This window comes from Maylandia zebra, linkage group LG1, assembly GCF_041146795.1.
Source record: "Maylandia zebra isolate NMK-2024a linkage group LG1, Mzebra_GT3a, whole genome shotgun sequence".
NCBI lineage: Eukaryota > Metazoa > Chordata > Actinopteri > Cichliformes > Cichlidae > Maylandia > Maylandia zebra.
Genome location: NC_135167.1, coordinates 9,403,374 through 9,547,552, shown reverse-complemented (window position 1 = coordinate 9,547,552; position 144,179 = coordinate 9,403,374). Strand labels below are relative to the sequence as shown.

The 144,179-nt window shown below is 38.6% G+C and overlaps 2 long non-coding RNA genes across 4 annotated transcripts; both read left to right on the top strand.

Moving 5' to 3' along the window:
• Window positions 1-68,242: 68,242 nt before the first annotated feature.
• On the top strand, window positions 68,243-109,834 carry LOC101478435 (uncharacterized). Of its 3 annotated transcripts, none has more exons than XR_013093998.1 (4): window positions 68,243-68,463; window positions 78,191-78,320; window positions 103,609-103,700; window positions 103,973-109,834. It is a non-coding gene; the product is annotated as an uncharacterized LOC101478435 (long non-coding RNA). The 3 variants fall into 3 exon arrangements; XR_013093992.1 differs by having other exon boundaries at window positions 103,609-104,051; window positions 107,762-109,834; XR_013093990.1 differs by having other exon boundaries at window positions 103,609-109,834.
• On the top strand, window positions 82,591-98,084 carry LOC143413376 (uncharacterized). Its single transcript, XR_013094004.1, has 4 exons — window positions 82,591-82,722; window positions 87,036-87,130; window positions 88,187-88,308; window positions 96,469-98,084. It is a non-coding gene; the product is annotated as an uncharacterized LOC143413376 (long non-coding RNA).
• Window positions 109,835-144,179: the final 34,345 nt, after the last annotated feature.

The window sequence follows — 144,179 nt, the reverse complement described above, 5'->3', positions numbered from 1 at the left end:
AGTCAGCAGAGTGTTTAAGAAAAGCAAAATAAAGTGAAATATGCTAGGAAGAAAACTGGTTTTACCATTTTGACTCCTAAAAATGACTTTCCGCACTGCACATTTTCTTTTGGCACAGCGAGACGCTTCACACATCACATCTATTCTTGGTAATATATTATTTCCCTCTGTGATTAGAAGCATAAATGCCTCCATGTTTTCATCCATATTGTAATTATTTAGCTTCCTGTACTTGCTATTTGTTGTCCACACCGTGTGGTAACAATATATAGATTATAGCACTTTATTTTCTATCCACTTCCTTTTTTGTGGAACAATGTGACTAAATTACACAGGAGACAGGATATTTGTCTTGCCTGGAAATCCATTTTCAGCTAGATTGTGTCAAATTGTTATTTCAGTCTGACAACAGAAGTACAAAATTTACACAAAAAAGCATTTATTACTGGATTATTTGTGGATATTCATCATTCCAGATAAAATTTGTGTTATTTCTCAAGCAGTCCAATCTTATGTTCCTATCACAAAGCTAAATTGTGGCCATTTTTATTTATATGAGGAGCATCTCTCTGATTGTTGCCCTCACTGGCTTTCTGCAGCGCTGTTAAACTGGATAAGCAGCTTAAAGTCACTGCACCATGTTTCCACCTTCTCGGTCATACTTTGACTCTGGACATCTTGGAAAAGACACTGCTTTTTTAATCTTTTTCTCAAAGAGGATCACTGTGTTATTCCATTCTCATCCCAGGAGGTCAAATACAGTCATTCTGTCTTATGTTACTGGCTTTTCAGAGATCCTTTGTCCTTTAGCATCACTACTTTGTCACCAGCTGAAGCAGTATTGAAGAAAGATTGAACACTAAGAAATAATTGTCATCTTTTAAGGTGTTAAAAGTCCAGATTAGGAGTCCAGAGGGGTGGCAGCACAGTCGGTCATAAATTTTCCAGTATTTTGGAGCTTTGTGTCTTGCATTTTGTTGCATCTTTTGTTCACTTGCCACTTTTACTCTTTCATTAGGTTATGGAACAAAAAAAAAAAGGTTACATTTTAGAAACCGTCGTAATATTAAAATTGTACATTGAAAACTGACCTTTAAAGGAGAGCATTTAAATGTGATGTTAAGAGGTCTTCATCATATGTGACAAGCTGGGAGTGATAGACCTGTCTATCTATTGTCATATAGCCAACAGCTTTCACGGAGAGCCAGTATTTTACAGCCTCTGAATGAAATTGGTTATTCAGAACGTCTCTGGAGTTGGAAATGCCAGTATAAATAACGCATCTCTCTAACAGTCACAGTTGGTCAAATTAGATTTACAAGGACAAGTTAAGAAAGGAACAAAAGCAGTTAATGAGAGCACAGTGCATTACTTTAGAGGACAAAACCACTCTCTCACCATTCCTCGACTGAGATCACCAAGCTGCTAGACCTATTTATAACACATTTAAATATTTTCAGCACACCTTCAGTTGTGTTCATGTTACCTTGCACATCTATTAAAGTGTACCAGATTGTAAAACTTGAGCTGCTGAACATTTTTGTTGTGTTGCCTGAGGTGTAAACAGAGATGTGAGCACACTACATAACGCCCTATTTGCAATACGTTTTGGGTCTGTGTGCCTGGCTTAAGGAAAGAACTTAAGAATATAGCACTGAGAACCATAGAGACTGAGCTGATGTCATGCCAGGCAAGCCCTTCCATTTATTACAGCCTGTCTGGGTATGCTTAAATCCATTAATACATTTGTCTATTGCCTGGCAACACAGACCATGTTTGCCGGACTGTTCGAGCCAGATTTGATGGTCTCTAAGAGCAAGGAAAGCTCAAAGCAGAAACTCATTAAATAACACGATGCAATAACTTACAAAAAGGAAATGTTGTATAGTTCAAGTAACTAACGTATCATGCAGAAATACATTTCCTCAAGCATTAAAATTCTGGAGGCATTACATAGAAGAAAGATTTACATCCTCTGAGGACTGAATGGGTTCACTGTTTATTTTAGCATCTGCTCATTAAATCTTGAGATTTCTAACAAATGTACATACTGACTCCACGGTGATTACTGTTATCTGAACAACAGATTTAGCCAAATGGAAAATTTTGAACCTTATACAGTACCTAGTAATGTTCCAAAGGTCTGGGGGCTTGGATACAAAAAAGATATGTAATCACATGGTGGAGAATAATAGTTCAGTATACCTTGATTGAACTTTGTATGTGATATTTCAAACAATAGGGAAGCCTTATGTTGTAATTATAGTCCCTTTGATTGTATGCTTCTAATTTTATGCTTCATAATGTATCTTAATAGACCTTAAGACACAGGGCAAGAAGGCATACATACACAACAAAAGAGGCATGCCAGGTCTAATCCTTTTTTAAGGCTTTATAGTTCGTGATTTCTTTTCACTTGCAGATTTTCTTTTGAATGAATTTTTTGTTACTCGCTGTGTGGAAAGGTTTAGCTACCAAATATTGTAAAACCAAGCTTAAAGCTGCCCACTGTGATGAAATGTGATGCCAAGGTGTCCTGAATAGGAATCCCCGTGACAGGGTGAATGAGATTGGTCTTGCCATTGTCATGACTTGGAAGGATAGCTTTCTGTATCTATCAGGCACCAGAGCAGATAATCAGAAGGCCAGTAGCCCCACATGTGTTTGACATATTTGTACTGTATGTGTGTGTATCACAGTGTTAAAACCAAGCAGTCCATATGTTGCACATATTCAACACTGGAGCCATGAAACTAAATCTTAGATGGCATATTAGGAGTGAGACAAAACTGAACCTGTGACCTTGGCTAAGACAAAAGTACACTTCAGCTAAATACAGCTTCATTAATAACGTGGTATTTTCTTGTTGCTAAAAAGGAATCCATTCGCGGCATATTATAATTTCTAGGAAATGACATTCATATGCACTAACTTTGCATTATTAATTATGTTCCCCCAAGTCACTTCCAAAACAAGATTGGTAATGCATAATAGCTTCAAATGAATCTACTGTAATTGGTAGAAGACATAAGTGTTTAGATACAAGTGTAGCAATTAGTCATTGTACTTATTTACAGCAGCAGAGCTATTACATATAGGAGAGCTCGTATCATTTTTTTCAATTATTCACTGAGTGAATGCAGCAGGACAAGTTAATGTGAGTGAAAGAAGAGTGTATGCATAATTTATCATCACAGATAAGATGCAGCACAGAAAAAAAACGCACAATTGTCAACTTAAATGCAACAAAAACAGCCTAACATGTTTACTACAGATTCTCATTAGTTCAGTTCAGTTCAGTTCATTTTTATTTCAAACATTTCAAACATGTGCCTTCACAATCATTACAAAATATCATTCCATTATTTGTTTGAAAAGGAGTAGGCTGAAGTATTTACTTATTTGTCCCTACCCCCTCAAGTTTTACCTCTCATTCATTTAATTTTTTTTTTTGTCTTAAATTAAACAAACAACATATGAAACATATAAACATATGAAGTAAAACAAAACATAACATACATAAATCAAAAACAAGAAATTAGCAAGCCCCACCACAGTATAGTTTCTTTCATATGAAAAATACAGAATGTGTATATTTGCAGATACACAAGTTATGGAAAAACAACAAACCAAAACAAAACAAAAAACAAAAAAACAACCAAAAAAGAACCGCAACACCATTACCAGCAACATTACCATCCTGGGTTAACCCTGTTTTCTTCATTCTTATACTTATTTAAAATTAGGTTTTTATATTTTACTTTAAACTGTTTTATGTTTTGACTGTCTTTTATTTCTTCTGTTAGACTGTTCCATAATTTAACTCCTGCAATTGAGATTGACATAGTTCTTAAAGTTGTTCTAGCACTTTGTATTTTTAAATTCCATCTCCCTCTTAAGTAATACCCACCTTCTCTTTCTATGAACAATTTACAGATTTCTTTGGGAAGCAATTTATTTCTGACTTTATACATTATTTGCGCTGTTTTAAGCTTCACCAAGTCTTGGAATTTAATAGCTTGCATTTTGACAAAGAGTGCATTTGTATGGTCCCTGTACCCTACATTATTTATTAATCTAATGGCCCTTTTCTGTATTATAGTTATTGTTTGTGTGTTACTTTTGTATGTGTTTCCCCAGACCTCTACACAGTAGCTCATATATGGCAGTAGTAAAGCACAGTATAAAATGTGCAGTGCTTTCTGATCCAACATATGCTTTGCTTTTCCCAGGACGGCAATGCCCCGTGCCAATTTCCCCCGAACATAAGTAATGTGTGGCTTCCAACAGAGCTTGTGGTCAATGATCACCCCAAGAAATTTTATTTCATTTACTCTTTCTAAATATACATTGTCAACACATATTTCTACTTCGATGTTTTTCTTTTGGTTTCCAAACAACATAAATTTGGTTTTATCGAGATTCAATGATAATTTATTTATATCAAACCACTTCTTTAATATCGTTAATTCCTGTGTGATCATTTCCAAAACCTGTGGCAATTCCCCACCTGCACACAGTATATTTGTGTCATCTGCAAATATTACAAACTTTAAAATCTCCGATACTCTGCAGATATCATTTAAGTACATAATAAACATTTTTGGACCCAGTACTGAACCTTGAGGTACTCCACAAGCTATATCCATCAAATTAGATTTATATTCATTTATTTGTACATATTGTTGCCTATTCCCTACATAGCTTTTTAACCATTCCAAAACCACTCCCCTAAACCCGTACTTTTCCAGTTTTTTTAATAGAATTTCATGATTAACAGTATCAAACGCCTTCTTTAGATCTAAGAAAACTCCGAGCGCATACCTCTTATTATCCATACATTCCGTTATCTTTTCCATTAAATCTATCAGTGCCAAAGCTGTTGATCTGTTGTTTCTGAACCCATACTGACTATCTGTCATTAATTCATATTTTTCCACAAAACTGTCAAATCTTTTTATGAAGAGTTTTTCCAGTATCTTAGAGAACTGGGAGAGTATTGACACTGGTCTATAGTTTGTAAAATGATGTCTTTCACCGGTTTTGTAAATGGGAATAACTTTAGCAACTTTCATTTTTTGTGGAAAAACTCCTTTTTGAAACGAGAAGTTGAATATATATTTTAATGGTTTTACGATACCATCAATAACTGTCTTTACCGTTACCATATCAATATCATTCCAGTCTGTACTGGTTTTGTTCTTAAGTCCTCTGACCATGTCATAAATCTCTTTCTCTTCCACTGCTCTTAAAAACATTGAGCTACTATTCCTTTCAATATTTTCACCAGTGTCCCTTTCTATTCCATCAACCTTTATTTCTTCTGCCAGTTTTGGCCCTATGTTTACGAAGAATTCATTAAAGCCATTTACTATCTCCTCCATGTTATTAATACTTCTTGTCCCTTCTATAAAGTACCCAGGGTAATCATTATTCCTTGTTTCATTTTTGATTATTCTGTTTAATACATTCCATATATCTCTTGTGTTATCTTTATTGTGTTCTAACCTTTTAATGTAATACTCTCTTTTACAGGATCTCATTATATTAGTTAATTTATTTTTGTAAGTTTTATACTTCATTTCAGTTTCTATTGTTCTCTTTTTTATGAATTCTCGATATAAGGTATTCTTTTTTTTGCTGGCATTCATGGTCTTCCTGCATAGTTGTGTTTCCTATTGATTTCAATTACTGGGCAGTTTTTATCAAGTAATGTGTTAAATGTTCTTAAAAATCCTTCGTAAGCTTTATTAACTTCTATTTGTTCATATACAATATTCCAATCTTGCTTTAAAAGTTCATTTCTAAGACAATTTAAGGTCTCCTCTGTTCTTATTCTTTTGTAAATAATCTTATGTCCATCGTTGTTCACTTTATAATGGCAATTATACGATGCAAAGACTGGTAAATGGTCACTTATATCATTGATTAACAGCCCACTTTTTATCTTTCCTTCTATTATATTTGTAAATATATTATCTAATAGAGTTGCACAATGAGATGTTATTCTGGTCGGTCTTGTTATCAGTGGAAATAAACCTATGCTGTACATGGAATCAATAAATTCTTCTGTACTCTTATTATGATTTGGATTCAATAAGTCCCTCTGATGCATAGTGGTCACTGGAGTGGACAGCTACTAAAACGTACATATCTCTTTAATGCATTGGTTTCTATGGTGGAACTGCATATTAGCCTCTAGAGTGCTCTCTGCTGCCATGCTCCATTGAGGTCAATTCAGTGTTCAGTTAGTGCAACTGCAAGTAAATTTCCTCTGAATCAAAGATGGCAGACAAACTGTCACCCCTGCCGACCACTGCTGGCATATCCTGTCAATCCTTCTATGCTAAAAGAGCCCAACAGGTAAAAAAAATATGATGATATGCAGTAACATCTAGGGAAGGATATTATCTGTTTGGAATAAGAAATTGTTATGTCTAATATGTAGAAAACTACGATTAACCATGTGTCCACTGTAGTGGACATCATGCATTACCCACTATATTTTTTTAACATAAGTCATAAATTGTCTCACTGTTTTTTGGGACTGTTTTGGTTATAAGTAAGCATATAATTGTTACATTTATAAGCTACTCATTTAAAATGTATATTTCTGTGCAGATCAGCTGTAGTTTGAGTTACTATAATAATTATTTTATCATATTTTGTAGACTTCAAATGCAGCAAAGAATAAGGCAGCGTACAGAATAGTCCAGGAAATTCCATCCAGCTCCAGTGATGATGATTTCATTGATGAGTGCAGTGATGATGAGTTCAGTGATAAGTCCAGTGATGATGAGAGTGGCTGCCAGAGCAGAACAGAGACATAGGAACTACGGACAGCCTAGGTGTGATGAACACAGAAGTGTTTGGAGATGCAGAGACTAAGATGTCAGTTTGTGTTTTCTTCCAGCATGCTACTAAGGGCTTGGTAATACTGTCCTGCATCGTTATAGAACTGTGTAGACTCAAAAATGTTTCTCTTGTTGGAGATAGTTTGCCATATTCAGGTGTAGGATTCACAGCTAGGACTGTTGATTGGTTTTGTTATTTACGTCTAAACATTGGGGCCTTATGAGTTGAAAGTTCCAAAAAAATTGCTGAGATGTTTTTCAAAGGATACAAGCAAACAAGTGTTTGTATATTTACAATAGAACACAAGGTAATTAATTTTTATAGTAAATTCACAGTATTTCATGCTAAGTGCTCAGGCGCATGTAGTCCACTGGAGTGGACAAGTTTATAACTTTATAAAAAAACATATTTTTGGGGAAAAAAGAGTTGAACATTTTTTTTCATGTCCTGAGAAGAATAAAAGCACTTAAGAAAAAAATCTTGACCAAGGCTTTCATAATTCATGCATCAGAGGGTTAAAGTCCCCACAAATAAACATTCTTTTCTGATTTATATTTGTAAATAAGTCCTCCATATTATCCTTAAATATCTCAATCTTAGATCCTGGTGTTCTATATATACAACTGACAATTAGGTTTTTCCTTTTTTCTATAATTATTTCCACTGATAAACATTCCATCACTCCATCAATAACAGTTGTCATTCTTCCCATTCTTTTGTACTTTAGGTTTTTATCAATGTAAAGTGCCACCCCACCTCCTTTCTTGTTGATCCTGTCTACATGAAGGAATTCATATCCATTTATTTTAAAGTCTTCTTCTTTTCCAGGAGTTATCCAGGTCTCCGATATGGCTATCACATTGATTGGCTGTTCAAACTGTGTTATGTAGTCTTTGATGGATTGAAAGTTTGCATATAAGCTTCGACTATTAAAGTGAACCATTGTTATACCCTGTTCTACCTTGAATTCCTTTTTAAGTTGCTCATTTGTATAATAATTGCATTCATTTGTCTTATTGTTAAAGAAATTACAATCAGGATCTATGTTGCTGTCATACATCAATGTCTTATTTTCAATATCTATATGAGTTGTTAGTTGAAAATTGTCAGACATCTGCGTTGGTTGTGCACTTGGACGGTCACATCATATTTAGCACTGCTTTGCACTTATCGGTTATATTTTTCTAGTTCCGTCATCTCTTTGATGACTAGAACCTTAGCCTGCTCTGGTGTTCCATTTAACTTAATGAATATTTTACAGTCTGACGTCCAAGTTGACTGTATTTTCTTCTGTTTTCTTAATATTCTTGCTTGTCTTGCAATGTCTGCATTTTTCTTGATTAGGTGTTCATTTAAATAAACATTTGTACCTTTTAGCTTTCTTCCTTGCTTGAGCAGTTCTTTTTTCTGTTTTCTATTAACAAAACGAATGATAATGGCAGGTATTTGATTTTTTCTCGGAAGAGGATGGCATCCTTCAATATTTTTACTGTCCATTTCTATACCTTTGCTTTTAAAGAAGGCCATTACCTGCTCTTCCAAAGAGCGTAGCTCTTGCTCGGGTGGCTCCCCTCTCTCTGCTGCTGCTACCCGTGCGTATGTCTGATGCTTGGTTTCCAGTCCTGTCACTATCACATCATTTACTCTTGAATATTGTTCCAGATCTGACACCCGTCCTTCCAGCATAGCAATCTTCTTGTCCTTTTCCTCGCTCTGCCTTCTTAGTTCTTTAATATCATCCATTAAATTGAGTATCAGTTTTTGTTGTTTTGAAATTGTTGTTATTTCTTCAGACATAAAGTTTAGGGATTTCTTTATGTCCTCCAGTTCCTCCTCATTAACGTTGCTCCTCTTAGGCGGCATCTTAACGCTCCTGGGCCTGGTGGAGCAGGAGGATCCTGGGCCTAGTGGCTGCTGGAAGAGCCTGGGCCTGGTGGCTGCTGGAGGATCCTGGGCCTGGTGGAGCAGGAGGATCCTGGGCCTAGTGGCTGCTGGAAGAGCCTGGGCCTGGTGGCTGCTGGAGGATCCTGGGCCTGGTGGAGCAGGAGGATCCTGGGCCTAGTGGCTGCTGGAAGAGCCTGGGCCTGGTGGCTGCTGGAAGAGCCTGGGCCTGGTGGCTGCTGCAGGATCCTGGGCCTGGTGGCTGCTGGAAGATCCTGGGCCTGGTGGCTGCTGGAAGAGCCTGGGCCGCCGTCGAGTGGATGCTCAGCATTTATGTGGAGCCACAGCTCAGTAAACCTTCCGGTTTCGCTCATCTGATAAATGGGAGTCCAGTATTTACAGGCCTCCTATATTTGTAGCCGACGGCAGCTCCTGTTGTCCGGCAACTTTTGCTGTTACTTGAAGCTCGGTTGTAATCCAAATAGAGTGATTAAAGCAGTGCCTCCCCCACCGAAACTACCCACCGCGTCCGCATTACAGATACAACAACTGAGAAATGATATATCGACCGTGTAGCTACCCATACTCTCTCATTGTTTCTAAGCAAACTGCTGTTGCGCTATTTTTGAGCACCAGAATCCAGCTTAGCTCTTGTACAGTAGCTGGTTTTAAAACACAGTCATGCTGTTTCCAGCCTGTCTCTTTCCTCACAGAGAGGAAAGTGATTGAATTTTGTCTTCTTTATAGAGGTAGCTCGGGCTGAATAAAGATTTTCTGTGCTTGAGGTTATACGGTGGTGTGTAGCGGTGGTGAATGATGCCCCATAATGGCACTTAAAAGAAAAACTTGCATCATCAATCATCTCTTCCTCTTTTTATACCCCTGACACGTGAGACAAGAAAATCCATGTCTATCTGAACACAGACAATAAATATGAATTCTTCCCAGATTAGTCCCTAAAGAACAGAATGGATACTCTTTAAGGCCACATTTTCTAGTCATCACTCATTTGACTAAAATGAGCCGATTATTTCTTATACAACAGCATGCCAATTAAAGAAATGTCTGCTCAACTCCATTCATGATATTGAAATGTGACTTGTTTAAAGTGCTGCCAGACAACATCTGTTCCAGTGCAAAGCCATTTATCCAGGACTGGGTGAGTGGGTGCATAGTCTATCATTGTTTGACACCTGTGGTCTGAAAGAGCCAGCTTTAGAGCATTATTCTACTAAAATAGAGAACCCAATCAAGAAGTCATTCAGTCTACATAATACATAAATGTTTATATTTTGAGTGTTTATGTATGTATGGAAATTGTTCCATTGCAGCTTATCGTTGACATTTGTTTTCTACTTTAAATTATATTTAATTTGTTTACATCAGCTAAAGCTAAATAGAAAAGAGGACTCGTGTACCGAGTAATGTGGAGTAAGTTATGGCACAAATGTATTTTCAGCCAATGACAATACTCCAGATACCCATAAAGCAGCTGCTGCTGAATTTTCTCTCTTGCAACTGACTCAGCAGGAGCATAATTACCAATAGCCAGTTTTATCTCTACCTCTAATTTAACTAAAGTGTTACTAGTCATCTTTTATTTGGCTCTAATTTTGTTCTAAAACCAGAAATGTGTCAGAAGGTAGCTCAGCTAGTGCTCAATTGTTTCACTTCTGTGAAAGGTGTCTCAGTAAGCCTGTCAACCTAACATTAGGTTAACAAAGAATTATGAGAACATACAGTTTATGTTCACATCTCAGTTTTTATGAGATTTGGACAAGGAGGGCAAGGGAGTTCAGTGTATCTGAAATAGCTGGTAATTTGCCTTCAGCACTTCCTGCCGTTCTAGCAGACAGTCTCTCTAACAGACTGGCTTTGGGAAGTGAGGTGAGGTCAAATACAGAGCAACAAGGTCCACATGAGGTCAGTTAATGGTGGATTGATCGATAAAACATGGGACATTCACCCGGGATGCTAACCTTTGAGTTAACTTTAACTTGTCTTTTTCTTTTTTTGTAAGTTTTAACTTATAAGATTTTAGTCACCAAAATTGTTTTTGAAGGTGCAGAAACTTCTCACACGTCTTTCATTTTATAGTAATATTCACAGACTGTGTATTAAAGACGAACATATGTCATCCACAGTTAGCAAATCCACACTTGGAAGCCTTTTTTTAACATTATGGTTGTTGCCTTCTTGACTCTTTGGAAGCAGAATTAATAAGATTTATCAGCTAACGTAAGCTTAGTAACCAAGTTGGATGGACTGTGTGCCTGTATTACAAAGATAAAGATACTTTTTAGTGCTAACAAATGTGCTATAAAAAATACTAGAATTTCACTAACAAAACAGACTTCCTGAATAGGCAGTTAGTAAAACTTACCATTATGACTTATTACTAAGCCTTATAATTTGCTACTATAATCACAGTAATCATAATAATCCCAATTCTCCCATTTTTTTTAAGTAGAATGGATATTTAATAAAATGATTTCTAAATAATGAAAATGACTATGTACATTTTGAAACCACAGTGACATGAATTCAACAAACTTCTAATTTCTTAATGAAATTTCAATCAATTTTCCTGCTATAGTGTAAGCACAACTGAATTATATTTTTAAAAAGTGAAAGATGGAGAAAACTGATTGATTTTTCATAATTACACTTCAACCCACTGGACTTGGATCTGGAGTCAAATAACACTCTGGCTAAAAATGTTGGTCAGCTTAATGTCACATTGTAATTTAGACAGAAAAAAAATGTATGTGTTTACACTTCTCACATATTGGAGATTATTGCTGTTAGGCAAAACCACCATGACCTTTTAAAACAGCAGCTACTGACTTATTTTCCAGGTCTCTTTGGTGCTTCAACAAGCACCCCATCTTAACCAAATATTGTTTTTTATTCTAAGAAATGAGTCACAGTGATTCTAAATGACATTAAGTAGAATATATTTTGTCTTGTATTGTTATTATTATTATTATTATTATTATTATTATTATTATTATTATTATTATTAATAATAATAATAATAATAATAATAATAATATTGCTATTATTACTATTATCTTTGTGTATTGTTAAAAACTGGACAATCACTGAGAGCCAGCTTTTCTCATCTACAGGTTATTTTGTCAACATGCATTTTACACTAAATGATAAAGGAATCTAAGTTATCACTGTTCCCTGAATACCACTTTTATATATATATATATATATATATATGTATATATATATATATATATATTTTTTTTTTTTTTTTTTCTCTCACTTAGCACCTGCTGTTATTTAGTTCTGTGTTCCTGGAACTTAAAGGGATAGGTCAATATTCTAGGAAATAATCTCATTTGCATTAGGAGTTTGGTTTGCAGATTGATACCGCTCCCATGTCTGCACTGTAAATATGATGTTACAACCAACCTCTGGCTACATAGAAACTAGAGAAAATAGCTTTTTAAGGAAATCCCACTTATCCTGTGAACATGATCACACTGGATCAGTTTCTGTCGGTTTCTTGCCAGTGTAATGTAGAATAAATTAAAAGTTATAAAAAAAAAAATAATAATTTTCTTCTTTTCTTTGTTGCACTTTCAACATGCTGATGTAGACAGTGTGACAACCTTTACAAAAGAAGGAAATCTACAAAATGAAGAGTGATACATCAAAGAGTCCCAAAGATCTCATTGACATGGGATAACACTTCTGACTCATGGTATCTATCAATTTGTTGCAATAAACAGACCTGTTGACCTGCTGTTGATTTATGCATATTGCTCTGTTCACAGAATGTAAGTAACTACAACACAAAGAAGATGATATTGTATAAAGTAGAAAGAAAGCCCATCCAAGAAGGTTAGACTTCACTTTTGGTAAAATGATTATGTTACTTTCCTATTTATTAATATTAATTAACAGATATGTTAGTCACCATTTGCATCACTCATGAAGATCATGAATTCAGCCTGCTAACCAAAATGATTAGTTTTAGCTCATAACACACACCATCATCTTGTCCAGTTATGGTCACCTTTAGCTAACCGTGAGGCTCCAAAACCAGTTGTTGAGCACAGCCTTAAGGTTGTGGCATGGATAAACCTTATCATAGCTGTCAGGTGTGAGAGGAAGAACTAATGTTTGTTTTTTTTTTGCAAATACGCTACTTTGTCTACAAAACAAACAAGACATTAGCATGCCACCTAGCATGAAGCATCTTACAGGACTTAAAGATCTTAAAAGTCTTTTTTCATCTAGATCCGGGAGCTATAGTAATAATATGTAGCATTACTGATAACAGTGGACGAGGTGAAAATTTTATTTAGCCTTTAAAATGTGTTTCTGTGTTTATGTTGACAGGGAATCAGATTACTTCGTAGCCTGAAGAGGAACAGTCCAAGCTCAAGGCTGCAGCTGCACACTTGGGGCATTTTCAACAACGTTTTGGCAGCTGCTTGTGATCGAGCAGCTTGTTTTAGTTTGATAAACAGGTTTCCCCCCTGTTTTGTCTCCCTGCTTTCAAAAGCAAACTCCAAGACCCAACATAATGGACCCAATATTTGTCACAAGGAGTCTTTCTGTGAAACAGTAATCCATGGTTCTGAGAATATGACTGACAGCTCAAAAGCAAACAAATCTTTTTTTAGTTTGATCTTGTTAACATAATTCTCAAATGTGTTGATTTTACAGATACAAACACAATATTTGATTCGTTTTACAAACATTATGAGAGGATAGAAAGAATAGAATATATTTTATCACTGGTTAAGATCCATTTTCCAGTGCACCACTAAGCAAAAAACAAAAAAGTGCAGGTAAGTAATAACGTCAGTGAACAATAAGATCCTACTGATGATCCAAGCCAGTATGGAGCAGAGGGCAAGTAAAGAAGAAAGGTTTCCATGTAAGACCTGTAACTGATGCCATGTTAGGCACCATCTGCTTCGTACTTGTTCAGGCTGTCATCTCTGATTGTAATCCAGCATAACATAACACAACTGTAGCAAGCTCTGGGACATGCTGCTGCAGGCTGTCCACTGTTGACTGGTCAGACGCGCAAACTATTTAAGAGACATGGTTATAAGAGGGGGTGGGGTGATGTGACATCTGTTGAATTACAGAAGCTGAATGGTGATTTCAGTGGCTGTGTGTCTGTAAATGTTTAAATATATAAATGTATTTGAGGTTCACTTTGAACCAGGTTGTTATTTCTGTCATAGCTAACGCAGCTTTCTGTTCTTTTCCCCTACATGAAACAGACAGACAGACAGACAGACAGACAGACAGACAGACAGACAGATAGATAGATAGATAGATAGATAGATAGATAGATAGATAGATAGATAGATAGATAGATAGATAGATAGATAGATAGATAGATAGATAGATATTGTCTAGAATACAGAACAAATAAACAACACAATAAAAATAAAAGTGTCACAGGTGCCTGGTAAGGCTCTATGATAAGTATAAACTGCAAATTCATTTAAAATCTAATGTTGCCGTTTTTGTAAGCTTTTCACGGTGCAAATAGTGTCTTCAGTCTTGTTTTGGTTTACTAACTTGTAGCTTTTTACAGTTTTGGTTCACGCTTGCTGTTCCCATCAGTGGCACTTCTTCCAGCAGATGCTGAAAGCTGTTTGTGAAAAAAACCCTTTATTAACAGTACCACAGACAGACACAGTTAGTAACTAGCTTGAGGACCGTTTAGAAGTTAAAGTGGCAGATGTTTTCCTTTTTGTGGTGGAGGAGGTGGGGGTGAAGCTGAGCTAAAAGGACAATGAATATTGGATTGATTATTGCAACTCCAGCTATATGCCAGTGTTTGTCCATTGAAGTTTAAGTAGTTTATCCCAGAAGCCTAAATGGTTGTAATATGCCATTGTTAGGTTCTGTGTACTACAGGATGGGGTTTTGTAAGATTCAGTATGGCTGCAAGATTAGTAGAATAGAGATTTCATTAGGTGCTTTATAGTGTGAAAAACAAGTTTATATAAACTACTTGGAAAACCCTCAGATGGTTCTTGATAATAAATACTCGACCAATGCAGCTTCAGCCACTTACTCGCTTACCATTACACTGTACTTTTTGACTCCTGACATTTGGGCTTCTATTAGACAGCAGTTAGTCAAAAACATATAAGTAAAGAAAAAAATAAGCTATTTCAAAAGATTTTGTTCTGTCAATTTTTTCACTTATTTTGCTGGCACACGAAACATAGTCTCTTCTCTTCTTTGCATATGGTGCAAGAGATGTTTATCTGCCAGAATCTTTTTTCTTTGCCATCTTGATGGCAGTTGTTAGTGAAGCCAAACAAAAAGAGGTTGCCACAATGAGCTAGCTGTATACCCTCGAGACAATGAAACAGTGGTGACTCAGAGCCATGTTTTTTCTACTGCTTGTCTGTGCACATAAGTGCAAAACAATTACAGAAGCTGAACTAAAATTTAGGGGAAAAAAATAGAGAACATGATGTAGCCAAAAAATAAGGACAGAACTTTCAGTGAGCATTAAAGAAAATGTAACTTTGTTCTATACAGCATTAACTGAACAAGAGATGAGAACACGAAATGTTTATCATCACTATAAAAACACTTTTGTTTTTCCTGATGATGAATCCCACATGAAGGCTAAGAAGTAGATTTAAAATTGCTTCTTACTTCAAGCATTTGGACATATGCTTGCAAGTAATTCATTCATTATTTTTGTAACACCACACCATCTGGACCCATAAAAAGTCTGGGAACTGATAATCAGCTCTATAACTACAGCTTAACCTATTTCTTTATTAATGTGACAATTTCAACATTCAAAGTTATAAAACAGTTTTTTTTTTGTTTTTGTTTAATGATTATTAAAAAGGATTCGATGTGCGATAAGCTTAAAACTCATTATTTCTCATTTTTTGCCACACTTCTGGTCGACCTGGTTCACTGCAGATCAGTATTGCAGTAACTGCATCTCAGCAGGCTTACAGAAACAATAAAATATGATCTCCATGCCAAATTGCTCATTAGGAGTAAAATATGTTCCACAGAAAAACAACATTTGGTGATGTATAAAATGTTTGATTTTCTCCACATGCATTCATTTTCTCCTGAAAGGCACACAACCAGATCATTTACTGGAGATTAAACTTTGAAGTAATGCCCTCAAGCCACAACAAGGCAACTTATTCTCACCCTGTTCAATGTATGATTTACTTGAATAGATTAAACTATTTTGCGCAAGAAATGTTACCAGGTTACAGCAGCTGAGCTTTGTCTGTTTGATTTGGTTGGATGGGCTCTGATCTGATAACATTTACTTTGAAAACAGGTGTGACTGTGTATTGAGGGGAGGATAGATAAAGACGGAGATACTGTGTATCTTAACAAAAATGATCTAGAAAATGAAAGTGTTTCTTTTGTAACTCACCATATTTTACCTGCGGTCTACATGTTGGATTTCTCAGCATCTGCACAGCCACATGTCACCATTCTTGTCTCTTATCAAGAGCCTAAAACACTCTATTCACCAGATACGATGCATGCACCTGGAGCTCGCAAAAAACAAATGCTTGTTCTGTTTGCATTGCCTGTGACTACATTCACAGATAGTGCTTCTGCAAATTATAATACAAACGGCATCTTCTTGTGCATCTGCAATTTCAAAACTGCAATACTTGAATGTGAGAGATAAGTAAACACCAAAATGTTTTTTTCCTCAGTGATCACATGGTGGTCATGGTCATAGTGAAAGACTGTGAACCATCTAAGCAGTTTGCCATTCATCACTAATGCTTTCAATCATTGAGTGCAGCTGAAAACAATCCCCTCTGTGAAGAGTCTTGGGTAAGTGGATGCATTGTTGATTACCTGTAACCACTCATAATACAAAGGCACAGCTGTTTACTCTTGGTTCTGCCCATGGAGACATTATTCTCTCCCCAGGATAAAGAGATGGGTGATCAAAATGAATAGAAAATGTGCAGGGTTAGAAAATGCTGCATATCAGAATTACATTTTAAACATTTGAAAAGAAATGGCTTATTCAAGTTTAGCTCCAGTGATTTCTGTTAGCAAACGCAGAGCGCCGTTTTCATAGAAAAATGGGACACTTTCTGTTTTTATTTACATTGTCATTTCTCTTCATTTTCTGCACAATGGTTGTTATTCAAGTGAGTTAAAGAAGCAGCTAAGGATGAGTCAAACAAAGTTTCTGTGCTGCCTAAAGGTGCAGGTTGAGAATTAACTTTCCCAAAAGAGCCTATGAAAGTGTTCTTTATGGTTGTTTTGCTTGTGGAGAGATTCATTTTCCCTGTGCAGTATTTAAACGTGAGTAACCGTCCTCTCTGGGGAGCTGATGTTTATCCTTGGATCTCAAATTCCAACCTTCCCAAACAGGGCAAGACTGACCTGGAAGAGTACAGATGCCTTCTTTATTCTGCAGCTCCAATCTCTCAGGATGGGGCAGAAACAGCTGAAGCAAACCGAAGGAGTGTATTTTTCTTCTCTTTATTTTAGGCGAGGTGATATAGATGCTCTTTGCGTTTTAACAACATGTCCTCTTTCTCCATTATACTGTAACAAATTTGCTTTAATAGATTTCTTTTTCAGGATTTGCCCCCTTAAATCAGTAGATGGCTTTTTAAAAATGGTAATGGCCTGGCAGAATGCCTAATTTATTTCTTTTGTATTTCCATGTGTGCATGTATGTGTGTGTGTGTCTGTGTGTGCAAAAGTGAGTGGATTTTAAAAAGAAGAAAAAAAGGAAAAAGGAAAGCAGTAGTTGAGATTATTCTGTTAAAATACTTCTAGATAGCTCAGCCTGCAGCTTAATTCCACTCATTTAACATAGATGTAACTGTAACAGTGAATAGAAGAGAAGGAACAAACTCATTCTTTGTCAGTGTCTCTGTGGATTATAGACTGATATTTGTCACTGTATTCCAGAGTGCACACAGCAACACAAAGATCCCCCTCGGGGAGGAGAACAAAGGGGCAGGTGCAACTTCCTTCTCTCATTCACTTCTATGTAAAACTGACACAGTGCCAGCCATAAATATACTGTACCAGTTCTAATACACACAGCGGGGTGCCGGCTTGTGTGTGCATCCATTTGTGCAGCAAGATAGAACTCCGTTTTGCAAAGAAAGCTGTCCTGAATGGAACTATTGCATTATTTGAAATTCAAGCTAACATATTTGCACATTATCAAAACAAATGTCGGTAAATATACTCAAAAAATTAAATTTTTTGTGTCATTCAAGTCCAGTGATGAGCAGGAGAGTAAAGATTTAATTTAGCATGGTACAGATCTCAAATTAAATGATTCAATTTGATCTGGTGTTGTGTCAAACTTCCAGCTAGAGCCACAAAAACAATCACGTCTGTGTTGACTGAAAAAAAACGTTAGCAGAACAGATGCGACGTGCCGTTGAGTGTTTTTTTTCTTTTGTTTGTTTTTCTTAGCAAAACAAGGCAAGGTATCCATGCCAACTAATAAAGTAGACTTGCTGAGGTATAATGTTTTTGCGGTTGCTGTTGAACAAAAGCTACCTATAAATTAACTTGTGTCTGTTGTTTGTGCCCCACCCCTCTCCATGTAGCTCTTTGTATTGGGTTTTCTTTGAGCAGCCATTTTCATGTCGAGAGTTGGTTCAATCATAGGAATTATGGGCTTATACAGGTATGAAAAGACATGCTATCTTATGATGCAGTATCCTGTTCCTACTCATTCACACATACCATCTGTCACGTCAGATTTTTTCTTAAGTTTTCCTTCCTCTTGATGAAAAGCAATTTCTAAGCTGATTCTAAGTCTGTGTACCTTCCTCAAGCTGTGCTCTGAGCATCTGTGTGCAGTGAATGAGGCATTGATATTTTAGGATCATATTCCTCATTGCAGCAGTATGAAATAGCACCTATTATATAAAGATGTTGTGACAGCAGCAGAGAGGAGTATCTAATATGGGGGATGGTCAGTGAATTTCAGATGATCCAAAATAATGCCCTACTATGTTGCTGAGAAAAACAGCATTTTTCAGCTCTGTTTTTAAACATAAAAATATTGTTACGACATGTCGCATTTCCTCTTGAAATATTTTCCCCAGTATATTAAATCTGACATCTTAAACCTTATCATGCTTCCCTATATTATGTATATTAGACTTACAGTAATCATAATCTGTGCAGTGAAGCAGCAAATTGTTGTATTAAAAAAAGGCAGGTTTCAGCTGACTTTCTCCTACAACACAGCTGGTTACCGCTGAAAAGAGCAGTGAGCAATAGTCATTTAATAACAACTTTGTGATGACTCATCATCAATTATTAAAGACTTGTGGGGCTGGCATTGTCTCGATCAATGCTAATGTTGGGTTGGCTGGTCAACAGTGCTTCGAAGAAGTATCTGTGTGACCTGTAGCGGCTGGCTGTTGTTTTGTTTGAGCAGCAGCAGGTGGCTTGCATCCTTGGGTTTTTGTTGCTTGTGAACTTGAGACTTTTTGGCACATCAGCAGATTCCCAGGAGACTGGAGTGATCAGGTTCAGCTTTAGATCTAGTTGCATCATGAATGAACGTGTGTGTGTGTGTCTGAGACCAACACCTCACAGGCACACATTGCTTGAGGCTGCATGAGAAAAACATTTGTAAATTTCATTCAGGTTGTTTTTTGCAAAGTATGCCCCACAGGAGTTTTTCGCCTTTCCTTTTTTTTTTAAAAGTATGATAAATTTGTGATGTAATAATTATGTTAGTAACATTCAGGTGTTCCATATCAGCAATAACAGTAAATAAAGATAAGGATTATGATTATTTTATATTATCCCACATGTAAGAGGACATAACATATCTGTAGTAAAATAAATATAATAATAATAATAACAATAAAACTTTGTCTTTTCTTTGTACTGCCACAGTTGGATCCTGGGCAGAGCCATGACAGAAACATTCAAATATCGCATGAGGAATGATGGTTAACCTGCCTGATAGCGCTGTACAGCTTGGGGCCCCGTGACAAAGTTCAAATTATTTCCAGGTTGCCAGGAAGTTCTACAATCCTTATCAACAAATCCTGCCAGTTGCAGCAGCAGTATGCAAAAACAGATGTACTTTTTTACTTGACAAGCAGAACTACCTCTCAATTACAACAAGTATGCATGTTATGGGTTGCCTGCACCACCCATGACAGCTGCTCTTAAAATGCAAACATCTGCTCATTCAGGAGTTATTTTTGAGCCTTTAAAATTAGTGCAGGTATTTTAATTGTAGGTTTAGAAAGTAAATGTAAAGTAAATATACAGTAAGTCAGTTGTTGCACCTCTCTATGTTCTGTGAAATGTTCAGTTTTCGATCTAACTATTTTAGTTTCATTCTAAAAAAGCAGTGATATTGAGTTGTGTTTGAAAGAGTGGGTTTTGAGTGTGGGTTGTTGCTCAAGCTCAGGGGGGCTATTACAATTTTATTTATTCCAGATTTCTCAAAATTGTATTATTTATTTGTCACCATTAAGGCCAATAAAAATATCCTCTACATTATTTTAGAAGTTTGAATAGTAACAATAAATAAAAGCATACAGTGAATTATGGATGAAATCTGCAGTTTTTAGTGGATGGATGAACTTTCCCTCTCACTTAATGTTTTTCATCTCATTTGTTCCCAGTGCCTACAGTATACAAGGCTATACAGACTCATAGAGCAATACTTATTTGTAAAGCTAAAACAGTATTTCATCAGGATTACAGCTCAGATCAGAATTGGACTGTTTGAAAACGTCAATCTTAAAAAAAAGAAAGAAAGAAAAAACAAACACAAATATGTTCAGATGGACTAGTTAAAGTTACTAACCTACTACAAATGAAGGTAATTCAGCTTTTGTTGTCCCATTTCCTAAAATCATAAGAAATTCATACGTTTTACCATCTAAACTTGCAAAATTTTCAATCAAAATTGAAAGATGTGGAAATGCCTGAAAAGACGGTTCTGCTAAAAGCTATAAAGCCTATCTTACCTTACTTATTTATTTCAATGAGTAACTGAAATATGAGTAACTATGAATGGAAATTGAGCATATTTTAGCATATTAGCATAAAAACAGAGGTTAATAATAATAATAATAATGGACTGCATTTATACAGCGCTTTTTGAGACCCTCAAAGCACTTTACAATTCCACTATTCATTCACTCTCACATTCACACACTGGTGAGTTTGCGCAATTCTAATACATTCTAAAGTCAATATTTAGTATGACCAACTTCAGATTTAGGCAAGCCTAGGAAAAGCTAGGTATGGGTCTCTAGGAGAGAGGGCAGTGGACCTTTTGAGCAAGGGATGGTCTATTTTTTTTTGTAAGGTGACCTTGGGTCATCTACTGATCTGACGGTTCGATTCCCTGGCTCCTCCCAGTCTGCATGCCAAATATCCTTGGGCAAGATATTCCAATGCATCCTTCGGAGTATGAATGTGTGTAAATGGTAGGTAGTTGGTAGGCACTTAAAAGCATAGAAGAAAGTGCTTGTGTGAATGGGTGAATGTACCGTGTTGTATGGAGCGCTTTGAGTACTCCGGGAGAGTAGAAAAGCACTATATAAGAATAAGTCCATTTGAATAGAGAGTGAATACTGTATAGAGTTGAAAGGATGCCTGAGAAATCGAGAAGGATTATACAAACACCAGTTTTCAGGAACAAGGGCGATATGCAGAACTGTAGTAGCTACAGGAGGATAAAACTGATGAGCTATGCCATGAAGCTATGGAAATAGTAGTTCGCTGAGATAGTAGTGGGTTAGGATGAGTGTCATGGTTGATTTGTGAAAGAAGGATAACAGCAAGAGTGAAAAGGAAGGTTTACAAGATGGTAGTGAGACTTGCTATAATGTCTGGTTTGGAGACAGTGGAAGTGGGCAGAAAGGAACAGGCCAACATGGATGTGGTAGAGTTGAAAGTGTGAAGATTTTCAGTGGGAGTGGTCAGAATGGACAAAATTAGAAATTAGTATGTCAGAGGGACAGCTCAGGTTGAGCGGTTTGGAGATAAAGTTAGAGAGGCAAGGTTTCGATGATTTGAAAATGTGCAGATGTGTTTAAAGGGTATTGAAGATAGAGCTCCTAGGAAGGAGGAAACAAGAACTTGGATAAGGTACATGGATGTAGTGAAGGAAGCTATGCAGAGGGTTGGTGTGACAGGATAGTGAGAGACGAAGGCAGATGATCTGCTGTGGTGACCCCTAAAGGCAGCAGCCAGCAGATGAAAAAGAATAAGCTCTTCTTTGGATGTTGGCTGACCTTTGTATTGATCTCTGTCTACATGATCCTACACTGCTCCACTAATGTCTTAGTCTGGGGTATGGCGAGGCAAATCCATGACTGAGAGTGTTCTACTGTGTCCTTTTCTATCCAGCTATGCTTTTACTGCATTGAAAGTGTATTGGGGTTTGCTGTGAAATGAAGCCACTGTCAATTAGATACTTTCCAGATGATATTGCATGGTGGATCAAAATCAGTTTGCTGAAATTTATGCGGCTCCAAACTATTACAGCACATCCACTGTATCCACTGTATCCACTGTATTTTACAGATGGTTGTAGAAACTTACTGTTGTACATCTCTCCTGACCACGATTGTACTTTGGTGGTTCCATCCCTGGCTTCTCCAGTCTGCATGCCAAATATCCTTGGGCAAGGTACTAACCTCAAGTCTCTCTCCAATGCATCTATCGGAGTGTGAATATAAGATAGAAAGCACTTAGGCATAGAAAAAAAGTGTTTTGTATGAATAGAATAGAATAGAATAGAATTCAACTTTATTGTCATTGCACATGCACAGGTACAGGGCAACGAAATGCAGTTTGCATCCATCCAGAAGTGCTTTAGTGATATAGATATATTACAATATATATTAGCAATAATATAGATATGTGAGTATATTACAGAAATGGGTCTATTATGGTATGTTATAATGTACACGGTATGAAGTATGTTGTGAATATTCTATAACTATAAGTATGTACAGGCTGTAGTGAGTACAAGCTATGTACAGGATATGAACAGGATATAAATATGAAAAACTATACAGAATATGAAATAAATAACTTTACAGAATCTGGGATATACAGCTATACAGAAATGGGAACTATGCAAGTTGTAAACAGTTGTAGGATTAAAGATTATCGAATGTACAGAATGATTATTTACACAGAGCTATACAGTAGTGCAGTTAAGATAAGTGAGGGTGTAGATAGTTTCTACAGAGGCTATATAAAGTGCTAGTGGTTGTGAGTGGTGGTTCAGTCCATGTTATTATTGTGTTTGAGGGTACAGTTGTCCATTGTGGGTGTGTGTATGTTCAGTCCATGAGTTTAACGTGGGTCAGATGTCAGGAGGCAGAGTTCAGGAGTCTGACAGCTGTGGGGAAGAAGCTGGTGGTCTTAGTCCGGAGGCTCCTGTGGCGCCTCCCAGAGGGCAGGAGGGTGAAGAGTCCATGTGATGGGTGACTGGGGTCTTTGATGATTTTCCCAGCCCTTTTCAGACACCGCTTCCTGTAGATGTCTTTTATGGCAGGAAGTGGTGCTCCGGCGATGCGCTGGGCAGTTTTCACGACCCTCTGCAACGCCTTCCGGTCCGAGGCAGAGCAGTTCCCGTACCAGACTGTTATACAGTTGGTCAGGATGCTCTCGATGGTGCAGCGATAGAAGTTCACCAGGATGTCTGAGGACAGGTGGTTCTTCCTCAGAGTCCTCAAGAAGAAGAGGCGCTGGTGAGCCTTCTTGACCAGCTTGGAGCAGTTGGTCGTCCAGGTGAGATCCTCGGAGATGTGGACTCCCAGGAACTTGAAGCTGCTCACACGCTCCACAGCCGTCCCCTTAATGTGGATGGGTGGATGTGGGTCAGCATTCCTCCTGTAGTCCACGATGAGCTCCTTGGTCTTCTCGGTGTTAAGCAGCAGGTTGTTTCTGTCGCACCACTCAGCCAGACGATCCACCTCCTCCCTGTAGGCGGCCTCATCGTTGTCACTGATGAGGCCAATCACCGTGGTGTCATCTGCAAACTTAATGATGGTGTTGGAACCATCAGCAGGTCTGCAGTCGTGGGTGAAGAGGGAGTAGAGGAAAGGGCTCATCACACAGCCTTGTGGTACACCGGTGTTCATTGTGATGGTAGATGAGCAGCGGTTATCCAGCCGGACATGTTGGGGGCGGTTGGTCAGGAAGTCCAGTAACCATTTGCAGATGAGGGAACTGATACCCAGGTCTGTCAGTTTCCTGATGAGTTGTGAGGGGTGGATTGTATTGAATGCTGAACTGAAGTCTATAAACAGCATTCTGGCGTAGGTGTTGTTGTTGTCCAGGTGTGAGAGGACAGAGTGCATTGCGATGGAGACTGCATCCTCTGTGCTCCTGTTCCGGCGGTATGCGAATTGGTGGGGGTCCAGGGTGGGGGGGAGACAGGATTTGAAGTGTGCTAGGACCAGTCGCTCTAAGCACTTAGTGATGATGGGGGTGAGTGCTACTGGGCGGTAATCATTGAGGCAAGATGGGTTGGCGTTTTTGGGTATCGGGACGATGGAGGTGGATTTGAAGCAGGCCGGTACCACAGCGTGGGCCAAGGACAGATTGAATATGTCTGTGAGCACTCCTGCAAGCTCCCCAGAACACGCTCTGAGAACACGCCCGGGGATGCCATCAGGGCCTGCAGCCTTGTGGACATTGATCCTGCTCAGCACCGCTCCTACATCGGTGGGGGAGAGAGTCATAGGTTGGTGGTCTGGCGTCATGTCTGCTTTGGTTGTGGTTGTGGGGTTCCCTCGCTCAAAACGAGCATAAAAGTTGTTGAGCTCATTGAGGAAGGAGACATCAGAGGATACGGGGGAGGGTTTGGTGGTCCTGTAGTCTGTGATGGTCTGGAGTCCTTGCCACATGCGTCGGGGGTTGGAGTTGGAGAAGTGTTCTTCTACCTTCTTTTTGTAATGGTGTTTGGCTTTTTTGATGCCCTTCTTTAGATTAGCCCTGGCTGTACTGTAGGCGTGTGCATCTCCTGACCTAAAGGCAGTGTTGCGGGCCTTCAGGAGGAGACGAACATCCCGGTTCATCCAAGGCTTCTGGTTGGGGTACATGGTGATCCGTTTCTGGGTGGTGACACTGTCTGTGGTTTTGGAGATGTAATCCAGTACAGATGAGGCGTACTGGTCCAGGTCTGTGTGGGTGAACATATTCCAGTCTGTGTTTTTAAATCTGTCCTGGAGCACTGCGTCTGTCCCCTCTGGCCACACTTTAATTGTCCTCACAGCAGGTTTCACACGTTGGATGAGTGGTGAATACCGAGGTGTGAGGAACAGGGAGAGATGGTCCGATTGTCCAATGTGGGGGAGGGGTGTGGCTTTGTAGGCTCCAGCCAGGTTGGAATACACATGGTCTAAAGTCTTGTCTCCTCTGGTGTGGCAGGAGACATGTTGGTGGAATCTGGGGAGGACTGTCTTTAAGTTGGTGTGGTTGAAGTCGCCAGCAACAATAAAAGCAGCCTCGGGGTGTTTATTCTGGTATGAATGGGTGTGAATGGGTGAATGAGGCATGTTCTGTAAAGCTCTTTGAGTGCTCAGGTAAAGTAGAAAGAACCAGTCCATTTATCATTTCCCAGTGTACTCAAATGGTCTCAACAGGCCCCAGATCTTAATCCAATAGAGCACCTTTGGAATAAAGTGGAAAACGATATTTTCATCATGGATGCAGCTAAAAAATCTGCAGCAATCGTGTGATGCCGTTTCCACATCCTCCTTTAAAACTGCATGAACACACCAAAGTTAATTACAAACGCATTAAGCTGCCTTTTTAGTTCAAAAGGGAACAAGCAGAAGAAGATTTAAAGTTGACTGGATATAGTTTGGATAAACACCCTTCAGTCTACATTTTTTCTTTTCTCAACCTCCTTATTTATCTGTTTAAATTGAATGTATTTTACTATGGTTCATCTCGTTCAGTTCCTACACCAGGGAGATAGCCCAATAATGGCCCATTTTATGCACATAACATCAATCCAAAATATATAGCTCTCTGGGAAAACACTAATCCTGTCTGCTCAGTTCAGTTACTATACATTATCATTAGTGTCACAGCAGGATCCGTAAAGAGGGGTTTAGTTACTTCCCATGTGCTCATCTATTTGTTCATAAGGAAAAGAATCCCTTCACTTTGCTGGTAACTTTGAACAGTCTACTTCAACTATTGTAATGTTCCTTTCTCCAGAAGAAGCAGTTCTGAGGCTGCTCCCAGAGCTCAAAGGGATTTTTCATCGGCAATTGGGTATGGGTGGGGGAAGTAGGTCACAACAAACACTGTCCTTGTTAACAGAAGATGTAAATAAATAGACAAATGCCCACGCTGGACTAATCAGGAAAACAATTACATCCCCATTTAAAATGTTCCAGTGCACTGCTGTGAAGATGACAAGTAATTTCTCACTCTTTCGTTTTATGTCCCATGGCATCCAGATGAGAAGATTAATGATGCCTTTCAATGGGATTTTATAAATGCTACCTATCAAATACATCGCCTCAACCTGTCATCTTTGACAACACCAGACACTTTATTAACCCAGCCAGATATTAATTCAATTCCTTTTTTACAAATCATCTTGTACATAATCTTCTGTCTCTTGCCCGATGAATGTAAATATTTCACAGACTGGAGACTTTATAGCAAGAACAAGGGCCTCAGAGTTCTTTTATAGCTTTGAAAAGACATGACATACATTCATTTTGACATCTTAAAGTGGGAATAGAGATCTGTAGTAATTTTGTAGGTAGTATAAAATTTCTGTATTTCCTTGTTTATTGTCATATACTGGACCATCTGCTTTGTGCAGTTTGAGCACCATCAAATCTGACTTCATGACATCAAATGTAATTGAAGAGCGCAAAAATTCAGCACATCATATTCCCACTGCCATCAAAAATAAAAAAAAATCAGAATAGGCTTCAGAAGCGAAAAGGAAATCACAGCATGCTAAATCAATTTCGGCATTGTGATGAGGTCATGAATTTCAGCGTATATGAAATTGTCAGGCGGTGAGGACGCGGTACATTGTGGTGATAAAGAGAGAAGGAATGATGATCATGCGTTTTGACTGGAGGCTGCCGAGACAAGAGAGACCCTGGCGAGAAGGGAGGCAATGTTACCGCTTTGCCCTCCTTCAAGCAGGGCAATGAAAAATCCATCTGCATTGCAGCACATCACAGTTTGACTCGCTCTGGAGCTGTGCCGTTTTCGCTGGAGAAAACGAGCAGGGAAACTATCGCCAGAAGTTTTTTAAAAACGTAAGAACTTTTATTACTACATATAAATAGTGATGTGCAAGAGTTCTCAATGCCTGTGTGCATCAGATGATAAAGTAAGAAACACATTTGAAAGTAAATATTTGTCTGCATTATGAGGGTTTTCTTTGTTATGTCTAACTGTGAAAATGTAAAATTGACAATAAATTGCAGGGTAAACAGACTCGATATAACAATATAACAATATAATATGTGTACAAGTACAACATCTGTTGTATTCTGATCTCACATCTAAATGGAGAATTAGCATCAGCAGCAGGTTTATCAGAACACGCCATAATATCTTAAGTCCATGCATTTTTTAGTCCCTGTGTACATACACCACATAGTATAATAATAATACACAAAACCAATGATAAAACAGAATGCATTATTTCAGGATAATTAGCTTTAGAACATATATATTATAGCCAGTTCACCTACACCGCCTTTAAGAACAAGTGGTGCTTAATGTATCACTAACACTTGTAACATAATACTGCCAAGATCCATTTTCATGCATAAATACCTTTAAATACCTTTACATTTAATACGTTTAAGTATGTACTGCTAATACTATTGGTATTTATTGGACTGAATGGTGTGCTACTGTCATGAAAAACAAAAGACACATACAAAACAAAAACACAAATGTCTTTCTGCCTACTCCATCTAACAAAATTGAATCTTTCTTTCTGAACATTATGAGTCTATACATGGATACCAATGTACAGAAAACAACTGAAGGTGGTGTGGAACAAAGGTTCTGTCAAGAAATGAGATAAGCATTTCCAGTGGTATGTCTCTCAAGCAGCTATTTGGATGCTCCATGATCAAACATATAAAGTATTGTCTCATAATATTTGTACTTCACTAAATCTTGGAAATGTTTGCATCCCAGGTGTGTCTGAGACCAGATGCAGTTCTTGTTATTAGACAAACTCTTGATTACATGCCTCATGTTTGTCAGGTTTAATTTGCCAACATGACTTCAGAGCAGAGTTCACTGGCATCTGGCTGAACATCTGCATGTATGTAATTGCTACTCCAATTAATTAGCAGCAAAGACAAGACTTATAAAATGTGCATGTACTTTCAGAGGGCTGGGACTGAATGAAGAGGTTTATTGTCCACACATGTGGGCCTGTGATCTCTTGCGATGAATCATGCCTAGTATCAAATGCTTTGAGTTTTACTTTAAGACACAATGATTAGCATGTCATTACAAACAAAAATCTGAGTTTTATTTAGTTTTTCACAAAATTTCCTCCCACTGTTCTCAGAATAGAGCAGAGGTTCCCAAAGTGTAGGGCCGGCAGAGCCATTGCAGGGGGCTCTGAAAAGAAAAAAAAAAAGAATGCTTAGACACTGCTATCATAATGGACAGGTTTTTGACTGGGCGCCCACACAAACGCAAAGCAGGAGATGAAGCATCGCTAAATATGTTTCCAAACCAACTTCCTTCCAAGCCAAAGACTATAAAATATGGTGAAGCATATCTTCCCTTTGGCTTCACTTGCACAAGTGCGGAGGTAGGTCTTCCCTGAAGAATTGGTTTTACCCGCGTCGGGAGCACACACTGGGCTGTCCAAATCACGGACAAACAGTATCCCACATTCTTGATTTTTAACAAACACTTCTTGTAATGACTAATTACTCCTGACATTTTGGAGATAATAGCTCTTTAAACAGTAACGTTACAGTGGGATACAAATAATATCAGGCTGATCCTGCCACAATTTGTTCCCCCGGTTCAAATCACGGACAAACATTATCCCTAAGCTGTATATGTTTTTGAACCCATTTTGCACAGAGAGACACTTTTTGAAAAATGTATTGATAGCAATGTTGAATATTATTACACAGGAAAAAACAACTAGAAGTAAAATAATTACACCGTGACGCCTCTGCCTTTCTAAATGGAGGGACAGTAACTGCATGTGTAAATGCAAGCGTATAAAAACTGCAGATAGTCGGATTAACAGTAACAGTATTTTGTCTCTATCTGCCATCCTGCATTCATCTTATGTAAACAATAGCGTGGTGCACAGCGTGACGTGAAAAATGGCACATACCTTTGACGTTGCGTGACGAACTCTGTATTCCTCGTCCACACGTAAAGCAAAAAAGGAGTTTTAAAAAATCTCCGTTTTCGGTGATTCGAAATGCCATTTGCGTGTGGACGAAAGGCCCAAACGCATAGAAACAGCTGCGATTTCAAAAATACCCGTGTAGGTGTGGACGCAGCGTAAAAGAGTTAGTAGTGTATTTTATTACTACCTGATTTTATTGCAGTTTACTTGTATTTGCTTAATTGTTTACTAAATATTTGAGGTGTGAAATAAACCGCAATGGAGTTTGAAAACAAAATATGGGTGTGTGTGGTTGGAGGATGTGTTTGCATGGTGGGGGGGCGCGAACATTTTTCTTGTAAAACAAAGGGGGGCCTAGCAAAAAAAAGTTTGAGAACCACTGCATTAGAGTATTCTCTGTTTTCTTCATTTCCCTGACCAAATTCAGCTAGACCTAAAGTTAAGGGGTGTATCTATTAGTATTGTAACGGACTGGGTTACAGGTTAGTTGACTGTTGTGTTATCAGTGTTTTGTGTTCAGAATTGCCACTTACTTATGGCATAGTTGGACCACACCCGCAGCATGGTGATTTACTGAGTGTCCTTGAATGTGCAGTAATCTAGAGGCCGTTTGGCCTGTCAATCAGATCAGCTACCAATGACAGAGAGTCTGGAAGAGAGCATGTGTGTAGTTGGCTGAGAGTGTTCGGGGGCGGGGGTTAGAGAATGGGGGTGTGTGTGTGTGGTGGAAGAGAGGAGAGAGTCGGGGGTTGTTTTTGTTGCTGGAGAGCCCGCTTTTTCCCTGTTTTTTTTGGCGTTGGCTACGGCCCACAGTAGCACGTGTTACTATTCTGAATAAACACCGGTAACCGGAACACTGATCGTCTGTGTCTTCTGTCGGAGGGACGCTACACTGGTGTCAGAAGTGAAAGTGAAGTTTTCGCCTCTGGAGTTATCTGTGCTCGTGCCGCCCCGACTCACGGCATCGGCTGTTGATGCTGGAGATGGATTACTCCAAGATCAAGCGAGAACCTACAGCAGAAGCTCACGGACACGACTACTCTGCCGGGGACCGAAGGTTCACGGAGCACAGAGAGCGGGTGAGACAAATGACCGCGGATATGGCGAGAGAAGCCGGCTTTGCATCCTCTCACCGTTCGAGTGGCCGACAGAGCTCTTTGGGGACTTCTACAGCGGCTGGGGGTGTGGAGAAAGACATATAGAAGTAGAGGCTGACGTATAGAGGCACTTTCCACGCTTCCATGAAGACCCCCCAGGTATGATGGCAAGGCTGACTGGGAAGCTTTTCATGCACAATTTGAACTGTTGGCCAGGGCTGGTGGGTGGTCTGCTGAAGAGAAATCCCTGCAGCTAGCTATGTGGCTTACTGGCGATGCCCTGTCTAGCTTGCTGCTTCTGAGCCCAGAGGGCAGGGGGGATTATGATGCTTTGGTGGGGGCTCTGAAGAGGCGGTTTGGTTCTTGCTCTGCTCCGAGCCTGCTGCGCCGCCGACCAGGAGAATCCATTAGGGACCTAGCTAATGACATTGAGGGGCTGGTCCACCGCACCTATGCCCACATGCCCCCCACCATCCAGGGCAAATTAGGTTGTGACCACTTCCTCCAGGCCCTGCTTCCAGATGAGCTGCGGATCCAGACACTGTTAGAGATAACAGTGTCTAAATCTCTTCAGGAGGCCCTGGAGCTGGCTACAGAGAGAGAGAGTTACTGTGCGCTGGGGCTACTAAACCCCTGGCTGAGCTGACCAGGCCACAGCAGACAGGGGCTACAGGACGGACTGCACCGGGCGCCGCAGAACCCGCATGGGCGGAGGGATTGACCCAATTGGTGAGCGCTGCCACGCTACGTGGGGAACAAAGACCGAGAAGAGGGCCGAGGGTCTGCTGGGGATGTGGACGGCCGGGTCACCTAGCCCGAGACTGTCCCCATGCCCGCCGGGATCAGGGAAACGACATGGGGTCTGCATAACCGGGACGATGCAGGACCCTGGGGCTGTGTCCCGACCTCCTGTTCCGGGAGGAACAACCCAGCTCAGGGCCCACGGGGGTGCACAGCGCCCCTGCAGAGCTGTGGATGGACAGGTGGAGCGGCTTGTTTTTTTGGGCAGGACTTGGGTTGGCAGCTGCTGGTATGCTCCATTAGTTGTGAATGGACTATGCTGCCCTGGTGGATACCGGGTCTTCAGCGACAGTTTTAAGACCTGATGTGGTGGGAAGGGGGGATCGCATCCTCCCTACCTTGGTGAAGCTGCAGACTGTGACGGGAAAGCGGGCCCCCATGCTAGGGGAAGCACTGCTCACCCTGAGTGTGGGGACGAAGTCAGTCCGCTGCTCTGTATGGGTTGCAAACCTGGAAGACTGTATACTGGGGCTGGATGTACTCAGGGCACTGGACTGCGTTATTGACACAAGGGGGGGGGGGGGGGGGGGCGCTCTCGTTCCCTGACGGTGGTGTTGTTCGGATGTTGAGGCGGCCACCCCAACCTGATCACCCTGCAGCCCACACCCTTTCTGAGCTGGCAGTCGACTCCTCCCCGGACCTGACTGGTAGTCCGGCCACCCCCAAGGACCCACTTACACTGACCTCAACTGCACCCCATGCTGCTTCATGCCCTCCCCTTTTCCCTAAGGAACCGCCGGACAAGGGCAGGAGAGTTTCAGCTGGGAGGGGGGTGTGGGAGGAGAACTGCGATGGACTGACTGCTAGTGAGCAGGGCCTGCTCTAGCAGCTGCTGATGGACTTCAAAGACTGCTTCTCCTTCTCAGAGGATGATATGGGCCACACTGACCTCATTCAACATGACATTGATACTGGAGATGCACAGCCCATTCCGATGAGGCCTAGACGCCTCCCCCTGGCCAGACAGGCTGCAGCAGAGAGGGCTCTGCGAGAGATGCAGCGTGCTGGACTCATTGAACCATCCACCAGCCCCTGGGCCTCCCCGATTGTTATGGTTTCAAAGAAAGTGAAGGATGACTCGCGGTTCTGCGTAGATTTCCGGCCTTTGAATAAGGTGACAAAGAAGGACCCATATCCTCTACCGCATACATATGAGACCCTTGACACTGTGGCGGGGTCCTCATGGTTCTCCTCCCTAGACCTATGCAAGGGGTACTGGCAGGTACCCCTCGCACCAGATGCCAGACCAAAGACTGCATTTATTACCAGCGGAGGCTTATGGCAATTTAATGTTCTTCCTTTCGGCCTCTGCAATGCCCCTGCCATGTTTGAGAGACTCATGGATAAGGTGCTCACTGGAATTCCCCGCGGAGAATGCGTGGTGTACCTGGACGACATCTTGGTCCATGGTGCTTCTTTCCACGCTGCCCTTGGGGTCCTGGAGAGGATATTGGCAGCAGGGCTAAAACTCGCGCAGTGCATGGGGCCCCAGGGTCTGGCCACTTTGGTGTCACCAAAACACTCCGCCGCCTCCGGCAGGGGTTCTATTGGGCCCAACATAGACGGGATGTAGAGGACTTTTGCCGCCGCTGTGACAGCTGTACAGCACAGAAGGGACCCACAGCCAAATCCCATGCCCAACTGCAATAGTTTCCGGCAGGGTACCCTATGGAGAGGGTGGGGATAGACATCCTGGGTCCTTTTCCCCGCACAGAAAGGGGAAACCGCTATATCCTCACAGCTATGAACTATTTCACAAAGTGGCCAGAGGCATGCAGTTTACCTGACCAAGAGGCCGAGACAATTATGGATGCTCTGGTGGAGGGGATGTTCAGCAGATTTGGGGTGCCTGAAGTAATCCACACGGACCAGGGCAGGAACTTTGAGTCCCGTGTGTTCGCGGCCATGTGCGAGAAACTAGGCTCCCATAAGACCCATACAACACCCCTCCACCCACAGAGTGATGGACTCGTTGAGAGATTTAACTGTACACTGGCAGAGCAACTGGCGCTAGTGACGGCTAAACACCAACGTGACTGGGACAGTCATGTTCCCCTGGTCCTCATGGCATATCGTTCGACGGTCCAAGACTCCACTTTATGCTCCCCTGCCCTCTTGATGTTGGCCAGGGAGATCAGGACTCCAGCGGAGATGATGATGGGCCGACCCCCCGATGCTGATGGGGACCAACCAGGACCTGACTATGCGAGGAAGCTCCAGGATCACATGGAGTCTGCTCATGACTTTGCTAGGAGGAAACTGATAAGTGCGGGGGCACGGCAGAAGAGGAACTATGACGTCCATTCCAGAGGCCGACATTTTAACGTGGGGGAACTGGCCTGGGTGTACAACCCCCAGAGGAAAAAGGGCAGATGCCCTAAGCTGAACAGTGACTGGGTTGGACCCTGTGAGGCTCTGGAACGTCTGGGGCAAGTGGTGTATAGGGTACAACTGCCCCCAAGGGGACGGAGGGTCGCCCTGCACCGGGACAGACTGGCCCCCTATGGTGCAACCACTTCACTGGCACAACAAAGTGGGCCGCAGACGGACCTGGACTCCACCCCTACAGACTCTGCCACCACCATTGTGACAGCCTCTACTGTGAGCCCTGTGAGCCCTGGGCCCACAGCCACTTCGGACGTAGCCCCTCCCCCACCTCCCTCCAGGCGCCTTCGCCCAAGGAGGCACCATAGACCACCAGGCCATCTGAGAGACTTTATCCGCCCTCGTGGGCGAGGGATTTTGAGGGGTCGGGGTACTGTAACGGACTGGGTTACAAGTTAGTTGACTGTTGTGTTATCAGTGTTTTGTGTTCAGAATTGCCACTTACTTATGGGATAGTTGGACCACACCCGCAGCATGGTGATTTACTGAGTGTCCTTGAATGTGCAGTAGTCTAGAGGCCGGTTGGCCTGTCAATCAGATCAGGTACCAATGACATAGAGTCTGGAAGAGAGCATGTGTATGGTTGGCTGAGAGTGTTCGGGGGCGGGGGTTAGAGAATGGGGGTGTGTGTGTGGCGGAAGAGTCGGGGGTTGTTTTTGTTGCTGGAGAGCCCGCTTTTCCCCTGTTGTTTTGGCGTTGGCTACGGCCCACAGTAGCCCGTGTTACTATTCTGAATAAACACCGGTAACCGGAACGCTGATCGTCTGTGTCTTCTGTCGGAGGGATGCTACAGTATTTTCTGTGACTTTGAAAGGTTTCGTTTTTAACCTTCACTGCACTTCCATCTAAATAACCAAATGACAAGTGGCCATTTAACAACCCTTAAATGGGTTCACTGGTGTAAAGTCCAATGTGAATAAGTGTCACACGGTCAACTGTAATTTTGCAAGTTAACTTTTCAAAAATTTTATTTTTAGATGCAGCTGAAGAAAAAAGCTTTACTCTGACAAAGGACACTAAGAGAAGTCACAGGATGAAGCAAGTGTGGCTCAGCAGGTAAAGAGGGTCAGTGGTTCGATCCCTAGCTCTCCCATTCCGCATACTGAAGTGCACTTGGGCAAGATACTGGTTGCTAAATTGCCCCCAATACATGCATCAGAACATGAGTGTGTGTGTGATAGGTATAAAGCATTTAAAGATGTAAAATAAAGAGCTGTATGAATGTTTGTGTGAATGGGTGAAAGTGGCCTCTAGTGCGCACTTTGAGTGCTCAGTAAGAGGAGAAAAGCACTATATAATTAAAAGCACATTTACTATGATTCTGCTTTTCACAAGAAGAACTATATAGTGACCCTTCAAATAAAAGGAACACAAACCCAGATCTGTTCATTTAAGTATAAATTCAGCATCAAGGTAACTAGACTATAGCACTATGTAAGTTAAAAAGTGGATCGCTGTCTTTGTTGTTTAGTAAATAATGCAAACATATTATAATACTGATACCAGAAATACCAATGTTAAAGATTTAAAAATAATTATCCTCTAAGGCCCATGCAAAAAGCTGTTAGTATTATCAGTTTATGTACCTTACTTGTGGTTTTTAATTAGTATTTGGATCAACACTGAAAAAAGAAGTCAGACACTGTTTTTAATTAACCTATGCAAATGAAATAATGTTTCATGTCGCCTGTTTGTCTTATTTAAAGAAGACAAAGTAGACCCACAGTGAAAATTAACTTCTTTCCTGTGACAAATCTGTGCGTGTCCCTCCACCTCTAAGCATGACTTTATATGTTCTAACTAAACATTACAATTCACATTACTTTAAATTTTATTATTGGAATATGTGCAAATTAGGTTCACTGGTCTATTCCTCTGTCATAACAGACTGTAAAGTGCAGTTTTATTAGTAAAGACAATAAAATCCTTCTTTGCATAACCATTTTTTTAGTCATGGCTGAATTTAAATCCTCCAATAATGATTTCCCATAGCTCACTAATTATTAATAAACCAGTCTATATGCCAATGTCACACTGATTATATCATTACAAGAGTTTCCAATTCACAATAACAACTGGTGACTTTTTTTTTAAAGAGCGGTTCCTGGCAATTTCTCACTGGAGACTACATTCTCACCTTGAAATATTCAGTGGTTATTATAGGGCCACAGTGATTTCTATAGGCTTAAATTGCCAGCTAAAGCTACAACAAATGTAGAGATTATAGACAGAAAGCCATCTGATGATTCTTTTAATTATGAAACATGCAATCACACAACATGCTCATCTGACAAAAACAGCATTACGTGAATGCCCATTATTCCTGTTTTTCCTTTTGATGCTTTAACACAAATGATTACATTGAGCCTGAAAAGCCACAGGAAACTGTAGGTTGTGTGCTGCAAATCTCTCTCTTTGCAGGCCTCCTGCACAGAACTCAATAATAGGCTTCCACTCTATGTTTGCTGTAGTTTTATTCACTTTTACGCTTTTCTAAAACACTACTCAGGTTGATGTAATGTTTTATTGAACAAAGGCAGTCTTTGTATGCTGTGGCAGGTCTAGATGTGGATGTTTTTTAAAGCTCTGCCACAGCAAAGGAGAGGTCACCTTACTGAGACACAATCTAGAGCCCTTGTAGATTGTATTGGTGTGTCAGAAACAGCTGAATAATTATGTAGACTTTCTTTCGATGCTGCTACTTTAGACTCAAGCAACACTGCATTATTGTCCTTCCCTGATGCTACTGGTAGTGATAATCTGCTCACTTGAGGGAGATTAATAGATACATTTTATACTGTAGCTCTAAGCTTTGTACTAAGAGGAGGACAATCATTTCTTTGTAAAGTAGTCAAGTATAAGATTATATCCACTGAATATTTGGTCTGTGAACATAGATAGGAAAGTGTTTATTTTGTGAAGCTGATCCGTAGGAAGGATTTCTCTTGGCTTCATTTTGACTTTGCTCAGCTTAGCACTTTCAGACACACATACAATACTTTTCTCCTTAAATGTTATGTCTATTTAACATGCAGTGAGATGCCTGATGCCATATGTAAAACAGTCACAGCAGCAGTTTGCTTGTTTGGAACTTCAATTCGTCACATCATTAGTCGCACCACATGTTAAATATTTATTTACAACTGCTTATACTATTCCTGCAAATAAGTGGAATATGCACTATATGAGGCACCAGTCATATATAAACATATCTCCAGATAGGCTTTGGTACTGATTATCTGTGACTATTTAAAATAGCAGATATCTTCCTTGCAAATAAAATTAGAATAAATGATGACACTTATTAAATAACTATTGTTTTTTTTTTAACTTCTTGTTGTCGAAGTTCTCATAATGAGAGTGTGCAGCTCTGCAAGCACGCTGACCAACCATACACTCGATAAGTAGTACCCTGTCTCTCACAGAATTGAACATGGGCTATAGGCTCCGGATGATCCAGCTAAATAAGCAGCTAAGAGGATGGATGGAAGGATGGATGGATGGAGTATGATGAAGGGTTAGCACTCTTTAAAGCAGGAAGAAATAACTAAAATAGTCTTTCAGCTTGGTATTAAGTTACTCTTTGAAATTCAGCCTGAGGCAGCCCACAAGAGAACTGACAACCTTCTTCTTTATGTATGTCATTTTTACATAACTCATCACTGTTCTACAACTTGTCTTATTCAAGCAAGATGTCAATATGGACAAAAGAGACATTATGGTACAGACAAAAGAGACATTACTTTTACTTTTTTTTTGCTCTAGCTGATAGATTAACTCAGTGTTTCAGATTCTTGTCTAAATGGACTTCTTATCAAAAAGACTAATTCAAATGTAGAGCAAGAAATGTCATAAAAAGGCCCTGAAGCAGAAACAGATCAGAAAAAATGTTGGCATTTAAATCATTACCCTCTTCAAACCTGGTGCAATATGTAGGAACACTGCCCTCCCAATGATAAATGCATTATGTGTCCATCATAATTCACAACATTGCAATGCTCAACATGCCAGTTTCTTTCTGGACTAAAACACTATAGTGTTTTTAGACCATGCTACTATATAAAAGAAATCAAAAAAACGGCATATACATCAAATAGGATCTTTAATACTGAGTCACAATATACATTTTAATAGAAAATTATCAGTATTATAGGTTTCCAGCATCTCTGCTATTGCACAGCAGTAGGCCTTGAGACAAGGTCAAATGTCCAAGTGCGTTTGATTTAAATTCTATGATCAGTCGGGATGAATGAATAATTATTTTCCATCATGTTCACAGCTTGTATGGTTACTAGGTAGTGACAAAGTACTTACTGATATAAATAAAATCATTAGGCTTTACTTGATTCACTTGCTCAACCGAGAATAAAATGATCATTTTAAGTTTGACTGTGTTATATGCATAGACTCTATATTAGATGTGCGTACCTGCCAGAATGTCATTGGACATGATGTAGCATGAAAACCAAGGAATCAACAATCTTACACAAATTGTTAGTTACAATATAACAAAGTAACAAAAGCCTGTTTTTTTTTAATCTATTTTACTCTACATGGAGTCATAATTACCAAAATGAATACCTGTTGTTAGAAACAAAACTTAATCAGACCTTTATATAACCATTTGAAATATTGTAGATTTAAGACATTTCCCCATTGGCTTAACTTTTCAGTGAAACAGCAAGTCACAACTATTATGTACAGTCTGTGGTTATGACTGCCTCATTCCTTGTTGCAGCATCGTTTATTGTATTATACTTTTTTACTGTCTCATTACAAACCCACTTTCTGGCATGCATAAGTGGATTTTTTTTAGTTATAGATGGGGATTTTTTTTTTTGTCACAATTATAAATAGTTCCCAAAGATTTCATTTACACAGTTGCCTCAGTTGAGAGATAAAAGCAGAAGAAGAGGGAGATCTCAAAACAATATCATTATAAACATAATGTTGATCTTGGCTGATAGCTGCTGTTGTTGTCTGTCTGACAAACTACTCTCACAGTAACATCTCAGAGGATTATAGTTAATATTCCACATCAGTGCCAGTTTTAATAGCTCCAGCAATTGTTAAACAATACCATCAGACAGGGAAATGCAGTTTTGATCATACTGTATCTCTGAGCAATGAAACACTGTTAATTGGTCTCAGAGCAATTCAAAGGGTATTTAAGACAATTTAATGACTGCCTGCAACAGAATTTCTGTGTATTTTCTTGCCAGTGAGGTCTTAAAATTCTGAAAACCCCAGATGTCGAGTGTGGCATACATAAAGCTCCATGAAGACTGCATGGATACTATGGTGTTCAGTTTATTCTGACAATGAAATCTTACTAAGAAAAACCATGTCTACCTGCATATTATGTGAGACCCGATGTGCTGTGCCAGTTGCATGGTTGGGAAGTTGTTTTAAAAACACAGCGAAGTGCATTCTGTCATTTCCGTGATACATTTTGTAGAGAACACTAAAGAGGACTTACATCACCAGGGAGCATGGACTTTGCATAAAGAAAATTTATGCAAACCTGCCTCCAGAATTGTACAATTTTTTTCTGGTATTGTGTAACAACATACATTACAGCAAAGTCATTTCCAGCAGCATCATCAAAAGTCATGAGTAGCCTGTCATTCTGTCATCTTATGGATTGTGGACTTCTGGCTCAAATTGGCTAGAACATACCAACCAGTTAAAATTTTGGTCACTCATGCACGTGAAAAGGTTTGACATCCTCAAAAGAATAATGCCTCACAAACAACCACAGGGTTCAGTAAACAGCTCACGACCCATTTAACAAAAACAGCAATGGGTTACATTAAATTCAAGTGTAACAAAAGTACTTTGCATTACACATGAGTTTTTGGTCACTGTGTTTTGTTCTTTAACCACAAGCCACAACACAAGTTGAAGCAGTATGATATGCTGCAGAACCTCTACTGAAGGTTAATGGTTTGACTTGCAGTTTCTAACACATCTCTGCCTCAAATATTTGCACATAGCCAGAGTGTACACATCTAAAAGGCCAAGGCTGAATCTAAGATAAAAAGCTCAAACAGCATGAAGACCAATGTCACTTCATGCTGTTTGAATATAACCCTTTGAATTAAACTGAATACAATGAATGGTGAGTAAATAGCATACAAAGCCATCCCTTTAAAATTTAGCTTGGCCTCACAATGTCCCACAAGATTGATCACGATCAGGCAGCATTGTTTCTCATTGTCAGCATCAAATATTAGCAGATTGTCATTGTTTGTTTATTTGTCCAATTAACAATCTCTGAGATTAAGGTAATTATTGGGGAACACATTTTAGAATCATATTTTGCAATGTGATCTTTCAATGATATTTATTCTGGGTTTTGTGTGTGAGGTTTTTTCGGCGTTGGACTAGGATAATACTCGGAATCCATTTGACTGCCACTGGCATTATTCACTGCTTTACATTTTCCCATCCATAAATATGATAAACTATTTAACAGGATGACTTTTTCATGCAAAATAGATGCCACTGCAAACATTAGCTTTCATCTGCTACTTAGCAGACTGCTGAGGCATTTTGCTTAACAAATTAGTGAGGAAAAATAGACCCATATTTCGATATCACCAAGTTGTTTTTCATAATGACCCAATTTTACTTTCCTCAACTCAGCAGATGGAGCGAGCCTCACCAACAATTAATTAACAGGAATTAGTAGCATTAATTAGAACAAAAATGTCTAGGAACTCATTAGTGTGATATGGATAACATTTCCACCGAGAGTCAGCCAATTGAACTTTTAATGATAAACAGAGGTTTACTATGAGAAAATGAAGAAAACATTCTCAGTTTGACTTAACTGAACAACCAGAGGACACTGAAACAATTAATAATTAGTAAAGTGTCTTTACCAGTTGGGTCTTCATATTTTTGAACTTTATAACCCACATAAATGTTAGTATGACAGCTGTGCTAGATTGGATGGTACCCCCACTAATTGCATTTTACCACCAGAAGTACTTTATCATTAGAAGCCACACTTACATTAAGTCGTGCAATTATGAAGTCCATGACTACAAGTTCATTACTTCAGCCTATTATGAGCCTCACATAAAGAATGGGGTACATGATCATTTTTATAATTATTATCTGTATTTGCAACTAGTATTCTACTCTTGAGAACTGGGAGTAAAAGGATAAAAAAATAGCTCTGAATGAAGTGTATATCAACAGGAAAATGGCTGGCAATGTTTGTGACTTATAAAATTGTAGTCTATGAGAAGAATCAAGAATGTCCCACTTGTGTTTTTTTAATAGTGGCAGCAATTGACATTCTTAATAGTCTTACCTGTATTTTTTGTTTATTATCAAATAGGCAGTGCGTTCAGCTGAAAAGATGTTAGCTGTAAGCTAGCAAACAGAATTACTGAAGACCTAGTAATGGTGCTGCAATGGTGGTCATAGCTCTTAAATATGGAGAAGGATTATAATTCACTTAGATGGTCTAATTGAATACTGATTGCATTAACTGGTAAGGGAACAATACAGAAACAAATATGTCAAGAGGAACAAGCAACAAACCAAAATCAGCTGATTGTAGCACAAGTGGAACCAATAAGCTTGATTGATAGGCAAGCGGACAAACAATTTCAAGGAATTTACCTACTGGGAACTGGTTCTCTACAAGAAATGGTTCTCAATTCCCATCTTTACTGACGTCTGACAAGAACATTTGGAATTTGAAACAGGCAATATATGTAGGGAAAACTGCAAAGGAATTTTGCAGGAAGAACAGTTTAATGTACAGCTAGTTGTTTTTTGAGGCGATTTATTTGGGAGAAGGTAAACAGCAGACTAACAGCATACATTCATTGCAGATGAACGGCGGCCAGAATTGTTTGTCCTACAGCAGCCGACATAGCTAGGATTATGCATTTGAATTGGGAGAGGTAAAAAAAAAAGAATTCAGTGGCTATAATATGCGATCTACACAGCAAATCCAGCATGTCCATATTAACACTGTCGGATTTGATTTCAACACTATTAAAGTGTCTATATGGGTCCACACCAGAGAGTGTTAATTTAACTCTTTTTGGAGAGTTGGTACGTTAACTCTGATTTAGTGTTAAACACCAAATCTGTCTGGAGTTGATAATTTAACACTTGGTGTTAAGAGTTTATATATTAACTCTCAAAGAGTATTTTAATTTAACTACGTAAGAGTTATCTTCTAATTCATTCTAAAAAGCGGGAATTTTACTGTTCTGAACTTCTAGAAATTTCTTTTGGAAATAAACATTTACTAAAAAGATGCAATGGTTTTTGAAAAACATTTATTCTGAACTGTGCACCACAATTTCAAAACATTTTCTGAAAGATGTAACAGTATACATGTTCTCACTTCATTAGAATTTTGTTTATCAAAAGGTCTGACATGGTAAATGCAAATAACAGCATTCTCATCACTTATTTCTTCAATACAATATGCATGTCCTTCATTCATCCCTTTGTGGAACTTCAACGCACTTCTGCTCTCCCCCATATTCCATCTTCACAAGCATATCCTGTGCGGAGATTGAATAAAAATTAGTTGACACTAATTAATGGCACAAACAATCCAGTAAACAATTGCAGCACAGTAAAAAAAAAAAAAAAAAAAAAGGAATCCTCTTTGAGCCATTACTTGTGTAAAGTATTTTCCCAAAAGACAAGGACACAGGCAACAGGTAATACTGAACTAAATGTAAAACCTCAACCTTTTTCATTTTTACCTAAACCGTGTGCACAAAACTCTGGAGGGATCTATGCTAACGTAGAATCGAGTCAGGACGTCTGCTACTGCTATTTGCTCGTTTTTTTTTTTTTATGGGCGATCGTTTTCAGGCTTCAAGTAGCACCATTATACCAACATTTCACATTCTAGACATTGTTTTAGGTGTATTTGACCAAAAGTTTGACTGAAAATTCACATGCAAGCTTTTTTCAAGGCTGTGGTATTTGCCCGCAAACAATACCTTTCAGCTAGCTAAAACAGAATATTATGCTATCAGCGAGCAACATGGCTACTGCCTTCCACACAGCTTTGTCTCAACTCCAAAGAGCCACAGAAGTAAAAGCTCATAATAATAATTGAAACAATCTTTGAAAAATGACTTACCAAGCATGGCAAACAACTCAAATATGTAGAGCAAAATGTTCTGAAACGGCTTCACTTCAGCTTCGATTGGAGCCGTGCTAGGGGCGGAGTCTGTGAATTTACTCTGTTGGTGTCATAGCCCCTGTAGGAGTTCAGAGTTAAGAGGTCAAGAGTTAATGTTTCCATTGTAACACCTCCAGATTTGACAGAGAAACACTCATTTTTAACACTCGATTTTAACTACTATCATTTTACACCTCAGAGTTACATTAAAAGAATGTGACTCTACTTAGAGTAAAATTAACTCTACCTTTGCAAGAAGACTATTAACACCAAAACATTTAACACTTTTGAATTTGCTGTGTACTGACATCTAGTGAGATTTTAAACACTGTAATTTGTGTTATGGCAGTGATATCAATGACTGGTAACATTTGTGCCAAAAAAGTTCACTTTTATATTTAGTTTAAGGTTAAGGCTATGCTTTCCGCTTTAGGGTGAAAAACAAACCTTTGAGACTCTGATACTAAGATTTACTTTATTAAAAATTACTATTAACATTTTTTTATTTCTAGAAAAAAACAAGACTCAAAAAGCTAAATGTTTTTGCATTTCTGGAGGATTTCGACATTGTCTATAGACAGTATTCAAAGAGGATCAAATGTATAGTTGTACAAGTGTGTCAAGAAGACAACAACAATTTTCATGCTTTTTACCTGAGTGTATGAAAGCAAATTGGTTTACCTTGCAAGTATATTTGAAGATGACTCAGAGTTAAGAGTTTAGCTTTGTTCTTGGAGAAGTCTTGCTGATGTCTTTCTGAAGAGTGAGAATTTTCCCTCCACTTTTTTGATTGTCTGACCAGACCTGTCTCCTCCTGCTATCATTTTCATAGTGATTTCTTTTACAGTAGGTCAAACCAACTTACATGTGATTCCATTTACACAATCAGGTACTGTGCTTTTTATACTGTGGAAGACACAGAAGATACATAAATGCACAGTGATATTTTGATTCCTATGCATTATACATTGAGGAAAAGCTAAATATAATATGCAGGTAAAACAAAGTAAAGAGAACAGTGGTTATTACTGACATTAGCTTTAAATTTACATTATGTTTTGACTGACGTATTGATTAATGCAGGTCTTCTTTCATCTTATATGTTTTCAGAAATCCATTTATGCCTTTCAGCATTGTCAGGCTATTTTTGAGATGTTTGTTCCTGTAACTTGGGTGATACATTATTTATAGCAAGCCAGAAGAACCAGCAATGATCCCTGTTAATAGAGACATTCAGTGAAGGAACAACTGGACATGGTTGGTTTATGTTGTGATTTCTTTCTTAGTAGCTGATCTCTGGTGGGATTTCCAGTGAGGAATAGCATATAATAAATAGGAATCTTGCCAACCCCAGCATTCTGCCATTCACTGTTGTGTTTGTTGATTTTCAATCTCCTGTAATAGTACTGGTAGAGGTACTGAATTCACAGACATCTGCATCATGTTTAGTTGAAGGATGTTACTCAACAAACACTAAATGTAAAATAACCTACTGATTGCAAGAAGAATGCTAATAATTGGATAAAATGTATAAATTCAGTGCCAGTCTACTGAATTCCATTAAAATGTATGGTGACAAATAACCCAAGAGACAATTTTCTTCTGAAGAAATAGGTCACAGATTCAATTACAGTCACTGAAGCATGGACTCAATCTATCATGCCAAATTAAGTGCATTTTAGCAACCTACTTTTCTCTGAGAATTTTATAGACACATTCAGTCAAGTGAAGAGATTCTGCTCAAACAAAATTATATCAGCTTCTCTTTTTCTAATTTATAGCGGTTTTAAACGGTATAAACATTGGAAAATCAGTTTCTCTCCATAAAAAGCTGTTAACTGCATGGGGTTGAATTTATCTATCTGAAGAGGCAAGTGCTTTGGTTCAGATTCTTATTATAAGTTAAAGAGCTGCAAGCATTGCCTTGACTGATACACTGCAGTGAAGGATAAAAGGAATGTCGCATTACTAAATTTCATTTATTCAGTCATGTTTACAGTACTCCGCTGCATAGAAATTGTTCACTTACCCTAGACATTTAAATCAGTTTCATTTATATACTGTCAAACACACATGAGTTATTTAATAAGGTCAGGTCTTTACATACATCTATCAATACAGAAAAAAATCTCTGCAATTTCTGCCCCCAACTTCTATATAACAACGATAATACATTATCTATAATTACAATTAGGATTCAACTTTATTGTCATTACAGATGTATAAATACAGGGTAACGAAATACAGTTTGCATCTAATCAGAAGTGCAAGAGTAGTACGGTAAGTACAATAAAAGCAATTATATACAGATAAGTTAAGTAGAGACCAAATATACAGTTGAACTACAGACAAGTGTACGGATGTACTGCTGCATACATATGTACAGATATACATATGATCTGTATAGCATACAGATGTTTTTTTATTGCTATACAGATGGGCAGATATACAGATGTACTATGAACAAATATACAGATGTGCTACGTATGTGTAGTAAACAGATCTACAGTGTCCTATGAATATATCTACAGTGGTGGAAGCATAGCGCTCTAAACAGACTATGATAGTGAACAGTGTACACACTATAACAGAGACTATGCTATGTCAGTGTCCTAAAACTATAGCAGTAACCAAAGTGAGCATATGGTGATTGTTGAGAATGAATGAATAGCATAGCATAGCATAGCATCTTTATTTATAATGCACTTTACATCCAACAATGTTGACCAAAGTGCTACAAATATAAAACAGAGAGGAAACAGTTTAAATTACATATAAAATATCTTAAAATTAAAAATAATATAATTAATAAGAAACGTATTAAGAGACATCAACAAGTCCTGCTGTGCTAAAAGCCAAGGTAAATAAATATGTTTTAAGACGTGATTTAAAAACAGATAAGGAAGGTGCCTGTCTAACATGTAAAGGCAACTCACGAATGACATAAAGCGCACAGCATTACGAATTTATATTTAAAGCATTTACTATAACATCTCCCTTCACTTGAGTTACCTAGAATATCCATACACCTCACTAACAGATGCAGAAAACTATTACCAACAGTGAGGTGTGTAGATTATTCAAAGTTCAAGAGACTGCTTCACACTAATCATGCGTGAGTGGATTTGTTTTTTCTTACTTTTTATTTCTGGTTGATGGGTTGAGGGTGGTGTTAAAACGTAGAAAAAAAAGGTGAAATATACACTGTGTTGGCTTGTTTTGATTTAATTCTAGCACATCGTTTATGTAATTAAAACCTCACAGGGAGACCTGTGTTCTTGGAAACTGGGTTGCTACTACAGAAGTTTAAAAAAATAGTTCTTAACACATTTTTAATCAATTTAAATTAATGAATTGGTGGTACTAGTAGTTCTTCATGGTCATGAACAATGCCAACATGTAGTAAATGTAGAAAATCTTGGGAGAATAGATTAAATACTACACAGTCAGAAGAACTCACCATAGAGATATTAATTAGGTAATCTGAAAACAGAGAGAAAGAGAGAGACAACTGTGGAAAGAGCAATATGACTTCAACATAAAACTAATATAATGCAATGATTTTTTTTTAAAAACTGTGAGGTTATAAAAAGGAAAAAAAGTGTTTCATTAGCACCTTAATATGACATTGATTTTCCACGTTGTGAGCAGCTGAGATTGGCTGCAGAGTGATTTGCATGTGTTCTCACTTTTACCCTAATTTAGCTCATTTTCATTCTATTTTTAAAGGGTGTTAGCGGTGTGTTGTTAGGTATTTAGTGACTGACTTGAATGGTAGTTCAGCTACCAGTGCAAACACTGCAAAAGTGGAAAGCATGGAAACAACAGGTTTTTTAGTATCAAGCTTGAGATAAGTACTAAGCAGGTTTTAGTATCTTTCATCTCATTATTTAGATATTTCAACCTTTTTTTACTACTTTGCTTTCACAGTCCATTTTATGGGAAGAAACCATATATGCACCATATGAGTGGTGCAGTGGTTAGCACTGTTACTTTCCATTTTTCATATGTATACCGTTTCAGCAGGGAAGAAAATTATTGGCTCAAACCTACCACAGGGGACCTTTCTATGTGGACTTTGTTCTTCCTGCTGTATCAGTTTTCTCCAGAAGTCCAGTGATATCCATGTTATGCTAATTTGCACTTCTCAATTGGCTGGCTTGTTGCAGATGAGTATTCATTGTTGCCTGTCTGTTTGTTTTAACCCTGTTATGGACTGGTGGTCTGTCCAGGGTGTACCCAGCATCTCATCCATGTGTCAGCTGGTGTACGCTCTCACCCCACTAAGGCCCTTGTTGGGTAAGCTTTGTGACAATGGATGCAAAGAAACTACATGATATTAATCACAGAAGTTGTCTACGTGACTGATAAACATTATTCCCCACTGCATTCATCCAGTAAATTTCCATTTTTGTTTTAAGATTGTTTTACATGTCTTGAATTTACACTGTGAGAAACTAAAGATGCCCTTTGATGTAGTGTGTGCTTTGAAACAAGTGTGCGATCCAAACACTCCACATTCCAAATCAAATGGATAAAAAGCCCATAAAAGACTTTTGTATATAGCTTCCCTGCAGGGACTCAACTGAAATGCCATTTAGAAATACTTTTAGGGATAAGATAAAATGTTTTATAAATGCAGCTCAGACTCAAAAAGCAATTTCACAAAGGCATGCAGAGTTGGATGACACCAAGAGAAGAGATTCATCCACAATTGACACTCACCTCCAAACGAAAGCTATTTATTGTCTAGTGATATTCAGGAGAGGTAAATCTGTTCTTTAGTCATCATCTTGCCATCTCAAAGGATATATGCCAAGTTTTCTCATTTCCTTTGTGTGTGCATTTAAGTGATGAGACAGACTGGCTGACCACTCCCTCTTTTTTCTGCCATAAAGCTCTTTTTCTGTTCAAGTGCAAAACAACACTGAACACTTATGGTGGAAATACTTTTGGCATCACATTGGGCTCTTTTACTCTGCTCCATTTGATCTCAAGCTTGTACTATTCTGTGCTGGATATTCTTCTCTGAAGAAAGCTCCATAAAGTGGGCTTTAATAATTCATGACGCCAGATTTAGATTTGTGCCCCACTGCTCAGAAACTGAAATTTCTCCACTATGTTACTTTGCAGAAGAGCTGTAGATCAGCTTTTTTTTTTTTTTTTTTAAGTCTGAGGCACAATTCAACAACTTTTATTTTACTGAGAATGATATATTGTTGATCATATACTACACTACTTTGTTGTAAAAGCACAAAAGTAAGCTCTGAAGGATGATTTATACCCAAACTGTGTACCATACCTCTTCCCATTATTAGCCTCAGAACATTTTACAAAAGTCTATTTATTCTGGAAATGACTCGCTATCAGAAGCCTGATAAAGTCTAGATATATGTTTAATCAAGGTCTCGAGGCACTACAAAGAACAATTTCTCTCTGAATACAAAATACATTATGGTATAGAATACATTAAAAATGTTATCTTCACCGTGTACGGTGCACTATTTCATTTCATCGTGTCAGTGCTAAACAGGCATGTAAAACAGATTTTATTAGCAGAAAGGAGTACCATCATCTATCAGGCGCTTAACTACTTTATGCTGCATTATTTTGTGCGCTAGCTAGTTCAAGATACACACTTAATATTTGTTTGTCCACTCTATATTGTAACATTAATCAAATGACAGCATTTGTTGTAAAGAATGGTCTGATTAGCTGTTAGGTGTGTATGGTTTCTCTATCTGGCCTGGTTGCATTTTAATGAAATGAACATGATTGAGGAATATGCACCAGTCAGTTTTCCGTTTCTGGTGCTAATGCAATGTAAATGGAGCAAAATAATCTGCAGTGAGTAATGTCTGTTTACGTATGCATCGTACATTCTGTGTTTGGTTTCCCTTGCATGCAAAGTATTACCTAGGTAATTGATTTTGCAAGGTTCATTAGGCACAATTTGTATATCAGATGGGCTGGAAAAGAGAGTTGTTGATTAGTTAGATCTTGCTTTCGGAAATTGCTTTTTTTCACATTCTTATCTCTGTTGCAACCCTAATGGTGCCATACTTTAGCAGTTTTTCAGCATTAATAAAGTAACACTGGTGAATCTCAAACACTTGTTTTGAATTCAAGCATGCTTTGTAGGCTTTTTTTTTGGTTTTGTCTATGGGTCCATAAACAGATGTGATAATGCTATCGTTTATCAAATGTAAAAATATGCTCCGAATCATATACTGTAAACACTCATGCGCAGACAGAGCCAAGGTGCAAAATGGCATTACAGATGCTAAAGTCTTACCATTTATCTTCTGGTCTCACCCATTTGCTGGCTAGTCCTTTTTGCTTTTAAAAACACCATTCAGCTATATATCTTATTTTCATTGTAATCACAAACCAAGCTTCAAATGTGGAGACAGAACATGCTGCAGGAAATAATAGGTGACCTGTGAGGTCAGTGACCTCCTGCTCAGTACTTCTGTGACACTTTCCCTGAGATGAAGGGTGAAATGAAAAGGACACCTCAACACCAGATCTGGCTTATAAGAAGATGCTTCTTTCTTCCTTTGTTTCCTTGACTAATTCAAGGCTAACATATATATATTTAGAGAAATGTTTTTTTGAACACCTACAGAAGCTTGCTCTTGAACAACAGACAGATAATAATGGATTGGATTTATATAGCGCTTTTCAAGGCACCTAAAGCGCTTTACAATACCACTATTCATTCAATCTCACATTCACACAATGGTGGAGGCAAGCTACAGTTGTAGCCACAGCTGCCCTGGGGCAGACTGACAGAAGCGAGGCTGCCATATCGCGCCATCGGCCCCTCTGGCCAACACCAGTAGGCAAGTAGGGTAAAGTGTCTTGCCCAAGGACACAACGACCAGGACAGAGAGCCCAGGGATCGAACCGGCGACCTTCCGGTTACAGATGCAATTCCCAACCCCCTGAGCCACGGTCGCCTAATAATACAGGTAATATGAGACATCCTTGACAAGACAATACTTTCTGGTAATCACTTCAGTTCAACCCCAAACGACTGCTTGAAGAAGGGAACCATGAATCGTTATCACGGGGCTCCGCATATCAAAACGTTGGAGCTGCTGATGCTTTCATCACATAATTTATCACATGATTTGGATAGTAGGGTATCCGGGGGCTACCACTGATGATTATATGCACTATTTGAGCAGTAGCTGACAGTGTCTGTCTTTCACTAGCAACTAACTTAGCTTTAAATAAAACATTTCCTATCCAAGTTGCTTCTTCAGGCTCTGAATACCGCATTGCTGGTGTTGGCAAAACCATAAGTGCTTCAACATACTGACATTTTACCTTTGTGACTTCAAGAGAAAAAAAATACATTTCACAGACTGATAGATGAAGTAGCTGAGCCATTTGCTTTTGGAAATAGAGACCTTGGTTTAAAGGTTCATACATTTTCTAATGGTTCCACTTACAGCCACTAACAGAGTAGCAAACCTGACTAAATGCTTTTGTTAAAACACAAGAAGGTTTCTACTGTTTTGCAAACTAAAACAAAAAAAAGAAGAAGAAGAAATTCCACAATCACACTAAGTCCTTTTTTATGATAATCCAGTTTCTTAGTTTCATTCTGGGCATCTTAATGACTTATCTCTATGGTGCTTTAGTACTTGCAAGCTCAATTTGCTGGCTCATGAGCCAGCTTGCCAGCATAATGTTCTTTCTCCTCCACTTATTAATAATAACCCTGACTTTCTGTCCCTATGAGCCACCTCTCATGATATTTGACTTTGTACAACATGACAGACTCCTTACACAAACCCAGTCTGTTTAGAGCTACATGGAAAATAAATATATTAAATTATTTCAGTGTGTCATGGAGGCAATGCTACAGCAATAGTAAAGCCATTCTTTTTTTCTGTGTGCATATGGTAGACGTGCTAGATGTGGTAGATAGATTTATATTTTATTACATAGTGTTCATTAATATGGAATTATTATAGATGGTATAGAAATGAGGATTCTCTTGCCGTTTTCATTTGTGATGAAAGAAAAATTACTCTCTCAGCTCTCTGAAAGATTTATTAAGGATTAATTATCCATTTATTAATTTAAGATAGGCCATTCATGCATTCTAATCAGATCTGTAGTTCAAAATTTGCTATGGACACTTGTTATGTGGGAATTCTTGGTCTGAGTCAAAAATTGACCCAGCCCATATGAGATATGAAATATGAATAGCATTTAAGGGTTAAACCAACTTAACTAATTATCTGTGCATATGTAGAGTTACTAATTTAGTCTAGGATATGTTGGTTTTTCACTGGTGTTCTAATTGACTAACTACTGTTCTTTTGCTGTATTTGCAGTTATAAAATCGTTTTGTACACAAATGGATTGATAAACATATAAAGCACAACGAATGGGAGAAAGAAGAGCATGAACATAACTTTCCACAAGTTGTGGGGAAAGTTATCTTACCTTAGCTCGTAAATCATTAGTTTCTTGCTAGGTCTTGCAGCACTTTCAAATGACCTGCCCTTAATCTTAAAATACTGGCCTCTTTTTGATATTTGATGGTGGTAACACAACTTTTTGCAGTGAATGGGATTTGGGTAAAATAAGTAATGAAGAATACACTGATTATGAAACTTTCGGGACTCGGAAAAATGAGCTGATGTCCTGGGCTGTTAAACACACTTTGTTTGGACCACCAAGGTTTCAAAAAGAAATCTGATTGTGAAGAAATCTATGAAAAATTATGATCTTGTTCATATGATGGCCTGAAGACTGTTTTAAATGATTGATATAAAATCACGGTCCCCATTCAGTGTTAAACCCACAATAGCAGTGTACCTTTTAGGACCCACCTTCATACCAGTTAGCCACAAAATTAACTCTTCTTTTTGCAAGTTTAATATTCTGAAACATGAAACCAAAATTCAAACCATACCCTCACAACTTCTTTGTTTAGACCTGCAATGCCTCTTTTTCTGCATTGTCTCATGTGTTCAGTATAGGAGGGGACATTAAAACCTAAATCCTTCTTTGGTGATTTTCATGCTTTCAAATAAGTTGAAGGATTACATGCTCCTCTGGGAGCTGATACCATTTTTCACCACCTCAGGGCCCTACAATCCACTCAAAACACTTTGGAAGATGGTGAAAATATGTTGTCATCCTGGAAAAATAAGTCTGCTTTTCTTAGCTCACACATTGGAGAAAAGAAAGATTTTTACCTGTCAGCAGCTACATATGATCTATTTGTTATTGTAAGGACAGTCCCTGTGACACAAACAGTATTATTTTCTCCCACATAGGTGGAATTTGTTCTTTATATCACATATAAACATTCCATTCACAGATAGATACATAAATAGGTGTTGTAAGTAAGCCAATTCCCATGGGTAAGGCATGTTACATTCTATTGAAAGAGGTGCATTACAGCTGTGTATTGAAATTTTATCATATTACAAGTCATGTTACCTAAGATTGGATGATGAAGTCTTTATCCATAGCCAACCCGATTAGGACAGCATGTGAAATATGCAACTTGACTTCATTTTCCTCTGAGCTATTTTTGTCAGAGTCTCTTGTCCACTTAGCTGTGCAGGTTAATTGTCTCCTCGTTTCAGCCGCTGCATGTGATGCAACTTAAAAGGGACATGATTACGAATTCAAATGCTAATTTCCTCCGAGGCTCAAGAGGTGAAAATGCATGAAATACACATGCTGGTAGTAACTATTTATATGCAAGGTTATTAGAATAGCGAAACAAATTAACCAGCCATCACTCTGGATTATGTTAACATGAAAAACTGCTGCAGTGGGGCCTTTAGCTACTGTATATCTGAATGCTTTACTGGGAACAAGACTGAAGGCGTGTTTTTTAAGGGTTTTTTTTTTTTTACACAGCAAAACGTCATAAAGTAGACTGAGGCCATACCCCAGATCTCTAAGAGGCAACCCTTGAATTCATGGACACTGCAGTAATATATCACAAGGATCAGGGACACTCACTACTGCAGACTGCACATAGCTGGGTGCAGTGCAATTAAAATAATTGTCTTCGTTTTGCTTGCAACAAGTGTGAAGATTCACATTACCCCTGTGGCATCCTCTTCTCACTGTCTGTTGCCTAATATAAGCTAACGATTGTACAGTTGATCTCCGCACTGCCTGTAGCATGACAGTAATTGGTAGGATGTACTGCAGTATTAGGGTGTGATTTGCTGTTAATGAGTAGTGTGTGCTAAGTTAAATCATTACCAGTTTTTTTTGTAATGTAATACAGGTCATCCCATTAGTCCTGTTTGTTGGTATAACAGGAGAAAAAGGGTGATCTGAGAGAGAATGATTGATTTTCTGACATGACTTGGATTTAAAACAAAAATACAAACCTGAAAATCAGTCATGTGGGTGTAGATTATGTGCACGTATTTCTGACGTGCAAGGTGACCTCACAATACTGTCACTTACTTGATATTTGCAACAATGCAGACCCCACATCTATCCAGTGAGAGACTTGTCATGCTGTTTTCAGTTCAGTTCAGCTTCAGTTCTAAGAATTAAAACATATGATACAGTAAAACACGCATTTCTTTGAGCATAATAAAAATGTATTTATGAACAAAATAAAAGCCATTTTTGCAGATGTTTTAGCACATCTCAGCAAATGGTTTTATGTCTAAAGTAGGTAGATCAATTATGGTATGAGTCATCATACAGAGAATAGCTCATGGGTTAAAGTCATATTTATTAATTTGTAGAACACATTTAAAAACTTATGTGTACAACAACTAAACATGAAGGAATCTGCACAGATAAGTGGGACTACAGCCTGCTAATTGATGAGAAGTAAGGAAGTATGGCAGTATTGCAAATTGCAGAAATAAAATTATAGGAAAGCAGCAGAACACATCCGAAGATGATAGAGGCTATAAAGGAGTTCATCCTCTGTCACACAGCAAATAAATGGTAAATGGCCTGTATTTATATAGCGCTTTACTAGTCCCTAAGGACCCCAAAGCGCTTTACATATCCAGTCATCCACCCATTCACACACACATTCACACACTGGTGATGGCAAGCTACATTGTAGCCACAGCCACCCTGGGGCACACTGACAGAGGCGAGGCTGCCGGACACTGGCGCCACCGGGCCCTCTGACCACCACCAGTAGGCAACGGGTGAAGTGTCTTGCCCAAGGACACAACGACCGAGACTGTCCAAGCCGGGGCTCGAACCGGCAACCTTCCGATTACAAGGCGAACTCCCAACTCTTGAGCCACGATCGCCTAAATAAGAGCATTTATTGTGACGTCCATGTAAATCTGTAGCCAAAAATACAAAGTCCACTGAGCAGGAGAACCATTTTGTCATTGTTGTATAATATTGTGCGTAGTATTTCTGCTTTGTTTCCATGCTTTATGTGTTTTAGATATATGTAGTAGCCTACATGTTCTCATTCTGTGCACTGTGCTCTGCCTTTTTGTTGTTTACTGTAGCTAAACTATAAACTTGTACTTTATGGAATAACCATTTCAGGGACACCTCACATTGACTTAAACATAATTCTGTGGTGTTTTGCTTTAGAAATCCAAGTGTAAAACACTGTGCTCCTGAAATTGGCTATTGATTATCTAATGACATAAAAATGTAAATATCCTGGGTTTTTATTGTGTTTTTTGGTCGCTGTTATATTGGCTGATTTTGTTGTGTTTCCTACCTCCTGTGTCCATAGTCTGTGTCATCATGCATAGTATCCTTTTGGTTGTCTTTTATTACTTCCTGTTTTTACTTTGAAGTTTTGTTTTCTCATTTGTGTTAGTCTAGTTTTATTTTTTTGTTCTTTTTCCTCATTCATGTTTGTAACTCTAGCCCATGTTAGGTGTTTGATTGCATTAACCTGTGTCTCGTTCCCACCCTTGTTAAGTATATACACCATATTTTTATGTCCCATTTTTGATTCCTCTTTTCCCACCTAAGGTGCAAGCAGAGAAAATCAGAAGGATTTCAGGTACTGAATTACTACTTTACTATATTTGATGATCTTAGTTATAACAGTGCTCATGACATGTTTTTAATTCAGATATACAAAATATACATTTTTTTAACCACACACAGCAATAGTTTAAGGGCAGAATGTTTGATCATTTAAATAACTGAATGAGCTTTGATTATAAAGGACTAATTGTTTGAGGAGTCTTCCCTCCATAGTATATAGTAGTTTTGAAATGTCTTCGGCTGTTCAAAAAGTCTTTTTCAAAAATTTTATTTTCAGGAACCAAGTGCAATATGTGCAAGTTTTTGATACAAGTGCAAACTACAGTATGTACGGCAACAACAGAGATGTTAAATTTTTAATTAAAGTCAATATTTTGCATGAACACCTTTATTCCTTAACACAACCTGAACTCGTAGGCAAGCTTTCGTCCAGTTTCTCTATGGAAGTTTTAGAAATAGTTTTCCAGGCTTCTTCAAGGATTTTCCAAAACTCTTCTTTTTTTGGATTTCAGCTGCTTTTTGTTACGTTCTGTTAAGACGATTCCACACTTCTTCAGTAATGTTGAGGTCTGGCCTCTGGAGGCCAATCCATGACCGATAGTGTTCCATGGTGTGTTTTTCTATCCAGGTATGCTTTTATTGTTCTAGCAGTGTTTTGGGGATCATTGCTTTGCTGAAAAATGAGGCTGTTACCAATCAGAGGCTTTCCAGATGCTGTTGTATGATGGATTTAAATCTGACTGTACTTTTCTTCATTCACAATTCTATCAGTTTTGACAAGAACCTCAGTACCAGCCCCAAGCCATGAGAAAGCTATAGACACTTACTGTTCTACCCCTCCCCTGACCTCCTCATACATACTTATGATCATTTGAACCACAAATATACAGTTACCAAGTTTCAGTCCACTTCTTGTGGAATCTCGTTACCTGTTTCTCTTTTCTAAGAATGACTTTCACTGAGGCCATTTCTGATGGGGCTTTGGTGAACCATTGATGGATCAGCTGAAGGGTCAGATGTATCTCTCAGGTCCTGTGTCAGGTCTTTAGTGGCATTGTTCTTATTTCATAAAGAAGTGACTTTCAGATACTGTTCATGTGCTTATGAACAGTTAGTTTTTATTTCAGGCAAGTTCTTCTTATATCCTCCACTTCATCTGTTTCTTCAGTTTTTAAGGAACCCAATGTTTTCAGCTAATAGGTATTTGGAAATCACAAAGTTAGCACAAAAATGCTGCATTATGCTTCCCAGTCTGTGTTATCTTTGGCAGTCTCAGCATCTTTGGTAGGACAGGGGACAGAGGAGGCGAGGACGCACAAATCAGTGCGGAGAGAAGCCCATGTACCTGCCTTCCCATTTGTCCTGTTCAGCTGGTTTGTTTTTTGTTTTTGTGGTCCCCTGATGTGGTTCCTGCTCCTTGTTCTTGTTTTGAATTTCTTGTTCAGGACTATTTCTTACAGCCAAATAATACACATTGCTTTTTGTTTTGCATTTGTATTTGGGTCCTGGATGAGGTTCTGGATGAATTACAGCCATTTCCAGTTTAACTATGGCAGTTTGCTATATGTATGTGCTGTTTTGGTGGCAACTTCAAAATTGCTTAGAGAAGTGTGTCAAAAGTTAACTTTACCTCCAATGCCATGCAAAGAAACCTACATTTGATGTAATGTTTACTATAAATGAAATTCATTCCGTGTAAACATGTTGACCATTTAAAAAGAGGTAACTGGCATTTCTGATTTGTCTTTTCATCAAATGTATAGTAGCGATATAGTCAAAATCTCTATCGTTGGCCAAATTTATATCGTTTCTATCGTATATCATTTCTATCGCCCACCCCTGATATATATATATATATATATATATATATATATATATATATATATATATATATATATATATATATATATATATATATATTAGGGGTGCAACGATACACAAAATTCACGGTTCGGTTCGGTTCGATACTTTGGTGTCACGGTTCGATATTTTTTCGATACAAAAAAATGTTCATGCATTTTTAATTTGTCATTTATTAAAATTATAAATATATATTTTAACTCAAAAGTACAGTTTTTAAATTTAACCCTCACCCTTGTGCGTGTTTTTTATTTTGACAGCGAATGCGCACCTGCGGACCACTTATGTGCAGCCCTGGTTATTTAGCTCATCATATTGCAGCCACAGAAATTCTTTTGTCCATGAAACCATAAAGCTGCACTTTCTTTTTGCCTTATAGTCTGATTTGTCATAACTTCTCCGTTTTGTGGTAAGCTTTTCTTTGGCTGTCACTTCTTCACCCTGACCTGTCTTATTTGGCTCAGCAGAACTGAAATGCTTTTACACACGCACTCACATAAGCTCAGCGATTCTCTGCGCGATCAACCTCTCACATGTGTAAGCTGCGGGAGATTTCACTTGTCATGTTTGCATAGTAAGCTAACGATTAATAAGACGATGTCAGAGGAATTGGTGCACAAATTATCATCACTCACAGATCAGTGCTGTCGCTCTCTATACACAGTTCGCACGATTGCAAAGTGAAAGCAAAAAAACAAGCGCAAATTCAAACGCGATTTCAATATGTCACATATTGACAGTGGCTCACCGATGCCAATGACATAATTACCCAGCTACATTTCCGAAAGAATGCAAAAGCATTGACATATATTTTTCCTTCCTACAATAGCCCGACGGGCAGGGCAGAGATAGATTTTGGTAGCCCGACTGAAAAAAATCGCTAGCTCCGGGACGTCGGGCTAGCGATATTGCGAGCCCTGTATCTGATTGAGGAATCACTCATCTTTGGAAAAGAGAGTTTATTACAGAGAAATGGCTCTTTCCAAAATAAAAGCGATACTATCCGCTTCTTCTGGGCTATATTCTCAGCAGCATAAGGAGAATCATGTGCTAACAGCTGTCTAAATGACTCGGCTAAAGTTAGTAGCATGCTTGCTTTTTTTTTTCTGCTTCCACTTGTCTTTGCACTAGGATGATGTCGGCGTAAATGTGCAGTCATATTCGTTGTGTTCCCACTAGTGCTTTCAGGTTAATCTCGTTGAAATGACCTTAACGCCACAACACGGCAAATCTCCGTTAACGAGCTACCGCCGATCGCTCCGCGCATGGGGCTAGACGGCCAACACGTTAACGAGCTAACTGCGCTAACACACTAGTTCACACCAATGTAATTGAGCATTGCATGGCACATCCAACATACTGTTTTACTTTAGTCCATGACTCGCTTACCTTCAGGGTCATACGTCACATGAAAACCAAAATAATTCCAAACGCCAGATCTGAATGAGAGTGGGGGAGGTCCATCTTGCAAGGAGAGCTTAACTTCTGTCTCGCTAGCTTGCCCTGCGCTCTTCCTTCTGACTATGCTGTCTGTGTTGAGCGCTCAGTGGATCTGCGCTCGACAGTGCAGCCTAGGCGGAGTAGTCGAACACAGATTCACTGAGCGCTCAACACAGACAGCATCGTCAGAAGGAAAATTGATAAAATAAATTACAAATTTTGTATTGTTCGATACATATGCGTACCGAACCGAAAGCACTGTATCGAACGGTTCAATATCGATACGAATATCGTTGCACCCCTAATATATATATATATATATATATATATATATATATATATATATATATATACTAGGGGTGCAACGATACACAAAATTCACGGTTCGGTTCTATACTTTGGTGTCACAGTTCGATATTTTTTCGATATAAAAAAATCTTCATGCCTTTTTAATTTGTCATTTATTAAAATTATAAATAAATATTTTAACTCAAAAGTACAGTTTTTAAATTTAATGTTGCTGAAACAAGAAAATAATTTAAAAAGAAATCTATCTGGGGTAGAGGAAGAACATTATATATATATATATAGTATATACATTGGGAATGAATGTGCAGTAGTAGCAGCAAGCAGGTGACAGTGAGTTTATTACAGAGAAATGGCTCTTTCCAAAATAAAAGGTATACTATACGCTTCTTCTGGGCTATATTCTCAGCAGTATATTAAACATTTCAGGTCCCCATAAGGAGACTCATGTGCTAACGGCTGTCTAATGACTCGGCTAAAGTTTGTAGCATGCAGCATGCGTGCTTGTTGTTTTTGTCTGCTTCCACTTGTCTATGCACTAGGATGATGTCGGCGTAAATGTGCAGTCATATTCGTTGTGTTCCCACTAGTGCTGTCAGCATTAATCTGAAATCTTCGTTAACGAGCTACCGTGTATCGCCCCGTGCGTGGGGCTGGATTGCCTCAACACGTTAACAAGCTAACTGCGTGCTTACCTTCAGGGTCATGCTTCACATGAAAACCAAAATAGTTCCAAACGCCAGATCTGAATGAGGGTGGGGGAGGCTCAATTTCGGGTAGCATCGAGGCAATTGCCATGTTGCAACGAGCTTAGCTTCTGTCTCGCTAGCTTACCCCCACACTGCACACAGTGGATCTGCGCTTGACAGTGCAGCCTAGGCGGAGTAGTGGAACGCAGATCCACTGAGCGCTCAACACAGACAGCATTGTCAGAAGAAAAGTTGTTAAAATATATTAAAAATGTTGTATTGTTCGATACATATGCGTACCGAACCGAAAGCACTGTATCGAACGGTTCAATGTCGACACAAGTATTGTTGCACCCCTAATATATATATATATATATATATATATATATATATATATATATATATATATATATATATATATATATATATATATATATATATATATATATATATATGAAAAGGTAAATTGGTTGATCACCTACATGCAACCAATGCTTGCTTAAATGTGATTAGTTAATGAACAAAATAGTAAAAATTCTTTGTTTTGTTGTCAATAGTTAGAGAGTGTGAGAATTTTCATACCATAGTTTTTTGGATGATGCTGGCATCTATGGTTCCAACAGCACAGTTAAACATTGCTTATGTAGTAGACTGATTGCAAGAATTTAAGACTGGATTCCCAGTTTCACCTTTATTGTTTGGGCTGTAATTTGTTGAAAGAAAATGATGTGGGAATACAGAAGAAAAAAGATTTCTGACAGCACTGCATTGCACAAAGTAAAAAATACATCATAGTAGATGCCTGTAGAGGGTTGATGCAAAATGATTCTCTGCACAATGCCTAGCAAGGAAAGATATCTTCTCTAGACTAACAGAGGGCAACATCAGCAAACGTATAAAGACTGCAATGTAAATCACCACACAGCTCTGCATGTTCTGCCTGAAGGAAGTTTGCAATGTTTTGATTTCCAATTTTCTATTTATTTATTTTTTGCTTTGTTTCATACAGTGCTTTAAAAGATTGTCTTTTTCTTTACTGTAAAGCAATGACATGATCATGTCACAACACGTTTACAGAAAAGGCCTAATAGAAGTGTCAAGAAAATATGCTTGACATATTATTACAGCCTTATTGAACATAATGACTTGTGCGTTGCAGTAGTGCTTAGCTGTTATGGGGACTTCAACAAAGAACCAATATAATATATTTTGAACTACATGACATAAGCAATTGATAATGCAGGGAACAGCATTTTATATTCATTTGCATGAGTGTGCCAAAGCATTTGCAATTTGTTCACAAGAATGACAAATTGCTGTTATGATGTGCACAACTGACTTGATTATGTAGAGTCTGAACAAGCTGTTTTATGAATTTCAATTCTGATCTGAGAAACAACGAGATTGAGAACAAGTATAGCAATTTGATGCCAGTGTCAATGGCAGCATGTAGAACATTAACACTAAACTGACCAAGATTTTGGTAATTACACATATATTTGTGTAAAACATTATCTTGGGTTTACATTACTTTATGCTAATTTACACATTTAGTATACATAACTAAATTCAGCATCTCTAACGTCATAGATGAACTTAGAATTTACAGTTTTACTGACACAATAAAAAGGTGTGGAGAGAAGGGCCTCAACCCAGCAGCATGCAAAAGCAAACAGACTGAAACTTTGACCCTAGAGTAAACAATACTGTAAAATGAAATATTCTATAATTTTCTCTCTTTCATACTAAAAAACAAATCTACGTGAAATATTGATTGGACAATTCTGCAGCATAAGCTAATTTATAGGTCAGGTCATTTTGCTGCACTAATGAAAGAGGTTAGCTTCCAATGATGTAATCAGGGTTAATGTAGCTTGATACCAAATATGACTCCTCTTTCTCCCCATAAAGAGAAGGGTCATTGCAAATCATTACAAAGTTGTTCTGAGTGTTTGCTTTTATCCTATCACCAAGCATTTGTATGCTGATGGGAGTGATTTCTTCAAGGATGACAACTTCAACCATAGGGAACAAGAAGTCACTGAATGGTTTGGTGATTATTAAAATGAAAAGTGAACCATTAACAGTTAGCCAATACTACCCTAGTTGAAAACCTATGGGAGACTCTGCATATATTAGACTGAGCTTTCCACTGAGCTTTCCACCACAATAATCAAAATTATTGTTCCACTAAGAGATCAGGTCCCATTCACAGTCTGGGTTGTTGCATGTCATCCCTCCATCGTCTCTCTGAATTCATATCTGTCTCACTGTGACTATGAAATAAATGTAAAAGGCCCAAATGATTTGAAAGAATGGTGTTCCATTCCTTGAGAAGAAAAGAACCACTGTCAAGATGCAATAAAGCTTTTCTGATAGCCTTATTAAGTCATCTGAAATTTAATTTGTCACTCTTCCATAGTAACAGGAAGGAACAAGCAGACTGAAAAACTGACTACTACAAGGTTTCATGTGTGCACTATACAAACTACCATAATCCGAAAACACTGGTTCCCATAAAAATGATGGTATGGTAATGATATTCAAATAAGTGCATTATAAGGAAATGAATGAATGACCTAGTAACTTGTGATGAATAACATGTGTGAACCACTATCTTCTCTCACACATGCAAGCACACCCACACATACAGTATATACACACTGCCTCATGTTGATACACATACATATACACAAACACAGTGCCCCACTGAACCCTTTGCAGGAAATTTAATGGTCTCATGAACAACAGGCAGGGTCATGTTTGGGTCACAGCCAATTTATTTCAGCAATGCACAGTAAGGGGGCTGTGCATCTTTACATTTATTTGGAATTTTTAATTGATTAGCTGGTATATTTGTAGAATAGGTTGTGCTATTGCTCTAAAAAGAGATGGATGTGACCAAATTGAGTCCTGACAGGATATAATTATTTGCTCTGTGCATTGTTCCAACATAGTACTCTTCATTACTCATTTTACTGGCGGGCGGGCGGACGGATGGACGGATGGACGGATAGACAGATAGACAGACAGATAGATAGATAGATAGATAGATAGATAGATAGATAGATAGATAGATAGATAGATAGATAGATAGATAGATAGATAGATAGATAGATAGATAGATAGATAGATAGATAGATAGATAGATAGATAGATAGATAGATAGATTCTTTTGTATCTATACTTTATTTCCTGTTATTTGCAGTGAGCTGTTTCAATTACACAATGCAAATTAATCTCAACAGCAGCATTCTCTGTCTGCTTTTAACTAATTTCTCAGTTAACAAGAAGCATCTTTGTTTATTCCTGTGGTATCTTTTTAGTTGGCATGCTTAGGCTGCAAGCCAATCTTATCTAGACTTGGACAAATGCCAGCTGCAGATAGTTGTAAGGAATGGAATTGCATTAATTAAGTTCCGGTAACCTAATATGATGAAATGCAATCTGGTAAAATCAACCACTGGTATTTCCAGTATGTGGTTGAGACTTTGGCTGCTGTATATTCCATAACAGTATTCAGGGACTCATCCCTATTTGAAAGAGTAGAGGCCTTTGTGGCCCTGTGGTGCCACAAACTAACCACAAGGCAGCCTCCGCTTATGTCCTGGGTTTTATAATGACTTCTCATGTCTACTCACAGTTCTAAATGCATTCCCATCTGTGAAATGCCAAACAAATTAAATCTAACACAAGCCGATTGGATTCAGTCATACTCCTCATTATGGCCATTAGAAGCCAATGAGGTATTGCAAATATTTTATTGCCAAATTTAATGAAGCTGCAGTTCTCCATTTGGATTTCTGGGATATTTGCATATGCCAGCTCCACACGGCTGACTGTGATGAAGTTATTCGACAGACCTTATTCCACTTGTATGGTATGTGCCTGGTGTATGCAAGGAACCCTAATTCTTGTAGTGCACACAGATCAAACGTGTATATTAGATTACAGCCTCCATATACAGGTCAGCTGGGATGATTATCAGTATGAGCAAAAGCTGTACAGCTGAAGGTCTACAGAGGAGTGGTTAGGGTAAATCTATGCAGGTTCACAGGTTTCTACCCCAAAGGCCAGATTTCACCATGCCTAATTGAGTTGCAGATGTAATACATATTTATGTGCTGAGAAGCTTTGTGGGATGCATTTCCAAATGGCCTTAAAGCTCCTGAATCATTTTGTTTTTGTGCAATGTGCTGTTTACGTGCCTCTTTCTGAATACTGGATAATAATGTGTACTAACACTGAATTGGTAATTAATCATTGCTGCATTTAGCCAGTCCTTTGGTAAAGGAAATAGTGTTTACTTAAACAATGGCAACAGCACAGTGACCAGTTACCCCAGTTGTGGTGCTACACAAGTGCCATCTAGTGGAACACCTAGAAGCTGTTACTGTTGCCAGGGAAGACAAACAGGCGTTACGCCTTACGGTTAGTTAGTGTCAATGCTTTGTGGTTAGTTAATGTCACAATGAACTGGGAATATTTTAACACAAAAAGAGCACTAATAACACAAATCCCTTGAAGTAAAGTGAAAAAGTTGATGAAGCCACTTCAGGTGTCATGTTAGTTTGGAACGTATTAATATTAGTTTACGTATATTGTAATACATTACTTTAAATATCATATATTATCATTATAGCATACACTAAAATGCAACTCAAGATAGACATGTGCAAATAGCAGCTTAAAAAACATGAATATATTATGATGATACTTAGTTCTACAGATCTTGCAGACTGCCAGCACCATCTCTTTTCTTCCCTATTTTCATATCTTTACTGTCAACAAGACAAGAGCACCACCGTGTGGTCAGTTGAATGTATGGCACAAACACAAGAGAGCCGTAAGATATGATTTATCGTACAAACTGAGATCACTTACTGAATATTTAGTGAGCAAACATGTGGAAATTCATTTTAATTTGTAAGTAACAGTAATGGGACAATTTGAAATTTATATTCAGTATGTTTTACACAAATATAGTCATCAGTCAATTAAGGGGATAAACAAAGCCAGATGTTGCTGAAGCAATATAACACATGATGCTGTATAATGTTTTTCTTTGTTTGTTTGGTGCTTTGAAAAAAAAGTGTTGGCTGAATGGATTTAGTGGAAGCATTCAGGTGGGTAATTCACTTTAAACTGTATGAAGAGAACAGAGTATGTGGATTATTTTCGCCTAAAACATATCCAACCATCATTTATTTGTTTGTCATTTATTCCCGGGTGCAGTATTTTCCCTCTGGAGAATACTTTTACTGTGCTTGCCGCTACGGACAAAACTTTCTCTGGTATTATAGTTTTGTATCAAATAAACTCTTTCCAGAAATATGTGTTGTTCAGAGTGAAACCAATGTAGTAAATCAAATATGTGACAGCACCTTCCCTTAAGCACAGCAATGTAACACAAGTAGAGAAATATTTGAGTTGCTTGGCTGTTCTGCTGTTTTGACATCATCTACCAGAGGGATGCTGTGCTGGAGTGGCTTTCCTGTCCCCCAGGTAAGCTGTAAATCATCTTTTGTTTGCAGAGAAAGCTGCCATTACTCTGAATTGTGTCCAATCTTACTGCAACAGTTAGTTGCCCTATGACCAATATATTGGTTTCTCAGTGAACGTGAACATATATTGCATTCTTCCTCATCAACAATCACTGGCTAAATGCCTTCAAGCAAGGCATCTCCTTGTTTAATGGTAGAATATGGTGGCTACACAGAGTCAGTCTAACTTTCAGGTCAAATAGAAAAAATACAAAGTATACAAATGTGTTCTTTCAAAAAAAGTTTCTAAGTTTCCTTGGTTAAAAAATGTGTCAAATGTGAGAAATGTGATGCAGGAGGCACATCACACACACAGCAGGGAATCTGGAGGCATACCGTGTAGACTCTTGCTTGAAGAATGACAACCTATATAGTGTCACCTCACCTAAAACAGAATCCACAGCCCAGATGCAATTAATATTTTCCTGTTTATTTATTCTTTGTGAAAATGTATCACTTTATCCTTATCATTTATGCATAATGATTCTTTGGATTTTTGTTCATCTATTTGTGCTCAATATATAACACCATCAAAAAAGAAACAATTAAAAAAGACCACACAGAAGTAAGATTAATAAATGACAAATTTACATTTGCAATTTTAATACATGTTATGAATGGAAAGATCCACACACATTATACAGCTGTAGAAAGATATAAAGAGGATTTCATCTCAAAATACCCCGCATCTGCCTTTACGCCTGTTACGTTATAATATTATTTTATGCCATGTTATACCCCTAATTAAAGATTGTGAATTATTATGTAGTTTTAGTTTGCATTATTCTCCTGAATTAGAAGAAGCTGATAACTACTGCATTAGTTAAACTGATTTGCATTACATTAGACTGCTGATTTATTGTGGATATTGTTTTATGATGTTATAAGAAATACTGTTTGCAGAGAGTCATCGCCTTATTTGTCTGATTAGAAGAGAACAGAGCATGCTGGAGTTTTCTGCCCCATCTCAGCAGGAGCAGATTTTGAGATCTGAGGCTGTCTGCATACGGTGCCCATCTCCCACGCGTGTGTTCATTAAAATCATCGTTTGACTTAACCCGGCCGGACCAGTGTTGTTATTGTGGTTTTTTCTCTTGTCTCCATCCCCAATTTTTGAACTCGTAACACGCCACAGGAAAAATAAACTTCAGAAAGTTGTACTTCTGTATCATCCTCCTGTTTGAAAACTGCTGTAGTTGCACATACACTTCCCAGTCATATATTTTACCAAATGAAACATTGATGTTTCCTTTAAAACCTCCATCCTTCTTACTACATGTTTCCCAGACAATAGCACTTTGCCAGCAATTTGTTTCAGCCAAGATGTATGGTGTGATAAATATTTAAAATCAAATTTGGCAAAAAGACGTAGATGGATGTGGCACCCCAGGCTGTCGTGGGAGCCACTCTCTAAAGTACAGGGACGTCCCTTTCAAATACCCTTATATCCACACGCAGGAACAGATATGCACGCACACACTGTATACAGCGCCTGAAGAAGAGCACATGTGCCAGGCCAGTCACCAGTGCTTCTCAGTGGCACCAGCATTCCCCCTTTTCTTGTTTTCATTAATGTGTATCAATGCTTTTTTGTGTGTTTCTTCTTGAGCACTTGGTAAGGATTCCTTGATGAATCATATGCATCATTAAAGCCGTGTAATGAATAATATTAGTGTGTTTACAGTCCAAATTCTCATGTCTGCTCACAGAGTTTTCAGCTCTTTAATTGAGACACACTCTATGTCCATGGGTGCATGTTTTTCATGGCTCAGCACCGAGGCAAGTCTGACACTGCTATCTGATTGAGTTTGCAGATTGTTTGCCTCAAGATACACCTTTTATTGCTGTTATGTTTTAGGATGGAATGTGTCAAATCAGTAGATTTCATATGTTGAGTTTGCCAGCGTCTCTAGTCTAACCAAACATTTCATGATGTGCGTACTAAATAAAAAACATCTATCAGCTCTGGAGAATTGAGTGATCAGTGAGTCAGTGATGCCCGGCTGTTGATGTATGACCACTAAGATGCTGCTACATCCATCAACATTTTACAGTAAATGCTCAGTTTCTCTGGCTTTTCATCTGCTCTGTGATGACTAATAGCCTGATTCTAGATGGCTGATAAAGGCAAAGTGTAAATAATCTGCTTGGGAACAGACGATACTCCCTGTACTGTACCTGCATTGCGCCTCAAGCAGCTTTGGTAAACCATTAGGAATAGTGTGGAAGTGCTGACTTTGGAAGTGGTGTGAAAAATTTAGCCTCGCTTGAGTCATTAATCAACTTACCTGCAGCAAAGTGTTGCCTTTATTAAAGCAGGCTTATTAGAGCTGGCTGTGCGTGCATTTTTCTCCTTTAGTTAGGTGAACTTTTCAAAGAACTGTTCTTGAGATGACTGACAAGCATTTGGCAAAGCTCACCAACACCAGTTAAATATGTACATAAGGACACTCGTATGTCATTTTTACAGATACACAGCTACTTTGAGCTCCACCAAAAAACCCAGTCTCGCAATATGATAGCATAAGGAGAAAATCACAATAAATAACTGGAATATTTACTGTCGACTGGTGACCTCATGAAATAAGTAGCTGATTTATATAATATGGACATTAGATTTAAATTTTATTCCAAACACATTCTGGACTCCCGATGAAAGTTTGTTTTACCTAAAAACCACAAACCAGGCGAGAAATTTGGGTGTAGTGATGGATGCAGACCTAAACTTAGAAAAACACATTAAGACAATAACAAAGTCAGCTTACTATCGCCTCAAGAATATATCAAGGATAAAAGATCTGATGTCTCAACAGGACCTGGAAAAACTAGTCCATGCATTCATCTTTAGTAGGCTTGATTACTGTAACAGCATCTTTACAGGTCTACCTAAAAAATCAGTCAGACAACTACAGCTCATTCAGAACTCTGCTGCTCGAGTCCTCACTAAGACCAAAAAAGTGGACCACATCAGTCCAGCTCTGAGGTCTTTACACTGGCTGCCTGTCCGTCAGAGGATAGACTTTAAAGTTCTGATGCTGGTCTATAAAGCTCTGAATGGTTTAGGACCAAAATACATCAGTGACCTCCTGACCCAGTATGAACCTTCCAGATCCCTCAGGTCATCTGGATCCGGTCTTTTATCAGTTCCCAGAGTCAGAACCAGACACGGAGAAGCTGCATTCAGCTTTTATGCTCCTTATATCTGGAACAAACTCCCAGAAAGCCTCAGATCAGCTGAAACACTCAGTTTATTTAAATCCAGGTTGAAGACTCACCTGTTCTCAGCTGCATTTGAATAAAGCACCAAATCCAAACTTTTAAGCTTAAATTTCAAAACTAACATTTTAACTACTGATTTTATCTACTGTTCTGATTTTATCTGTTTTGATTTTATATACTGTTTTGTTTGTTTGTTGATTAGTTAGTTAGTTCGCTTGTTTTAATCAATTTTAAATCATGCTTTTTATTTGTTTTTGTTTCTAATGTCTCTGTAAATCACCTTGTTGTTGAATTGTGCTATACAAATAAACTTGCCTTGCCTTTTAAAAAGCACACTCTTTTGAGATTGTTTACCTGTATGCAAACTATGCAACACATCCAGTGCCTATAATGTGAAGCAATGTTTGATAAATGTGTAAAGCCACAGTTATCGGTCATCCATCTTTTTACTATTTCTCTAATAACATGTGTAATTTGTCTTCACATCTTGCATGAAGAAAATTCATAGTCAGTGCGAAGAACCAGACAGTAGGTAAATTTAGATTATTTGTTTCATTCAAGGAAGTGTCACTGCAAATACCCATAGTAGTCACGAGGCAGAGGTCAAAGGTTGACAGGTGAAAGGAAGACACGCCTAGTCCAGAGAAACTGTACCACTGTGTTCGCTGTGTACACAACAATACAGCCACCAGAAGCTTTAAAAAAACAAAACAAAACTGTACACAATTAACGGATTCACACGGACGTACCTGTAATGGAGCGGAGCAACGTGAAGAGGACCGTGAAGATATTGTCAAGATGATGACGATGATGATGCTAGTAGCCTAAAGTTTTCCGTACTGAGGTACAACCGCTAACAGCCCCACCTGTTTAAATGATAGCTACTGGCAGCTTGTTATTACAGTTTGTAGTATTTAAAGTTTTAATTTAATTAAGAGCTAAAAAACTGAAAAGACTTTAAAGGTTTCCCTTCGTCTGCCTGGCGTTACGTTATGCTGAATTGCTCGTATAACATGTATAATAATGGCGATTTTGCTGGAATTGGTGTTTTCAGTTTTTATGTTACTGTAGAGGTTCCCATGCCATGTACCCTTCTCCGTGTGCAGTAACACAGAGCCTTTCTTTGTATAATCATTAGCTTACAGAAGCCACGGAGGCAATTCGGTGCAGGAAAATCACAGGTGCAGTTAATTACAGGTTCATGGTCACACTAATGTGCATGGTAGTTGACTGGTGTAGCCTTCCAGTGACAACTAAATAGAGCATTCATAACTGTATTTATTGCTCACACCTGTGCCTTTTCTGTTTTAACAAATCAAAATGTTTTCTGTGGAAATGACCCAGGCTATAGTTGAAAAAATTCACTTAGAAAGGGGTCCTAGCTAGATTAATGCGATGGTGTTGTGTTTAGTATGTTGCTTTGGTTTTTTTTTTGTTGCTTGTTTTCTATTCTTCTTCTCTCAACAGGTGATCCAAGAGATTTTTTTTCTTCCCCCCTTTCTCACTGTCCCTCTCCCCTTCTGTTTTTCTTTTCCTTCCTCTTTCTTTCTCCCTTTCCTATCCCTCACTCATGTCTGTCCCATCTGTAACATCTGAAAATAAAATATAATAAATAATAAAAACAAAGGTCGATCAAATGGACCAATACGGCAATGCCACCGATGATCCATTTGGCAAAGTAAATCCATTGGGTATCCTTGTTGGTCTTCAGACAACAATTCTGATGGCTAAAGAACCAAATGGGACAGGCAAAAAAAAAAAGAAAAAAAAAAAGAAAGGGGTCCTAAATATGTGACGTGACCTGGAAATGGCTGCCATAATCGTAGTCCAAAAAGTACCTCCTACTACCTTTTTGTAACCACTTTTTTGTTACCTTGATGGAAATCATCATGAGGGCAAGGAAGGAGAGTGTAAAAATAAATAAGAAAAAAAGGATTTCATGAAGATTTAGAAAACGATGACGATTAAATCTTTATACACAATTTACACATGCACTGGGTCTGGATGCTAAGGAAATCTTGTGCAGATTTTAGAGTCAGAAGTAAATACAAATTTAAAAACAAAGTGTGCAGTAAGATTAGGTAAGGGACAATATTTCAAGTATAAGTGACAGTAATTTCCATATTGTACATATTTACTATACAATAGTACGGAAAAACTAAATGTTACACATCTTATTAAACTCTTTATTCCATTTCTGGATAAGGTAGATTTTTTGTGTATTTTAGTTGGTCGGTATTTTATTTTTGCCATTAGTCAGACTGTGGCATGAAAGAAGCTGCTGTTGAAGTGCAGTGTGCAGAGACTCCAATTACACTTAGGCTTGACTCCTTAGTAGAGCAGGACGATATGGCCAAAGATATTTATCAGATATATATTTGAAAATTTGCGATAATGATATAACTGACGATATAATTGATGCAAGACAAAATACAACTCCACAACTTTACTAGCGCAAAAACCCCATCGATTTACTTAAACAAGCAGCTGGTTTTATGTGAATTAAAGCTATATAAAAATTTAACAGTGCAAATTCAAATTCCTTGCTGAAAGTTTAACCAAAGGGCATTTCCAGTAGAAATGGGCTGACATATCCTGAGCATAACCATGTATAATATCCACTACAGTTAAAAATAGGTGCTTTGCAACATGAAACTGCAGTGTATCAAATAAAAACTGTCAAATACCTATTTTTTGGACCCTAAGGTGCACAGGATTATAGGGCACAAGAAACAAAGCAGTCAGATAAATCAAACTTTATTCAACTTATTCTTCTTGCTTCCTCCACTTCAATATTATAGAATATTGATTCAATAATGCTATATTCTATCACAGCTGCTCTATTCCCATGTTGTTGCAGTATATTAATGACTCCTGACTGAAGCTTGGTCTGTTTACAGCATCCTGCCATGAGATTGCATTTGTCTCTAACCATCAGGAACCCTCACGTTAACTTCTATCAGTGGAAAAACTTAGGTTCATCCTCCAGCTTTACTGTTTATGTTATGCTAACATAGCTGTGTCGCTAGCGATCACATTATTATCTACCAGCTAGCCCAAATTCAGTAACCTTACAAATGTCACTACTGTTTAGTTTTCTGTCTTCATTTATGTTGGAAGTGATAGCAGAGCTGTACGTTTTGAATTTTTCAGAAATCTCTCAGTCAGAACATGGTATTAACTAGCGAAACTAGCAAGCTAACTTCCGCTAACTTCTTGCTAACTTCTAACTCCGTTAAATGTAATAAATTCTGTTTTCATGGATGCCCGGATGTTAAACTGAATTATTACACCTGGTAAAGCAGCAATACTGATAATTTTTATCAAAGATGAAAGAATTTAGACAGTTTTTAACTCCCAGTGATGCTGCAGTGTTCGTTTAACTTTGGGACATGAAGAAACGGAATTTTGGACCCAGATTACTCCCAGATTTAGGAGCACCTTAGTCCGACAAATACGGCAATAACGAATGCCCGCTTGCATGTTGTACAAAACAATGTGCTTTGGTGGGTATCTGATGGACAAACACCAAACCAGTTCCACATCACTGACTCATTGTCAGCTGTGGTTGGCATGGAAAACCCCTTAAAATGAACAGTTTTAAGGGTGGATTTTGATCATTTTCATGAATAGTTAGGTTGTTAGTGCATCATGATATGCAAACTGGCATTATCTCCTCTTCCTTTGTAAAGGATGATCCAGACAGTCAATTTGGATTAGTTGTGTATGTTGCTGTATTGCCAACCTTTGAGATTATTGATTTGACTTCAGTCACAGAAAGCCTTAATAGGAGCAGGACTTGTGCTGGATAATCGGTCCAACAATAAGAAAAATACAAGTGGACAGGTTTAAGCAGCTAATCACAATGTGTCAGGAATGTCATTTCACTATATAGACTGTTTATTCCTATTGCTTTAAGATTACAGCCATTGTATGAAGTGATATTTTCACTGCTTTTACATAAGGTATGTGAAACAACATGATAGGAAAAAAGTGTGTAAGATGATCTTTCTGTACTCCATCTTCAGAACATTTTTGTTTTATTAAGCAGACGCATGTCAACAGTATCCACCATTACATTATTAAGACCCTTGTATAAATGCTGTATTCTGAGTGTCTTATAAGTGTCTGCACACCTTTCTTTGATCTCATGATGTATTCCATCAAGGTCATCTTAAAGTGATTAGGAATTCAACTGAAGTTTTGCATTTGGTATGCAATAAATGTTGCCGTCTCTCCTTTCTAAACGGGCCGTTTTTGTCTAAGTTAAAAAAACTTTTAACTGTGTTCTTCTCACGCGTCTCTCATCCTGGCTCTTGCATTTTGTGACACTTAATCCGCGTCACTGTTTCCTTCCAACCCAGTGCTTCTCTTGGAGTTCTATTATTTTGAGTATCAGCTGGGTAATTTCTCTTGCCTTTGCTGGTTTCCGTTATGGGTTCTGGAGATAAAGGAAAGTTGTCTTCACCAAATTGGACACTTGTGAGTAGTTGGTGGTGCAGTTTTTGAAGACAAAAAGAAATTTTACGCCTTAATATCAACACTTGAAAATACTTTTGAAAGTAATTCCATCTGCTGTCAGTTTTGATGTGCAGGTAATGAAGACCCATCAAGAAGCATTCAAAAACAGTTTTCAATAGTTACAAAGGTATGCCATCATCCTGAAAGAGTGACAGTAAAGAAGGATTATAACATCCCCAAATCTTCCTCTCTGATCTTTTCTTTCTTTTGTAGTATATATTTTTTTAAAACCCATCATAGCAATTAAAATTTTTTATTCAGTTTTTGTCAGAGAAGATGAGGCAACTGCACTGCAATCTTCCTTTGGTTATCACTGCCTCAGCATGGCAGTTTATTCTTCCTGATTTTTAGGTGCTCTCCAAATATTCCTCATATACCTGAGATGATATTGCTTATGTTGCCTGTAAAGGTCAATAACTGAATCTGAATGAAAAAGGCAGTGAAGATTTTTAGCCTTAGAAGTTTATAAGCAAGCCACCCAGTCCCATTATGTTAGAGGTTCAAGGGTTCAAGTTTTTCATGTGTGTAATATGAAAATACATGTTGTGTATTTTCTTATTGTGTATTTCAATGACTCAGTTACAGGTGTTTTGATAGTAATGTGCTTTAATGTTGCAAGCTGTGGATGCTTTATGCATTGTAGCACTCGTAGGAGTCTGTTCTAGCAATTATTTTGGTACTCTTTACTTTTTCTAAAGTAACATCCCACATATTTTCAACAAAGCTACTACCTAAAGATTCTCTGACAGTGTTAACACAAACGAGTACAGAGAAGGAGGTAGTGTAGGAGGCAGGCGGAGGAGGTGGAACAGTAGAAAGGATCTTTTAAAGCAAGCTGAGCCGCAAACTGCTTCTGAACATCTTTTCTCTTATCTTAATAAGTAATGAGGCTGCCACAGGCTGACAATGAAGTATTTTGAAAATAGTTCTAATGTATGGCTTTGAAAGGAGTAGCTGGGCATTGATGTATGGCACAAACAGGCTTGAAAACAAGTGAAATATTAATGGGCTGTTTCCCAGGAGTTAATGTGGGATTTACCTGATTGCGTTGCTGAGAGATGGGGGCTGGGATGAAGGTGTTGGGGCGTCAGGACAAGCATATGATTGAGGGACAAGTTTGAATTGTGTGAGTGATGCGGATGTTTGGATAGACCTTTCATCTAGATTTGGAAAATATAGCCACCAGCCATGTATATTTGCATATTTTTAAGTTACCTAAGGATGATATATGATGTCAGAGAAATGAAAACTTAAATTTTACATTTCTAATATGAAACCCTTACTTATTCTGTTAAAATAAAACAATAGCATCAGCTATCTTTGTGTAATCTCTGTTTTGAAAGGTAGTTGGTTTTCATTTTATGAATCCTCAACAACAGGAATAAACACAATCTATCTATTTTCTTGTTGCTAATTAATCACCCGAGACCACTGGATTTACACTTTGTCACAGCAGCCTATCATATCTTGATACACCACAAGGGAGCAGCAGTGTAAAAGGAAGAGAGCTCAGCAGGTTGTTAGATTATCTCATAATCCTAAAGCACAACTGTGAATTCTGAGTCTCTTTAGATATTTGAAGTGGTAATTTTCCACGCGCAGCGGATGTGTCACAAAGTAATAGCAGAACACGAGGAAAATTCAGTGAGAAAAGTCAGACTTTTACGTATTTTTCGGTCCTCACGGAACGTAAATCAAAATCTTTATATCCTTCGGTCCTTTAAATAGATGTTGCCAAGTGTACAGCAATAGGTCCACTATTGAGTTAGTGTGTTAGAAGAGTGCGCATACAGTAATAGTTTAAATGCTTTACCCCAGAGATGAGGCCTAAAACAACACTGACGCACAGAATTAAAAAGTTCCGTTTGAGAGCACCATTGGCATCCCAGAACACTTGGAAATGCCATTCAAGCACTGGAAAGGTCAATAGTTAGAATAACTTTAGTTAGAGGAAAAAGAAAACTTGGTTGTATTATCACAAATTGCTTCCAGACTGTTTCTTTCTGTCCAAGCAAATTATTACCAAAATTGGGTGCAGACACTGTCACCATTTTAGCAGAATCATGCATTGCTCTTGAAAGTGTAGAATGAGTGGTCACTCTGCTACATCAAAAACACGGCCCACTTTCTAGTCAAGTCACTGTCTTCCTATTTTCTTTGTGTTTGGAATCAGTATTCCTTTGGGATTTTATTTCACATGAGGTTAAGGAATGTTTTTTTTTTGTGATTGATGGAAAATTGCCCAATAATTCAAACAAATAGCCTTCCTCCTGTACTTGTCTGTAGTTCCTGCATGTGTTGCCTGGAGGAATCATGTTTTTGGCAGACGGCAGAAACCAATCCAGTTCCTCAGATTACCATTCTGGTGATTCATCAACATCAGTTGTGAATGTTCATTATTGTATTCAAAATTAGCTGTGTTGCAATGGTTTCCATGGCATTAGAGTACATATGCTATGAGTCATAATTGTCTTGCAGATTTCTGGAAAGTTGGATGTTAGCTAAATCATTCCCATATTTTTTTTTCAACCTAGATCTTAGTGTCATTATCATGACCAATACGTGGGATAGCACAATACTTACTTTTTGGTACATTTTACAAAGTCTTGTTTAGAACATTCAGTTTGGCTAACCCATATGGAAAAGATATATATAAATCTTATAAAGTTTTTATCTGTCTTGTATGAAACTTGTATGAAAAGCATACAAGAGTGAAAACACATAAGATCCCTTGAAAAATTATATAATGAAACTTGTATGTTTTGTATACTTACTAAAAAATATATGAAAGTAATGAGAACTTGGCCACTTTCAAGAGTAAATCATGTAAGCCTTATATGATTTATATATGATTTACTCATGAAAGTGGCCACTTTCATGAGTAAATCATATATGTTTTTACTATTTCTTTTCCATATGGGAATGTATATAAATCTGAAATGGACTTTTTTTGTTTTTTGTTTTTGTTTTTTGTTTTTTGTTTTAGGAATAACCTCATTTTTAATCTTCAAATATACTAGTTTGGATCTAAATGGATCTGCACATAATCTGAGCTGTGTATTTTCTTGTTTCATTTTCTTCCATGGCAAAGCTGCTTCTACTAAACTCTAATCTGTCCACAATCATAGTGCCATGTTATGATAAACTTTTGGGAAGATTACAACAATAAGACCCACACTGTAGTAAAAAGAACCCTTTGATAGAGTGGAGGAGCCCCCTCTGCTGTAAATCATTGACTGATTAATGTCCTTGTTATGTTTCAAAGTGTTTGTTAATGTGGGTATCAACTCTCAAAACAGGGTGTATTTCTAGAGCTTAACTTCTCTGTTTAGGACCCAAAGTTCCTTGGCTGCATGATAGCTCTTTCACGTTCTGATTATTCTCTTTGTGACTAGAAGTGTAATGTTGGGTGCTGAGTAATCCCTCCCTAACAATAGCCACTGCTTTATGGTAGTGTCAAACAGAAGCACAGTTGCAGTTACTGTGATGGGGTCATTTTCTCATCTTATGTTAGTCAGTGTTGGGTGCCCAAAAAGAAAACCTTTACCTCAAAGTCAGCTCCAGTGAGTCACCTCGAGTGTTAGTCATTTAATGCAGATGTACCGTTGCATTCATTTTATATTTGGAAAAACAATATCCGCAATTATGTCCAACTTCTGTTTCACTGGCCGAATCATACTCCCTCATTCACTCTAATATCCTGTCTGAAGGTCACATTTGCCACACTCCTCCTGAACAGAGCACCACTGCTGGTTGAAATGAAAAGCAAATATTAATATTCGCTGGTGTTACTCTGGAATGTTAAATGTGGGAGGCCCAGGGAAGTGCTATACATTCCACATCTAATGACACATTTACTTTGCTTTTCTGTGGGGAGTTATTTTTTCCAAATAACTGTATCACACAAGATATACATACATGTAAAAAGTGGAAGCTTTCAGGGCTTTTGCTTGTTTTAGAAATACAAAAATGTTCACTTAATTTCAGCTGTAGTCACAAACTTCATACTGTTTGTTACAGGAAGGTGGAAGTGAACCGCAACAAAATATAAGTCTCAAAAAAAGTATTTTAAAAGTATATTCAATCACATCTTGATGTGATTTTGATCCAATCTTCATTAACTCAGGATCTGTGTATAAGTAGTTTATCTGCAGTCTTTCATTGAACACAGAGACACAGTCATATATCCTTGGTACTACCTATGAGTTTTCAGGGATGTTTTTGTTCATTTAATGCAATTTTTTCCACTAAAGATGGACAACTTTGTACAAATGATATGGAAGAGTTGCTTAAAGCTACAATCCCCAACACTGGAAAGCTGGTTAGTATTGAAGTGTCTTTATGAGAAGCCATGAGAGAATGCTCTGTAATTTCAGTCCGATGGATGGCCTTCACGTCAGTGCTTTCACATTAGAAGTCCAATTACTACATGGGGAGATGAAAGAGTCTTAGTAAATATGAAATAGGTGGTCCGGGGTGACATTAATAGAGTTAACCCAGGGACAGGGTGGGATCAAAGGGGCCTCAACCATATTAACCAATCTGTCTGTGTCTGTGAACAAAACAGCTGATCGAAGGTAATGACAGTGTATGTCATCAAAACAAACTGACCACTAACACAAGTGTGTGAGCATTGAGCATGGCAGCCTTCATAAACTTCAAATCCTCCGACTATACATTTCTGCTGCTGAAGAAACAACACTTAGCAAACCTCCCTTTTTCATTTTTGTTGAGGCTCTCTTGTAGAGTCTTAATTAGATTCATTGTGGCATAGGTTGTTTGCCATAACCCCCCACCCCCACACCAATGTTTCTGACAGGACCCTTGAAATATGGCACATTTGCTTGTTGGCTTTCTTCAGCTTTGCTGTTCAGATTTAAAAGCATATTGGTGCTTATGCACAAAGAGCTATAATGATCCATCATACCATGTGGACGAGAGGGCTGAGTCCTCTGCTCCACATAAATAAGCGGCAATTTGGCCATCTGCTTGGATTCTTTCCATCTCCCCGGAGACCCCCATCTGCCTTTACATTATCAATTACAGTTCAGCTATACCCCAACCCCTACCCCCACGCCGACACTGCCAGACCCTCCAATCCTCATCCATCAACCCACATATACAGAGAACAACTGCTATCACTGCTGCATCAAAATGAGACATTTATCTTATTTATCTGTTTTCATCCTTAATTATCATAAGTGTTTAATTGCACAAAATCCCGTTTGTGTTCTGGGCATTCATAGTATAAGGTGTGTTTGTTTATTTTAGATGTAACTGCATGTAAAACAAGGGGCCAAGCAGTTCAGCAGGATACTAGGTTGCTATGTCAGCTTGACCTGACCACGTCAAAAGCATTGTTATAAGAAAAGGACACAGACACTGTGACATCCCCGACTGGTTTTGGACTGTTTTGACTCTTTGGACTTTGAAACATCAAGGTTAGCACTTTTAGGAGCCAGAACAAATGCATATCTGCTAATTAGTACTAAGTAACAGACTGAAAAAATCACAGATTCACTCCCTAAAACAGAAGCACAAACCTTTGGGAGGGTCTGTGTCACACAAAAAGCTATAATAATAGTCAAAAAATTTATTAAATGTGGTTCAGAAGGCACGAGCAGTGTACGCGCGTATGCAAACACACACATGCACACACACACACACACACACACAGAGTTCAATGGCTTAAAGTAGTGGGTGAAGCCTAAGACATGCTGATTAGCTGCAGTTGCCTCTGTAGGAACACTTAGGCATTTACATCAAAAAATGATACTTAGAAGAACTGCAGTTTTTTGGTAGACTCATGAGAGTGTTTCCAAGTTTACACACCACATTTGGTGTCCAAGTCCATTTGGTAACATTTTTGAGTGAATGTTTAAAAAAATGAAGCATATGGAAAAAATGGAAAATTTTGACTAAATTCAGTATGGCAGATCACATCACAAGCTGTCTTGGGACCTCCAGTGACACAAGCAGACACAAGACGTATTTGTCTAAAATAAACAAATCGACATAATTTAATTAATTCCATTTCTGATCTATTGCAGATTTTTTCTACTTTTGGTGGGGCACTTTGCAATACAGATGTTCTGGTGAGCTTGCTCCAAAAAGTGGATGTGAGGAGACACCAGCTCAAGAATGAGAAGCACCTTTGTTCTACGGTTTCCAGGAAAAGTGGTGAGGTTCTCAAGGGGACAGGTATGTGTGGGAAGAGGACCCTTGTCAAGTGCATGGTGCCTCATTAATATGGAGACAGGTGCTCTTTTGATGAGTTCATAAGCAGTTCAGCAGCAGCCTGGAAGTAGTGCACTTTACAAGGCTGTTCAAAGATCTCTGACATCTGAGGAGAGCCAGTGAAGCCAATAATCCTACTTTCAGAATTTGAGTCTTTCCTCTGAGATCAATCCCAGATCGAAACATCAAATAGAACTGCTGCTTTTCTCTTTTTAAACCACCCTCCTCCCCTTACAAAAATCACTTACTAGATGGTATTAGACAAGCTAGCAAAAGTGTCATTACCTCTGGGAAGAGGGAATGGATAGATTTCCGTCAAATTGTAGAATATTTTCCACTAATTTAAGCCTATAGTTAAGAGTGCAGCATTATTGATAAGACTGTGCTCTGGGTCCAGTGCTGTGCCCAAGGGCCCAGAGGGAAGCAATCCACTGAAGTGGGCTTTCATGTTCATCTATGTACAAGAACAAAGCGAGGATTAAGTCTGGGCCTTTGATCCACAAAGCAAGAGGAGTATTTTTATTTTATTTTATTTTTCCTTGTCCCTAGGGAAAGCCCTGCACACGGCTGGAACATTTTCAGGCATGCCATAGCACTGTCGCCTCTGGCACGTCTCACTATCCCCCACACTGTCCTTTGCCTGGCAAAGCAGGTGTGGGAAAATTTCTGCTGCTAATAGCCGTAATGGGAGTTCATTACACTGCAGTACACAAAAAAAATTATCGTTTTTGCCTTCAGTTATACAGGCAGGTATGCATAATAGCATTCATGCATGTTAGAGTTTACAGAGTAAGGTTGTCTTGCACTATCAGAATAAATAGTTTTCCTCATGCTGTGCCAAGAAATCAGGTTAATTATTTCTAGTTTGTCTTTTAATTGGAACTGATGTTTTATTTTGATGACACACTGGTCAATCTGTTTGTATTGATGCTGTCATTTCTGGAGGCAAGAAAGGTTCCAAGTTAAATTGTAGATATGTTGGGAATCATGTTTCATCCGTCTCTAAGGTTTATAAGTAGATTACCTTTTGTAATTCGTTTTGTTACACCAGTCAATAAGCGTCCAATGCAAATGTGGTTCATTTGTATTTGAATTGATGTCCTGTCCCCATTAACTTATGCCTCTAATGCATTCTGGTACATTAGTAAATAGACCTGCCGGATTAATCATTAGTTCATTGGGATCATTTGCTTTCTTCGTGCTTAATCGAATCTCTGACATTGGTAATAAGGGCAGACTTCACCTGCCTCCATGGACACTCAAAAACAAAGAAGAATAATTTCAGGAGAATGTTTTAACAGTGTTTTCCTCTTAGTTTGGAGTCTCTCATCTCTGGTATGTGTAAGAAAATATCAAGCTCAAAACTTGATCTTTAGTTGATATTGTTTATCTCATGTTGTGATTTAAAGTTCACTGGTTTAATTGACATTTAGAATTCTACCTGTTTCACTTATTGCGATGTACCCTTGCTCCCTCTTATCTCGCTTTCTTACACTGACCCTGATAATTAATGGCTTTTATGTCTCGAGAATAAAACCTCTAAATAGGCTTCTTGCACATTATTTATTTAGTTCTAATTAATTGAAGTATACCTGGATTGAATTCAACAAGGCTAAGGTTGCCGTGTCTCCTTAGAAGAAGCTCTATGTAAGGCGTGCATGATTGCCCTTTATCTGCGATTTTATAGCCTTGTATTAGATAAAGGCACATGTTGTATCTATTTATTTTTGCTTCTGTCTTCTTCTTTGTTAGGTTTGACAATTGGGCATTCATCATCTTTACGTAAAGATTTTGAAGCTATGGATGTGTTTTCTAATGTATTTGAAGGGTGACAATGCACCATTGGCCTGTGGTTTAGTGCTTACCAGGTTGCAGCAGGGACATGTCATCACCCCTTGATTCAACACCACAAGAGATGACACATGGGGTCATTGCATGTCTAGAAGTCAGTGTTGTGAATAAGCATGGGCAATATATTGTATGGTCTGACTTGTGCTGGAACAGCAGAGAATGACCTCAGTGAGTTGTCATGAATATACTTAGGTTAAATAATTGGAGATTATATTTTTCAAGCAGTCTACAATGTCAGTGTTGTGATTCAGTTTTCACACGAAGTATCAGTATTTAATGCATTGCAATACATGCTTATAGACTATTTTGAGTTTTGAGATGTGCCTTGAATAAGTAGAGCCAGTAGACTGAGACCCATTCTGTGTGAGGGACATGACCTGGAATACCAATCCCAAGCCGTGCTACTGATGTGAAGTATGGTGTTTCTGTAGAAAATGTGTATTAGAAAAAGACACCCAAGAACACAAAATGATTTATATTTTAGCACTAAACGTCTTAAAGTACATTTCTGCGTTTTTTGCTGGGCAGGGACTCACTCATCAACTTGGGAGATGTGTGGATTTACAGCAGCAGTGGGAGCATTGGACTCTGTATGGTAACCCATCCAAACAAAGAAGGCAATTGTAAATGTGTCCTTAACCCATAACCCACCCAATCAGCACTTGTGTGTTCCTTTTGTTTTCCAACCATCCCCAAAATACATCCATCTCCTTAATGGATTTTTTTTTCCAGGAAGATAACATGGTTCAAAATATAGCAACACGAGGGAAAGGAGGATCATGGAGTCAGGCCACACAGGCCCTTAAAAAGCGAGATTAATAACCCAGCACAGATGATCTCATAGTTAAGTGTTTTCTGTTGTATTTACACATCCACCCATGCTGTCAGAGTTGTGCTCGTCTCTGAGAAATGGAACCGACACATCCTGACACTAATGCATCACTGAAAATATTTGAAATGAATAAAGCTCATGCTTTCCAGGAGAAGAGAGAGAGACATTACAAACACTCCATTTGACATTGACACAATGGCGCCTCTGCTCAATGCAAATACTGTTATTTCCCCCCCCCCCCCCATTTCTCCTTTTGATGGAAGAGTCACAGAGGAGAAAATCTCCTGCACTCAGTGCAAACTAATGAGACATATTAATGACATTAGACACTTAATTCAATGCATGTATAATTCATAATAATTGATTGCTCTGGTTTGACAGAGTACCTTTTGTGAGAAAAATTATCCTATTAACCCAGGTTTAATCCAAATCTAAGCTGTCACAACACCCAGCTCTTATTGCATCTTGCACTGTTAATTGTCATAAGCATTTCGGATTGATTCCTTGTGTGTTGGACAGAGGTGGAGCTTTCATTCATGATTTTCACTGATGCGAAATAGGTATGTTCCTTAAAATGATTTTTTTTGTAGCTAAAGGGCCATAGAAGCAAATTAAATTTTCAAGATAAATATTTTCATACCGAGTAATTTATTTGAAATATCACCTTCATTTCTTTTTCTTCTTTGCTCTCTCTCCAGCTAGAATGATGCCAATTGAGTTGCCGGTATTCTCAGACCCCTTAACAATAATGCCATGATACAATCAGTGACTAACAGTTTAATATTATAGTGTTGTACACAGCATAGTATCTCATGAACATAGTTTTATACTTGGCCATTGAGTTGCTCAACATTAGACTGCTTTATAATATTTCTATATTTACTATTTTCAAGGCTTTCAAATATAGGTTTCAGTGGTGGTAAAAATAAAAATGAGGCTGCTTGTCCTGCTCTTCACTCTCTAAACAAACAAACAACTACTTGTATCTTATTAGTCAACCATGGGAAAACTTGTCTACTTCAAGCTGTCACCAGTGGGCATTAATCTTGAAGATCTGCACCACTTTTATGTTGTTTGATAATCAATTTATCATCAAAGCCACATCTGCATGGGAACAGGAAATGGGTGTTGAGTTTACAAAGGATGCAGTGTGACCTGTGAATGTCTGCCACATATAATTTAATCCGTTACACTTGGTAGAGGGGAGCCTAACGTGATTTGTGCTAATTTTGTGTTTTGCACTGGTATTACTGGTCGGTTTGATTTATTTCTGCAAACCATTTTAAATATTTTTGGTATAAAACAGATGCATATTTTCCCAAAAAAAGTTGATACATAATAAATATGAAATATGTTACTCATTGGGCAATCCTGGATTGAATCAGCTGTTCAGCTTTGTCATTGTCTTAATGCTACCTAATACTACTCATGGGTTCGTAGGGGTAGGAATTATCTACAAGACTCCACTGTAATAAGTTGCTGTTCCAACTAGAAGAGCTTTTGACTAAATCCCCCATTATTATGATGTCTTTTGAACAAGCAGTTTGTGTGTGGGTTTTGTATGTAAATAGGTTTAATGATGTTTTTATTTCAGAGGATCAGTAATGGATTCTGATTTTAACACAATGGCTTAGCGGTTAGCGTTGTTCCAGCAGCAAGAAGGTGAGTGTGAATCTTATCGCCATCTCTATTACACCCATAGTTGTGTGACTTTCCACCTGTTTCTTCACTTTGTTCTTACAGTTTAAATTACTCAAAGATTAGCGTTTGTTTGTGTTGACCTTGTGATAAATGCCTGACTTATCAAATGTGTTTCCACTCCTTCTCTAACCCCATCACATACTTTTTATACTCCACAAGATACTATGTTGCCATTATTAAAGAGATTATTATTATAGGTTGGATGAGGTGTTTGAAGGGTTAGTGTTGGATCAAAGGTGGGTGAGTAGGTGTATTGTTCTAAAAATATGACCTCTTCTGTTCTGTTCTGTTCTTTTTGCAATAAAAGTCAAGAAAGGTTTTTATCTGATTTCATGCGTAGATGATAGAAAATGCATTTCTTAATCACATGTGTTTGATTGAAGGTACCCTGGGTGTTCAGCGTTAATCAGAGTCTATTGTTGTGAAATAACTGGTTAGATCCTGACCTTTGACCTCTGTTTTATAAACATACACAAAGGTTGTCAGGAATTATAGGGCTGTCGGCTCATTCATACGGATGAAAGGTAATAGATGCTCATCTGTGGACATAAATGCAATTGCATGTTCAACCTACACAGCGGCAACTACATGTTTTGGCATATTATTTCATTCACCAGCAGTTTACATGTTCTGACATCTGAAATCGTGTATGTAAGAACAAAATGTAGGGTGTCTGACATCTCTGTATATAGGTGACCTCATGCAATTCAAATGAATTTATTGTCTTCACATGATAAAGATTTCACAGCAAAGTATTTCCGTCATGAAATCTATGCAGGTGACAGTGATGCTTGTGGCTCTAAGGACTTTTCAGGGTGTCTGAAAAGCATTGTTGCATAGCATTCTAACCAAGCAGGGGATTTTGATAAATAAGAATTGAATTTAGTTCCAGCTGTGACATGTTGATTGATCAAAAAGCTCATGGCTAAGGCCTCCCTCCTCTCCCGTCTTATTTATCCTTTGTCAAATGGTTTTAAAATCAATACTAGCCTTGTACACAACCTTTTCTGCTGCGGGCACTCAGGGAGGGGGGAAAAGAGAAGGAAAAAGAAAAACACCTGCTCTCTTGGTGATTGTTACTAATTTTTCCTGTCAAACATTTGAACACAGAATAATTATTTTCTGTGTGGTTTCAGGGCATAATGGATTATTGTACAATCCATTTAGATAACTTCTGAGCGAGGCTGGAAAATGAAATTGCCTCAAACCACACAATTCAAGCTAGGGAGGTGATCTATCAGACACGGGAAAGAATAACCCAACTTAGAGATGCTATAGTCTTGGATGAGGTGAATTGTTCATAGTATAGTAAAGAAAGCGGGTCCCTTACCACAGTATTAGGTGTTCCCATGGGATATTTGGATCTGTCACATTCACTTTGTGAGATACAACAAGTTGTGTTTTGTTGTTGTGTCTCATATCCATATGGCATCTACATAAATGTAACTACTGTTATAGTGTGTCACAATGTCTATATTATTCAAAGACTTTGTTTTTGATCATATAAAAAGCAAATAAATGTTATTTGGGAACATGGCCATAAGTGGATTAGTGAAGAATTGGTATAAAATATTAAGATGGCACATAAATAAAGAAATAATGACTAAATACATTGAAATAAAATATTTTATAAATAATAATTAAAAATACTATTAATTCATTTATTCACATTCATCAGTTCATTAATATTAGAAAAAGAAATCTTTTTATCCATGGTTTCAAATCAGATAGACAGAAAAGATGATTACCTGTGTCATCAGTGTGGATGTTGTTTTATGGCAGATTGATTATAGATAATAGATTAAGCCCAAATATCACCTTTAGTGGTAAATTCAGAGTTAAATGGTTTTGTGTTTGTTGGAAAGTCTAAAAGAGACATTGGCATATGCATGTATATTGGCATCCTATGGCAAAATGCTCCTTCATATAGCATAAAAATATTTGTGCGTACAAAGAAGAAAATCAGATTTTTGTACATTTAGACTTATTAAGGATTTTGCAAACTGGTGATATTTTGTTTGTCAAATAAACAAACTGCTATATTTGAGTGTAATCTTAATGTAGGAAGTTTTTCCACTCTCTAGTGGCCTACAACTGATTAACAAGAGATGGTAGGCTCTCAATTTTATTCCTTTGACTGTCATACCAAGAAGTTGTGCAAAAAGGCCTTTATCTTTCAGATTTCTTGCACATATAAATACCAGAAACATAAATAAACATGATGTGTCTAAATGCCATTATGTTGTGTGTGTGCATGTACAAGTAAGACCCTGTGTGGCACTGAGAGGAAAATTTCTAGGTCTTGATTTATATTCAACTTAATTTGTTGACTTTATTGTCAGCTGTTCTGCCTCTATGTAAAAACAAAGATGAGAACCACTTTTCAATAGCATCCCTCTGCCATACCCGATAAGTAACTGACCCCACTGTTTATAAAAAGAAAAGGACATTTATGAGCTCTTTACAAGATGTTTGAATCAAACAGAGCGACTTGTCTCAAATTTTAATGAGTTTATTGAAATTAAAGTGGAGACCACTCCATGATATTACCATTAACCTGTCTATGGCTTATTCTACAGCTCTAAGATCACAGTACATTTTCCTCTTTACTCCCCCCTAGGCTACAGCTAGGCAGCTATAGAGAACTAAAGGAGTGTTTATCAGATGGGGGACTCTGCCCTCAAGCAAGGCCCTGCAGTGAGACAGGAGACACATCATAACATTGTCTGTCAAATGATTTGTGGTGTGCTCCGTGTATAAGAGCTTTTAAAGGCATTTCTCTATTCATTTTTTGAGCTAATGGAAACTCAGACAGTTCCATCCTCCTTAAACAATGGGTCAAAGAAATGTAACAGATGTAGTTTGTGAAATAGTTTGTTCAGGTGTAAAGGAACATAGTTACTCAGAGAAACAGATGGAAATGTAGGTTAACTATGGAGTCTCTGTGTGACACATAAGGTAGGATGAGTTTCTGGCCGTCTCAGTGTAGAAATTTAAAATAAAAGGGGGAAAGGATTTAAACTCGGTTATTTGGACAGCTGGGGACATTTTTTTTCTCTGAAATATCAATCGTGTGGAGCCATTAGTGAGGAAGCTCCAGGAAGTGGCTCTCTGTACACTGCACAATTAGTTAGGACGGAGGGCAGGCTGAGCCAAACCTTGTTATGCCTCAGTCATCTCATGTAATTATTATTGTTTTGGAACTCCATTAAAGTCCAGATGATGGAGTTGAAGAATTTGTTTGAGAGAGGTGGAGTTCTGGTTGTGGTTTAAGCAATTGGTCTTAGAGAATTGGTGTTGTAGGTTGTATTACTTTTATTCTTTGAATTCAAACATTTCGTAGTTATATTTCAACAAAGATGAATAATTCATTGAAATGTTTCTGTTTGTAAGCTGCTGTCAACAAACAAATTGGTCACTGGATTGGTCATATACTTTTCATACCTTTAAACTTGAGCAGCAAGTTTAAATGATATATGCTGTTTTTGACTGATGGGGTACTGCATTGTGCTGGTACTAAGGGGCGCGTGACACAATAAACCAATATATACAGTATATACTATGTGGAAATAATTATTAGTGCAATAGTGACTGCTATTCTATGATTCTGTCCTTATAATAGACTCTAGCTTCACCGTCTTGGGCCGTGATGGTAGCCCTGATTGTGCTCTGCGGCCTCAGTGGGCTTTGTGTATTGGTGCATGAAGCAGTTCTCCACCTGATGCAGGTTGTGGTTAGAGTGGTCCTCCAGCCTGCGACAGAGTCTGTTTTTACTCTGAGGAAAGACCTCTGGAGAGGCAGCCAAATTACATACAAAACCTCTGGGCAGAGTGACTTGGACCCATCTGTGGATGAACTTTCAAAATAAGAGAAAAAAGATATTTCACTAGTTAACACACCTGGGTAGTTCAATCAGTTCATGTGTTTTGGGAATCTCATGGAAGTTCACAAATGGCCATCATATCAGCATGTGCACATGTGTGTTGTTGTTGTTGTTGTTTTTTACCTAGCTGAGATTTGCACTTATGAACTATATTGAATATGATCTTGTCAAAATATGTCCAAGTGATCTGACAGCCTTGCACCTCGAATGGTCTTAATTTTGCATTTGATCTGCTGTTTTGACTAATCTTGAGGATTCCATGTTAAAAAAGGTTATGTATATGAATATTTCAGTTAGTTAAGTTCAGTTAGTCCTAATCGTCTAGCACCAGCCTGTCCCACCTTGTGTATGCTAGCCAGGTCACCACACAACTGACTCTTTTGTCTCACAGATGGCCTATGGCTGGAGAAGGTATTCGTTATTTTGCTTTGTAGCCCTGGAAAGTTTGCATTGGTTGCCTATGAATCATTTCACAGCCTACTTCAGGTAAGTGGCCTTCAAGCTCACAGTTGATCTTTCAGATAGTAAAACAATGACCAGCAGCAGTCCAGAAAAGTGGAGTTGTTGTTCAGCTGTAGGATGAGTGACACACTGGAGAGGCGGCTGAATGATAGACAGAGGTCCTATGTATTAGGAAATCACAATAACACAGAATGTCCCAGGGTTATCATGTTAACAGTGATTCAATTCTTAATTAAAATACTTAAAAACAATGTTTTCCCATCCACGCATCTTATACTAAGGAAAGGTCAGATTTGTTGGAAGACTATTTGAAAACAGACAAAGTGTAAATTGGGGTTTTCAACCTTGTATCATTGAAATATCAAGAAAACCATAAGCATAGCTAATTAGGTGATTTTGAATTGAGCTAAATCTGCAGGGCAAATCTTTATTTAGATTATGGAAAATTTTTCAACCCCCCAAAAAACGTAGTGTTGTTTAGTGTGGAGTCCTGAATAATATGTTATTACCTCTATATTTGGAGGCAAAAGACAGTAAAAGACAAACTCACAACTCTATGGTAGTTTGAAGAAATTATTTGTTTAATTAGTTGAGTTGATTCCTCATTTGAAAGCCATTGATTATAGGGGATGTGCTGTCAGCATGCTCATTATTCCCTTCGGAGGATAAGAGTGCTTTGTCAAGATGCACGATGAGTCGATGATGTGTACCTCTTAGCAGTATGACATCTTCATCCATCATGGAAATTTTGGATCTCTCAATCTTCAGGCCCTCAGCTCTCAATCATAGCCCTCTCAGCTTCTGACAGGTAGCCACTGTAACATGCAGGAAGAGCTGCAGATGAGCTCTCCATTAATGAAAAAATAACATATCACACATTACAAATGGGTGCAAAGAAGTGAGAGCACTTCAGAAATGCTCAGATAATTAGACTGTCCGGCAGCAGATTGATGGATGCACTATAATTACCTTTGTGTTATTATTTCAGGGCCAGACAAAAAGAAAAAGCTGGTTTCTCTGCTTTGAGTTGCTCTGATTCATTAATCTCATTAATGTGTGGAATTAATATCATTTTATCAGACATTCCAGAGCTGCTGCTGGTGTGTGTGCTTAGAGCCATGATTCAGAACTGTCAGTGAGAGGGGATGCATCAATCTAACTCAACACACCGTTAACTCATCTGCCTTCAAGTCACAGGATAGGTGAGAAGTGTACACAGCAAATATGAGACTGTTTCGCGTTAGCACTCCTTTGTTTATTGTCAGAGCTCTGGTTGGGTATGATATTTTACTCATTTTTATTTAGAGGAATAACAGTGGCTGATGTTCATCCCCTAGAGATTAATTCTTTATAAATTTGCAATATAATTTAGACATTGTATCTGCTTCTAAAACAGGAATTATGACTACCACTCCCTATATAGCCAAAAAGCTATATAGGGAGAATTTTGAATATCAGAAAATAAATTGTAAATGTATTGTTAGAAAAACTTGTTAGAGAAAAATACATCTGGAACCTGCAGATATGCCATATTTAATTCACTTCTACTGACATTCCAATAACAAACATTCTTTAATTAGACACAGATTAGACAAAAATGAATTTGAGTTGACTACAATGTCAAAGACAAATATTGTAATAAGTAACTTACATTGATTACCTCTACATACAAGCATACGGATCAAAATTAGAGATAATTTTGAGTCTTTTCATATTTGGGTGTTGCATGGTGCTCAGGAATTTTACACTAGGAGTTGACTAATTGACCAATCAACAGCTTCTGTTAAATGTAGCAGTAGGACAGAACAATGGTAAAGGCCATAGACCCCAGCAGCATCATATCCTATCACCCTGCAGGTGGTTCAGTTTGTCGATGGGAGGAAATGGGATCTTTACACCCAATTTGAGGTGAAGTGACTCAGAGTTTACATGTAGGATATCCCGTGACCCTGGCGTAATGACTTCCAGACTGCAGGTGGTCCTGCTCTTGTGTGGCAGTGATAGGACTCCATAAACAGACTTAATCACGTTCCTCTGGCACACTGTCTCTCTCTGCCTCTGTCTTTCTGCCTTTTTTATCTCGTGCTTGGCCACTCATATCATCTTATTCCACTTTGCCTGAACGCCAGGTAGCTTCTTTAAAGCATACAATTCTGTACATACAGTTGTCCATTTTCTGCAACCTTACTGTCCGTTTTGTGGCAAACATTTGTACAGTAGCATACACACAAATGAATCAATGTAGGAGAAGACATTGTGGCTTATATCTGTCTTATACAGTTACAATATTTTGCAAAAGCTATTAGACACTAAATTTGGAATGTTTTTACAAATGATGTCGTGAATGCTTTCTATCAGTCCCCAAAAAACAAACCAATTTCTCTACATGCACTTCAGTTATACATGATACTTAGCAGGTGTAGGTCAGTTGTGTAATTCTGTAAATGAATTTCAGATCAATCAGATACATCCTTAGTCGCTCTGCTTGGATAAGAATCCAAATATTTAAAGTATCTAAAACTTTTGCACACTATTATATATAGTACTGTAATTTAACTCTTTCATATGTGCACCATGTGAGGAAAGCTTATCCGGCTGCTGGGGAGGGTTGTGGTAAGTCTGACACAGTCTTGTAGAAAAAAAAAAATCATGGTAAACAGTGTGAGCCATCACAGAAAACAGCTGTTCTCGCATCCTTTCTCTTTTTAATGACACTTCCATGGCATCCCATAAATTCTCCGGGATTGGATACAACAACCACCCCTTTCCAAGTACAAACGCGGTTTGTGTTTAATTGTTTTCAGATTTTTTTTCCTTTCCCCCCACCCATTGAAGCCTTTTCCAGGTCTTAATAACTGAGTGGTTTTGGCGGGCTGAGTCAAAGTCAAATCTCCATGAACAAAAGTGGGTCTGCCAGCCTTGAACAAATTCCAGCAGGCAGAGTATGGCCCAAATGGAAGTACCTTGTGAAAGAGAATAGTTATTAACTGATTGGTACGCTAAAATCAAGACTAAAACCTTAATAAGATATTCAGATGCTATTTTTCAGATGGCTTATATAGTACATTCAGACATTCACGTATTTATTAGATCATTATAATACACATAAATAATCATCAGTTACATTAACAAATAAAAGCAAGTGTTAAAACCTAACAGCAGAAAAAAAATATATAATAGTAGTGGTGTAATAATACTACTTATGATATACTGTAGGTAGGTACATATTATATGGGCTTGTAGCATAACAATAACAGTACTACAAATAATTGCAGATGTGTAGATGCACATTTAAATTTATAAAGAGCACATATAAGAATTTTAATCTTGGTTCATCTTAACTAATAATACTTAACTTTTCAATAAATTAATTTGTAATAGGATCTATTTTTTGCCTGTTATGTTATTCTAGACACTCTGTTGCAACTTCCTCCAGCTATAAACTGGAACTACTTATATACACTGAAAAATCTTGACGTTTTTACCATCTGGTACTACATGTAGATGGAAGGTTTGCAGTGGAAATAATTTTACTGGCAGCTGATGATAGGTGAAATACAAACAGCTCAAGTTGACCAGTCACAGCTCTTGAGGATCTAACTTAAATATTTGCACGTTTATTTTAAATTACATTTTAGGTTTTATGTGACTTTCACCGAACCTAGAAAGGCTATGCAGAATGGTATTTACTTAGAAACCTTGTTTTTAAGTGCACATCTATTTTTAAAGCACTAGAATAGTTATTCCTACATGAACAAATTGAATGAAAGGAAGAAATCAGCCTTCCCCTGAAAGATCTAACAATTCTGCAACATCCTTAGTGTGACTAGGCTTAGCTTTGTTACCCATTGAAGAAAAATTATATCATTCTACAGATGCTAAGGAGTGGAGATTAAACTTGTCCTTAGTAAACCTTTCCTGCGCGGACAGCACGCTGTCTTGTTCAAGTTTGGGACGTTGTTGATGTAAGAGAGTTAAGCTGTTGATGCATGCCTCAGAAAGATCATCATTGGTCGGGGGCGGCGTGGGCAGTAGGAACCCACGAAATCTGCCATCCAGGCCCTAATTGGAGGTCATTAATCATGTGAGGCCGTCCTGTAGTGAACAGCCCTGTGTTTCTTTTTGCCGTTTGGCCATCATCAAGAAGTCTCCTGCATAGATGAGGAAGTCAAACTGGGAACAGTTTGGTCATACTCACACTTTTGACAGGAGCTGCTGTGCACAGACTTTAACATAACTGTTAGAGTTTCACAAGATGGAACACTTGTATTAATAATACTGGTCAGGGTCATCTTAATCTCAGAAAATTGTTATAATTTTAAACTGTACATGTTCGGTTGTGCAGGATTTTTTGTTTCTCGCACTTGTGTTTTGTTTTTTTAATTTGTTTTTTATTAGCTGCTTCATTATACCTAAAAAGCAAATGAAATATTAGCTGTTGACACAGTATCTGAAGGGATAAAATATTTTTGTTACAATACCTGACATAAAAAGCATAAGAATGCATTATGAAGAAATCATTGGTAACTTTAAGACAAATACAATAAACAAGTATTCCTTAAATTTATAGGGGAAAACGTGGATGCAGGGGTGTGTGTGTGTGTGTGTGTGTGTGTGTGTGTGTGTGTGTGTGTGTTACAGGATGGTTCCTTTATATTTTGCTTGCAAAAAAGTTTCGAGGGGTGTTTTGTTGAAAATAAGCTTTGATGAGTTCATTTGCAAGTCAAATATACTATATAGTGACTATAATATAGTGATTTTCCCCATAAAGCAGTGCAAAAATGCAGAGATGGCTAATAAGTTCTCTCAATTTATTTATGTGTAGAAAGCTTTTACAGCAATCTGTTTAATTGCTGTAAAAGCGCAATGTAAAAAAAATACATCAAGTTTAAAGTTGCATATGTGTTAAGTGCTTTGCTGGATCTGATAGTGCATTAGAATCAGAGAGCATAGAAGTAAGAACCTCACAACGTTGCACTCCCACTTGAATAATAGGTTTTATTTCCTATTACATCCAATTATTCCGGATCACCAGTGCCAGTTTAAACTCGTTGATATGAATTAGAAGCAGGAGTATATTTGAAAGCTAGAAATCATGAACCCCCCTTCCACCAACTATTGATTGGAGTAGCATAAAATCCATAGTGGCTGATTTGTGAACCATTAAGTTTTGAACCCAAAGCTCATAATGTTCATATTCACAGCTTTACTCTGTTCTGATGAGAGTGAGGGTGGGATAAAGAGGCAGGGGGTTAGGGTGTTAGATGCTGAGGGGTTAGAGGCAGGCTGTTTGAGAATGAGGGAAAAGCGTTGGAGGGATTGAAGATCATTAAACAAATCAATTCAGTTCTATCTGGAAGATTGCCCACACATGCAATAAAAAAGACAGAAGAGCACAGGGGGGAACAATTTGTTATTATCATATTTACAAGTCTGTTTCTAATTCATCTTTTAATTTACTGACCAAGTTGAAAAAGGAAGAGGTTCTTATCATGCCTGTCTGTTGATGAAATAGAGGTAGAAGGGAAACAAAGGAAGAAAAATGTAAAACAAAGATATTTAATATTGTTTTTTTGAATTTTAACACAAGAAAAGTAAGGGTTTTTGGGTTTTTTTACATTTTAAGTTTTAAAAATCCAACAGAAATTTATAGTATTTCATAAAGGTAAAAGTAAAAGTGTGTTCATAACCAAGTTCAAGAATTTAACAAAAATACCACCCCAGGTTTTCTTTAGCTTTGTGTTGTTTTCCTTTCACGTCAGCCCCGGTAGAATCTGGAAATATTGTGGTTTTGAATAAGCAGTACTGTTGTACCATGGCCTCTACGTTAAGATGTATTTCCTAGCTACATAACTCCTGCCTTGTTCCTGGTCCTTCTGGTCAGCCAGGGGTCACACAGCTGCCTCACTGATATTTCTTTGCTGCCTGTATTTAGGTGCCATCAGACTGAAAATTAAAGATTCCACATACGACACAGCTGTCATGCAAGCTGAATATGACCCTGTCAGTAAGAAAAAAATGTCAGTGACAAAATTCTGAAGTGCAATTAAGTGATAATTATCCATTTCTAAAATAAGGAGTCATTATGCCAAAGGTGTCAAAAAAGTCATGAGGAGACATTAATCACAGTCTTCATCACACTTTCTCAGGTACACATATGTTTCTCTCTTAACCAGCACCTTAACACCATGTGCAAGTACAAGCTGTGATGGGCCACAAGGGAAACACTATGTTTTTTCATACAAATTTTGATTTTATCTTACTTCGAGCTGCAAAAGAAAATTGCGTCTCACTCATTGAAACCTTTTGAGATCTGCTGGATGTTGTCCATCTGTCTGCAATAATTGAGCAACTTTTTTGAGAGGGAGGGGGATAACTCCAAACGTGGTCACGCAACAGTGGAGCCATTTACTCTGCAGGTACTTTTAGAAAGCCACCTCTGTTTTAAATTCAGAAGTGTATTTTTGAAGGATTCTTGACTTTCATTATTTATCATTTATTAATGAAAGATAAAAACTTCTTTTTAATTTTTGTGATTTTACTGTTTCAAATCCATTTTGACAAACGAGCCACATGGAAGAAGACCTTGTGCTTTCATTTTAGTGTACATCTAATGAAAATTACAAATGAAATTGTAGGGACTTTTACAACTTCTGTTGTCCACTTTGTAGTCTCCCATCACAAGGTTAACTCAACTGTAAATTTCACACCAGTAACAACAAGTACAAGCACATAATTAAATATGATTTCTATCATAATTCCCTGTATTGCCAGCCTCCTGCTTTTTGAAACAGCTTTTTCTGTTTTCTGCATTGTAATCAGAGTAACAGCATAATTGTTATACCCATGGGAGATTATACCCTCTATACAATGAGCAAAATCCCTCAAGGAATCTCGAAAAGCTGCCTGATCTGCACGATATATTTTCCCAGCTTCTTCCAAGATGTGTTGAGTGGCATCCTAATCAAAAATCAATGTGCCCACTTGAGTAGGCCCACAAGGCTTCTGTAGTGCGTTATGTAATCTGATAATATCAATCATAACTGTGTTAGAGGCAATCCATCTGACTTTCACGGGACTGGGGTCAGTGAGTAGGGGGAAGGCCGGGTGAGCGAGCCTTGGCCCCCCATGCCATCAATTACTACTTATTATAGAGAGGCTTACTCTTCCAGAGAGCTATGTACCCCCCACCATAAATAATATTAACAGGGCCAGCCTCATCAATCAATACCATCACAGTTGTATTGCTCCAGCCTAAATGGCGGCTTCCATGGCTCTCCAGCCTCAATCAATGACCGTGGCTCCTACAGACTAGCACATGAGGGTAAATCTAGCTCTATTTGAGCCCAGGGGTCTTCAGCCTGCCTTCTCCTGCTACTACAGCATTTTTTCCCCTTCTGGGTCTATCTCTGTCTCACTCCCCTCATGTTGGGTACCCAACCATCACAAAATCTGAGGCTGCTGCTAAACATTGCCAGTGCTGCAGTTTCTGCCAAGCTCTAGCAAGCTGGCTTGTTAACAGTATGAAACATACTCAGAGGAAGTGTCAGAAAAGTGTCTGAAAGACTGATTATGTAGAATTAACGAGTCACTTAATGATTCCACTCCCTCCTGTCTCCACCTCCTTCCACTTTTCTGTGTGATTTCCTGCAGTAAGGGATGTGTTGCGAAGAAGATTTTAAGTTCTTAAAAACTCATAGCCAGTGAAAGCAGGATGGTGCAGGGTCAGGGTGGTGCGAAGCAACACTTCAACAGCTCTGAAACAGCTGTCACAGATCAAACTATGTGATTCCATTTTTTTCACCACCTTAACTACAAATTTATGGAGTGTTTTTGTAGCTACAGGCAGGATACCAGGATGGGCAACATCAGTTCAGAAGGGTGGGGTGGTATTAAGAGCATAATTACGGAAGCAAATAATTAGCGAGTAGAGTGCAAAGCAAGACTAATTAGCCTCATCATGTGCCTGTGACCTTAGCTCTCACGAATCATTCCCTGCTCGCTGCCATAAGAGAATCATTCACCCAGGCACTCCGTGCCCAGCAACCAGTGAGAGACCATAAGTGGCTTCGACAACCTTTGACTTGTGACAGTTATTTTGGTGGCTACACCACATTTATCAGCACTTTGGCTACATCTGTAATTCATCTGTAATTGTGTAGTTATGTAATATTTATATGCATGTGCTATCATGCTAAACAGGGAGACCACACAGATGATGGGGTTTAAATAACCAAAACGTACTGTATTTAATTAAATTCAACTCAGTGAGGATAGGCTCCCGGCCCACTGTAACTTGGTTGAATGTTAGATGATGGATGGATGGATGAATGAATGGCTGGATGGAAGTATCTGAAAGAAAGTGAACAAAACCCTAACTAACTGGGGAGGAGCGAGAGAGAGAGAGAATGTTAGCGACAAGCCTTAAAAAAAAAAATAGCCAAGTAACAACAGGTGGGCTTTCCTCTTAAGACCTACAAAAGTCTCAAACAAAACCAGAAAAAGGTAGTACGGAGAGAACCAGCAGAGTGCTTGGGGGTCATCAAAGTATCTTATTATCACTAAAGTATTTGAGTCTCTGGATTTTTAAATAACTAACCTGAAAAAATATCAGCCACATAGCATAGGGCAGATGTGCTTAAGATTAGGGATGGGTATCGTTTAGGTTTTATCTGATACCAGTACTAAACCGATACTTTTGAAACGGTGCCGGTACTTAAACGGTGCTCGAACCGGTGCTTAAAGAATGAAGAACACAAAATTGGTCCAAAAACCTCTCATGTTCAGCTGTTTTCCACTTCTTCTTTGGTCATTTTAGCCTTTTTGGCCAGGGTGAAGGGAGTATCTGCCATCAAACAAGAAGACAGCCGCATGTAACTACGACGGTGTTTGCTAGTTCACCTAGCCATATTGGCACCGGATACCGGTACCGATCCCTACTTAAGATGTAAATAAAAGATGTTTTAGATGACTTGTCTGGATAAGATTTAGAGCTATGTCATTCTTCTCTTCACTTTCTTGCATGTTTTTAGCATTTGAAACTAATAATGTTGCCAAAGAAAAATCACGAGGAAGGAAGGAAAAAAGGAAAAAAAATTAAATATGAATAACTATTCATATACTTACCCAGTATGTTCAACTGTGTACCAGATAACTGTTTCCTAATGGCCTTTATTGTCACTCACGCTGATGGCATGGATTTAACATCCTCTTTATCTTTGACCTTTGCTTGTGTCAGATCATTTACTTTGATTAAACATGAAAGATTTTGGTGAATATGGTTTAACAATTTAAGGGAATAACCTACTGGAAATAGAAGCGTGCATGTCTTTGCTCACGTTGTATTTTTGTGCCTTCTCCAGAGAAAATAAGCTCAGTCCAACCTCGTCAGTGACTTCAAATGCTGGCCTTACACTGACCTGCAGACTTCAAAGCTTGATCAAGCCTTCCCAAGACAAGAGATTCTGTGCTTCAAGCAATTTGTTAAACAGGGGGAGAGGTTTAGTGTGATTTGGGAGTGAAAGGATGTTTCAGTAGTCCTGGCTAACCCACAGCCAAGCCACTCCGGACATGTAAGAAGCACTGGGGATCCTGTAAAAAAGTCTCTAATGCTGCTTGGATCAGAAAAAACAGGTGGTGCTTTTTCCCAAGAAAGAAAAGGTGCATTATCTGTTAATCAAAGCTTTTATGAATGTTACAAAAGACAAACTGTGTTTGCTATATTTGTCTGTGTCCTGATGAAGAAAAGTTTTAGGTGTTGATGTCGTGTATACCTAGAAAAGCAATAACAGATTCCATTGATTGTAGAATTTTAAAATAATCAAACAGTTTTTTTAATCCCAGTGGCTCACAAATGGGACAAATGGGGTTATCTTGAAGTCCCCTTTACAGCTGTAGAACAGCACAAGTCCATTACTAGAGATGGATGTACTCCTTGTTCACAGTATAGTATGAGTCTGAGTCTCATCTAAATGCCTTCACTGTGGAATACAAGCTTCAATCGACTCATTGACTCCAGTGTCAGCCAAACATGTCTGAGAAGTATCAGACAGGGAGGCGGACATTTTACAAACAGTTGGTTTGTTTTCATACAGGGAAAAGCCAAGAAAAAATGTTGCCTGCAGACTTTTCTCAAAGTAACATCTGGCATATAAAAATGAATCTGAAGCAAAGTAGATTTCCACAGATTCTGTTTTTATAGTAACTTAAATTCTCCTTCTGTCTCCCTATTTGAAATCTTTGATAGTTTGGAAATTATGCTTTCCTACGATTATGTATTGCGTGCAGTTAAAAATGCGTACACTCGAGATGTTGTATTTCCATCATTTTCAGAAGAGGAAATTCCAAACCACTTCTGTATTTGTATCCAGTAATTGTCACAGTTGGCTTAAATCTGTCAAGTGAAGATGTATGAGTGGGTATATAAAACGGACATAATTTCATGGTAAAGATGAGAAATGTTTTTGCTGTTCGATTATTGAACCTTTTCAGACAACTGCAAAAGTCTTTACTCTGAATTAGCATTAAGGTTAAACCCAATTATTTATTTATACCCTAAAATGATGTTTTGAAATCTGTCTCTCCTTTTAAACACTGTAAACAAAGGCTATAAATCATAACCTGTGACAGCCTTAATTGCTACCAGAGGGGGTTAGCTTACTCTCAGTACTGCATTAAGATATCACTGAGTCTCACAGTGTTCTCTGCAACTCTAATCAAGTGTTTATTGTGTAGTAAAAGTGTTAGCCATTTTTAATCATATTGGGGGAGGGGGTCTGTTCTGTTCTGTTGGTTTTCCAGTTACCTACCCTTTCTTCTATCATGGACAACTTATAAGTCACGACTGTATGATTTGGCAGTACAAAGATATATAGTGCGTCCGGAAGGTATTCACAGTGCTTCGCTTTACAGCCTCAATTCCAAAATGGATTAAATTAATTTTTTGCCTCAAAATTGTACACACAGTACCCCATAACATGAAAAACTATTGTTTGAAATTTTTGCAAATGTATTTTAAATTTAAAAAAAAATAAAAAAAATATGAGGCCTACACAAGTATTCACACTGACACTCAGAACTGAGTTCAGTTGCATCCTGTTTCCACTGGTCATCTGTCAGATGTTTCCACAACTTGCTTGGAGTACACCTGTGGCAAATTCAGTTGAATGAGCATGATTTCTAAAGACACACCTTTGTATATAAGGTCCCATAGGTGACAGTGCATATCAAAGCACAAACCAAGCCATGAAGTCCAAGGAATTGTCTGTAAACCTCTGAGACTTGCATTGAGGGTCTGAGGAAGTGTACGGAAAAATTTCTTCAACAGTGAAGGCAGTGAGCACAGTGGACTCCATCATCCATAAATGGAAGACTGCTGGAACCATCTTCCTAGAGCTGGTCTGATGAAACAAAAGTTGAACTCTTTGACCTGAATGCCAGGCATCATTTCTGGAGGAAACCAGGCCCCAATCATCACCCATCCAATACCATTCCTACAGTGACTCACGGTAGTGGCCACGTCATGATGTGAGGATGATTTTTGGAAGGAGGAACTAGGAGACTAGTCAAGATTGAGGTAGAGATGAATGTAGCAATGTACAGAGACATCCTTCATGATAAGCTGCTCCAGAGCACTCTACACCTTGGAATAAGGCGAAGGTTCATCTTACAACAGGACAAGCGCAGGATAACAAAGGAGCTTTTGGACAACTCCGTGAATGTCCTTGAGTGGCCCAGCCTGAGCCCAGACTTAAACTTGATTGAACATCTCTGGATAGATCTGAAAAATACTTATGTGCATGTTATATATATATATATTTTTTTTTTTACTTGTAATAAATTTGCAAGAATAAGTGATATTGTGCATAGAATTATGAGTATTAATGGATTAAATATTAATTTAACATGAAACATGAAAATGTGGAACAAGTGAAGCACTGTAAATACTTCCATATGTATGTAAACAGACTTTAATTTGTCATGTTACTTTTAAATATCACACAATGATCATCTGCTTGTAGACATTTACACAGTAGGAATATTCTGCAAATCAGCCTGAATGTTTTGTCTGATGTAAAGAAACTATTTTAATGTATTCTATTTGTATGTGAAGATGAGTCATTCAAGTCAGAGTAGGGGAGGAAGCGGAGGTTGTTCTCGCTGAATCCTTTCACATCAATGAATGAGCCGGCATAGATTTTATGGAGCTAGGTTGTATTGACCTGTGGCTGACATCTACCTTTTAGTTTCATAACATAATCAGCTCTTGACACATGATTATAATAACCCAATGCAATTTACTGCATTCTCTGCAAACACATTGATTTTTTTTTGAACAGCTCCCAGAACCAATTACATTAATATTGCTGCATAATTAGTTTACACATTACTAAATTACTGACAGATTAAAAGTGAAATAGCACAGTTCATACCCTGCCCACATAACTGCCAGAGAGGAAATTAATATGGATTCAAAAGGTCCTCAGAGACGTAAGCAGTAAAAGGGAAAAAAGCAACAATCTATAAGGGATGCTTATAGCCATGCTTGCACAAGGATATCCTCTCTGCACGCTTGCCAGGTGTTAGTTTCAACTGAGGCATTCAGGCCTAAGTAATTAATATGATCTTTAATTTGCATATCAACATCAATAGTCCCTGATCGCACAAGAAGGGTCAGTTTAGAGCTCTGTGGGTAAGACTACTGAGACTGCCCATGATTATAGTCTTAATATCAAAGACCTATTGAAGGAAGTCTCAGATATGGTCTGCAATACTTCCATTTCTTACAGTATTATTTGTACATACCAGCACCAGTGGTTTGTGTGGTTGAATGTTTTGGGAGTATGGAACCAAGTCTCTCAACAGGGAATCCATCTTGACAGGCTTAAAGATACCTGCCAGTAACTGATCTTCTAGTTAGTAGTAAAGTTGGTTTGGATCAATCAGCATTTTGTAATGACCAATTATAATTATTTGTAGCGATGGGCATGTTTTAGGTATCACAATAACTAAATGGTTGATCCAGTTACCAATTTCATGTACAAATTCTCCTTATAAAGATGGGGTCAGGTTAGAAGGAATGAATTCACATGACTGTAAATGAAAAGAAAATACAGAAACTATCCGGTTGTTCAGTCTGACGTCACTAGCCGTGTCTGGGTCTAAACTCCGCTGCAGGTCCATATATCAAACGATCACTATGGGATTACTGAGAGTTGAAAAACTGTCTAAAGTCTTTCATCTTTAATAAAATGATCAGCGTTCTGCTCTACCAGGTGTAACAATTGAGTTTAACATCCAGGCATCCATGAAAACGGAATTTATGACATTTAACGGAGTTAGAAGTTAGCAGGGAGTTAGCTCGCTAGCTTCTATCTAAATACAATATAGCATGTCCTGACTGCGGGGTTTTGGAAACAAATTAAAACGTACAGCTCTGCTATCACTTCCAGCATAAATGAAGACAGAAAACTAAACAGCAGTGACGTTTGTAGGGTTACTGAAGTTGGGCTAGCTGGTATATAATGATGTGCTACGTGACCGCTAGCGACACAGCTATGTTAGCATAATATAAACAAGCTAACTTTTTTTCCACTCGATAAAAGTTAATGTGAGTGTTCTCGGTGGTCAGGAACAAATGTAATCGCATGGCAGGATGCTGTAAAAGGACCAAACTTCAGCCAGGAGAACAACTGAGATAATCCATCCACAATACGAGGTTAGTCATTCATATACTGCTGCATGGGCTGGGCTGTAGTTACATCGTAAGGTTTTAAAAACTGAGCTTAAATAAATGATTAGCGGTAATAAAAGCCGAGGGAGGTCAACAGTGGTCGCTGACTGTTTTAGGAGCTTTTTGAGATCAAATAGAAGAAAATACATAACATTAAACATGTTAACAACACAAAAGCCATATTAAACGCAGACTACTTTAGACCCGGAAGTAGGATTCGTCGCGTCATCACTGAACAACCGGATATAAAACATCAACTTTGTAAATACCTTCCTTCATCTTTATTGCACCTCATTTCCAGTCTTTAGGCTGTTGGTGGTTGGCAAATGGGCTGCTTGATGGCACACTAACTTTTCAGCAGGAATGTATTGCCTTGACCTTTGATATCCACATTGATCCAATGTACTGAGTGGCCGTTTCCTCAGAAACAAACATATATAATAGGTATTGGGTTCCAATGGTGCTCTTTCAATGTCTTAGGGATGCTTTGCAGCAATATAAATCAATTCACACTTATAGACACAATATGGGTGCATTAGTGCTGACTAGTGATTTGAGAATGGCTGAGAGGTAGAAATTCAATAGGCCTTGATCAGGCACAACCAATCTATCCTCATCAGTCCTCAGTTTCTAATTGTACACAGATGCTTAAGATAGCAATCATAAAGAATTGTATTTTCAGAGATTTTGATTTTATTTTATTGCTAGGTTAATTTGTAAAAACCATAACAACAGCAACAACAACAACAATGAAACACACACAGGAAGAGTACTTATAATCAGGTGCCCTGATTATTAATATTAAATATTAAGCTCACCATGTTTAACACCTTGTTATAAATGATGTCGTTTGTGCTCAGGTGTTTGCTGAAAATGAATTTGTTCATAAATGACTGGGTTAGGTTATGTATGCTAAAACAGAAACTGAGAACATATGGTTGAAGAAATTTGCAGTCTCATTCCATATGCGGTAAACAGCGGTTCTAAGATTTGTGCTTCCATGTTTAATGACTCTGTAAGGTCTTACCTGTACAGTTTGTGATAAATATTGGATTGCAAGACTGAAGCTTTGTTACCTAAAATACTCTGTTTTGCTTTCCTGCTTGTGTGGGAGTATTACGTTGAACCACTGTATATTAAGATCCAGCCACCTCCTGCGTCAATGCCTCTGACAGCTTTTGTCTATTTATTGTCTCATAAATTCTCTCTCTCAGTGTGTCACTTACACAAACGTTGCTTGAACAACAGGTCAACCCAAATCTCAGCACTGATTTCATTTTGTGACTTGCTGGACACTGCACCAGGAGAAAAATGCATTTGATTAATACATTTATATAATTTTCCTTTTTCTTCTCAATAATATTCATCCTCTTCATTTTCCTAACATCTCTCCAGTCCATCTGTCTCGTTGGTTTACATATCAATCTCTGAAGTTGGCAGAATAGACTCAGAGGAAAGGCTATAATTTTCCTTGTTCTTTGGCTGTGTTGTGTGAGTTGGTTTACCGAGGAGGACTACAATAGAATGTTTCAGTGCGGAAGGCCACTTTTAAGGCAGGCAAGACCACTTTTATACATTTTAACTTTGATTCGTCTAATGGATGGATAGAAATATATATTGTGCAGTACCGCATATATTCCATTGGTGAGGCCCTTTAGCAGTGAAAGTTGTCACTCTTGTCCATTTTCTGCCAGTTTTTTTGTTTTGCTTTTGTTTTTTAACATTTAACATGGATAACACATAAATGCATATTTTAATAATAAAGTAAAAAAAAAAAAAGGCTAAATTGCACTTGTTGTTTGTCAGTTTTATTTGAGGGAAGAATAGTGTCCAGGGTAACGTGGCTTTTATTAGTCAGTGCTGAGCAGAGTGGGCGCTAGATGTTACCTGTCCACTGTGCAGCCCAGCTGTTTACTCAGCTGTAGGGCCTCTGTCTCCAGTGTAAGGGCAAAAGGAGCAGGTCACTAAATATTTCATTTCCCAAGTAAAACATGCTTGCCCTTGTCAGGTGAAAAAAAGAGAGAGAGAAACATATCACAGTGATGAATGTGCAATCAGGCTGATTAACTCATTATTAGTTGTCCAAAGGATCCACTGAAGGAAATGAGGGCAAGAATGAAATAGGTTGTTTATATGTCTCGTAGTCAGAGCTATGGATGTGATGTGAGGAAGAGGCCTCCATGAACTTTTACCTCTTCTAGTTAGTGATGGGAAGTTGAATTATGTCTCTCAGTCATGGCGTTTCTTCCCTCTATTAGGGTCTTGCGTTTTCCCGTCATATTTTTTTTTTTCATTCAAAGTACAAACCACTAGCAGTAATACATATGGACTCTAAATTTAAATTGGGGGAAAATATCCCTCACAGAGGACTCATCTTTCTGTCGGCTTCTGCCATAACTTTATCCTTATTCCTTCTCTTATTTTCTTGGCTCTTTTTTTTACCAGCAGATGGTGCTGCAATCTCTTCGCACTGCATCTACACACACTGACGCTCTCCCGATCTTCCACAGACCCGCACCACACTTTTAAAAAGGCAAGGGGGTGGTGTATGGGGGGAGTCCAGCCTAGTTCCTGAGTTTAGGCAAATGTTTGTTGAAATAAGTGGAGATTTCCTGGTTTTCTTTTTGGAGGAAAAAAAAGGAAAGAAACAAAGTTTCTTTATAGGATGAGCTCAGGGTGTTTTGCAATTACCCTTACTTGTGCTTGAGCGCTTTTTTCCCCTTGTTGAGTAGGAGCAGACAATGTTTTCCATTCCAGTTTCTTCTTACAGTTCCAGAGTGGGTGCCGATGGGCGCAGTGTTGTGGCTTTTACTGGTGAGCCAAATATCACAGCTAGAATGGATGGTGGAAGGCATTATGGACGTAAGTAAGAGCAGCACTAACATTTGCCTTTATACGTGGACTGAGAGGGTGGTGAGAGATTTCTTCTAAATAGGTTAATAATTAACCTTCTGAGCATCTGCCAGGCCCGTGATGTTGTTGGGGTTTTTTTGTTTTTTTTTCATTGAAGAATTCGTTATGTCAATATCATAGCTGAGTATATTTAAAGTATTTAATTTATTCTTCCATTTTTTTTTAACCTGTGCTTGTTTTAGTTATTTCTATGATTATTATTCAACCACTATTTTTTGTAGAACACCTGTGACTTGTCACACGGACAACATTTGCTTTTCACACCATTAGGAGAGGTGTAGACTGACCAGGAGAAGAGAGGTGTGTATACGCGAGTGTGTGTGTGCGTGTGTGTGCATGCGTGTGTGTGCAGTGAGTTTGGGGGGCAGAGGTGGGGGACTGTAAAGTGTAAGCTATTGAAAGGAGGAATGTGAGAGAGCATTATTGCCCGCACTTCATGTGAATGGAAAAGGGGTTAAAGAAATGACAGCGTACAGTGGGTGGTAGGGCCTCAGTGCAGCCTGGGAGGAAATGGAATGAGAAAGTGCAGTCAGGCAAACCACTCATTCACCATGACAAATGGGAGAGGCCTAGGCCAAGGGGATACCTGATACCCCACGGTGGGCTCTGTGCACCTGCCTGGGCTCCATGTGCACCAAAGTGGAAATAAAGCTCAGCCACTTGTAGCAGCACACCTCCACTGTTTACAGAATTAGATAATAATAAAAGTTATACTGAGAATAATATAATTTATATAAACAATTCATGCAAATCAGATATGATTTCAGTTTAAGGCTGTGATTTTTATTATTTATTCCGTATAGTTAGTTACATGAATTACTATTCATGCTGTTGTGAATAATAATAGGAATAATATTATAGACAGCATGTGATGAACTAAAAATACATTTCACAATAAGCCAAAATTATCATAAAGTGTTTCATAAAGTCCTTTTTTCTAATTAATTTAAAATATCTATTGCATTTGAAATGAACTGTACTAAAATTATTAACAAACAAAAAAAATGTACTCATCAAATTAGTTGTACATATTGATAATAAGACAAAAAATGTCTGAAATACTTTTGACATCATCATCAACGATCTATTTCACAGTGGAAACATGGTTTATTTATGTCACCGTGTTCTTCTGATGTTTCCACAGTTTCGGACTATCTGTATTGATACAACATTGAGTACATAAAAACAATAATTATGAAGCAATATGAAGACGTCTAGTCTAGTAGTTTGTTAGGTTAATTTTTACTTCAGAATGTGCAAACTGAAGTTTTCGGTTTAGTTATAGTTACACGCTTTTGAATATATTTTTCATATATTTTAGTATATGGGCCCACAGATTGTTTAAAAAAAAATATTAGATTGAAATTATGAGCCGAAAAAGTCAAACCTCACAAAATCAACCAAATCCTCATCAAAAAGCATTAATATAGTTTCAAGGGGTTAATGAGTTTTTCAACAGGAATGTCACAAGTTGCATGTCATGAGGTTCTAAATTAGGGCATATATCAAATTTCAGAGGAATATTAAATCTTTGAGACCTGTTCAGAATTAGAGGAATACTGCTATAATCCAATTGTGTATGAGGACAGAGCAAGACGCATACTTATACAGCGCAGAAGCAGTCTTCTGTTTAGAAGTGGTACAGAAAGTGTAGTCTGCCTCAGAGCTGCTACTTTTCCTAGAGCGTCCAGGAAGGATTCCTGACCATTCCCTATGCAGAGAGATGAGCTGTGGTCACTCCAACAGCAGTCAGTCTACAGCGTCAGGGTGCAATGCAGCATGCTATGAAAATACTCAATCTTGTCTCCCACTTCAGTGTTTAGATTGGGCTGTGAAATGACTGCAGGCTGACAGGAGTAGGACTCGGGGAGGAGGATAATAATTTTATTTCTTTCTCTTTTTTTTCTCCAACCAAACGTGAATCATTTGATAAGTTTAAAAATATCCCATCTGCCAAAAAAAGAGAAAACATTATAAAAATTTTCTTTAAACATTTGGGGCAAAGATGGATGTGAAGTGAAAGAGCTCTCCCTAGAACAACTGTTTTCTATTTCAAACTACACTTATCACACACAAACCGTTGCAAATGAACAGTGAAGAACAGCAGAATATTGTCATGCGTTTTCACTTGTTTTAGTTAATGCGATCACTGGCTAAGCTATGTAAATTGTAAGTGAGCTTAACCATTAACGTACTGTAAAGCATCAGTTTTGTTACTATGGTTACTTGTAGGCAAATAACAGGCTAAAATCTAATGACCACAGATGATGTGGCCCAATGACTGAACTGTTTTCTACTGTATTTTTAACTGAAAGTAACTAAAGTCCTTTTTCAACAATCGCCATAATTGAAATGTTATAACAATATATAAAAACAGTAATAACTTAATCAGTTAATGCAGCTCTTGATAGTAACCTTCTCAGTGTGTTTTGGAAATTGTTTGGTCAGCTTCTTGGTCAGTGTTTTAATATGAGTACATTAAGTTATGTCTGTCAGTATTTCCAACAGCTGCAGCACAGAACAGGAAGAGCACAATTCATCAGCTTCAGTAAATATACCTTCCGCGTGTCAGAGCTAGAAGAAAAACATGGTTGTGATTATTTATTTTTCATTTCAGCTTCCTTCCCTTTAGCATCAAGGTGCTACCTCAGAATGATGCGGTGTTTTTTGTTTAAAAAAAGAGGCTGTGTGTATTTTTTCTTTATAATTTCAATATATTTTTAAGCGTCTTTGCTAACTTTAAAGCTTTTCTGTGTCCCGGGATTGTTACAACTCTTCCAGCACACTGACTCATCAGTAAATAGTGTTCTACCAGATTTGTGTGTTAGAGCTCCTTGTGTATGCGTGACTTTCCTTAGATCACTGTCCTCCACAGCCAGACATTCATATGATGTTGGTTTTAGAATACTCTTACAGTGGTTTTCAACGTGTTTGCGATTTTTAAAAATATATACTTTGTTTTCTTTTGGTTATGCATAGCCTCGCTATTTTAGTAATATATTGTATTTATATGCATTTACCATAAAGCTAGCAGTGAGCATGTTTTTATTCCTGTGCAAAGCATCTGGGTTAATCTCATATTAGTCAAGAAGGATCATTCTCACAAACAGTCTTAGACTTGTTTCACAGAACTATGCTCTAAATTAAATGCACGGCGTCAGTGGATTAGTGTGTATCGCTTTAGAAATCCAGTAATAAGAAGAAGCTAAAAATTAATTGCTGTTTTGTTTTCTTTCTTTTTGAAAAAATATTAACATACTTGAAAAAAGCACTGCAAAGCGCGTTGAATTCCTAGATTTCACAGCTTGTACGATTGCATGCAGAACATTTGATTGATGACTATGGCAGCTTTTACAATTTATCGTCATACAGTTTGTGTGTTATTTAATTTTTAATTTCAAATTTTCACTGGAGGGTTTATGCTATTAAACTTAACATTTAGATTTTACAACCCTCACTTTGTGCTCTAAAAGTTTACCATGGCTCGTCTTGTCTCCTGATATTTACTTTCTATATATAGAGTGCTGATGTTATTTGGTGGTCCTGTGGTTCGTATTATTCAGCTACACATTCCTCCCCCGATCACATACGGTGCATCTTGTAGTTCCACTGTTTTACTTTCATGCAGACATGTATTTATTTGAGGAGGAGCAGCGGGTAGCAGGGACATCTGTTGCATTAATGTCCAACAGAATAAACAGTATGTTTTGAATTACTGTAAGAATTGACCTTAGAATAAGCCTTATCTTATGTATAAATCATAGTAAGTTCAATATGCTTTGTAAGTAGATTAGTTCATCTGGAGTCCCCCTCCCTCTTCCCCATAGACAGAGTGTCTCAGCAATGAGGGCCTAGAGATGTAATCCAGATTCATAATCCAATGATTCTTACAAGCTGTTTTGTGTTGTTAAATACTGGGTATTTGTGTTGATTTAATATCATTCTAATCTTCTTTAAACTGCCAGTTGCTGTCTGGTTCATCGCCATCTTGTTTATTGCTTGCTCTCTAGACTTGACTGTAGGCTGGAAGGTCAAATTGGATGAGGCCAGTGGACTTCGGGGATGGTGCTGAATAACCGATGTGTTTGCTGATGAGGATTTTGACCATTTTCAAAAATAAAAACATTTTTAAATAATATTTAGTTTTGTTTCTTTCAGAAAGTCTTGTGTGAACACCTTCTATTTATATTTAGTGACAGTAATTTCTCCAGCCTGAAAAATTTCCTCTTGTTTCTTTCAAACCTTAATGTTTTTAAAAGAGCAGCGACTTCATTTTCATTTCCCCGTCACAACACTGTATTTAATAATTAGAATTCCTTAGAAAAGCTTAATTAAATTAAAAATATAAATATGTATGGGAAAAATACTTTCTAAAATTTGACATTTACATTATTTTAATTTATCTGGATAATATAAAAAAATATATAAATTATTATTAAGATTTTACTTACATAATGTAAAACATTTTTAAAGCATGAAGGTTAACAGGTGGAACTTTCATGTGTGTTTTGTTTTTGTGGCATTAAACATAATGTGAATATAAAGCTTATTACTTATATAACGTAGCTTGTTGACTTCAGTCCAACAGGTGGTTCTGAGAATTTCAAATAATAGGTGCTTACTGTCAGCAGCCTTTTGAAGTAATCGAGTTCTTATAACGCTTAGTCTGATTATAGTCCATGATATTGTTATTTAGTTTTATTGTACATGTAAGTGGATTCTACTCCCACAAGGTTTTCTCAGCGCTCTGACTTGCATGTCCAATATTATTAGTTGCTATGAGTTCAGCCTGCGCAAATCTGTTAATGCATAAGACCATAAGAGCTTCTTATGTTCCAAGCCAGGTCAGAGTGAAGACACATCAGATTAATATTTGATCATGCAGAAGGGCCCTTAATCAGATTTGCTTATTCCCTTAGCTGAGTGCTCTGCAGCAATTATCATAATTGTTGCGCTAAACATGCTTGTCTTTACGGCTAGCGGTTGGACGTGAGCGTATGCTGTGAGAGGGGGATTCCAGTACCAAACCCAATTAGTGCAGGATGGATGGATGGGCATGCCGAGGGAGATGGAGGATATAGAGAAGGGGAGGGCCATGGGCAGGGATGCTGGTCCAGCTCACAGTGACATAGCCCAGGGCAGCACAGTTAACTCCAGCCACCTGGAGCTCTTCAGGACAGGCTCTCCCCATGCTGTAATCTGCCCTCAGCATTGCCACCAGCGCCTGCTGATACGAGGGAAATTAGAGATGCACCAGGAAAATGGCAATTTCAGTCTACAAGTGTCTATTCAGTTGCAAAACTCAAAGATTTTCTGTGCTGACAGAGTTCTCAAACTTCATAGTATTTTTTTTTCCACAAACGGAAGTCACATTAATATTAATACTGAAAGTGTGTATAATAAACCAGGGGAATATAGGCTTTAGTTTGCATTTGAGGAAATACCAGTACATGTCTGCTTATTAGGACCCAAGAGGCTCATTCAGTTACCCGTATAAGTTTATGCTGAATTACTGAGATTTTATACAGAAACATATGTGATAGGAAGATGTAGATATACAGTAACATTCATAGATATTATCTATCAAAATACATTAAGAACAATGTGACCAGATTTCCTGTAACTTTTCTGAGATATGTGGTTTATTCAACACTGATGGAAGCAACTACATTGATATTCATGTAAATATATGAAGGATTTTTTTTGTAATTTAAGTAAAAACAATAAATTAAAGATAAAAAAAAACAATTTTCATGACTATGTTAACCATACAACATATTTTTGAATAATAAGTTTAAGGAACCTACTACCTGAAGCTGAATGAAAAGTGGTTTGTAAAGGAATTGATGCAACTTTGTTAAATGTTTTACAACATGTCGTTTTATAAAACTCCCTGCATTTATTTTTGCTTCAAAATGAATACCTGATCACAATGATCACAACAACTTTCAAAGTATTTACAGAATATATTTCTTTGGTGGTATTTCTGATGTTTTGCTGAATGTGTAAAGACCTTTTCGATGGAAGACATTTGTGACTCAAATCCTGTTCTCGTTTTAAGCAAAACCAATAAAAAATACCAAAGCAGAACTCTGCTCTGTGTCATTTTGATTGCTGTTTCCTGAATATTCTGTCAACCAACCGAATTGTCATAAATGTGTCTGTTAAATGAATGAGCGCGTGGACCAGTTCTGTCTGTATGAAAGTCATCTATCCTGCTGGAGGCATGGCACTGCACAAAGAAACACTAGGAGAGATGGTCCCCCATTAATCTATGTTGACTGGGTGGAAATTGCATCTTTGTAATGAGTATTAGGTGTGCATCTACATGAATTAAAGCTGAATGAGCCCCTGATTGATTACCTCGTCCCAAATGACGCTGCTTCCATGATCATTATTGTTTAAAAGTGACTAAATCATATCGGGATGATTAAAAGTCTCTGCTCAGAGGGGAGGGGAGATAAAGTAAAGGCACAATGTCTGAGAAATTGCGCTTTCATCCCCGAATTCTGTTTATATAGTTGTGGTTATTTCTGCTAAAGTTCTGGTTGTATTGTCAGAAAGGAGCATGCAACTGAAATAAAGTCAAAGGATTTAAAAAGTAGAGGAAGGAAATTTGACAGATATTGTTTTTGTGGGATTTCAGGACACTATACTACTGATATTTAAACATTTGTAGCTCAAACTGTCATAATAGAGGGCCTTGATAAATGTCAGTGGGAATTATTTATTATGACATGACTATTTATATTAAGTCAGACAATCCACACCAGCTGCAGTTTAGTACCTCGATCACTCCGTATAACAATGATAATAATACAGTACAGACTTGACTGGACCATAAGAAAGGACTGACCCACATCTGCAAGAAGTGTTCATGTAACAACCTTCTTCTCATTTCAGATGTCACACATTTAGCTTTAATGGGATGATATTATTTTTTTCTGCAACCTGACCACATAAAAGATCTGCGAAGGTAAAAAGAGTGCAAAGGCAATGTTTGAAGTCGGGGCCAAAAAGTCCAGGTGTTTTTACAGGCATTGTGGCATTTATGTGATCTAAACTATATGTCTGGAGTCGCCTACACAAAAGTGCTAGACATCCCTGCCAGGTATTCACTTACTTCATAAAGAACATTCAACTGTGGGCAGCTGATTTGCTGGAGTTTGGGTCTCAGCCATATAAACTTGACTGTTTGGACTCCCACTTGACTCTGGCATTTTGTAGAAAAAAGGGCCCCACACATTCAGCAACAGGAGAGACCACACTGAGAATTGAAATGTTCACACGCATTCTGCACTTTTACATTTTGTAATCTTTACATTTGATACATTTACAGGGAACCTGTTATTGTCGTAAGTATAATGAAACTCGGATTTTTGTTTGGCACATGTGTGAAAATAACTGCTTTTTTGGAAAAATCCTCCTTAAGATAAAAAGCAGACCTTGTCACCTTCTATCGTGACATATTTACTGTACCTGGACACACTAATGTTCCTCTGTAATGTCTTTCTGGTAATTATGCTGCCAAGCACCCTGTTGGGGTAATTATACTAAAAACACCCTCATTAGCAGCATCAAGATGTAAACCCCCAGAAGCCTCACTATCTTTCCCCTTGTGCACCCTTGGAAGGCAAGTTATTGGTCCAACTCCACTTCATTCTTAACTTTCTGCTTGTTGCAGTACATAGCAGGATCATATCGCTGCTTTTCACCCTGGTTGCACTGCATATGTTGTATTGAAACTGCACCATGGCCATGAATCGTGTTTCTTCACTAGCTGCAAGTAATACTGTCCTATGGTGTTCATTAAACTGGTCTAAAAGGCATGGACAGCCTGATTTTCTCACAAGGTTGTTGTGGCTGTGTAGCAATTGGTTTAAATGAAGAATGCTTCCAAAGCTTACACACAAGCACGTCAGAGCTGTTTTCAATAATGTAACTTAATTAAAACTTAATTGCTTGAAGTTCTGTAGAGCAGTGCACCGTAAATATCAGTACCAACAGGGTTTCGCTTTGCCCAAAAAGGCTTTGCTGAAATTTGTACAGAGAAATTGCTTAAATTGCAAACCATTTGGGGGTTGGACATAAAGAACGGTAACTGAAAATATAGTGGTAAGTTTTCCTGTGCTCATACAAAATGGACATACTACTTACCATAACAAACCAGCAAAGAAATTATAAGTCTCGAGCTGTGCATTGTCTGGCAATTTGCTCTTTTTAAATTATTCAGAGGCAGGGCTTTTTTATGTCAGCAACTGTGTGTTTTTCAGTGACAAAGCTAGCCTCGCCTAACAGTTTCACTGCGTCTGCCGTTTTATGACTGACATAGCAATAAGCAGATTGTCCAGATATTTATGCCATCTGCAGGCAGGAGAGATAATTAAAGTATATAAATTAATCAACTGCAATTAATTAGAGGCTTTATGTTCACAGCAGTACATCTTTGCATGTATAATTTATATTTATTGATTTGTTTGGTTTCATTAGCCTATAAGATAACAGTGCAAATGCATTAGAGGGGAAAATGCACAATTAGCATGCGGTAAGGGCTGCCGGTAATTGATAGATCAGCGAGCACTGCCTGCAGATATAAAGCTGTGTAAACTGTCATAAGCAGTTACAATCGATGACTGATATTTCGCGCCATATCTCGCGCTTGATTAATGATGTTTTTGAAAGCGGCCCCCCCACTTAATGGGACCCTGATAGGCATGCAGAATTTACTGTTTAATCAGGGGAAAGAATTTATTGCGGTCCAGATCCTGTGTCGTTGCTGGTGGAAATGTATGATTGGTCTCTGTAAGTGCTATGCTGATGTTATTTGGTCCCGTCAGCAGCCAATATGGCTGGGCATTAAGAGCTTTGTGCTTTCCAGTTGATTTTTCATTGACTGTGCTGCCATCGTTCATCACTGGCTGGTTTCCCTTCTGCAAGGCTGGGAGGAGAGCAAGTTGGGAAGTCAATAGCAAGTAACGTATTCACAGCATTCCAGCATTTCCGACAGTGCTAACGGTGTGTAAACTACACTCAAAATGAAAGACACTTGCTTAGTTCCCTGATAATGATGCTGTAATCATCTTGAGTTGCAGAGCAGAAAGTTAATACTTTTGGCATTTTGTGTGACTGCATTTTTCTGTTGTATATATCCTGCTGAAGTGCATATCCAGGTATGTATTCTGTTGGGAGTGGGATTGTGGAGGTTGAGTGTGAACAGAGACATCATAGGTGTAATCCCATGTCTATAGCATTCATGAAACAATAATACTGTAAAGGAAACACAAGTCATCTGAGTCGGTAGCTCCTCCTTCGTGCGGAAGACATTTTGAAGATGTTGTCATTACATGTTGCGTCAATGATAATTCATGTGGCTCTTGCAATATAATTACTGCGAATAGGATGTGGGGTTTATGGGCACCACATGTTGCTGTCTGGGAACAGCTTCTGTGTAGTTTTGATTATGTTGAGGTGGAACGCTTTCTCTGTCTTGCTTTCTGTTAGGTCAAATCAAATACCAACAATATTTTGGGGCAAGGCCTTCATATGTGTATAACTGATTAAAGACTGTAGGTATATATAGTATAGTGTATAGTATAGTTCGACAGTGTCTTTCACGAGCTGTGTCCTACACCTGGGTTCCAGACGTACATTCATTTTTGCCCTGTGTCTCAGACAATTTCCTCCCCTTATGTCACTGTAAATACTCACAGAGACACCGCCCCCTGTTTAAGGTTGCAGATATGTGCAGTAGAAGGGGGAGAAGCGATTTGCCTTCTGGTGATGTGCTCCATATTAGGATCTTACTTTACACCTGCTGGTATCTTCTCTCATTTCCCAGCCTTAGGGCAGCTCCTGAGATTTGTTTAAGATTATTCTTTGGAAAATTCACCAAAGAGCTCACTCTATGTACCTTTCATTATAGTTGCTTTGACTTGGCCTGCTTGCTTATATGAATGTATGCTCTCTTGCCCTCTATGGCAAAAGAATGATGGGAAACTCTAAGTAATGCAAAAAGGTCTGTTGTCTGAAAAGAAACAGTAAGAGAAACCTTTTGACCTTTCTCACCTCCTTCATCCTGGACCCACAACCGAGTTAACAGCTGGAGATGGTTGAGGCCTGCTTTCTTCTCTCATGTTGCTTTAGGAGAAGGTAGAGAGGTAGGCCGCTTGATAGCAGAGCCATATTGACACGGCCAGATCGTTGTGGCCTTAAACCCACAACAGGCTATCTGATATCCTTCTAAGAGATCCCCAGAGGGTGAAAGCTTCCATTTTTCTCAACTTGTGTATAAGTAAACTGCAGGACCTGGCTGGGAGGTCAAATCAATCTCTGCTATTTATTACACAGAAATGTGACACTCCATCTTAAATACTCCCATCCAAAGTGATTTAGCCTCGTGTCTGCATTGTGTCTGCAGAGTGTGTGCTAGTGTGTGTACGTGTGCATGCCAGTGAGACGGAGAGAACTGAATTTTACGACCATTGTGCCAAATTGTCTTTTTTCTCAGACTCGTCTCTTGTAAACAAAGATGGGTTAATATGCTCTTTGAAGACAGTTTTATGTAAAGCTTTTAGCCCTGGTGTATGTATCATATTTACTGTAAGTACACTTCAAACAAAAAGGCAGGCTAATGCAATGAGAATGAGTAAAGATTGTAGTCATGCACAGGTCAACGCTTGAACGCGGCGCCTAAATATGATCACTATCGCATGCTAGTTCAGCACACTTTGATGCTTGTTCAGGTTATGTCTGTATTAAACTGTTCAAACAGTGCAGGAAAATAGGACAGTGACACAGTCATTAGCCCCTAAAGGGGGATGCAATCCTATTTCTGTGGGAAGCGGAGCTCTGTTTACTGCGTGACAATGTGATATTGTGTGGCTCATGCTGTCTTAATTGGAAACAGTCTCACCCCACAAAAGGTGCATAAGACCCCTGATTTTGTGAGGCAATCTCATCCCTCCCCTTTCCCACCCCCATATCCCCCTCCCACCTCCTCCTTCCCTCTGAAGAGCAGCACAACCCCCTGAAGCATTTCCTTAATCCTCCGGAAGATCATGCTCTCCCACTAAATATGGTACCTGTGGACAAACAATGGATTTTTCCATAATAATAAGTTGAAGATTTCATTATGAGTGGCTAATGGATGGACAGGTCTGGGTCTGAGCAGATACACGGAGAAGCATCCGTTTGATCAGCAGCATAGGGTTAATCCATGGTAAGAAATAAGGGAGGTTTAGAGGGGGGTGGAGGGTACTATTGAGCTGGGCTGAATTTACAGCCGAGAGGGCTCAGTAAAAGGATGATTTTTAGAGCCTCTCGCTGCGTATTGAAGGGGAGACTGTCTGACAAGTCATCAATGCACCCCGGCGCTGTACTAAACTAATGAAAGCTGCATTTGATCTTCTTCGAAGAGGTTCAATACCTCTCCTGCTATTATTTAAGTCCTCAGCTTCACCCAAACCTGTTTTCAGATCTACAGAAATCATTAAATTGCACAGTGAAGTAAACTGTGTTTGTAAGTATTGGATGAGGAGGAAATATCTAAACTGCTTATAATGTATCCCTGTTGATTGCATCCACTAGACACTTCCTGACTTGTTTAATGCCTGTCTAAGTCTTTTTGCTCTGCTGTCTTCAGCTAAAATTAGCAACTGTTTACATCTTAAATTACTTTTATTGAATTTACAAATCTTATACATCACATGGGCAACTTTTTTTCATGCATTTAAACTTTTACTGTTTTTGTAAGTGCTTTGTTTGGTCATCTTGTGTGGTCTGATCACTTAATTTTTTTTCCATTGTACTTACTGGACTTGAATGTGAACCAGTCCATAGGACAGCATGTGATGCATATTATAGGCATCAAAATCAAATTGGTGTTACCAAATTATAGCTATAACAGTGAGATGTGGTGCCAGCCATATTCTTTTCTCATTGAACTAAAATAAAAAATAAAGACTGCTTGTTGAATTTAAATTCATGTTCAAAAGTTAAGGGCCACCCCGACTGCACTTGAGAGCCATGTACGGTGAAAGATTTGGTCTGAGCCTGTGCCAAGGAACAGGGCATGCGTCATCTGCTAACATCAATGATGGGGCTGCACCGCAAGCAAAACAGCCCATCCTCGCACTTGAACTGCAGTGATTCAAGGTTATGTTAGCTGAAACATGTTGAAGTAATAATATAAACACTGTGATAAACCAGCAGTTGGAAGATTTCAGTAATAAATCTGGCCAGAGGGGGCCTTACTGAAATTTGTGATGACATCAAGTGGTTGTTAGTGTAAAAGTCTCCCATTATGCATCTGTTCTGCATCTATTCAGCGTTCATCCTGCAGCAGCATTAAAGGTTTTATTTTTACTGAGTGTTGCAAATAAATAAATAAATAAATAGGTCATTAATACAGCAAATAGGTTATTAAATAGTTATAAATTGTAAGCCAGACTTAAAGGTCTTCAATTTTCCAAAACTCAAGTATTGTTATAAAAATTAATAATAAATAAATAAATAACATGAAAAAAGTGGAATTTTTTAAATGAACCCAAAACAATATCAAAGCATCATTAATGTAATTTCAGCCTTTGCTGTGCATTCTGAAATCGCAGATTTACTTTTGCAGTCGCTGACAAAATATAAGATAATCATTTATTTTTTCATTTACTGACTTTGTGAGCTTTTCAAAATTTTATATTCTTTTGACAGAATAATTTAAAAGCACAAGTAATCTGAAACTGTGGATAGCCTATGAGTTTAAGTGTCACCCCCTAATTTTCCCTAACAGTTGTGTTTGGTAGGTTGAAACAGAAGCCATGCGTGTCATGAGAGAGAAAGAAAAAGGTAGTTCAAGAGACTGATGAATGATGAATAGTTGAGCCAGTTAGAGAAGACTGTGAGAAAGAAGAAAGTACAGCTGAATTCTCACCAGGCAGAGCGAGAGGGAGCGAGAGAGAGGGCGTTAGAAGAATAAAGAGCAGAGAGAGATGCATGGCAGAAGAGAGAGCTGCTGGGGATAGGCCTGCTAATCCTCACATATATATTCTCCTAATTAATCCTGATTACCACTTTTTAATCGGCCTGCTCAGGTTGCCCCAGAATAAAGTGACACTTCCTAATGAATTAAATCTGCAATTTACAATTGGTGCACTATTCCCTCCGTTGGTTTTTTCAGCCTCCCGTATTGGTCCCGTGTGGGAGCCTCCAGTCTGTCAGTGGCGTGTGGTCTCACTCCACACTAGTTAACTGCTAAATGCTTGGGTCACACCTGCACCCTTTTATGGGGTCTGGCAAATCAGTGGGGTTACTGTTGTGAAGGGAATGATCAGTCCAGCCGCCCCTGCTGTAAAATACATGCAAGACACAGACCTTAATATTCAAGAGTGGCTGTTTTATTTGCACATGGTTATTAGGATAGAAGTATTTTTACCTTGTACTCATCTAAAGCTTTATTTTCCACCAAATCTCCTGATCACTTCTGATATCATAACATCTCCACAGTGTAGTGATTTGCACATTCGCCTCACAAGTGCAAGATTCCGTGTTTGATCCCAGGATCGGAAAACTGGTGTAAAAGTCTGCCAAATAAATCATGTAGAGCTGCCCACGGTGTGACCTCTTGTGAATCAGGGAGCAGCTGAAAGTGGCTCCTAACATATAATGGGCTCACACCAGTAGGACTGTTCATATGTTCTGGGGGTATATACAAAATGCACCAAGCAAACATAATATGTATGAGAGATTACGGATACATTGGAAATTGGTGTAAAATGGGAAACCAGAGAACTTCTGGTGTCCATTAGAGACCACTCATTGGTTGGAGTACACCCATCATTGAGCTCAACCTTCATTTTCATTCCAACTGCACAGCTATGAAGTTTCCATGTCTTGTACAGCTGTGACTGTGTTGCATTGACAAAATTAAAACCAACTTTATGGAAATACACCACTCTTTTTTACACACACATAAATAAACGAAACAGCAAGCTTTCTGTTGCTGCTGGCAAAGAGTCGAGGTTGATCACTCAAACTTGATACCAGTCTAGTGTTTAATACAATGAAATGTGTTTTTAGGTGGAGAAAAGGTAAACAGATAGATTGCTGACCTTGCCTTTTACTTCCGGGTCAGCAGCACCTGGTGGCCAAGCAGTTTGAGAGCACCACCATAATGAAGTCTGTCCCCCTGCGGTCGGACCCTCTGCCTCCCTCATTTAAAGGGTCCATCCCTGGGAGATGGGATCCTGTGAAGCAGTGATTGTTTCCACGATTAGGTGGGCAGAGTGGTGGAGCCGTGCTGGTGGATCCCGCCCATGGATTCACTCCCTCCACACTGCCGAGGCTGAAAAACAATAGCCAGCTGTCGCCCGCTGGCTGATGTGCTTTTGATCAGCCAAATGAAGGCTGCTGGCATTTCTTATGGAGTGGAGATTGCTTATCGATCTATATCAAAATATTCATGCTAATCCGGGGCAGCGGAGACTATTTTCAAGCCGGGTTAGCAATCAGAGCTGCCGTGCTGTCTGGAGCAATTCGCTGAGCTGGGAAGTCTAATCAGCTCAGGGTCCTGCAGTCAAATGCACTTTGCCGTTTAAATTTGGACCCCTGACATTGATGGAGGAGTCCAGAGAAAGGTGTTGACAAACCAAATTGTTTGTTCCAGCACTATTTTGCTAGAGATCAAGTCCAGAGTAATGTGCAGTGAATTTGTTCATTACTAGCTGGGCTTGGAGAGAAGAGGGCTGAGGTTTCACCCTCTTTCCAGTAGAGAAGGACTAGTGTTTCATGGTTGGAGGGTTAGGGGGGAGTTTGATGGTGATGGTGAGTGTATTCCTGCATTTTTGTTGTGTTTGAATGATAGCCACGATACATGATATGCATGTATTGTTTTTGGTGAATGGTTTGGGAGCGTTAAGAAGGTTGAAAGCTCTTAGAAAAAAGTCATGTGGTTTTATTTGGAATTCCTGGACCACTGCGGCCTGTCACATTTTTGCCATTTCCACAGATATGTATTGTAGGTGCACAAAAATGTCATGAAAAGGATAAAAGAAATGAAAAGCTGAATTGAAATGGACTCCAGAAATATGATTTGTGCTGTAGAAGCAATACAAAATGTATTTAATTGTTGTATGACCAAATCCAATTCATTACTTATATGTAAAAATAAAAACATTAACGCGTAAATCCTGTTGAGGGTGTGTGTGTAGCTTCCTTGATCACAGATTATGTTTTCTTACTTCCTCTGGCAAAAGCCCCTCCTCTGTCCAGTGACGCAGAGCATTCTAAATCTGTCCCAGTACGTTAATACTGTCATGCAATTATTGTGCAAAGAAATCTGTGAAGAAAAAGCATTGCCAGAATGGAGAGATTATCCTGCTGGAGGGTTGAAGGGCTAATGTCTTGCCATATGGCCCAGATTGTAATGTGCAGTGTCCTGCTTCAGGGTCAATCATACATCAAGTATTAGTGTCAGGTGGGGATTAATGCTTAATGTTCCCTCACCTCCGACATAGCACACTGTACTCTACCTGGCTTTGGTTACTGCAGTACATGATGTATTTCTTGGTCTAGGTAGTAGTGAGAGAAAAATGAGGAGTTTTGTTGATATCAGATAGCTTTGTTTTTTTTTAAAGCCCAAAAGTATCTGATCTTTGCTATACTTGTTATTACACTTGCTATTATACGTTAATAATGTTTTTATTAAATCTTTTGGGCCAAGAAAACCTTCCTTTCTCGTCTTTTTCTTTTTTAACAGCCTGTCTGAGATCATTTTTCTTCTTGTGTGGCTAGTGTTGCAGAAACCACCGATTAGTGCGATTATTGCTGTTGTTGACTGATGCAGGGCCATACATTCTGACAGTGGGTGATTTAGCCCACACTTATGGCATAATGTTGCACACACTGCAGCCAGGAATGTTTCTGTGTGCATAATCAAGATTTACTTTTTGGCTTCCATGCTGATATTTAGTTTATATGGATTGTTATTATTTATCCAATATAATCTGATCATATGCACAGCAAAAAGGAAGCTGTAATTTGATGCAGAGTACAGCTAGTAATGCATAACCATATATTATTTGATTATTGCTGCTGTTAAAAGCATCTTAGTTTCTCCTCAAGGCATTTCTCTGCCACATTTTAACAAATCTGTATACTGTATTTTTGTAAGACAGTAATTTCTATGGATCTTGCAATTACCTTAGATGACCTGGTGTCCCCAGCCAGCCTTTGTCACCAGGTAGATTGTTAAGCCAGGTCCTCGCAAAGGACATTAACCTAGATGACTGTATAAGAAATTAACCTCATAATCTCTTTTTGAGTGATTAGAACTAATGGATTCCATTGACACGAGCACCTCAGCATATGAATCCTCTCAAAACAAAGTGGCAAACACAAATGTAGATGGGGCCAAAATATATTGTGCATTGCAACCTTGAAAATCATTGTGATGGAGTGGGTTGCTTACGGGAGTGGGGGTGTGACATGACAAGGTGAGATGTTTCAGTGTGTGAGCGTCTGCATGTGTGTGTGTGTGTGTGTGTGCGTGCACGTGTGTGTGAGAGGTTCACATATGTCAGACGGCAGGATGTAAGGTGCAGGTGTCGCCAGGCTTTGGTGCTGCCTGTCACCTTGTGAATAAACAGCAGTTGTTCGTCGGGAAAGGCAGGACTGATTCATGTGAGAATGGCGGAACATGGCAGATGGATGTACTTTTTCATATGTGTAAATAGTCGCAGCTAGCTATTAACATACCTCTGTGCAGATGGCAAACTGTAATAAAGTACAGGCGATAAAACAAGCCTCCTCGTCGATGGCTGACGCCCAGCCGATGTTTGTTCATTTTTACATACAGTGCAATATGTTCTGTAGCACAAGGGCACAATAACTACTGGGGATATTTAGGAGTGCTTGTTGTTCCTGAATAGTAAACAGTTTTAATGTTGCAGTAAAAGCAGCTTGATCTGCTTTGGTTTCACATACCAGAAGTTGAAAACTTAATTTTGTATTCTAAATGCACTTTGTTCTTCTACATCATATTTGATCATTTGAAAGATTTATAAATGATAATAAACTCCCCATTGAATTTTTTTTGTCTTATTCAATGCTCTAACTTGAGAACTGGGTTGTATCTCGTCATGTGAATAGAGTCAGAACTACCTAGAGGAGGAGCAGCAGGAGAAGTGGTTGCATGTTGGATCACGGGTGTAAGCTGATGTCGGAGCCACTCTGGCCCACAGCTGGTTCCCCTCCAACTAGATGATCTGCTCCTTCCTGACTCCAGAGACCAGAGGAAGAGGCTGAAAAATCCAGACAGAGAGTGAGAGCAACAGAGACAGACGAGTAGAAGGGGGTAGAGAAACAGTCGGGAAGGGGGAGTGTGAGCAAGAGAAAAAGTGGGTGTGTGTGGCGTCAGCATCCAGATGCACCACAGCCACTCGGTGAAGTCGTGTGTGTTTGCGGAGGGCGTGTATGCGTTCGTGGAGCCCAAGGACTTGTTGTCTGGCTGCTGCTGGTTGTGGCAGCCAGCTGTCAGGGGAGCTCAGGGAGAGAGAGGAGGCCAGGTGAAAGGAGGGCCAGCGGCAGACGAGGACTGGAGCCAGCGCTCGCTCACTCCAAATGAATGGTGACAAGAGCGCGAGAGCCATTGATCCACTGGTCACAGCATCCCTAAGGCTGCAACCTAATGTGCTGAAAAAAGAAACATCAGCCCTAGTTGGGGCTCTGGGAGAGAGGCAGCCATCATCAGATGAAACACACCTTACATGCAGATGATCAATAGCAAAAAAGAATGTGGAGGTGGTCATTCAATATGTTTGCACCCATTCTGGACAAAGTCAGAAGAAGAAATATAGTTGTTAATTCCACAGTTACATATAAAGTTAGATGAGTGAATGCAGTGTAATTTTATTCTGAGCGATCACACTTCTTTGCACGTTCTGTTACTTGATAGTTGCAGCCTGCAGTAGATAGTACAGCTTTTAGATCCTGACTCAGTCTGTTTCAAACAAATTAAATATACAACAGTTCGTTTGCTAAGCCAACCATTGTGTAAAAATTACCTCAGAGAAGTGTTATTCATTAAATGTGTAACATTGATAGTAATTTTCTTGCAAGGTGTGGGAAGGATTTGTCTTTTTTTCAGTCCCTCACTGATAACATTTGAGGTGAAACTTACCATCACACGTATCTTTGACTTGTAGCCATTTCCTAAGATTTTCCACAGACTTTGTTTGAATAATGCCTCTGAGCTACAGTACATGTGTTAGGAGTTAACAAGCAAATATTCACCAAAAATACATGTAAGATGAAACAGAGGAAGCCCAAGACACTCTGCAAACAGCATGTAAACATAAAACATTACATTTAACCCAAGTGTTGTTAGAAAAGTGCAGTTCCCATTATTGTTTATCACTAGGGGTAATTACCTGCTGTGGTGCACCTGGTTTTGCACTATTCATTTGTCATGAAAGAAAAATTACATGAATAAAAAAAGCATTTCCTACAATTAGATTCCAGCAGGACCACATTAAAATTCATCACTTACTAACTTAATATTGAGTAGTGTCTGAAATGCTCTGATTTGGGTCTTACTTGGTGCTGTGACACTTGTAACCCAAGTCAGGCAGTGAAGCAAAGAAGGACCATCTGTGGGTGCAACGCCAAGCTGATTGATTGGTGATGCGGACTGAGGGAGATGATTGATTGATTGAGGTTGGTTAGGTGACAAACAATGCAGCACCTAGCCCATCAAGGTGCAGCCCTGTCAGTGGCAATAATCCCTGATTGCCTTTGCTCCCTGCCCACTCACCAGCAGCACCCCCCCAGCCCAGCCCCAATCCCCCACCCCCGTCCACCTCTTTGTCCATTCCTTTGGGAGAAGACATACAGTCCTGTCTGTCCACACCAACAAACACCAAACAGACACGCTGCTTCACCACTCATGCAAAGAAGCACGTATGTACACGTAAACACTGATTTCAGAACTCTGGGATTCAAGCGTTATTGTCTGCAAATGAGATTAGTTCATTGTGTTTCCTGTCCTCCACTGCTAACTCTCAGCTGTCATCTACTCACCCCCAGCTCTGGTAAATATCAGCAGACTAAGCAAATAACTCTTTTTTTTTAACCACACACTGCATGTGTGTTTGTGGAAAAGTGTGTGTGTGTGTGTGTGTGCACGTGCTGTGTTTGTGTAGGTGTCTGTGTGGGTGTTCCGCCCACTGCTGTGCTGCACACAGTGTTCAGTGTAGCCAATGTGCCCTAGGCCTCTCACGCATATTATTCATATTACTGTTGATTCTAAAATAATTAGTCGCCAGGATATCCCTTTGAGATTGCAGAGATTATCAAGCTCAACTTCAAATACTTCCCAGATTCAGTTAGAACACCACACAGCATCCATTAGCTGGTAAATTTTGTTTCGGGGCATCGGTCAGGTGCTGTTTTATACTAGCCAAAGACAAGCATGAGTCTCTTAGTTTTCTTTTGATTCAGATAGTTCCTCAAAACATGGCCAGTACTCTGTCCAGCTATTATCGATAGATTTATCTGATAATATGATTTTTTAAATAATTTCATTAAGCTCTTTACCACATCCTTAGTTTCTGATATAACTAATTCAAGATTTTAGGTTGCATGTTTCCTACATGTCTGACAGTCTGCCCCGGAGCTCTTCCGTTCAATGTGGGCCGGTTGGCAGGTCTGCTCTGCACATTTGGTGCGTGTCCCACACATTTCCTATCGGGTGGGCATCACAGGCATTTTGCTTTAATTGCTAGGCGTTCTCCGACTGAGTGCAGCTTATTTGTATGTTTGTTTGCCTCCCTGCCTGAGCTATTGGTAATCTATTCTCCCTTCTTAGCAGGAGGAAACTCAGGCAGCCAGTGTCTGGATTCATTGAACTGGCAACAGGGTTAGTGCATTATCATGCTGGGTTAGATGTGGAGACATACTTGGCTGGCTTTCCTTGATTGCGTTTAAAGACCAGATAGCTCAACTTTTCTGAGTAGTTTGGAGTGGTACATTTCCATAAAATGTGAAGTTTGCACACACACACAAAAGTAAAACATTCGGAGGAACAAAGGCAAAATAAAAAAAACCCAGAAAAAACATCGTATGTTCAGTTGTTTTCTCATATAAAGTGATATAGTATACAGCACGACTGTGCTGCATATAATATTTTTTTTGCAGCAGCAGTGTTATTGTGAGATTAGGATTTCTTATCCTTGGAAGAAAAATACATGGATTATCTGTGAGGAGATCAGGCTGTACAAAAAGCAGATTCTGTCCATAATCCATCTCTGAATAACAGATCTCCAAGTCAACAACACTAATTATGTTTGTCTAACATTTATATTCTTGCTCTCATTCTTTTCAATGAAAAACTAGAATTTATACTGTAAAGACAGATAAGAGTCACTACAGATCCAACTGCTGTGATAACATTGTTTATTATAAATAATGATACAGAGGATCTTTGATGAAAGCTGTTTTCCTAAGATAAGAAGACCTTGCAAAGAGGGACAAAAACCAAAATGTGGAAAGAGTTCAAGGACCAATAATGTAATAATTCTGACATAAATAAAAATGAAACATTCAATCAATTACATTCCAGCATCGTATCTTTTAAAGATGATAAATGTTTATGAGTTAATACTATGTCCTTGCTATTTCTTTAAAAAGACACTTACTGAAATAGAAAGGAATACAAAAATCACACACACAGCCACATGCTCTAAAACAAGCTCTTGGACCTTAGCTTTATTTTACAAATTTTTAATGTTTTATTTGAAGCCAGAATACAGGAATTGCTTTATAAAATGTGAATTTTAGAAATATGAGATTGTAACAGTAATAGGGCGCATGTCTACAGCTCAAATTAAATGCACTTGTGGTTCATGGTTCCAGTTGGCAGTGCTGTGGTGGATGAAGTCAGAATTTAAACTTTTTTTCTTGACTGATTGCATGAAAGTCAAATAGTGGTGCTTAATGTCTTCGGCAACAGGTGTGACTGAGCTTTTAGTAAAGCCCCTAAAATATCTCAAAACACAACTGTACTTTGTTACAATAGCATTTGACCTTGTCTAAACATTTGAGTTAATCCAGCGCAAAGCCCAGTAATCCTTTGTACTAAACATCACAATCAATCACTGTAAATAACAAGGTGACAGGAAAAAAAAAAGAAAAAACAAAACATGAAAAAAAGGCATCATGCTCACTGCACGGCAGCTTGTGCACTTCTGCTTAAAAAATTATATATATAACATTATATTTATTTGAAATTGCCTTGCATTTTAGAGAAATGACGCTGGATTCTTACAGTAGAATAGGTCACAGTGGTGAGTTGCTATAAGTGTGCCGAGCAGTGCTTGAACCTCCTCCTAGCTCACTCGTGCTTTTCTGTGTTTTGCCGTTAACTGGAGGCCTGTGCAGATTGTGGCACTGTTACACATGGCATCTGAAGGATATTGCAATCAGATTAATATCACTGCATACTAAGGTCTTGACATACCACCAGCACAGACAAGTGTGAAATATGTTGAGGAAGTGCATAATCATGACATCTGTTACCCTTCACGGTAGCTCTTAGCACAATATTAACTGAAGAAATAACAGGTTTAAGTACAGTACGTGCTAACGCTATGATAGCCTGTTTAATTGAAATATGACTTGGGCGTAATGAAGATTAAATTAAACCGGGAGATAATCATCTGACACACAGATAATTGAGTTGCAATCCTCGGGCAATTAAAAATAGCTCAGGGAGAAGAAAGAAATAATCATGGTCCTTTACTAGAGAGGAATAAGCTTATTTCTCTGTGATGGGGGACATAAATTCAGCACTCAGATTAAAGAGTGATTAATCAGGGGCAGTAATCCACAATTTGAGAGGAATCAGAATGACATATGTCTTCTTTATGTAATTTACTTTTCTGTCCCTGATTGTGCTATGAGTGCAAGTGTGTGTGTGTGTGTGTGTGTGTGAGTGCGCGTGTGCACGTGTTCAGCATGCGTGTGTGTGTGTTCTTGTTCTTCTTCTGAGATTTCTCATCTCTGCTCGCAGGATGACTTGATGACTGATCCGATTGCAGGGGACGAGAGGCTGGCAAAATGTTTTCATCTCTCTTGCCCACTTAAAATAGCATAGGAGAGTTCTTGTGCTCCCCCAAACATATGGTCCGATGTTGGTGCTTGGTCTTTTTCAAAAGGGATTAGAGCCTGCAGGTCAAAGTGTCTGTGTGTCAGCGGTGGCACCCTGCTGTATTTCAAGTCTGTGCACTGCCAAGAAACAAACATATGAGCTTAGACACCGACATTCATTTATACACCAGTGGCTGTTAGTCCCCCTCGTTTTGTTTCAGGAGAATTTTAACTGTCCTCAATGGCTATTCTGTCACGTTCATTTTTTTAGTATTTTACTGTTTTGCAGTGTTGAATAAAATGACCTTTGGGTCAGTGCAACACCAGTAGTTGTCCAGCTGTAATTGTTTGACAAAGCAGCAATTAAATACACACAGACATATGATCATGAGCAGACATGGAATTGGGCCATGTTTTTAATTTGGTCAAGAAAAAGAGCAGCTTAAAAAGAAAAAAATAAAGGCCTTTTTTCTTTTACTCCCCACTCTATATCCCAAAGAATTCTTTTTTTTACCCTTTGGAAAACATTTTTGCATCACTTCCTTATTGATCATTGTCATAATTATTGACAGTCAAAATTTAACAAACAAGTAGTTATACTCTTCATGTCTTTATTAAACACAGGGAGTATCCACTTATTATGAACTCTGGAATGTAATGACTCATTAAAATATCCTTTTGGCAGAAATGCCTTAATAAGATGTTTTCTATAGCTGCTTATAAGAGTAGCACAATGCCTTGATTGAGCAGCCCTTTTTAGGCCTTGCCACGGCATCTCCAGAATCTCAGCTGTGTTAAATTCTAGACTAGGATTTGTTTCAAAAACATGCTTTTCTCAGCCATTCTGCAGTCCCTAACCATGATGCTCATGCCTCACAGTTAGGATGAAGCTTTGGGGTACATGTGCAGTGCCATTTGGCCTCCAAACAACATGCATGGTTTGCAAAAAACAGTTCTTACTTTTGACTTTTTTAAATGAGCAAGAGTAGTTTGCACTCCTGAATTTTCTCTGTTTATAAACACTTTGTCTTACTGAAAATTGATGCACTTTCACAGGTTTGTGAATTTTTGAGCCACTTTTTTGTATAGCTGTATTAACCAAACTTTTGGCTAAAATAATTTTTTTCCAGTTTACTGTCTTTTTTTAAATCTGTGTTTCATCATTTCTTTGGAATAGTTTATTTTAGGATTAACCTGCTAAACTTAGACCTAAACAACACAGGCTTAGGGGCCTATCAGTGACCGCTGGTAGCCACTGGTTGTTGGTCCCCAATTCCCCTGGTCGTTGGAAGTTGCTGACAGTTTCTAAGTAAAATTTGCCGCAAAGAAATATACTGTGCTGCACTGATAACATCTTTGCATTTGCTTTAGTCTTTTGCTTTTATCTGCAAACACTGAGCAGTTGTGAAACTGAAATGTACAACACAAACTGAGAAGTAAAGCTGTGCATTTTATGTTTATGATGGTAAGGCAAAACCTTTCCTTTAGAGGCAAATCTTCTTAATATCTTAACATCTTTTCAAGATTTACAGCTGCTTGCAAAGTGCTTGGTGTGTTTGCAAACAATATGTTGTCTTTCGTGCAGATTTAGGGCAACCACAGCAATCTGCTTGTAACTAAAGCAAAGACGAGGAGGTTTTGCAACCATTTTCACACAGCTACAGACAGCAACCTCCAGCAAACACTCCTCATTGAGGAATACACCTATTCCTGTCACAAAGGTTAGAGGTCAGTCAGGCCTCATGCACCCAGAGGCCCATTTTGAATAGGTGAATAATTTAAACTGTGTTCAGTGGGGTAGTGTAGCATTACACCACACAGAGAGAATAAGGATGAAAAAGTCAAATTACCAAGGGCAAAGGGCACAAGTAGGAATCATCCTTAATTAGTGGTTACCATGGAGTCCAGTTTAGTGTACACAGAGAAACAAATACAGGCTAGCAACTGACCGTCAAGACAACACATAGATCACATACATCACACCAGTGAATAAGGAACTAATGAAGTGATTTTACAAAATGTGACTTGTAATTACTACACATGTAACAGATTGAAAAACCTGGATACTATTCCAGTCATTCACTGGTTTCACCCTGACAGACTCAACTTGCATCCAAATGTTGTCAAAATTGTAACTGGATTCCTTTGTGTGCCAGCATTATTTGTCCATATTAGTCAGGCATAATAACATTTTTATACGTCCTCATGTTTATTCATTGAATAAAACGCAGCTTTGTGGCTCGGCACACATAACTTTAACTAGCCTCTTCACACAGGCTGTGTTTGAATGCGGTTCTCGTGAATTAATTAGACGTATGGATTTTTAGCCACAGCTTCAAGGACTAAAATCATAAACAATCACAGCAACAAGGTCATAACCCCTGCGTCAAAATGGTTAATCCCCGAGCTGATAACAGCACTACGAAAGGGAAAAAGATGTTATCTGTGAATCGACTGTCTGCTATTGATGTTGGTGTCATTATCTCCAGATTGGCTCTGAATTAGAACAATGGTCATTTCAAGAACCATTTCCTCTTCCTCCCAGCCTGCTGCATGTGGTACACATTAGGCAACATGCCATTGAGGCAAATATCTTCATTTTTATCTTGATTCATGCCCCCGTATTTTGGACAGATTTACAAAAACTTTGCAATTAAATAACAGTGTATTATTTTTCATCATATTGCATGCATTATATTTCTAAATTAAAACATTTTACAAAGTTTTTAAAGACTTTCTATTCAGTTTTATGTATACAGTGCCAAATCACAACAAAAGTCACATTTAGGCCGGTTATATTACATGTTTACAACATTGTATGTCGAACATTTTAACCTCTTTAATCTTATGAATGACTATCAAAATGAAAAGTAAATAAAATAAAATATCATGTGTATGTTTGCAATGCTGTAAACTATGTGAAATGGGAATCTGTAATCCCACCTCTTTGTGGGTAACTCTAGGCAGCCAGTGGGATGCGTGGCACAAAGAGGAAAGAGGTCGGAGGCGGCAGATAGTGAGCTGCAGTGTACTACAGCATACTGGGTCAAAGGAGGAGCCAGGAGGACAGAGAGTGTTGTTCCCAGAAGTCGACTGCAGTGAGGCGGGGCGTCAGCCAGCACACCAGCGACCTGCCTTCCCTCCGCCTTCCCAGCTGCTGGGAAAGATGGAGATACCAGCAAATCAGTGTTTGTTCAGCCACTCCACAAATATCCCCTCTCTAGATTGCGTCTGGCCAAGGAAACGGCACTTGACTGGGATTCTGAAATGATTATTGGTGGCAGTGTCCTTCTGGGGCTGCTTTTCTAAATGTGCCAATAAATTTCACATGTCCAGCTTTGTTTTGCTTTCATTAGGCCTCTAATCTCCATCCCAGGGCCAGGCTGATTCTGCCATGAGTGAACTCTCTGTTTTCTCTAGAGCCAGTGATTAATGACTGGACAGCATCATTACTAGTGCTGTGCTCTGGAGTTACATATCTGCTGTTGTTGACACTGCCACAATCAGTGCAACACTATAACATATGTGTTTATATGCCTATGCATGTAAGTTATTTGCAGATGTCAGGTGGTTGTTTTTAACAGCCAGCATTATATTTCATGATAGTATGTTTCTCATGTACATCATTCCTATCCTCATATTATTTGTGTTTGACTTAGCCTCTTAGAGTACTTTTGAGCAAAGTAGCTATTTGTTAAAGACCTTGTTGCGAAAATGACAGTCACATTATGCTTCTTCTTTCTGAAGTAACTTGTATGTTCATATCTCTTGAGTTTCAACATGGGGTAAGGAACATTAATGGACTTAAAGAATCTGACCTGCCAACAACCCCACATCTTTTACAACACGGGCATTGTTCATCTTCTCCTTTTAAAATGTATATGCCTTTTGCAGCTAGCTATTAACTTGACATTTACAATACTTTTATTGACTCTTGAGTGCATTGATTCATAAAAGTCATGCAAGTGCTTATCTCCTAGGATATTAGTCACCCATCCCTCTGATGCTGTAATATCATATTTTTGCTCTTTGTCTCAACTTTGTGCCTCAGGCATGGAGACATATGCATGGCCCGACAAACCATAGCACATTAAACCCCGCCTTGGTGCTGCATTATACATTCAGCTAAGCCGAACGTGTTTCCACATGACTAATAGATGATGCATTCTGTCTGGCAGGCGAGGATTCTACTCTAGTTGAAGGTGCTGGGAACAAGAAATCTTGTTTTTTCAAATAAAGACAGAGTCACCTGTGGAGTAGAGTCAGCAGGTGCCCTGGCTCTCAGGTCTCAACACCTTTATTCTCTAGGGAGCGAGTGTACTGCCTACAAACTGGCTGCTAGAAGGGAAGAGAGATGGGAAGGGAGTTACTCTAAGCAATTTTGCACTTCTCCTATGAAATATGTTAATCTGGTAGAACACCACAAACACCAGTTAGAAATCAAACCCAAAGTTGCTTGAACCTAAAGAGGAAACACTTAAAAAGTATCCATCTCTACCTTGATGAATGATATTTGTACAGCAATGAAGCTTCCATTGTTTATTTTTCCTTTTTCCAGGTGTTATATTTTTTTTCATACCAGATTGAGTATTTCCCCGGCGAGTGAATAAGCCTGTCATTCCCATATTAAACACAATGCTGGTCCAATAAATGGACACCACCTGTTTAAACGGTCAATGTCATGTTAGGGTCAAGCAGGGTCCTGTTTGATTGGCCACATCGAATGGACGGAACACGCCGCATGCCCTCTGTGGTAACTTTAAAAAATGTTCAGGAAGTTTGGTTCACCCTTTACGGCCTAGGACATTTCCTACTACAGGAGTTAAGCACTCAGGACAGGAAACCATTTGCTGTGGCTGTAAGATCTCTTTAATGACTGTCTAACTAGAAACAGGCCGGTCTAATTCAGTGCCTGGAGCCAGCAGGAATGGCCTTGCATCTAGACGTTGTTAGAATATTTACTGCTTCTTCGATGGGAGTCTTTTTGACACTGCTGCAATAAAATTTACAAGGAATCCCTTTTTAGCGTGATGCGAGGCAAAGTGTGGTCAAGAGGGGAAGAAACATGCTTGAAAAAGTAGCTGGCCATTAAAGTTATCATTTGTCTTTGTTTATGTGAATCAGGAAGTACGGATGGCTGACATTTAAACAGCATTTGATCGGCTTTGTCCCCGGTTACCTCAGAATGATGTTAGTTCATGGTCAGAATTATCTGACTTTGCAGTATGTCAGAGAGGGTGACTGTGTTGAATTGTATGGCCTTAGTTTTAGTATATGTGAAAGGGTCAGAGTTGTCCTTGGGAGGAAAAAAGCTGCTGATTCAAACATATTGAGCTGTTAATGCCCTCTAACTTTCTTTATACTGGTGTCAAATGTTGTTATACTTCACATCAAAGCCAGTTTCTTCTCAAGGGACGTGCAGGGCAATCATACAATCCTTGACGCTCAGCACTGAACAACTTAGTGTCTTGGTAACTTTGGGACTGGTAATGGATTAGGGCTGTTCGTGTACATGTTCATGTGTTACATGCCTATGTGGGTGTCCATGCACTGCCGTACACGGCGCGTTAGTGCTCCTGCTGACTGAGGAAATGAGCTGGGACCACCAGAGGTGATTGTGCATGTGCAAGCAGAGACCAGGATTGGCTTGTTCCAATCACTGACTGACTAGGCCTGTTCTGTGACCCACCAAGCCTTGTCCCCACCACCCACCACCCTCCCTAAAAATCCTTTGTCTAATAAGCCCAGTGGTGGCCCTTTTTTCTAAAGTGCCACTGTGTCTGGACAAACTGACACACTTCAGTTTCACTGCACCCTTCCACCCTCCTTTCTCTTTCTTCCACTGTGGATTTAAACAAATGCAGTCAAACTCAATTAGAGGAGAGTGAGAGCAGCACAGGAGAGGCGCTGGTAATAGTAACTTTGTTCAGCTGGTTCCTGCTGTGACCAGCCCTCATTTAAATGAGCCGCTTGATAACCCTCAGAAATACGATCCCAGTGAGAGAGAGGAAAGGAGGTAGTCTCTCCACTTTCCTTGTTCCCAGCGGAGCTTCTTTTAACAGGCCTCTCACCTCTCTGATTCAGGGGGCACCTCAGTGACACAGATGAGCCAGTTGGGACAGGGAGGTGGCATTCATTTTCATAATTATCAAAATAATAATGTTTCCATGTGAGAAAATACAAAAAACTCAAAACAAATCTCAAGAAAGCATTTACAAAACTCTTACTCAATTTCTCAAATGTGATAGACTCCACCCATCTGGGGCTCTGAGTGGGATGAAACAAATACTTAGAACAACTTCAATTTGACCTAGGTTTCCTGACAGCTCCCAAGCAAACTTTGAAGTGTTCTTATCATTGATTTTGTGTTTCTTGTCTTAACGTGTCTCCCAGACAGACACCAACTGAGATGAGTGTTAAAATACTGTTATCCAGATCATTGCATGTGAGGTAATGGAACAATTGATAAGGTGTCCAATCACATACTGGGTAAACAATGCATCAGAAAAATTCTGCCATCATTCCTTACACACTCAAAGCTATATTTGTGCTAACCATGTGTTCACAGTTGTTGAAGTGGTTTTTTATACAATGCTATTGAGGTAGGAAGCCAAGTGTCGTGAAAAAAACAAAGTTGTTTTTTGTTTTGTTGTGTTTTTTTCCCTGTGATGTGATTCAGTCATGCAATGGATAGTTAGTTTTTTGGGGCATCCCAAAGATCACAGAATACAATGAAAGCACGAATAAGAATGTGTGGCTACATGTATTGTTACTGCATCTTCTAAAATACATTGACTGATGAGCTGTGCTTGAGAAGGGGATAACTAGCTCTGAATATTCTTGAACTGGAGCAAGGGGTGGAGTAGGAGTGCTTTGATCCATTTCCAAGTAAGTTTCCCAGCTGATCTTAAAGCTTGACTGCAGAGCTGCTGCAGGCAGATGGCCCTTTTGTCACTGTGAAAATAAAAATCCAATAAACATGGTAATTATAGAAAATGCTGGACACTGTGTAAGGATCTACTACTGAGCTCTTGTTCTGGTTCTAAGAATGGCAAATACGATTTATGGGACTTTTTGTATGATGCACGCCAGCTAATGGCCACAAACAGTATTAGTCAAACAGAAAACACCAGACGCACCTGGAATTAGACACAAATTTTATATATGTGTGTGTGTGTGTGTGTGTGTGTGTGTGTGTGTGTGTGTGTGTGTGTGTGTGTGTGTGTGTGTGTGTGTGTGTGTGTGTATATAATTTAGGTTTGCTTACATAGTTATTGCTTAAGCTAATTACACATGGCCAGAAGTGAAACATTATATTGAAAGATCATATCATGGTTGGAAGAGTTAGCCACATTGCTCAGAGAATTGTTTGTGATTGAATGCCTCTCTATTACACTGATAGCACATCAGAGAGGAGAGCCTGTTGGGCCTTTGATAGGCAGTTAATGGTCCATAAGGCACTGGGAAGAGATATCTCTGTGAATCCACAGGTCTCATTGCCGATATTCCCTTCTCCTCCCTTTTGAACACCAATCAAGCTGTGACACCAGGCTGTGTTTCCGTCAGCACTTTAAGAGATGTGATTTATACGACCATGAGGTTGGTGTCAGCGCCAGAAAAATTACAAACAGTAAAAACAGGCAAGAATAAAGCTCGAACAGACACGGGTCAATAGCATGCCACTTTAACCATGGCAGAGATGCATTTTAATGTCCTCGGTGTTCTTTTGTGCAAAATGAAAATGGTCACTTGTACTAAAGGGTCTGAATACAAGAAACTTGTCATTCATCACAGAGTGAAGATGGATGGTTGTGGTCTTCTTCTGTAATAATTTTGTAGCCAGGTTATCTGTTAAGAAGAAGGGGGTCATTTTAAATACACGTTTAGCAGTATGAGGAAGAGTCACAGCCCCAGTATGGCAGTGTTACATTAATAACACAGATGTGGGGGTGGAATGATGTGGAAGGGTCCCACAGTCAGGCCCTATTATATGCCACACTGAGGAAGTCTTTGTGGGTGCCGGGCTACACTTTAAGCATCTCTTTATTTTGGCTCTCATTACACGCTTCAATCTCAGAGAAGATATTGTTGTATGTGTGTGTAAGGGACTTAAATGTAATGCAGAAGTCCCTCTGAGGAAGCCAGTGTCACTAACCAAACATTGCTTTTTCGCCTCCTCTGTTGGGTTCAGTAAAGCTCCTCGATAGTGTTGCAGCCCCAGTGGGTACACAATACCATCCTGATTTATGCAGGCCCTTCCATTTGTTATTGTTGTCAAATTTGATTACAATTACGTATATCAGAGCCTGTTTTGTCGTTGTTGATTGTTGCAGGGTGTTATAATCAGATTAGTGTGATACACCACAATAGGAGACACAGCTGCTTGAGAGGCTACAGGCATCTGCTTGTGGGAGAAAAAAAAGAGACTGGCTACTAACTAATAAAACTGAGGTGGATGGAGACGGTGAGGTTTTTTTTTTAGCAGTTGTTGTACACAAGCCAGCTAGATCACAGAGGCACACAGAGATTTTATAATAAAATATCGAAAGGCTGTCATTTGCAAACTGGATTTTGTTTTGTTTTTTGGGACGCCAAAATAGTTAAGTCAAAATAAAAAATGTGTGCAGGTGTGCCCATTTTAATACTGATATAAAGTAATTTATGTAAAAACTGAGCTGTGAGTCATGAAAAAATCATCACCATTTGAAATCAACATCAGCATCCAGTTTATTGTCATTGTAAGCATTGGATAGATTTGTTGAACAAAAGGAATATTATTTGATTTCACTGAAAATCTGTTTTGCAGCATTTTACCTAATCCTTTTCATTGTCTTGCTACTAGTCTTCACCAACCTTTCTTTTTTTTTTGCTACATTTGGCATCATCTCTGGCCTGCCGTGACATTCTTTCTTTTTAAACAAAGGAGCCAGTGGTTATACTCCTCAGATTATCCCTAAGCCTGAGCTTACTCACCGTACAAAAGAAGTTCCCAAGGCTAAAGAGGAAAGTGGCAATTCTGCTCATTATCGGGACACAATTCAAAGCTATGATATGGCATTATTGATAAAAAGATAAAAAATAATCATGTTCAATTAATTTCATTTCGCAGGCAGAGATATTCAGAGCCACTCGGGGAGTCAAATTCTGTGCATGTAAATCCAGCACACCAGAACTCAGCAGCCAAGCACACAGAAGAAGAAACCATCATGTGTGTGAGAGCGTCTGCTTGGAGATCGCTGCAGTAGAGTCACGCTCTCGCAGATAGCTCCGCTCTCAAAGTTCACTTGAATAGGTCACTTTGTGAAAAACAGGTGTTATGTTTTACCTGACGCGCCACATTTGACACAAACATAATTCCATAAAAGCCACTATCCATGACACACGTGCTGGCTCATCTGTGAAGATGACATATATCTGAACAATGTTTTCACATTTTATAGCATTAACTGCTGCTGTGCAAATATTTTAAGGTCAGGCTTTTTTTTTTCATCAAGACAATGCCAAACCAAATGCTGCATATGTTGCATGGCTTTGTAGTAAAAGAGTCTAGCCGCTCAACTGGTCTGCTTCAGTTCACATCTGTCACCTTATGAAAGGAGATATATGACCTTTGTCACCTTTATCATTTTTGAATTTGAACCCTGGAAAATAAACTCAGCTGATTATTAAAGAAAACCAGTTTTGCACAAGAGAGGAGAAAATATTTAATCATTGTTTAATTTGCATATAAGACAATAAATTATGACTAAAGTGGTAACTGGCTGTTTGCTGGCTAATATTGATGTTCCCCGAAACATGGTTTGTGGGGGGGAATCATTATCAAACAGGGGTAGCAGCTGTTCTGTGGATTCTCCTCATGACTTGTCAGAAACATTGTGGGTGTGCTTAAGAAGAGAAAAGGAAAAAGGCCTAACTAGGAAGGAGGAGGATGCAGCCGCAGAGCTGGGCTTGTCAGTTCACATGATGAATGAATCAGTTTCACATCAGTCTAGTGCTGAGCAGCTATAATTGGATTATTTACACAGCAGAGGCACATGAGGTCTGGCCATCCTAACCCCAGGTGGTTTCTGAACTTCTGCTCTTCGGCTAGATTCTGGCCTACAGTCATTTTTTTGTGTTAGCAGTGTTAGCAGTGTTAACTAGTTCTCCCAGTTAATACTAATTAAGTCTGCACATCTGCACAGGCCATTGTGTCAGCATTTTTATCAAGTCCAATAAGAAATATCTGTTTTAGCGTAAAGATAAAGTTCTTCAATTTGAGGACATTGAACTCTTACAGTAATTAAAGTAATAGTAACTAAAAAAGCCAAAACAACTCCAATGATTTTTATATTTCTTGAATGTTTGAGTTTCACTTTGCTAACTATTGTTTCTCAACTTTGAAGACTTTGTTTTAAAATTCATCCACTGAAAATGAAGAGGAGCTTTGTACACTTAAAATTTGAGATTAAAGCACATCTGTGAGTAGGAATTGTGACGTCACAACAAGGTAAATTTCGTCAGTTAAAACGCTTTAGAAGAGAGTATGAAAGTGGTAAAGATAACTTCCTGTGTAAAACTATAAGAGCATTTTGGTGACGACATAAAATGCATTTTATTTTAGAAAGAAATATGGAGAAGAGACTAGGAAAGGACAGATAATGTAGTTTATACTCTGACTATGCATTGAAGTTATATGTTCAGTTTTATTTAGTTTCTTTTTAAATACACATAAATATCTAAAAAATGACTTTGATTTGTTTAAACAGCCCCTTTAGAAATACCTCCTCAGTCTTACTGCTGAGTGCCATTTCATAATCTTCCAGGCGAAATTCGGTGTCACCCTGCTGCTGATGTGTAACTCACAGCTCATGTAGAGGAAGTTCAAGTGACTATCTGGAGCTTGAGAGTTTTTTTGCCCCCTGAGCAGCACGAATATTCAGAGTGGCTGGTGGAACATGTAGTCAGGGAGATGTTTCTTTACAGCAATGCCTGTAACACCTCACCGTGCTGGAAGGGAATTTATGCATATAGAAATTCAGCTTGCTCAGAACAATCTTGGCAGAGGACAGATTCATTTTGTCATGAAGCATTTTCTGTTTTATTTTAGGCAGTAAAAGTTTTAATAGAAGGGGATTTTTAACATTGGATTAATATGTAAATTTCTACGAGGGCTCTTCTCGGTTATTGCTTATATGATGCTTTTATGAGTTTGATTTTGAAAATGAACAGAGCTATTGCAAATGAAATGTAATGTAATACCTGGACAAAGATTCAAGTGTGACCTCTGAAGAACTAAATAAAACAAAGTAGAAATGGCATTAATCATTTTACCCCTCGTTGCATCTATGCATTTTTTATGTTGTTTTTAGGAACTCATTTTTGAGAATTTTACCCAAAATAGTACATTTCAGTAAAATGATCAAATCTTTACTATACCTTAGTTCTTCAAACCTCAGTAATGCTTACTACACCCAGGATCCTCATCACATTCTGCTGCAAAGTGGATTCTCTGTAATTATCACTGAAACCAGCCAGGCTACAGGCCCCCCACACACTTATTTACACTGATTAAAAACCAAAACAGTAATGTGTGCTGTCCAGTGAAAAAAAGTACATACCCATCTTTTTGCATACTGCATAAATTCTCTGGAAAATTCCTCAGGATTGTTTTTTATTAGAGTAAAGTTCCCAGGAGCTGCTCAGCCAATAAAAAGCCAACAAGATAAAAGAGCAGGGAGGATTAGGAAGGGATGAAAGCTGTAAAATTTTCCATATTATCTTGTGAAAAGCTATGTTCTCTGCTCTCTCTTATTACATTTACCTTAATTATTCTGAAGGACGGAGCCAAAGTAGGAGTAATTTGAACTTTCAGCAAGTCATTCCCAGCACACTTAGTATTAATTCTGATACTTTTTGCTTTAGTATTTTGACATGCGTTTCTTTTCTCCATTGCGGGAAAAAAAATGCCAGTGACTTGGTTATAAATTAGTACATTGTTGTACAAAGACAACCTGGCTCTAACCCCTCCTTCTGCCCCCTGTGTTGCGTGTCTAAGAATCACACCACAAGTCATGGAGACTCATAAAAGCAGAGCTGAAAAGACACTGAAATATCTGAACCTTGCAAAGATAAACAAACTGAGGTATTCATTGCACTTTTTATGGGCTGTCCACAGAATTCTGTCCTCTTAGGACTTTTTGTTGCAATGTTAAGATTTCAGCATTGCATATCCCTTTGCACAATCAAAGACACGCATGCAGTGCACCCACATACAAAAGCAACTGCATCTGCACATGACCAAGTAAACTAAACTCCCATACAGAACCAGACACACACATACAATAAATAAATAGTTAAATAAATGGTCTTTACTTTGCCCAGTTCATGGATCAGTTTTCACTGTTTAGTTCTAAGAACCATCTGGGTCTCTCCTTTCAGTCTGCTCTGTGGAGCACAGATGCTCCTTTTGTGGTGTGCTCCAAATCCTAATAAGCAGTTAAAATATTTACCGAGGTGTTTTCCCCCCACCAACCACACTTTGCTCTCCTCTTTCTTCCTTTTTATTATTATTATTATTATTATTTATACCTTTTCACAGGCAAAAAATGGAGATGTCCACTAAATGTGATTGATTGGGCTTAAAAATGGCCATTATTGCCATTAAGCTCCACATGTCAGCTGCTGCTTTTGTGCTGGCTGTATTTCTAAGCTAACCAGTGATCCATGAGCGCAGACAGGAGGGGGAAGAATGTAATGCTCTGAAAGAAATGCCCATTTCTCTATGGATCCTTCACTTGATTAAAAATACAGCTGCAGACACTAGCATACAAGAGTCTGAGAGAGTCAAAGAAAGAGGAATGAGAAGAAAGCAGAAATGAGACAGAGAGCAAAGGGGAGAAGCCCTGATGTTATAAGAAAGGGAACTCTTGCTGAATCAGAAAAGTAACTTCTTTCAACTGACAGACAAGAAGAACAATGGCGTGGTAGGTGCATATGTGTACATGTTTAAAAGTTTGCACGTGCAATTATATGGCAAAGACCGAACCGAGTTTCCAGCACACATGGAAATCAAAAGTTGTGGAATGTGAGGTGGGGGCTGGTGTGAATCTGTTTACTGTTGTTGTTACTAAACAGCAAGTTGTCAGCCTGCTGCATGCAGTGAGTTACTGCTCATCATCTAGTGTAAAAATGTGTGAAAATAACCATTAAAACAAGGTTTAAAGAGTGTCTATTTCACATGTAAAACTCATTAATTCTATTTTTTGCACGTAATGTTTTTCTTTATTCATTTTGAGGCTTTATCAAACAGTAAAATAGACTTTGAAAAAAGAACATTATTTAGTAAAAAGTATTAAACTGACATAAAATCATTTAGACTAAGAATAGAAACAACTGAAAAATCTGCTTTTTATCCATCTGTTTTAATGTTGTGTGTGATTCATTTACAAATCATATGAATGCACAACTTTTAACATCCTGATTGTGCATGGCTGGCATCATAATTGTGTGTTTAGATGATATGAGTAAGACATTACCTCATGGGAGATATAAACAGCATAGCCTCATAGTTGTGTGATCTAGTGAGTCATCACAGTCACACACTGTGTTTAGATTTGACTTCCTGGCTTTTGCACGTACTGTAAGTGGACTAATACGGAATTATTTAAGCTACCCAATGGACTAGATGGAGGTTTTTTGCCCACTTCAGGAATATGTTTTGGGGCATTGTTAAAAACAGGAAATAGTAAGTTCACCATGCACTTCCTGTACAAAAGTTTCCACAACAGCTTCATTCCCTTTAGATTAAGGAAGAAGCAGAAAAAAAGAGGGGGGGGGGGGGGGGGGGGGGGGGGCACATGCTGCAGAATAGCTTGCTCCACAAATCCTCATCCTTTGATAATTTTTCTCCCGTATATGTATAAGGGTAAATACTGCAGTACAGTGGAAATTTTGCATTGCTTACAGGTGCTTTGTTTGAAATAAGGCTTGTAATCAGAAAACTGGAGTGTGTGAAGCATTGTGGTATCTACCTTATCTCTTGTAACGCAGAGGTGGTTCCTTGGTGTTGGATGACATGATCCAGTGTCTCAGACCCACAAGAGACACCAAGGTGACAGTGGCAACAGGGCTCCAGAGTGCTCTATAAAAGTCATCAGTCATGTATGCTCAGCAGCTCTGCCCATTAATTTACTGTGTAGGAGGCAGCTGTCCACCTCCAAATCCTATTGAGTTTTCATGAGAGACAAAGAGTCTGCCCATGCAGACATTTTATCTCACAAGTGACTAACCTGTACAGTATCAGTGACATGTTTTCCACTATTGTTCGCTAGATGGCACAGGATATGCTTGTGTCTGCTTGACTATATTTTCATAACTGCAGACCTGTGTTGATACAGTGCACACTGAGGACAGAAAACACCAGACCACGCACAGGGTGTGGAAAACATGACCTCACACGCGCTGTAGAAAGGGAAGATTCCAAGAGGTCAAAGCACTGTTGTTCCTCAGAGGAGAAGTACGCCAGGGTCCCCGAGGCCATTGAGTGACCTCACCAGGCGATGGATCGAGCAGAGGGCAATCTGCTCAAGACGCCCACCAGCAGCCCATCGCTGACACTAAAGCTGGGAATTGGATGCAGCAGAATTATTCAATCCAGAGCAGCGAAGAGGTCTGCAGGTTTTTATTCTGCGCTGATTAGATCCTTGTCTCATGTTGAAGCTGCACAGTGAAATCAAACTGGTCTTTAATTGTAATGAAAACCAGCGCACATCATGGCTTTTTGTTGTCTAGACAAGTACAACACAGCTGTGCTACATGCACTACATTTTTTATTGTCGATTTTTCTTCCTCTTCTTTTCCTCTTCTTTTTTTTGTCAGTTTGAGACACAAAGTTATCACCGACCTAAGGAATTCAACAACAATATTCATGTAGGCACATAATTTATACCATCAGCAGTTACATCCATAATGTTTCATAACCAAGTGAATCCCCAATCCTAGGTCTAGTGGTAATTTGCACAGCTGGTTCACCAAGGCAGTGAACTTTGTAACTATTTTTTTTTTCGGGATTATTGTTTAATGATTATAGAAGAAGACAGTGGATTCCAAACTCCTGTTGACATTGCACATCAATGATGCTCACCCTATCATGCCTGACTGACTGTTTCTTTTCCCCCCACCTCTGGCAATATGTCTTTGGTCTCCCTTAAAATAAGTCATCTCCTTTGCTTCCTGTATCTTATCCTTCCCTCCCCTGGCCATCACTCTCTTCCTTTTCTTAGCGAGATTGAATTTACTTGGTGAAGCAGATGCCACGTGGGCCCCCTTTTATAGCTCTGCACCGTTTGTTTTATTTATCTGACAGGCGTCCCCCCGTATTGTCCTGGGTTATCAGCGCTCTCCTGCAGATCGCGTTACTGCCTGTGTGAGGCTCTGACCCATCTCAGGGTTCACCTTTAAATCTGATTCTTATCATTACCTCCGTGATAAATAGTCAAGGCTTAGGAGAAGATTACTCGGCCTGTCCCGTTCCCCTTTTCCCACTGTCAGCGGTGCTCTCTTTTGGGCCCCAAGCTGTCATCCTAGTCTCAATCAGGAGGAAGGCAAGTAGGCAAGTACTCAACTGTGTTCCTCTAAAGATTTGGTGACTTTAGAAAAAAGGGGGGGTAGAGGGGGACTACCAATGTTCCCATGTGAATGGTCTCTTATCTCCAGTGGGCGTCCTTAAAACCCTCTTCCCACTCTGCCTCGCTCCTCAGAGAGTTAGTCAGCACATCGTCATACTGACAACTGAGCTCCCACATCGATTTTTCACACGGTTCTTATCTAGGGCAATAGTTTCAAAAAGGTTTTTTTTTTTCTTTACTAATGAAAGTGGTGTCATTTCAGATGTAATACACATACCTGCTATTCCCACTCTCTCACCTGTGCGTGGCGTTATCTGCCACGAGTTTGCTTCAGTTTTGCTATCTTTTCCTGCTTTTCTGTTGCTTTACACCTGTGCTTGTCACCCAAAAATGCAAGATTTTGTTATAGAAATACACCTGCCGCTTTAGACTGCATAACACAGTGGAATTGCAGCAAACATGTTTCTTACCACCACCTCTAATAATGGTGTTGTTGTTTTGCATTTTTTGCCAAATGGAATTCTCTTGTCTAGTACTGGCATTTGCAGAAAATCTTTGCTGCACATGAGAAATATCAAATCAAATCTCCTTCCAGGTTTAGTCTGAGGGATTTGTGTGAGATCTTAGCAAGAAGGTGATATTTTTGTGTTTTTAAATGTTTTACTGTTTGTGGTTCACTAACATAACATCATTGCATTGCATCAATGATTAGCATTTTGCTAAACCCTGTCTGTAGTTAATGCACCAATAACTATGAACTAATGGTTAAGTAACAGTTAACTGATGTATCCAGTAATCATTTGTGAAGTTTGTGTCATCCCTATTGCGAAATCAGTTGGTAATTTATCATAAGCAACCTTTACTCAGGACTTTTTTATTAAGTGTAAAAGATTTTTCAACTTTACATTAATAGCCACAAAACTTACTTAAGTGATTAAATAACTGTCATGTGTACAGTATTAGAAACCTAATAATTTAGGCCCAGGCAAGGATAAAGGAACAGGGAAACCTCTACATGAAGAAAAACAGCGTGACCACAAACATCACCTGATAAAATGGCTTAGCTTTGAACGCTGTGGCATGCATTACAACATTTAATATTTGAATTAGAAATGTCAAACTCATTTTACATCATAACCCACTTTTATCTGAAACTCGGCTATTTAAACTACATAATAAATCTTTCAGATATCTTTTCTTATAAGAAAAAGGAGTGAAATTTCATCAGTAGAGCTCAGTTTTTCTACATGAGAGAGGAATGCTGCTGTAGAAAATTAGAGAAATGTATCAGCACAATTTATCTACTTTGGTGTGGTATGAATAACCTCTTTATCCTTCACATTTTCCAGAGCAGTCCAGTGGGCTGGATCGTAGTCTTTGCCAGGCTGATTCAGCCCCCGTCCTTGTATTTGACACCCCTGCTATAAATTATAATGTAATGAATAATTGATCATTTTAATTCATATTAGCAAATTATTGCTAGCTGTGCATTAAGTAATGTTTACCTAATGTCAATTAATGCTCCCTTATTTTGTAATTTTTTTGTACAAACACCTGCATGTTGCTGATGAGTATACAAGATATCACTGTCTTAGAGAATTGGTGTAACAAACCTCTGAGTATGTGCATGCTTAAAATGTAATTATTAATTTTTCACTGTCTTTTGCTTGCACTATAAGCAACTATCTGTGTTTAAATAATATTTATTAAGGCTATTTTCACACTCAAAGGAGGAAATGTACGGTTCTGCCTGATATGGCGTTTAATAAGAATATTAAACTTTTTTTTAATTGTAGCTGGCAGAAGCTTATGCCATGTCTTTAACTGGTGTAGTATAACAGTTTATGTGTGCATGTCTCCTCATAATCCATGTCAAAGACTATGTTCAAGTCAGTGGTCAGTCATGTGGCCATTCTACCCTGCTGACTTTGATTGATGGTCACTAACAGGCAGTCCTGCGGTCCACCTCAGGGAAATATGGAATTCATTATTTAGTTTCCCATGTGAGGTCAGAGGTTAAATTGAAACAATGATAAAACTGGGGACTCATGGATGGGAGCATGGATGGGGAAGAAAGACCTCACGCTAACATTAGCAGCTGGCTTCTCTCACCTATATCATGTGGACAGTTTTAATAGCAGTAAGCTGAACGAAGTGCCTGACTGGGTGATGGAGGACACTAATGTTAGTCCTGGGTCGCAATATCTAACCCAGGTTCACAATCTTTAAGTAAACATTTCCATGAATGCATATGTTTGACCATATTCGTCAATGTGAGAACTCACAGCTGTTGTCATGGAACCTGAAAACAGCTAACGTACGGTCAGCACACTGGTGGTCTTTCTAAAGGATAATCATATGGCAGATGGTTCTTGTATATTGTTTTAGGAATCACACATTTATCCATCACTTCTTACATCTCAAATTATTTGGTGATGCAGTTCCAACTCAGTAATGCTACTTTCTTTTAAAATCACGACTATTAAATGTAGATCCAAATCAGTATGCCAGTCTGACCTTTTGACCTTTTTGGCATTCTCCTGTTTTGCCCAATTGTTAGACGAAATGATGAATTTGACCTTTCAGAAGCAGCCAATTCAAAAGACCGCCATTTTTTTATGTTTGGGTAGCAGGTTTACAAGAGAGGACTGGTGCATTAATGATGATAGATTCCATACCCAAGGCC